At 48.0% G+C, this 140690-nt stretch overlaps 3 protein-coding genes across 10 annotated transcripts; 2 read left to right on the top strand and 1 right to left on the bottom strand.

The window, feature by feature from the left end:
- Positions 1–7483: 7483 nt before the first annotated feature.
- ZC3H7A (zinc finger CCCH-type containing 7A) lies at positions 7484–44217 on the top strand. Of its 3 annotated transcripts, none has more exons than XM_032836288.1 (23): positions 7484–7549; positions 18305–18407; positions 19964–20003; positions 21771–21968; positions 23083–23241; positions 23493–23573; positions 23730–23768; positions 24431–24464; positions 24950–25233; positions 27642–27846; positions 28949–29013; positions 29544–29730; positions 31350–31511; positions 32615–32811; positions 33083–33183; positions 33633–33814; positions 34462–34538; positions 35281–35414; positions 35853–35958; positions 38704–38812; positions 40475–40608; positions 42307–42470; positions 43284–44217. In XM_032836288.1, exons 2-23 carry the CDS (start codon positions 18340–18342, stop codon positions 43471–43473), a joined length of 2916 nt encoding a protein of 971 aa, XP_032692179.1. In that variant the 5' UTR covers positions 7484–7549; positions 18305–18339; the 3' UTR covers positions 43474–44217. The 3 variants fall into 3 exon arrangements, with proteins under 3 accessions (XP_032692179.1, XP_032692180.1, XP_032692181.1); XM_032836289.1 differs by lacking the exon at positions 7484–7549 and adding an exon at positions 18120–18218; XM_032836290.1 differs by lacking the exon at positions 7484–7549 and having other exon boundaries at positions 18402–18407; positions 19964–20035.
- Positions 44218–48764: 4547 nt separating this feature from the next.
- TXNDC11 (thioredoxin domain containing 11) lies at positions 48765–108211 on the top strand. 4 transcript variants are annotated; one of them, XM_032836291.1, is made up of 12 exons: positions 48765–49086; positions 55604–55820; positions 59512–59609; positions 63372–63501; positions 73043–73136; positions 88394–88506; positions 90807–91007; positions 96014–96806; positions 99600–99742; positions 100066–100175; positions 103235–103315; positions 107454–108211. In XM_032836291.1, exons 1-12 carry the CDS (start codon positions 48833–48835, stop codon positions 108094–108096), a joined length of 2877 nt encoding a protein of 958 aa, XP_032692182.1. In that variant the 5' UTR covers positions 48765–48832; the 3' UTR covers positions 108097–108211. The 4 variants fall into 4 exon arrangements, with proteins under 4 accessions (XP_032692182.1, XP_032692184.1, XP_032692185.1 ...); XM_032836293.1 differs by lacking the exon at positions 90807–91007; XM_032836294.1 differs by lacking the exons at positions 48765–49086; positions 63372–63501 and having other exon boundaries at positions 55708–55820.
- A 2227-nt stretch (positions 108212–110438) lies between these two features.
- On the bottom strand, positions 110439–118245 carry SNN (stannin). Of its 3 annotated transcripts, none has more exons than XM_032836296.1 (2): positions 118131–118245; positions 110439–111201 (listed from the first exon to the last, which is right to left on the bottom strand). In XM_032836296.1, exon 2 carries the CDS (start codon positions 111112–111114, stop codon positions 110851–110853), a length of 264 nt encoding a protein of 87 aa, XP_032692187.1. In that variant the 5' UTR covers positions 111115–111201; positions 118131–118245; the 3' UTR covers positions 110439–110850. The 3 variants fall into 3 exon arrangements, with proteins under 3 accessions (XP_032692187.1, XP_032692189.1, XP_032692188.1); XM_032836298.1 differs by lacking the exon at positions 118131–118245 and adding an exon at positions 117626–117701; XM_032836297.1 differs by lacking the exon at positions 118131–118245 and adding an exon at positions 113524–114042.
- Positions 118246–140690: the final 22445 nt, after the last annotated feature.

Genomic DNA, 140690 nt, shown 5'->3' on the forward strand with positions numbered 1-140690 from the left:
TTCTCTTTGACTTGTGTTTCTTCCAAGAGCCTTCAGGCTACTTAGGAATCCTTTTGAGATGGCCTTTTACTTATTTAATTTTTAAAACATTTTTTATTACTGAAGTAGAGTTGACATCAGGATGGCCTTTTATTTTATTTTTTTTTTTTAAGATTGTATTTATTTATTTGACGGAGGGAGACAGAGAGAGAGAAACCACAAGCAGGGGGGACAGCAGGCAGAGGAAGAGGGAGAAGCAGACTTTGCGCTGAACAGAGAGCCTGATGGGGGGGCTCGATGCCAGGACCCTGGAATCAGGGCCTGAGCTGAAGGCAGATGCTTAAGGGCTGAGCCACCCAGGGTCCCCAGGGATGGACTTTTAAATTCCCTGTAGAATCTCTTAATGGACCAGTGGTGGCAAGGAGCACACATTCACCACCAACTTCTTTTCATCCTCTAGCACCCATCTGTTCTGCTGTACTTTGGATGTTTCTTATTAGCAAATGGTCTTTTTAAGAAAGCATTTATTTTGGGCACCTGGGTGGCTCCGTGGGTTAAGCCACTGCCTTTGGCTCAGGTCATGATCTCAGGGTCCTGGGATGGAGCCCCACATCGGGCTCTCTGCTCAGCAGGGAACCTGCTTCCCTTCCTCTCTCTCTGCCTGCCTCTCTGCCTACTTGTGATCTCTCTGTGTGTCAAATAAAATCTTAAAAAAAAAAGAAAAAGGATTTATTTTTATTTGGGGGGCGGGGGAGGGCAGAAGGAGAGGGAGAGAGAGAGGGCATTAAGCAGTTGCCACGCCCAGTCTGGGGCTCAACCTCATGACCATGAGATCATGACCTGAGTTGAAATCAAGAATTGGTGGCTTAACCGACTGAGCCTCCCCTCGCCAGCGCCTCTAGAGAGTATTTATATGGTAGCGGAAAATGTTTTTCCGTAAATAGATACACATCAATAAATACTAAAGTAGTCAACAAAATAATTTATTGAACAGCGGCGTTCCTGTCGCCGTGGGGTACAGTGTTGAAGAAAAACAGACAGAACCCTTATCTTCGTTGACTTATGGACTAGTGAGGGAGAGAAACAGGAATCAAATAATAGGCGAACAAATGTAATGTTGCACCTGTGTCCAGGGCCAAAGGGAAGTAGGTGATACGCTGAACACCACGGCTGTTGACCTACTCCGTAAAGTCAGGGACACTTTCCTAGGAGAGTGTCCCATGGAGAAGCCATGAGTTCAGGCCGTGACTGGTTATGTCGGAAATGCCCCTGAGGTGGCCAAGAAGAGATGCTTCTGTGGGCAGGCGAACGTAGGGGGTTCATCATCATCCCAGCCGATCTGGGCTAGGGATGCTCATGTTAGAGCGCCGGAGTGTAGATGACGGAGGAAGTGGGACATATAAGATTGCCAGGGAGAGCAGAGAATTGGCACAGGAGAGGACATACTGCAGTGATTTTCTTTTCCGACAAAGAGAATCACCGTTTTGGATGTCCGTGTGTTCGGTCCTTAACCTTCTCCAGCACTTGTGCTCGGAAGAGCCATCCTTCTGTCCCTTGGTGACACCCCTCCCCAGCTCCACGGCCTGCAAGAACCGAACTGAAGCCCTGGTCGTATAACATGATTGTATACAACCCATCTTAGACCACGTCCTGGCCCCGGTGGTGGATTCTGGATGGACGTACAGCCCAGTTCTGGCCAATGAGAGTCAGACTGGGGTATTCATGGCAGTTTCTCTAAGCGCCAGTCTTCATGGGGTCGCTGAGAAGACATCCTGTAAGCCTGAACCTGCTGGGAGCTCTCTGGCCTCCTAGAAGGACGGCCTGCTTAAGAATGCAGAATCAGGGGCGCCTGGGTGGCTCAGTCGGTTAGGTGGCTGCCTTTAGCTCGGGTCATGATCCCGGGGTCCTCGGATCGAGCCCCACATTGGGCTCCCTACTCTGCGGGAAGCCTGCTTCTCCCTCTCCCTCTGCCTGCTGGTCTGCCTGCTTGTGCTCTCTCTCCCTCTGTCAAATAAATTAAAAATCTTAAAAAAAAAAATGCAACCAGCAGACGGATAAAGACTGAGTTCTGATGACATCGGGGCAACGTCACGTGGTTGATTAAATCCCACGAGCTCATGCATTTGCTTTCTGCGTTCACCTAGTTTAAGTAGGGTTCGCTACTCACAGATCACTTGCAACTAAAAAATTCTCGACCTAACCCACCAACACCCTTAGAAAGAATACCGGTAAAGTGCTTGAGAAGGAACTGGTGCCCAGAAGGGTATCTGAATCACTAAGAGGTTGGTTCCTCCTGGCTGCTGGGACTTCACTGCTAGATTTTGATGCCCTTCTATTAAAAAAAAAAATTAAAAATGTGCCAAGCCACTGCAATGTGGGTAAACTAGTGGACTGGAAACCACTTCCCCTGATCCAAGAAAAGCAACAGAGACTTTGCTGATAATGTAGACCAGGTGGGGAAAATGAGCATTTGAAGTGAAAGGCTCTTACACAGCCACACGGAACTCAAGAATGTCTAAAACCCAGGGAGATAGGTTTATTCTAGAAAAGCAGCAGCAGATTTAAATATATATTTTGTAACACATTTGTGTGTGATGTATAAAATTTTTGAATTCTTTTTTCTTCCTAAAAGACCACACATGCACACGTAGGTTTCCCTGTACACCTATGGCAGCGACCGTTCCCCAAAACATCTCTCCTGATGAAGACAGGAGAATATCATGTCGGTGGGTGGTAAATGTTAGGGAACAGAGTGGGCTCCGGTATTTTTTTTTAATTAATATTTAAAATTTATAGCACCATCCGATTACTGTGATTTAAATTTAGAATGTGTTCACACTTATTCCTCTTGGCAAATGTCTTTTAAATACGATGATTTAAATTTTGCTATAAATCAGACTAGAGTAGCAGACGTAAGTTCGTGCTAAGTGCATTTTATAACAACCTCACAGAAGGGAAAAAATGGCTTTGGACTTATTTTTGGAAACACTCGTGTTGTTTGCTCAAGGGAGGACTTGTGCATTCTTTATATTTATGGCTTCTGCGAATTTCTTAATAAGCCTTGGCACCCTGCCAAGGGATATAAATGATTGAGCAAAATTTATGATCCTTGAGTATGATAAAAAAAAAAAAAAAGATTAGTTGGATTAAAGGAGCCTGAGAGCAGTGTCCTTGGATTGAGACAGGAAGTTTCTTTTCAACTGCAGTGTTGGTGGTGAGTTACCTTCAGATGTCACGTTAATTCTCCTCATTGATACACATCCCACAATCTCACATTTTAAAAGACCAAGATCTTGGCCACAGCATTCCAATAGATCAAGTTCCCTTAATCCGTGTTTTGCTTCATCACAGGGGTCCCGCTGCTCCTTCCTGTTCTCTAGTCCATTTCCCAGACCCACATCTTGGAGAATCTTCAAACAGCTTTTTTTTAATTCTAAGGATCTTGAGTGGAGGCACCGTGACTGGCCGATTTGGTAATCCAGCAAACTGCCCTGAACATAGTTGGCACTTGTATTTGTTGAAAAGACGCAGGAAGCTCCCTGGAGTCTATCCATGGTCCCAGAAGGACCAGTTCCAAGTGGCTTCGGTTCCAGAGGCTGGAGGCAATAGAGACTATGGGCAGGATTAACTCCATAATCAGAGAGTTGAGGGAGAAAAAATCAGCTGGGAATAGCTATCAAGGAAAGACAGACACATGGAAAAGGGATCCTGTATTTCCAATTCTGGGGCCAAAGAAAGGAAGGAATGAAGGAAGGAAAGAAAGAGAGAAAGAAAAGAAAGGAAAAAAGAAAAAAGCAGGGGAAAGTAGGGACCCTTCCTGAGTCCAGGAAGGGAGTTCTCCTGATTTCTTGTGGTCCTCCGTTCTCAGAAGCTACTAAGAATTGAGTTATTTTTTTCTGGTAAATGTATTGTCTCCCCAAATACAAGCAGGAAACTGTGATACACCGTGACATTGAACTCAGTATCAATTCCAAAAGGAAAGGAAAGTCCTTCAGAAGCAAAGATCTGTTTTCCTAGCAGTGTACAGAGTATCCTCCAGGAGGGCTCCTAAAAATTACTGGAAAAAAAAAGAACACAAACTCTGTCTTATTATCCCCCCAAATATTTATGTATCTGCTTTTTTTATTCCCCCCTTGAATAATTGCTGTTCCCTTGCTTTACCTCATGTTTGGTAGCTAGCTTGCAGTTAGTTACACATTAAACTTGATGTGCAGGCAACCAGCCTACCGGAAATAAAGGAATCTAGTTGATACTTTGTAACTTTCTTACACTTCAGCATTTCATCAAAGCTTCATTTGGAAGCAGCATAGCCTGGGGGATTCATGGAGATTGTTCAATTTGCTTCATTATTCATAAGAAGGAATGTGCTATTAGCTGCTTAATGCTGTGCATTTAGGGTCTAGCACAGAATTTCATGTGATGCGTTGACATAAGTCAGCGCATGTGGCTTGTACAATCATCACGTGGTCCCTTAGCAAACATTTAGCACGTGTCTTTCATGTCTGAGAGCTATAAAATTTTCCTTTTCTGCTACAGGTATGGAATGGTAGCAAACAGATCATTTTCATTTTCATTATTATTTGATGTTGTCCCTCTGGTCAGTCTGTTTCTGTATATAGTGATAACGGTCCCAAGATTGAGCCTCTACTTTTTTTTTTTAAGATCTTATTTATTTGACAGACAGAGACCACAAGTAGGCAGAGAGAGGGGGGTGGGAAGCAGGCTCCCTGCTGAGCAGAGAGCCCGATGCGGGGCTTGATCCTAGGACCCTGAGATCATGAAGGCAGAGGCTTAACCCACTGAGCCATCCAGGTGCCCCTGAGGCTCCATATTTAAGCCAGTGATTCTTAAGCATTTTTCTGCTTCAGTGCCCCTAAGAGATGGGTCACCCCTTCATTACGCCCCTGGGAACAGTTTCTGTAACGGTGGACCAGGGAATATGCTTAAGTGTCTGGGGCTTGCAAGGGCCCCTTCTGACTCCAATGATGATGCTGGAAAGCTTACTTCGTTCATTAATCACTCCTCTAGGGAAAGGTAAGGGTACTTAAGAGAGAAAGAAGGAGAGCCAGAGAAATTGTAACAGAAGCCGAGTCAGAGCCATGCATTGAGTTGGGGGAAGGTGCCAAGGAGCCACAGAATTCGGATGGCTTCTAGAAGCTGGGGACAGTGAGAAGAGAGATCCTCTCCTGAAGCCTACTGAAGGAACCAGCGTTGCCGACACCTTGACTGTAGCTCAGTGAAACCCACTTCGGACTCCAGATTTGCACAACTGTCAGATAATAGATACGTGTTGTTTTAAGCCATTGAGTTTGTGGCGATCTGTTGCAGCAGCAACAGGAAACTAATACAATCCCGTCGAGTTGTTCCTTGTACTGGCAGAAAAGCATGCAGCTTCCTGTGGCTTTACGATGCCCTTCAGTGCCTGGCCCTTGCTCGTCTCAGCTCCCTGGTCCCCATCCAGCACTCTGGGGTTTGGCCACCGTGGCCTTTCAGGATCTTCTGACTTAAATTTTCCTATTCTCTCCACATGCCCCTGGAGCCAGTTGCCTCTTGTGCACCCTACAGATCTTGGCTCCAAGGTTCCTGTAGACGTCCATTCAAGAAGTGTTTACGAAGTGGTAGTCACTCCGCGAGGGACTGGGAATCCACAACAAAACAGGGTCTCTGCTCTCCTAGTGGGGTGGAGATAGGCCATAAGTACCCAGATGATTTAACAAGTCATTCCAGATAGCGAGGGCTTCTGTAAGGACCAAGCTGCACCCTGCACCCAACACTCCCGAGCAGCGTTAGATGGGCTGTGGGCTAGGCCTCTCCAAGAGCAGCCGGCCATTGGAGCTGAGACCCAAATGGTAAGCCTCCTCTGGCCCTAAGAGCCTCTTCCTTAGAAAGGACTTCCCGGATCCCACAGGCCCTGGCAGCTCTCCCTGAATGTTTCCGTCACACTGCTTACCTGGTATTGTAAACCAAACTGTGTCCTCTCCAAATCCAAATGTTGAAGGCCTGACCCGCATGTGACTATCTGGACATAAAGCCTTTACCGAGGTGATTCAGGCGATAAGAGTTCACGAGAGAGAGCCCTAAACCAGCAGGAGGGGCATCCTTATGAGAAAAAGACACCAGGGATGTTTGTGCACGGAGAAGAGGCCATATGAGGACACCGTGAGGAGGTGGACACCTGCAAGCCAAGGAGAGAGTTCTCACCAGAAACCAGCCGTACAGTCACCTTTATCTTGGATGTCCAGCCTCCAGAACTGGCAGAAAATTCTTGCTTTAGGTCGCCAGGTCTGTAGCATTTTGTTAGGATAGCCTACACAGACTAATACAGCTGATTTGTAAATCGACGTCCCCTTGAACACTGTGAGAGAGCCACGTAGCTAGTCTCCCTGTTCCTCGTCCTGTCCCTCCTATGACCTAGGCTCTGCACAGTAGCCAGAGAGAATGGTCTAGAATGCAAATCAAGATTACGGCACTCCCAATTCAGATCTGTCAAGGAACTACCATGCCACACAGAACAAACTCCAAATTCCAGGTCATGGCCCTGCTCTTCTTTCTGACCCTTCCTGCTCCCCAGACACCAAGCTGCAGCCTCAGGGCCTTTGCACTGGTTTTTCCCTCCTCCCGGGGCACACTCCCCATCTCTGCGTGCAGGTCCCCTTCTGAGGCCTTTGCTAGTGACTCACCCACACCTTCAGTGTAGCCCTCCATTTCGGTCATGTCACCTGGCTTCCGTGTCTTTGGTTTGCCTGCTCTAAATGGTCTGTGTCCCTGTTGTTCTACACCTTGCTCCCCTTCCCATGCCCGGCTGGGGACTCTGCCTTGTGCACTGTGGAGCCCCGGAGCACAGGGCCGGGCCTGGCCCACAGGGGCACCTGGCCGCGTCCAGTACTGTGGGTGACGTGGCACTGGGGTGGTACCTGCAGGCCCGGGAGCCAGGCCCCGGGGAGCCCGCGCACCCCGGGGCCAGGCCGAGGCGGGCCCTGCCTCCCGGAGCTCCCCCGGGCCTCCCGTGTCCCCTCCGTCCGGAAGACCGGGGACAATATGGGGCTCCGGGGCTCCCGTTTCCACTCTCAGAGTACGAAGCACCGGAGGAGGTCTGAGGTCTGGACAAGTAAACAGCCTCTCGGGGGAGGCTGCCGGAACCCCGAAAGTGGGTCAGCTCCCGGTCGGACGCCGGTCTAAGCCCCGCGCCTCCGCTCCGGGGTCGCCGCCCGCGGGAAGCGCACGCGGCGCCCGGGAATTTGAACCGCGCGTCCAGCAGTCGGTGGTCGCGCAGCCCGGGCGCCCCCCCCACCCACTGCCGCCCGGCCCGTCCCGGCCCGACGTGGCGCCGCCGCCCCCAGCAACGACACTGACGGGCGCAGCCAATGGCGGCGTCTCCCGGGCGCCCGGCGCGGCCTCCAGCCGCCAGAGGGCGCCGCGCGGGTGCAGCCGAGCCGCCGCCGCCGCCGCGGGTCGCGGAGGGAAGCTGCGAGCGAGCGAGCGCCCGGGCCCCCGCCGTCGCCGTCGCCGTCGCCGTCCGCTCCCCTGCGCGCCGCTGTCCGCCCTACGGCCGGCGCGGCCGTCCCCGCAGGTAGGTGGGCGCCGCCCGGCCCCGCGCGCCCCCGGCCCGGTCCGCGCCCCCGCCCCTCCCCCGCCCGGCTCCCCCGCCCGGCGCGCGCCCGCCGCCGCCTCGTGCTCGCGCGCGGCCGTTAACGGACGCCGGGCGGGGGAGGGGCGGCAGCGCCCAGGGGCCGGGGCGGCGGAGGTGGGGGCGGGTCGCGGCCCCCCGGGGAGGGCAGGTCGGAGCGCGCGCCGCCGCCCGGGCCGGCAGCTCCCGGCGGACGCCGGCGGGCGGGGTCCCTGGGGCTCCCCTCCTCACCCCTTCTTCCCCTCCCCTCCTTTCCCCTCCCCTTCCCTCCCGCGGCGGGGCGCCCCCCGGGGCGAGTCTGCGGGAAGCCGGGCGCCCAGGGCCGCCGCTCCCCGCCATCCACGCCTGCACGCGCTCCCGCTGGCCCCGCACCTCCTCTCTGCTTACTTAACCCCCCTTCCCCCCAACCCTCCACCAGTTTATTTTTTCCATCGTTTGTGTCTGTTCGGTCGCCGCGGGTCGCCTAATCCAGTGTCTTGGGTCTGGGGGCGGGAGGGACGCGCGCCGAGTGCGTGGCTCGTTTATTTCGGGGGAACCAGCCCTCCCCCCCCTCCCCCCCGTTGCTTTTGCGCCGGGCGCCCAGCTAGGACGCGCGGCGGAGGGTTTCCTGTCTTTCTTGGGGATATAGGGACTGCCGGGTTTTGGGTTTCTTTCCCCACCGGTGAGGAATGGAGACCTGTCAGTTCTCATTAGCGCGAAGGCACGGCTGGGGATGGTCATCGCAGGGGTGTGGTCAAGCCGGGAAGCGCCGGCGGGGCCCGAGAGTTTGCGCCTGCGCCTGCGCCCGGGCTGGGGAATTCATAAGCGCTCGGGCATTTCTCCCGTCCCCCCCTCCCATCCCCCCCGCCCCAAGTGTTTAGCGATAAAAGAAGGCACCTGTGCTAGGTACGGAGCGAGCGGGCATCTGCTTTCATGAGACCCGAGCTGCCCGGGAAGGTGGTCGCCCGCCGGCCACATGGGCGTGCTGAGCGCTTAGTTACGTGGCTGGACCCAGCTGAGATGTGCCCCGGCTGAAAAAGACATACTTGATTTTAAACACTAGGTATGGAAAGGGAAAAACCAACCAACCAACCAAACAGTAAAAGATCTCATAATTTTAAGTTAAGATGTTAGGATGATAATACTTTGAACCTAATCGGGTCAACCAGAATAAATCGTTGACATTATTTACACGGGTATCTTTTTACTTTTGTTGAATGTGGCAACTTGGAAATTTGAAATTACATATGTGGTTCGCCTTATACTGCTATTGGCCAGTGCTCTAAACGAGCATCTGAGTGGGGGCAGGGCGGCTGGGAGCCTGTACCATCTGCTTATCTTTTCCTGCTTCCCTTGATGGCATGTGGCCTCCTGTCCCCTAGGCTCCCGAGGAGCCCCCGCCTGGTCCTTCTCACTCTGAGCTGAAGTGTTGAGCTGATTGCAAATGAGGCTCTTGTCCTAATTTGCAGAATAATAATGGTTTCAAAATTTTCTTTGTTGATAGAGTTTCTCTCTCTGCTATGTATTGGAGTCTGGAAACAGGTTGCGTTAGAATCAGAATGAGATCGTGCGTTATGGAGGATGAGTATTTCCAGTATTCATGGGTGGGTTCTGTAAAGAGCATGTTAATTTCCAGGCCCTCTGCCACCAGAATGAACTGGAGAACCCAAGCCTTCCTCTGAGTTATTGTGGTTTTTGCTTGGGGGCTCACGTCTGTCTCATAACAAAGTGTCCAGTAGAAGAGTCATTGTTTCAAGAAAGTGTTGGAACATCCGGGATGTTTCACTGCCTGGGTTTGTAGTCTCTGAGAGTTACAATGGAGCCCAACACTTCTGTAAGTGTTACAGAGTGAGCTAACTGTTGCAAGACAGGGTTGAGGGTTACTTTAACTACTTTTCATTTTGTTTGTTTATGCTTTTCTGTGGAAAGGCTTGAGTCAGGATACAATTTAATCCGGACTGGTAACTATAATTTTTCACTTGAAATTTAGGAATATCTTTTTTTTTTTTTTTAAGATTTTATTGATTTGACAGAGAGAGATCACAAGTAGGAAGAGAGGCAGGCAGAGAGGGGGAAGCAGGCTCCCCACCAAGCAGAGAGCCCAATGTGGGGCTCGATCCCAAGACCCTGAGATCATGACCTGAGCCGAAGGCAGAGGCTTAACCCACTGAGCCACCCAGGTGCCCCTAGGAATACCTTTTTAGGAGAAAATACAAACACTGTGCGTATACCCTGCTCACTTTCTCTTTTGCTGTGTATGTCTTGTACGACTGTTTAGTATTCAGTTCTTGTGTTTAAACACATTATGTTATGGGTGAAGCATATTTCCAGGTGCATATTTTCCCTGGACTGTTATCCTACCTCCTTGAGTCTGCTGCATCCCCATGAAAACCCTCTGCTCTAAGTTTCTTAAATGGTGTTCCTTGAGCGTGTCACTGTGTGTGTGTGAGTACACAGAGGTGTGTTTATTCTGTCCCCCTGGAGTGTCCTTAAAATGCCCACCTGTCTGCCAGAGCTGTATTTGTCTTTCAGAGCCCAGCCCGGGACTGACTTAGACACTCGCCCTCCTCCTGGCATCACTGCCACTTACAGTGCAGAATAGCCTGGTGGATAAGAATTCGGGCTTGGAGCCAGCCTGTCTGGCTCTGAAATCCAGCTCTGCCACTTCCCTAGCTGTGATCCTGGACTGCTTGTGTCATTTCACTATGCAAAATTTCCTCATGGTACCTATCTCTTGAGACTATTATGGGGATTAAATGATTTAATACATGCACAGCACATAGAACAATGCTTGGCATCCAGTAAGGGCACTAAGTGTTAGCTATTGTTCTTTCTCTACACTATGTTGCAATCACGTATTCAGTTACCGCGGTGTCTTTTCTTAATGGGAGCTATTTTCTAAAGTTGTCTAGTGAAGCTAAAATGCCACGTATGAGTACAGTGTCCAGCTTCTAGCGTTGTGTTTTGTACCAGACTTTAGTATGATCAGTTTCACTGTATAGGCACTGAGTAAATAAGGAATTGTAATGAAGACCGAGGGCACCTTTCTGCCTTACCTAAAACTTCGGAATGAGTGACAGATTTAAAATCAGCTGATGGAAGAAAGATGAGATGATGAGGATATTCCAGCTTGTAAAATTTCAGATAATCCAATGAGATTTATATCTAGTTGAGTGTCTTGCTTTGAAGTGCACTATCCCATTCTCGTTCCCTTTTATTTAGGGAGAAGTGTGTCTGCCGTGCTTCTCCGCTGTTGGCAGTGAAGGAGACACATCACTGTGCGCCTTCATGGGTCGCTTGTGGTCTTTCTCTCTATCGGTGTCTCTGGTTGATCCCCGTTGTATTGATTTCCTCCCCACCTTGTTCCCCTAACAGGTAGAAGGCAGAGTCCATCACAGCCAGCTCTGTCTGCCTGGTCATTTCCTCCCTGGGACCCTCCATTGTCACACCTGCCCTTTCATGTTGGGTGTTAACTCTCAGGCCTCTTGTAAGAAGCATTCTCCTTTTTTTTTTTTTTTTAAAGATTTTATTATTTGACAGAGAGAAATCACAAGTAGGCAGAGAGGCAGGCAGAGAGAGAGGGGGGGAAGCAGGCTCCCTGCTGAGGAGAGAGCCTGATGTGGGGGCTCGATCCCAGGACTGCCTGGGATCATGACCTGAGCTGAAGGCAGAGGCTTTAACCCACTGAGCCACCCAAGAAGCATCCCCTTTATGCTTGGCCCCGTCCTTCGTTCTTCCATTCAAATATATATTGACCTGGATCCAGATGTTGGTAGATAATCAGTACTAAGAAAGACAAGGGACCTCTGGAAGCAACTAGCACAGTGAACATGGGATAAGGCAACAATTGAGGGGATAAGGGAAGGCCTTTAAAGGTGATATTTAAGCCAGGACCCCAGGGGAAAAGGAACCAGCTCTGTGAGGTTCTGGGAAGTGTGTTTTGGGTGGAGGGATGAGCAAGCACAATGCCCCCAGAGACATGGGGCCCTTGACTCATCTGCGAACCCGCAGAAGCCCAGTGTGATGGGAGCTGAATGTGTGAGTGCATGAAGGTGGGTGAAAAGAGGTCGTGAGGATCCTCCGGACTATGACAGGTCCCAGGAAGGACTCTGGACTTTTTATCTTAAGTGCCCAGGGAAGCCCCTGAAGGAGTTAAAGCAGAGCGGTAACAACTGATTTGGGTGTTTAAAAGAACATTCCTTTTAGTTTAGTGTGGGAAGTGGAGGGGGGAGGGGACAGTGGAGAAGACTGGGAGCTCCTAGCGGAGGCGAGGAAAGGAAGATATTGCGACATCGACGTGAGTGAGTGGTACGACCTGTGAATCTGTGATCCGGCTCGGGGTGGCGGAGGAAGCCTGCGCGGTGGCCAGATTTGGGGGGCCCTGCACATACTCCGCAGTGTCACTTGTGGTTTTTGTCAAGAGGCTGTTGGAAGTGTGCTGGGAAAGAAAGAGGAGGGTGGTGCCAGGGGTCTGATTTGAGCAAGGAGCGAGAAGGTGGGTTTCATTACTGAAAAGTTAAGATTGAGCAAAGGGTTTGGATTGGCGGGAGGGCCTAGAATTGGGACCGTTCAAGTCAGAAGTGCTGAGTAAAAATCATAGACAGCTCAGAAATTCATATGTCACAGCCTTACGCATATCAGCATAGACGTAGATGGTGGTCTTATAAATGCGCTTGGAGACCAGGTAGCTCTTTGGAAGGGAATTAGACATATCCCTGCATCACTTCTTACAGTCCACTGGTGGGTTGCATTAAAAAAAAATTTTTTTTTTGGTGAAACAATAAGAGTATTCAGAGAAAACATGAAGAGTTATAATTTCAGACTGGCGAAGGTGTATGTGAGTGTGTCTGAATGCAGGTGCCATGAAAGAAAATATTGATAACATTCAGCTACTTAGAGATAAAAGCTTCTGTCAGAAAGCATAGGAAACCAGGAAGGAATGACATCGAATGGGGAAGAACAATAACAACACCACAAAAGTCTGCTTTCCTCACTCTGTAAAGAGCTTTCCTGAATGAGAAAAACTCAGTCTGGAAGGAAAATGGGCAAAAGATCCAAGCAGACAGTTCATGGAGAAGGAAGTACAAGTGACATGACTCTTAGAGCAGCCTCCCTAGTGACAGAAGGGCTGAGACAAAAAGCTCGTCACATTGTCACCCCACTGTCACACGTTTCTTACCTCCCCGGTTGGCAGGAGTGAAACACTAGATGAGTGGTCCGTGAAGTGGTAAAATCGGGGCCCCTGTGCAATGTGGGGCAGGGTCGTGTTCTACCTTGGCAGTGGCTGGGGAAATAAACAAACGCATGCCGCCTTTAGCCCATGGCATTTCTTTGAAGATACGCATGTATGTGTATCTACACACACACGGACACACACACTCACGGACACATACATGAAAAGTCCCGGGTGCCTGGTGAACTGTAGAGACTGGAAACGACCCAAATGCGCATCATCAGAAGCGATGGTACGACCGGATCCCGGCGGTTAAAGCAGCTTCTCGTGTACCCTGGTAGGGAGTGACCTTTGAGGTTAGGTGCGGAGAGACAGAAGCAAGTGCAGAACACATTGGGAGCCCCAGATGGTATAGAAAATGACAGACACACAGGGTGGGTTGAACTCTTTAGTTTGAAATAATTACAAGCTCACAGGAAATTGCGAAAGTGGGGTCTAGAGGCCCACGAACCCTTCATCCATTTCCCCCAGCGGTGCCATCTCATGTCACTGTAGTGGAGGATCAAAGCCAGGAAACTGAGATTAGAGAATACTGTTAACCAGAGTACAGGCTCTTGCTCTGACCAGGTTGTCTGTGCACTTCGGTGTGTGTCTGTCTGTGCAATTTTATCCCCTGTGTGGATTCACGGAGCCACCGCCGCAGTCAAGATGCTCTCTTGCTTCACAAAATTTCTTTGTCAGGACCCAGAAGAGACCGTAACAGTGGGTGGTTGCTCTGAGGAAGGGCGCATGGGTGGCCTAGTGACAGGTGAGGAGACATTCCTTTTCACCGTCCTAGTATTAGGGGCAGGGTGGGGGTGGAGGAGGTCCAGGGGGTGCGGGGGTGCCGCTGGGGAAGAGGAGGGGCTCCAGGAAAGCCCCAGGGCTCTCCTGTTTGGAGGCCCGCTGGAGATGAAGCCCCAGTCTCAAGGAGGGAGTGGATGCCTGTCCTGCTCTGTGGAGTTTGAATAAGAAAAGTAGCTATTGGATTGACTTTATCAGATCCTTCCTCACTTTAAAATCGAGGCCAGGGGCGCCTGGGTGGCTCAGTGGGTTAAAGCCTCTGCCTTCAGCTCAGGTCATGATCCCAGGGTCCTGGGATCCAGCCCCTCATTGGGCTCTCTGCTCAGCAGGGAGCCTGCTTCCTCCTCTCTCTCTCTGCCTGCCTCTCTGCCTACTTGTGATCTCTGTCTGTCAAATAAATAAATAAAATCTTAAAAAAAAAAATCGAGGCCAGATTTTAACTGGATCCCAAAATAAGATGATGTATAAAACATTTATCTTTTTTTATTAAAAAAAATTTTTTTTCAGATTTATTTGTTAGAGAGAGTGCGTGCACAAGCAGGGGGAGCAGTAGGCTGGGGGAGATGTGGGACTCGATCCCAGGACCCTGAGATCATGATCTGAGCCAAAGGCAGCCATGTATCCCACTGATCCATCCAGGCACCCTATCTTTTCTTTCTTTCAAAAACAGGAAAGGAGTGGGTGTATTTCTCAGGTGAAACTCAGCTGGAATGGAAGAAAATCAGGACAGAGATTGTCAGGGGTAGGGGTGTGGCAGGGATTGGCTGGGGAAGGGGCCTGAGGGAACTTCCTAGAGTGACTGTAAGGGTGTTATATCAAGGTTGGGGGGGGCTGGGGCTGGATGACAGGAGTGTACCCTTTGTTCAGAACTTGCCTTGAAATTTGTGTGTTTTACAAGGAAAAAAAAGTTTCTGCATTTTACCTTAAAAACACTGTAAACAAACATTGAAATCTAGGGTAATAATGTGCGTGCTGACATGTGTACTGATGAATTATAATTGACGTCTGCCGCTTTGCAGTTTATCAAAATAGTAAGGTGGATGGATGGATGGACAGAGGGACGGGCGGGTGGACAAAGATGGGCAGATGGGATAAATGGCAAAATAGTCACTGTGGAACATAGGTATGTGGTGTTCATTGACAAAGATTTGTAACCCAGCTCTGTGTACAGTTTGTCGTAGTGCAGTTTTGGGGGAGAGAACTAGAAGAACATGAGATCCCCTATCCTACTGTCTTTGACTGTCACCTGATGACTATGTTCCCAAATCTTTAACCATGTAAAGGAAGCATGTGTTTCACACTGTTAAAAGAGCCTGCCGTCTTATTTTTTCTTAATCGCCTGTTTGAGTTGTCAGCTCTTTGCCACCTGCCCTTTGTCCTTAAGAGGTCGAGGTTCAAGGTTTTCTGGCACTTTTCTGGGGAAATAGCTCTAAGACTATTAACTCCGAGGATTATCCTGATCCCAGAGTCCCTTCTAGGCCAACAGGGACCTCAGGCTAATTCCCCACCTTCCCTGTAGGTTGGGAGGAAGGGGTCCTTCAATGTTCATTGAAGATAGGGAAGAGTTCTTGCTTTGGGCAGACTTTTCTTTTGTTACTGGCTTTCAGGCCTGACTGCTGTGATCCACACCTCCTCCCCCCACCCCCCACCCCCACCGCCACCAAGTGTTATTCTGGGTGCCTTTCAGCGGTAAGCTCTTACCCTAAATTGGTCCCACTTTATTATTTTTATTTTTTGAAGATTTTATTTATTTATTTGATAGAGAAAGAGAGCACAGAGGCAGAGGGAGAGGGACAAGCAGACTCCTCGCTGAGCATGGAGCTCTTTGGGGGGCTCCATTCTAGGACCCTGAGGTCGTCACCTGAGCAGAAGGCAGACACTTAACTGAATGAGCCACCAAGTCTTCCCAAAATTGGCCTCACTTTAAATAAAAGAAAAAAGGCTTGGTGGTCCCTTACGTCATCTTTTCAAGGAACGGTTCAGAGGCTACAAAGGCTTTTAAAAAATACCAAAATTTTTTTCTCAGCCGTAATTCACTTACAGGGTTCAGGAAGAAAGTTTTTAAAGGTACGCAATGACAAGGGCCTGTCCCCAGTTTTCTACCACCGCGGTGGTTCCGTCTGGAGCTGTTTCGTGGATATACGAGCAAATGTGACTACATAGTCTCCCCCTATCCTTTTTTAAAAAATCACAATTGGGTTGTATTGTGGACACTTGGATCTTACCTTTTTTTTTTTCCAGGGCAGTTTTTTTCTGGCACAATCCACTTACATCTTGATAGGTATCAAGTACATTTTTTAACTTTTTCTTTTACAAGTAGTGCCTCCTTAAATAACTTTGTACATGCAAGTAGAAATTTAAACTTTTTTTGTTCAGGAAATGGTCAGATATGTACAGGTGGAAGTGGAGAAGCCCCCCCACCGTATACTTCCCATCTCCACTTGGGACAGGTGTCCCTGTTTTTGGCAGTCTTGTTTCATTTCCACCCACTCATCCCCCTTTAAGCTAGATTACCTGAAAAACAACTCCAGAAGTAATGCCATTTGCTTTCCATGTCATGGGCTTTGGAAATGTTTTATTTTGGAAATACTTCAAATATTGACGAAGTAGAAAGAATCCCTGTGTTTGTCACCCATGGGCCGCATTCTGCTCTTTCGTCCCCACCGCACTCCTTTTTTTTTTTTTTCTGGTTGCTGGAATATTTGGTCTGATTTGATTTTTTTAAAAGATTTTATTTATTTATTTGACAGAGATCACAAGTAGTCAGAGAGGCAGGCAGAGAGAGAGGAGGAGGCGGGCTCCCCACTGAGCAGAGACCCCGATGTGGGGCTCAATCCCAGGACCCTGGAATCATGACCTGAGCCGAAGGCAGAGGCTTTAACCCACTGATTTGATTTGATTTGTTTTTGAGGTAGGCTCCACACCCAGCATGGGGCTTTAACTTGATCAGGACCTGAGCTGAGGGGCACCTGGGTGGCTCAGTCATGAAGCATCTGCCTTCAACTCAGGTCATGATCCTAGGGTCCTGGGATTGAGCCCTACATCGGGCTTCCTGCTCAGCGGGAAAACTGCTTCTTCCTCTCCCACTCACCCTGCTTGTGTTCCCTCTCTCGCTGTGTCTCTCGCTGTCAAATAAATAAATAAAATCTTAAAAAAAAAATGGACCTGAGCTGAGATGGAGAGTCAGATGCTCACCTGATTAGGCTGTCCAGGTGCCCTGCTGGAATTTTTTTTTTTAAAGGAAGTTAGGTTTTATTTATTTATTTGACAGAGAGAAAGCACAAGCAGGCAGAGCGGCTGGCAGAGGGAGACGGGGAAGCAGGCTTAGTGGGGAGCCTGCTGAGTAGGGAGCCCAACTCCGTCCCAGAACCCTGGGATCATGACCTGGGTGGAAGGCAGATGCTTAACTGACTGAGCCACCCAGGAGCCCCCTTGCTGAAATATTTTAAAGCCAACCCCAGATAGATCATTTCACATATAAAGACTTCAGTAAAGTAACAACTTGGGCAGAAGACCAAAATATTTAGAACTGACAGTATTTAAAAGATGAAAAAAGTGATCACCAGTTACCTACCTTTGGGGCATTCCAGAGCTCATCCCTATCCCCTACATTTTGAAACAGGTAGATTTAAAAATAAAACTATGAATGTCAAGCAATAGTGAAACTAAAACATTTCTGCTACAAAGCCTGGGTGCAAGTTCCCCATCCGCCACATGCGTTCTTGTGCACAGTTTGTGTGAGCAGATGTCCTCTGAGGCTTAGGTCCCAGCACTCATGCAGGAAACCTGTGCGCCCTCCTCACCCCTGCCAGGGGGCATTTAACAAACCCTGGAGGTACTTCTGGTGGTCATGCTGGGGGAGTGGTGCTCCCGGCATCAGTGGGGGCTGGCTAGGGGTGCTGCTAACATCCTGCTGTGCACAGGGCAGTCCCCAAAATAAAGGACTGTCTGGCCCGAACCGCTGAGCTGGAGAAACCCTGGTTTAGGACGCTGGGAGATGGTGTTTTATCACCGATCTCTTCCCTGTGGTTCTCCCTTAACTTGCCAGGAATTGTTTAATGAACAGTGATGGTTGGGAGGGCGGAGGGGCAGACACAAATAGCTTTGACTGGTGTTGACGTTTGCCAGTAAACCCTTACTTTCTAGAAAATTCCAAATGAATGACTTCATTCAGGTTTTTTATTCTATCAGTTGTATCCACAAGGATTATTTCAGGAGTTTGTACAACAAAATATGTATAGGGTTTCCGCTCTGCTTACCAGGAAGTCAGACTCCCTCCCAGGCAAGCGGATGTGAAACCTTTCCACTTCTGGAGAGCTTCCAGAAGCCAAACAAGGCCAGGACTGTTTTAGCGGCAGCTTCTGCGTGCGTGCGTATAGAAAGGGAAGGAACAAAACTTGGAGCTGAAGGGGGGGAGGTGGAGGGGGTGGAGGAAAATGACTTTTTCATGGTGATTGTCCAGGAGGAGCATGTCGAATCAGTGTGGCTGTTGAACCTTGAAAGAGAGTGAGGACCCAATGCTTCTGTGCGCTGGGCGGCCCAGACCATCCGGATAAGCCAGGGTTCTCAGCGTCGAGGACCCCAGAGTCAAGGCAGCAGAGAGGGACGTGGCCACAAGTAATTGCGTGGCAGGACCGCAACTTATGGGTGTTATCATTGGGGGCCAGGAGCCTGATGTAACCCTGTGGCTTGTTTCTTTTCAGATCGATCATTTTAGAACGTGGATGTGTGGGGTAACATGTCCAGTGTGTCCGAGGAGAGAAGAAAAAGGCAGCAGAACATTAAGGAAGGACTGCAGTTTATACAGTAAGGGCTTGACTCGTACCTGCATTCGTGGCACATGGTGCAGCTGACCCTCGAACAACGTGGGGCGAGGGGGTGCAGACCGCCCCCCCTGCCAATTTAAAGTCCACGTATAACCTTTGACTCCCAAAAATGTAACTACTGATAGCCTGCTGGTGACTGGAAGCCTGACAAATAACATAAACAGTCAGTGAACACATTGACTGTTAATGTACATTCGTACGTTATATGTATTATTTCTGTTTTAAGGTAAAGCAAGCTGGAGAAAGAAAGTGGTAAGAAAGTCATAAGGAAGAGAAAATAACATTTACAGTACTGTATTGTATTTGTTGAAAAAGAGAAAGTTATAAGTGGACCCACGCAGTTGAAGCCCGTGTTGTTCAAGAGGTCAACTGTACTTTTTATATTGGATTAAGAAGTCTTTTTTTTTTTTTAAGATTTTATTTATTTATTTGACAGAGATCACAAGTAGGCAGAGAGAGAGAGAGAGGAGGAAGCAGGCTCTCCGCCAAGCAGAGAGCCCGATGAGGGACTCGATGCCAGGACACTGGGATCATGACCTGAGCAGAAGGCAGAGGCTTTAACCCACTGAGCCACCCAGGCGCCCTAGATTAAGAAATCTTTTTTTTTTTTTTTTTAAAGATTTTATTTATTTATTTGACAGAGATCACAAGTAGGCAGAGAGGCAGGCAGAGAGAGAGGGGAAAGCAGGCTCCCCGCCAAGGAGAGACCCCGATGCGGGGCTCGATCCCAGGACCCTGGGATCATGACCTGAGCCGAAGGCAGAGGCTTTAACCCACTGAGCCACCCAGGTGCCCCTAGATTAAGAAATCTTAAATCTGGTTTATAAGTGCCCTTAATTCAGGTCTGAAATGAGGTATTTTTATGCAGCAATAGTTTTTGCTCTTGTACTTTTTGATTTCTTGTTCTGAAGTGTATCTTACTGTCCCTGATTTTTAGAACTAAAATCCTTCAGTGTCTCTGAAAATGTTAAACTGAGAGGATTTGGAACCTAATCCCATCAGAACACTTCCGAAGACTGGAAAGTGACTGAGAATGAACTTGTATGCAGGGCTTTTATAATCAAACATTTCTGTTAAGAAGCTTGGGCTTTAACTAGCCTTCTCGAGGGTGGCAGAGCGTGGCTGGGATGGTATAGCCCGGGGCCTGGGCGGACTTCTCCCGGCGGAGGAGCCTCCATGTTCTTCCCGGGAAGGAGATCACCTTCTCTGTATACAGCGACTCAGTCACAACTCTTAGTGGTTCGATGCTATTTCACAGATTTTTTTGGTATTTGAGGAATTAAGCCTTCTTTTAGTAGAGGTAGGTTGGAGAAGAAAAGTGTTACACTTACTAAAGAGAACATAAAGGAAGAGTTACAGATTCTTCTTTCCCCATACCTACCTTATATGTGAGTCGTGGTGTTAAAAGAGAGGTAGGTCTTTCAGATGTGCTTTGAACCTGCAGCAAGCTAATAGAACCTGTTTTACAATGACTTCTGGATCAAGAAATCCTGATAAGAGCCCGATAATTACAGTTACTTGGTTTCTTCTTCCTAGGTCACCACTGTCATACCCAGGAACACAGGAACAGTATGCGGTAATGATGGGGAACGTCTGCCTAAAAGCTCTGCAAGTAGCCTGAGAACTATCACGTTTAGTGGGGGTTGGCCGACGATGGCTTTGTGGGCCGAATGTGGCCCGTTGTCTGTTGCTATGAATAAAGTTTTATTGGAGCCCAGCCACACCTATTTGTTAATATGTTATCTGTGGCTGTTTGCATGACATATGGTAGCCGAGACAGAGACCATCTGGCCCACAAAGCCTAAAACATTTACTCTCTAGGCGCTTAGAGAGTTTGCCAGTCTTATACACATACGAGACAACGGTATTTGTTGGTACGGGTGGACAGTTGTCCCTTATTGTCTTTCCTCCATGAGGGTAGTTTACACTAATTTTTCTTCTGAGACCTTTGAAAAATACCATTAGCCTACCTCTTAGCTCATTGAAAGTAAGGGGGACAGATTATGTCGCAAAGGAAAGTACACACATGCTCTTAATTTAGGAGAAGATAGGATCTAACAGGAGTAAAGGGTGCCTGGATCCTAAGAGGGGAGAGCTAGAGATGAACCTAGTTAGAAACACAGTGGAAGCCCGGTTCCCTGGGTCTTGGGCTAAAGACCCTGGTATGGACTGTTTGTTCACGTGTGGCTTCTTGTCTCTCTGGGTTTTGATCCTTCTAAATGTTCCTTCTTTCTCTCTTCCTCTCTCTCTCCCCCTCTTCTCTGTTTCCTTCTCCCTTCCCTCCCTCTCTCCAAACAGATGTAGAATCAGTATTATGGCTCGGAAATACCCAGAACAATCCGTTCATTTTACAGTTCATTTTTTAGTCCTGACATTTGGGACCGGGTTCCCGAGAGATGAAGTGGCAGGTCACAAGTCACCTCCCTTGTTAAAGGTTGATCTGTCCAGTGTTCTTTACTACCTTTGTCAGCTTAGACAGGAATTTTGCAAAACGAGACTGAAGACTTGAATATTTGTCTGTTCTTGTACTATTCATCTGGTCTTGACTTTTAAAAACATTGAAGCACTGTTGGAAATCACGAAGGAACTTCTATATGTACTGAAACTTCAGAACTTTTATACATACCAAAAGGATGTGCATACTACACTTCCTTGGTGAGGAAAAGGTTTACCACCCCACTCCCCAATCCGTAATTGACTTGAGTGAACATTTACAAAAGAGGAAATACAATGGTCCATAAAAATGTGGGACATTATTTGCAACTGATGAATCATAAAATTCTACCTCTGAAACAAACAAAAAAAGATACAGAAACAACAACAAAAAAAAATGTGGAAAATCGTTGGTAATCAGACATTCAAATAAGAAAGGAGACAGTTTTTCAGCTAGAAATCGGTAGGGGTTTTATGTGTACACATACACAGATGCACACATCCTATCCCGTTTTGGGAGGGAGGTGCCATGAAGGAAACTGCTAGATGTGTTCAGTGTTCCTGCCCCTTTGGAAGGCAGTTCAGAAATACTGGTCAGAAGCTTACGATGCTCATTCTTTGTGACCTCGAGTTTCCCCTTGTAGGACTTTCTCATAGGCACAGAGTTGGGGATGTGAACAAATAGTTTGCTGCGTTTCTCTCCATGAGAAATGGAATTTCCTCTTTAAAAAGTGAGCAAGATGAAGCCCTCGCTGAGATGGCGGAACGTTCTGGCTTCCCAGTTGCTCATAGCTGTGTTTCTTGTTCTATTTCATCGAAGGCTCAGGAAGTTTTTGGTACAAAAAGAAAATTTCCTTAAACCTGGACTTGTTCCGTAAAGGGCTTCAAGTGGTCCCTTTCTTTTTTTAAGGTATATTTACGTGCTCTTGTGAGAAATCTTTTTAATGAAGGCAATGACGTTTATCGGGAACGTGATTGGAACAACTCAATAAGCCAGTACACAGAAGCTTTGAATATCGCTGGTTATGCAAAGTCTGAAGAAATTGTCATCCCTAAAGAAATAATTGAAAAGCTGCATATAAATCGTATTGCTTGCTATTCTAACATGGTGAGTTGTGATTTCTTTCAAAACAGCGTTTCTAGAGAGAAAAAAACTTCTCAATGACATAGTACATTAAAAGTCAATTTTCTAATTTCTGTTTTGAAGAAAGACATACTGACGCTTTTAGAGTGGCTTGAGGCTTTGAAAAATCAGCTTTGGCTAAATGTTTAGGGATTTTAGAAATACTCTGTTTCTTGGACTGGGCCTTGGAGTTGCCATGTGAGTCTGGCTTCTGGGCTGTGTCTGCTGTAATAGAAATTGACGATGGAAGACACAGGTGTTCACAGATTTGTTTTCTGTAGTGGATTTTTCATGGGCTAGCTGTTTGGGAGTTACATTTCCAGGTGACATGTTTGGTTTTTTTTTTTTAAGATTTATTTGTTGTGGGGGGGCATGTGCGTGCCCATGGGCAGAGGGAGAACCTCTAGCAGACTCCCCGCTGAGCTTGGAGCCTGATGTGGGGCTCGATCTCATGACTCTGAGATCGGGACCCGAGCCCAGACCAAGAGCCAGATGCCTAACCAGGGTAGCCACCCAGGTGACCCCTAGCTGACATTTTTTTTTTTTTTTAAGATTTTTATTTATTTATTTGACAAAGGTCATAAGTAGGCAGAGAGGCAGGCAGGGGTGGGGGGGAGAAGGAGGCTCCCTGCCGAGCAGAGAGCCCGATGTGGGGCTCGATCCCAGGACCCTGGGATCATGACCTGAGCCGAAGGCAGAGGCTTTAACCCACTGAGCCACCCAGGTGCCCCCTCCAGCTGACATTTTTAAGAGCTCCGCCAAAGGGTAACTAGTGGAGAGAGTAGGACAGGAGAGTGACACCTGGGGCATCAACCGTGTCTGAGAAGTTTTATTTCCTGAAGATCCGGGGCCTTTCTGGCCAGATGTTCATGTTTATCTGATCCGGAGGTTGGGTACATGGGGAGTGATCTTCTTTGTACTTTTGCATATTTGAAATTTCGTAATGAAGATAATTTTCAGAAAGAAAAATGATACAGCAGACTCAAGAGTTTAAAAGGGTTGGGGGTAGTAATCTGGGTCTCCATGGGTTTGCATTTGCAGGAAGCCCCCAGTGTAAGAAATGAGCTGTGGCTAACTTTTCTCTGGTCTCACACCCCAGGGTTTCCACGATAAAGTTTTAGAGGAGTGCGACGCCGTCCTCAGTTTAAATGCCAGTAACTGCAAAGCTCTCTATCGGAAATCAAAGGCTCTCAGCGACTTGGGAAGGTACAGAGAGGCTTACGACTCTGTAGCAAAGTGCTCCTTGGCGGTACCTCAGGTACGGATCTCGTGCTTCAGTTCGTTGTTTTACATCGTAACTGTCTCCTTGCTTCCGTGTGGACAAGTGGCATTGAAAGAGTTAACGTTTCCAGCCAGCTGTCCGCATGCTCAGTTGGAGCACTCAGAAAGTGCTCAGAAAGCAAGTGTCTGGACAAAATAGGTTTATTGCTTTTCTGCCTGTTCGTCTTCATAGTCAGTACATAGAAGCCTCCATTAATCTTATTTTCGTTGTTCTCCCCAACCCCCCAGGATGAACATGTAATAAAACTAACTCAAGAACTAGCTCAGAAATTGGGATTTAAGATAAGAAAAGCGTACGTCAGGGCCGAGGTAAGCCAGAGTTCTCTCCAGGAGGGATTTTCATTTCGTTTTGTAACTTAGAGCCAGTTCTATTTTTAACTTGATTTTCTTTTCTTCCTTTCTTTCTTTCTTTCTTTCTTTCTTCCTTTCTTTTTTTTTTTAATTCATGTCCTTATTTTCTTTCAGCTTTCATTAAAATCAGTTCCTGGGAATGGGGCTGCCAAGGTAAAGTGATTCCTTCTGTAAGACTCATAGCTTTTTATTAAAAAAACAAAACAAAACAAAAAACAAAACAGAAGCATTGGCAGTTCTGCTTTTAATATTTTTGGTTTGCTTCTATTTTTGAGGGCTTTTTGTTCCTCAGACACATAATTGGCCAGAGCTTCCTGTCCTATAAAAAGAAACAAACAGCTCAAGTAATATCTTTTAACCAGCATTTCCTGAAGGCCAGTGGAGTGTTTTCCAGGATGTTTATAGATGTTAGGTTTTCTTAGAAAAAGTGGCTCAGGGCCACTTAACTAATTTGGGGAGTCACTGGGTTTAACACAATGAACAAGTGGTTTTTTTAAAGGTAAGTCTTCTTGGAGCAGTTAGGATGCCATTGTGAGTTGGGGAGTGAGCGGTGGCAGGACTAGTCCCTCTGGAACGGGCGTGGTCCTGAGGATCCGTTGAGAAATAGTGTCCACAAGCAGCAGGCAGCGGTGCCCCTAGACCAGCCCTGCTTAGCCCCGTGGCCCCGAACATCCCATTTGTTTCTTGGATCTCAACTGGAAGGAAGTGCGCTTTCAGCGGGAACTTGCGCTGCTTTCTTAGAGGGACGTGGACAAGAAGGCTTGTAGCCTAGAACCCTGCTGATACTATGATCCGCTCTTTGGTTTAATTTCTAGGCTTTGAACTGTTCTGTGGAAGATATCGAGCCAGGTACGTTTTCACCTGTCCTCTTTATCTAGAAAGTGCCAGCTTCAGGCACTGTGTACCTCGTAGTGTCGTCAGATAAGATTCCCGTGTGGTTGTTAGTATTAAAGCAAGAATCATTTCGAAAACGACCTTTGGCTGCTGGCTGTGCGGGTAAGGGATGGATTTTACTGGAAGTCGGTAGGCGGCCCCTGAGCACCTCTTGCGGCCCCCCCCAGCATCTCACAGCCCCGGCCAGAAGGGGCCCGGGCACCGTGAGAAACATGCATACGTTTTCACAACGGGATATGTCTATTTGTGGGTAAAGCAAATAACTTTTAGAATTCTTTTTACCCTTTGATTTGAATTGCTTTTCCTCTGTCTCTCCATTTATTTTTATAATCGCTTTCCTAGTGTCACCTAGCTCTGCACTTTTTCTCTTACTGCCTCTTGACTCTCGTCTTCTGTGGGTCCACTGAGGGCGAGTGTGTGCGTTTCTGTCCGTGTTACAGATTTATTAACTCCGAGGCAGGAAGCCGTTCCCGTTGTCTCTGTGCCTGCATCCAGCTTCTCTCACCAAGTTGGAAGTGAGCTGGCCTCTGTTCCCATTATGCCCTTAACTTCCGTTTTGCCGCTGCAAGTGGAAGAGAGCTCTCTGCCATCGACAGTGTTGGCAAACGGAGGGAAGACCCCCTTCACTATGCCGGAAGCATTCTTGGATGATGGAGATATGGTCCTTGGAGATGAAATAGATGACCTTCTTGATTCAGCCCCTGAAACCAATGAAACTGTTATGGTAAATGTCAACGTTACTCTTCTCTTTTGAAGCCAGGCCTCATTTTTATTTATCTGTTACTTTTATTCTTTTCTTTTTTTAATATTTTTTATTTTATTTATTTGACAGAGAGGGAGATCACAAGTAGGCAGAGAGGCAGGTGGAGTGGGGTAGGGGGCAGGAAGCAGGCTCCCTGCTGAGCAGAGAGCCCGATGCGGGGCTCGATCCCAGGACCCTGAGATCATGACCTGAGCCGAAGGCAGAGGCTTAACCCATTGAGCGACCCGGTGCCCCATGTTACTATTATTTTTTAGAGAGAGCGTGAGCAGGTTGGGTGGGGGAAGGGAGAGGGAACAGGAGAGACAGTCTTAGGCGGCTCCATGTTCAGCTCCTCTGCAGGGCTCGATCCCGCAACCCTGAGATCATCATGAGCTGAGCCGAAATCAGGAATTAGATGCTTAACCAACTGAGCCATCCAGTCGCCCCAGGCTTAATTAAAAAAAAAAAAATTGCTGTATAACTGTATTTTCAGTATTATCTGTAGGCTAAACTTTGGGTCTCTTACCTTAAAAATGACTTTTGTCCTTCTCTGGTGGTACCAGGCTCATGTGGTTATTTTTTCAGTAAAATAGGAACGCTAATCTAGTGATGACCCAGTTTTCCTCAACACCTGTTGGAATCACATAGCATGGAAAGGGTGTGTTTAAAATTCTGAAAAAGAGTGGTGACTGGGTGGCTTAGTTGGTTAAGCCTCTCTCTTCAGCTTGGGTCATGATCCCAGGGTCCTGGGATGGAGCCCTGGTCGCTTGTGCACGTGCTTTCTCTCTCTCTCTCTCTCTCTCTCTCTTTTTTTAAAGATTTATTTATTTATTTGACAGAGATCACAAGTAGGCAGAGAGGCAGGCAGAGAGGTGGGGGGAGGCAGGCTTCCCACAGAGCAGAGAGCCCAGTGCGGGGCTCGATCCCAGGACCCTGGGATCACGACCCAAGCTGAAGACAGAGGCTTTAACCCACTGAGCCGCTACCCAGGAGCCCCTCTCTCTCTCTTAAATAAATAAATAAATCCTTTTAAAAAGAAGTAAAATCCTGAAAAAGAATAGGCATTTGATATTTAAACAAAAATATGTCTTTTGGATTAAGGGCTTAAGGGATAATGCCTCAGGACAATTGTAAAGCCAAGGCCAGATCTGGACCCAGGCTGCTGCTTATCTGGCCTACAACCTAAGAATGGGGGGGTTGGGTGTGTGCTTCCAATTTTAAATGTTTGGAAGGAAAAAAAAAGGAGAGCAGTATCTGGTGACACATGAAAATGTTATGAACTTCGTATTTCAGGGACATCAATAAAGTTTTATTGGAACCCAGCCACGACCGTCCACTGAAGTAGTGTCTGTGGCTGCCTTTGCATTGCAGCCACACAGTGGAATAGTTGAAACAGACACCGTGGTGGGCACAGGCTCAGATACTTAACATTGAGCCCTTGGCAGAAAAAGTTGACTGATCTCTGCCGTAAAGTTTATTGAAATAGCGGCAGCGGCAGCAACAGTCAGAGGAGGGGGAAGAGGCGGAGAAATTCAGGGCCGGTTTCAGTGCAGCTGAAGTAGAGGAAAAACAGGGTAGAGGGCAGGCACCCCGGGCTTTGCATCTTCCCACTCCGGTCTTCAGCAACTTTCTTCACCTCCGGTTTCCTGGTCTCTACCATGGCCATCAGGGTAGGATGTATCTAGGAAACTCTAACGGTTAACATAGATAGTATGTAACTTTCCTCTCAGTAAACTGTCACGGTGAGCGGGGAGGAGAGAGGCAGCCTTCCATTTGTCCTGGTGAGATGGTACCTTCACATCCCCAGGAAGGACCGTCCAGGGTTTCTGGCTTCTGCAGCTCCCTTCGCTTGAGAGCCTTCCTTCTCCCCAGCCTCTTCTTAGGAGTCTCATGGTAGGGTGAAGGAAGGAAATCAGAGTGAAAGGAAATGGGAATGAAACATCTGGCTTGAAACAGTACCAGACATCACATCTTGATCTTTTTTGAAAAGTGGTCTTGGGGGTGTCTTGGGGGTGGCTCAGTGGTTTAAGCCTCTGCCTTCAGCTCAGGTCATGATCTCAGGGTCCTGGGATTGAGCCCCGCATCTGGCTCTCTGCTCAGCGGGGCGCCTGCTTCCTCCTCTCTCTCTGCCTGCCTCTTTGCCTACTTGTATTTCTTTCTGCCAAATAAATAAATAAAATCTTAAAAAAATTATATATATATAAAAGAAAAGTGGTCTTGCAAAGAACTAAGCTCTATATCCTAGATTCTTCTACGGAATCTTGATTTTGATTTCAACTTTGTTACGTAATTGCCCAGTGTTAAGACTTTGTTTGCTGACATTCAGAGCAGTTCAGCCTACTTGTAACTGAGTTTCCTGGATTTTAACAGACTCTTTTTTTCTTCTCTAGCCATCAGCATTAGTCAGAGGAGCCCTCCCAACAGCCAGCGTCCCCCCCAGCATACCCTTCTCGGCATCTCTCTTGGGCACCTTGCCCATCGGTGCGAGGTATGCTCCTCCGCCCTCCTTCTCAGAGCTGTACCCGCCTTTGACTTCATCCTTGGAAGATTTCTGCTCTTCTTTAAATTCATTTTCAATGAGTGATGCCAAGCGAGGTAAGAATCGAGCCATTCATGTAAATAATCGCAGTTAATTTTTTTAAAAAAGACAACGTGTGTTTGGCAGTGATTTGACTCGAGGTAGTTGGTACTTGGATTATTTTCAGGGTGGCTGAAAACTCAGTCTTCAGTTTTAACTGGCCTGGCCTAAACCGTGTGCCATTCAGGAGCTCGAGAAGCATAGGAATACATAGGGTTGTGTTGGCACTCGTTTTTGTTTGCTTTCTTAAACAAGACAGCGTGTTAAGCGGGGTGACTATTGTTTGGGGAAACAGAGCGCAGAATGACTTTTACTGTTTCCGGCAAGGAAGGGGTACCCCATCTGAGAGAGCCTTAAAGACAGGCTATCCCTTTTAAATTCTGAACGAGGCACATAGTTAACAGTAATTTCCAGTGAAGACTTTTCAGAATTAGACTTCTAGAATTCGAGTTTCCTGTTTCAGACTCCATCCTTAGAGGTCAACGGACGGCCTGGTATCTTAGTTTTTACAAGGGGTTGCTGAGTGTTTGGTCTGACTCCTGTTTCTGTAATTCCGGGTTTGATATATGCTTTAAACAGTGATGATAACAATCTTCAGATTTTTTCCAAAGCGCTGTTACGTGGTTAAACGGAGAAAAATCATAATGATTAATTTCAAGAGATTGATATCTGAAAAACTTAAGTTTGTGTGAAACAGAAGGGCAGAGAGCAAATAATTGATGGGTAGACTGAGACAAAGAAAGTCATCGTGTCCTTACTAATTTCCTTAATGTGAAGAGTTCTGGCTTTGTACTTGGAAAAGGAGAGGCTCTTTTCCCTTTTGGAGTATGAATGATTTTCATAGTCTTTTTTACTGGTCCTGCTCTGTAGGCCCTCCTTTAGCTTATGGCTCCGAAAACAGCTCTTTATTTAAGTTTGTCTAAGGGTTGTGTGTGCCCTTGGTTTCCAGAGGGAGGTCCCCTGCCCAGTCTGGGTGTCGAGAGTGAGCAGGAAAGTTTGGAACTGGGATGGGGAAGGAACGCGGGGAAGTCGGGGAAGTCGTAGTCAGCCCCTGAGCCCTGATGTTCTTATCACATGATTAGAATGAGAAGGTCTGTTGAAGTGTTTTTATTATTTTAGATCTGTCCACCTCAACTTCTAGAGAGGGAACAGCGCTTAGCGGCAGTAATTCCTCCCTTTTACTTGTAAGTGTCACTTCCTCTTTTGTAAATACGTCGTTGCTTAAACTTGAATGTAGGCCTTTTGCTTAAGTAACTGACTTATTTGAATGGACGTGCTGGGGGAAATAATGCTAAAATAAGACTCTCCTGGGACACCCGGTCGTAAATGCTCTGTCTTTAAGCTGGGTCTGTCGCAGACCCTGTAAGAGGCTGTAGCGCAGCAGAATCAAAAACAGGGGAGCTGAGATCAGGGCGGATAAAAATTGCACGCTGTGGTGCTGTCGACGCACAACTGTTACCTGTTACTTTTAAAAACTCGCAAGGAGGATCAGAGGCAATGGGGGAGGGGCCTAGAGACCCAAGGAGAGGAAACCGAAAGAAACCGTTTTCTTATATAGAAGCGCAGCAAGGACAGACTAGCACTGATTTCAGCGGAGGAAGAATTTTTTTTTTTTTTTTTTCACAAATTTGTTTCCTTCTTTAGTGATAGTGCAATATTCGTTGGCTGTTTTTTTTTTCCCTGTTTTTTGTTTTTTTTCTTGTTCTTCTTGCAGATGAATGGACCAGGCAACTTGTTTGCTTCTGAGAGTTTCCTGGGAATTTCAAGTCATCCCAGAAATGACTTTGGAAACTTTTTTGGAAGTGCAGTTACTAAACCACCTTCATCAGTGACCCCCCGACATCCCCTCGAAGGAACCCATGAACTGAGACAAGCGTGTCAGATCTGTTTTGTTAAATCAGGTCAGGACCAAACAAAGGCACTGGTGGTATTAATAAGCTATTCCATAGTCTGCGAGTTCTTAGGAATTAGTAAATAGGGGCGCCTGGGTGGCTCAGTGGGTTAAAGCCTCTGCCTTCAGCTCAGGTCATGATCCCAGGGTCCGGGATCGAGCCCCACATCGGGCTCTCTGCTCAGCAGGGAGCCTGCTTCCCTTCCTCTCTCTCTCTGCCTGCCACTCTGCCTACTTGTGATCTCTGTCTGCCAAATAAATAAATAAAATCTTTCAAAAAAAAAAAAAAGAAAAGAATTAGTAAAAACGCGTAGAAAACGCCAGCGACTGTGATTCTTTCATCTCTGTTCGAGGTTTTTGTGTTTGGTTTTTTTTTTAAAGATTTTATTTACTTGACAGAGACAGGGAGAGAGGGAACACAAGCAGGGGGAGTGGGAGAGGGAGAAGCAGGCTTCCCGCGGAGCAGGGAGCCTGATGTGGGGCTCCATCCCAGGACCCCAGGGTCTGACCTGAGCCAAAGGCAGACACTTAAAGACTGAGCCACCCAGGCGCCCCTGTCCCTATTTTGAGTTTTTTCTTAGCAAGCAGCAATTACTGATTTGGGCCCATTGGAGTTGAATAGGATAAGTCTGCTCTTATTTGATATGATTTCATATATAGAATTACATGGAATGCAATATCTACCTGATTTTGAAAATCTCGAAATTTTTATGAGATTCTTTATGTTCCCCGTACATGTTTAAGAGTGTGATCATTGGGGCGTCTGGGTGGCTCAGTGGGTTAAAGCCTCTGCCTTCGGCTCAGGTCATGGTCCCAGGGTCCTGGGATTGAGCCCCTCATCGGGCTCTCTGCTCAGCAGGGAGCCTGCCTCCCTCTCTCTCTAACTGCCTCTCTGCCTACGTGATCTCTCTCTCTCTCTCTCTCTCTCTGTTAAATAAATAAATACAATCTTTAAAAAAAAAGAGTGTGATCATTTTCTTTTTTTTTAAAGATTGATTTGAGAGACAGCAGGAATGGGGGTGGGGAGAGGCAGAGGGAGAAACATGTTCCCTGCTGAGCAGGGAGCACAATGATGTGGGGCTCCATCCTAGGACCCTGAGATCACAACCTGAGCTGAAGGCAGACGGTTAACCTAACTGAGCCACCCAGGCGCCCCAAGAATGTGATCCTTTTAAAATAAAGCAAGAACTAGAGGAAAAGCATTCTAACACCAGTATTTGATGTAATGTTTATAAAATTAAAGTCTTGGTTGATTTGTTTCATATCTTTACCTGTAAGTCAGGTGCTAGAAACACAGTGTATCCTAAATTGGACCCAAATTCATTTCCTTTCTTAGTTGTGTATTTAACGGTGTTCTTTAGCATAAGAAGCCATCAGAATTCCTGCCCTCGTAGTTAAATAACGGTCTGTTTTGGGGCCACTGGTGTCGAATAAAACTTTTTCTGTGATAGCAGTTAAGAGGCACAAATTACTTCAGTAGCTTATTTACATTTGGGAGTTATAAAAATGGGATTTTTGTGGGAATGTAATAATCAGTATCCATCTGTTCACATCTGCTTGTTAATGTGCCTGTGAAATGAAACGTTACTTTTTGTGCCTTTGCGCAATCCTTCTTCACGTCTTTTCCAGGCCCGAAGTTAATGGATTTCACTTACCATGCTAATGTGGATCATAAATGTAAGAAGGATATTTTAATTGGTAGAATAAAGAATGTTGAAGATAAATCATGGAAAAAAATACGTCCAAGACCAACAAAAACAAATTATGAAGGCCCATATTATATATGTAAAGGTAATGTACTATAATTACTTAATTGGCATGCATGACATAAGTGATAAATTATTTGCTACATTTATTCTAATGGTTCCCATATTCCTGTTACCAGAAGTGTGTAGGTCGAGTTAACAGCAAGTTCCTTGGGTTGAGACATTTGTATTCTTTTTTTTTTTTTTAGCAGACTCTTTTTTTTTTAAATATTTTATTTATTGATTTGACAGAGATCACAAGTAGACAGAGAGGCAGGCAGAGAGAGAGAGAGAGAGGGAAGCAGGCTCCCTGCTGAGCAGAGAGCCCGATTCGGGAGTCGATCTCAGGACCCTGAGATCATGACCTGAGCCGAAGGCAGCGGCTTAACCCACTGAGCCACCCAGGCGCCCCGAGACATTTGTATTCTTTTCTATTCTTTTTACCTTTGTTTTTAACTTCTTTTTTTAATATTTATTTATTGTAGAGAGAGAGTAAGCAGGTGTGAGTGGGGGGTGGGGCAGGTGTGGGGGGAGAGAGAGAGACAGAGAGGGAATCTTAAGTAGACTCTCGCTGAGTATAAAACCCAGTACAGGGCTCGATCCCATGACCCTGAGATCATGACCCAAGCCAAAATCAGTAGTCAGCTGCTTAACCTGCTAAGCCATCAGGTGCCGCCTTTTCTCGATGTTGATGGACACAGGCTTTGACCATATTCCCCACAGAAAGCCATCTCACACTTGAAGTTCCCTGACTTAATGTAAACAGAATCAGAACGCTGAACTAAGGCTTTGAGAAGGTTACTCTTCTAGGTTGCTTTTGAGAGAAGTTCGTGGATTCATTTTTGTTAGATCACTTCCTCTGAATGGGCTTCAGATGTCCTTAAGTGATTTTTTAAACTTTGGTGGAGCACATGCGGGAATCAGAGCCTTTTCCCCCATTAGAGATTAAACAGTAATTCAGGCTCATGGGCTGTTGTTTTAGTGTTAAAACCTGCCCCCCACCCAACAGTGAGATGCATATCCTTGCTTAAAGCTGTATGTGAGTTGTTCCAAGAAACTCACAGGGTGCCCTAAACGTGTCTGATAGTCACTGGTTTTAAAAAACCAGTGGCCATGTTTTCTCCGTCTTTCATTTGTCTGTCTTTCTAGATGTGGCTGCTGAGGAGGAATGTAGGTACTCTGGCCACTGCACGTTCGCCTACTGCCAAGAAGAGATTGACATCTGGACGCTGGAGCGGAAAGGGGCGTTCAGCAGGGAGGCTTTCTTTGGTGGCAATGGGACGATCAACCTCACCGTATTCAAACTTCTCCAAGAGCATCTTGGGGAATTTATATTCCTTTGTGAGGTACTGTCTCCAAACCTTATTTTCTACTGTAGAATCGGTGAGAGTTTCTGACTCGCAAGCCCAGAAGTAGAAAATGCTGAGAGCTGATCTGGCCACATGGGGACTCAGCCACCGGCCGTTACGACTAGGATCCAAAAGGATACAAAAAAACCCTCATTTTTAATATCTATCAGTAGAAGTGTGTAATGTATAACTATGTGCAAAAGTATGGTACAAAAGTTCTGTTTTGCATTACGCTGTTGTGGTAACTCTTCTTCTCTGTCTGTTCCAGAAATGTTTTGATCATAAGCCTAGAATGATAAGTAAAAGAAATAAAGATAATTCTACTTCTTGTTCTCACCCGGTTACAAAGCATGAGTTTGAAGACAATAAGTATGTTGGTAGTTTCTAATTTTTTATAGTGACGCAATAGATTCTGTTTTTAGATCCAAATAAAACCAGAGTAGTATCTCCCTAGGCATTTTAGGCCTGTGCTTTTGTTGTTGCTGTTTTGAAAGACGATGACTGTTTAAAGATGTCTCTTAGTATATTTGCTGGGAATTGTTAAAGGGATTATTAAATTGATGTTTAATACAGAAAAGCATTATTGATTTGTAGCCCCTTATGACAAGGATTTAAGTATCTTATGGCTTAATGTGTAGTTACCGTCCCCTCTCCATTAATCCAACAGTTGTGTAAAGTGATTTATTTTTTTCAAGAAAGATTTAAGATGTATTTTCAGTCTAGAACTTGACCTGATGTACATATATATATTTTTGTTTGTTTTTTTTTTTGGAGAAACCGTGGCAGAACAATAAAATATCACTCCATTTGTATCTCAGGTGCCTTGTCCACATTTTACGAGAGACAACGGTAAAATACTCCAAAATACGCTCTTTTCACGGCCAGTGTCAGCTTGATTTATGTCGACATGAGGTTCGATATGGCTGTTTAAGGGAAGATGAGTGCTTTTATGCACATAGTCTTGTAGAACTGAAAGTCTGGATATTACAGAATGAAACAGGTAGGTTTGTGCATGGAGAGACGTCGCCTCGCAAGCCAAGAAACAGACTCCTCACTCCAGAGACCACACTGGTGGTCCCCAGGGGGCGGGTGGGGGGACGGATGGAAAAGGGGACGGGGATGAAGGAGCGTGCTTTTGGTGAGCGCAGGGGGATGGAATGAGGTGCTGAATCACTGGATGGTGTGCCAGGAAATAACAGAACCCTGTAAACAAATCTGGAATTGGGGGGAAAAAAAAAAACCTGAAATGAAACCCAAAGTTCTCTTCAAAAGCAGGCAGGCTTCGGCAGAGCCCCGTCGCAGGTTTTCCTCCGTCACGGTGATGTGGCGACGTCACTGCCGATTTTATCCTTAGCTGAAAACTGTCACCGTTCATTTCTGGAGTGGCTTGAGTACAGCCCCGTGTGGTGACTTGCTGGGACCAGTTCACTTCGTAGCCTGCTTTTGTGAGGAACAGCGATTCCTCCGACGGCATCAGGAGCTGCGTTTGAAATTACTCCGTAGTGGAGAAGAGCGACGTGACATGCATCCGTCGCTGGCGGGGGCTTGTGCTACGTGGGGGACAAGGAGGGAATCGAGTCTGTGGTCGGACTCGTGGACTGTCCATGTGCAGAGGGGGAGCCTAAAGGAAGGCTTGTACATTTCCAGGTATCTCACATGATGCTATCGCCCAAGAATCTAAACGGTATTGGCAGAATTTGGAAGCGAATGTACCTGGAGCTCAGGTATTTTCTTTTTTCTTTCTTTTTTTTTTTTTTTCTTAAAGATTTTATGTATTTATTTGACAGAGAGAGATCACAAGCAGGCAGAGAGGCAGGCAGAGAGAGGAGGGAAGCAAGCTCCCCAACAAGCAGAGAGCCCGATGGGGGCTCGATCCCAGGACCCTGAGATCATGACCTGAGCCGAAGGCAGAGGCTTTAACCCACTGAGCCACCCAGGCACCCTCACTGACTTATTCTTAATGTGAAAAAAATCCCAAATTTTAATTGATCATCATTTAAAAAAGCAGGTATCCTGTAATACCTGCCAAGCCTATAAGAGTCAATTCTCTTATTCAGTTTAATTGGCATAACAGTTGGTTCTTGGGCTGTGGGGAACCTGGGAGTGAGGGACATGGACCGTGTCTGTGGCTGTTTCCCATCTGGCAACACTGCTGTATCCACTGCCTCCCCAGGTCCACCCCACCCCTCCTAACAAAATCCGAATTATCACCCTCCAGAGCTGGCTTTCCTACAGTGAGCTTGGGCATCTGTAATCTCTTACCATTCTCTTGCATTGGGGTGAGAATTGGAGATTTAGTTATGTACTCAGTGTCTCTGGTTGTGTACGTAACGGCCAACTCATCACACCAGAGAGTATCAGAAATCGCGTGCTGTCATGAGAAAAGAGATGCAGGGCAATTCAGTATTTTGTTCTCTGAAAACTGGCACTCTCTTAATAGTAAAATTTGGGTTTTAATTGTTTCAGGTGCTTGGCAATCAGATAATGCCAGGATCTCTTAACATGAAGATAAAATTTGTGTGTGCTCAGTGTCTGAGAAATGGCCAAGTCATTGAACCAGACAAAAACAGGAAATATTGTAGTGCAAAAGCCAGGCACTCGTAAGTAGTGTGTGAGTGTATCTGTGTGTGTGTGAGAGTGTGTGTAAACAATGCCAGTTTCATAATTCTCTGTTACGTGGGTATAAAACCAAACGTAGACGAAAACATGATTGACTTTGAAGAGAACAGAGCAAAAGTGGATAACGTAGGAGTAATTGCAAAGCGAAAGGGATTTTTACCATTTCGTAGAGAAGAATTCAACAAAATTTGGTCGTGTCTTTTCTGAATTGGGTCAGTTCTTTGTTCAGGATTCCTAGGGAATGTCTGGTAACAAATATGAACAGGAAATGAAATGACAGGATCGGAAGGCATTTCTTTTAGAAGGGTTGAGAAAAAAAAAAAATCTCTGGTCCTTCAGGTACGAACATTGTACCTGTCCCTTTATATTATGCCTTGTGCCAGTGTGTCTTTGTTTTTTCTGAACTCCATGTTTCTTAGGTGGACCAGAGATCGGCGTGCGATGAGAGTGATGTCCATCGAACGTAAGAAGTGGATGAACATCCGTCCTCTCCCCACAAAGAAACAAATGCCTTTACAGTTTGATGTACATACGTAACTTTTAAGCCACTTTTTTTTTATTAGGCGTTTCAAATCATTAGAAAGTAGTCGTGATTCCGATTGAAACTTGGAGCCCTTGCAATGCTCATCATAATACCAAAATTTTCAAACGGTCCTCTTGTTTTCCTTCCCCTTTTGTATGTGTGGTCCTGTGACAGTTTTCAGATTGACTGGGATTGTGTGAGTTACTCGGAAAAAAGGAACTAGTCAGCGAGCTCCAGAAGTGGTCACGGGCGCGACCGACCTTATTTTTCAGATGAATTACTTTGGGAGTGAGTGGGAAGGGATTTCATTTAAACTTCATTCCTAGACTTTGCCATCCAACGCAAGGCCTTCTGTTACTACAAATGCTATTGAGACGTTTCTTTGACTCAAGCAGTGGATACTAGCTGAAAGACACTCCACTTGTTAAGACTTTCTGAAAGTCACCCAAAGGAAAAATGGTCTCTGTTCGAGGCACATTGTTCTTCAGAAACCTTTGGAAAGGAAGTACCAGACCTGCTGAAAGTTAGGGTACTTTTTCGTTCACGAGGTGGCATGTTTCTGCTCCATACCCTCCGCTCCCTTCCATGGTCTTGAAGGTCTGAGCAGACCCTCTGAGCCGGCCCTGGACTTGACTCTCCACGAGAGAGGGTCTGGAGGGAAGTCACTGTGTGAGCTAACAGAGACACTTGGAGCATGGACAGGCAGTAAACTTTTTTGCCCCAATGGCGGACAGGAGGAGAGAACTGTTTGCCTAGAGAAGCCGTGCAGGTGGCTTGCAGAGTCCCCTTGGAAACGATGCCCCCTCTGACTTGCCCGAGAGAGCTGAGGAAGAAGCAGGTTAATACCCCGTCACCCAGGGTACCTTGCATTTTGTGAACGTACCCAGGTTACAAGGTCAGTCTGAAGGAGTTAGTGTGCGTGTTTCATCCATGGTGGTTTTACACTGGGGATCGGAGTGGTTTAATTGGTGGGCCTCGTAGACGGGGAAGAAGGTTTGTTGGAGCCACGGATATCTTAGGCTTGAAAAGAGGAGAGGATGGGTATACTCCTCATTCTTTTTTTTAAGATTTTATTTATTTATTTCACAGAGATCACAAGTAGGCAGAGAGGCAGGCAGAGAGAGAGAGAGAGAGGAGGAAGCAGGCTCCCTGCTGAGCAGAGAACCCGATGTGGGGCTCGATCCCAGGACCCTGAGACCATGATCTGAGCTGAAGGAAGAGGCTTTAACCCACTGAGCCACCCAGGCGCCCCATCCTCATTCTTTGTTCAAACAAAGGCAGCTGAGAGCGATTCTAGTTCAGCTGCTGGGACGACTGATTATTCTTTAATCTCAGGCGTGCTGCATTGCCGTGCACTGTGCCACTAGCTTATATCCTCTTTTTTTCTACCATACTAGGTATTGCTAAGGGATCCTTTTTCTAAAAGAAGAAATAATACTGTGTGTGTGTGTGTGTGTGTGTGTGTGTGTGTAGACAGTATGGTGAGGTGGATGGAAGGAGACCGGGCTTCAGAATCTGCCAGAAGGGCCCTGGTCACATTACTCAGCCTCAGTTTGCTCACCTGTAAATGGGAATAATTATGTCCTAGGGAAGATTACTTGAGATGCTGTTATGTAAAAACCCAGCACAGTGGCCGGCCTTTTCCTTTATCTTCTCTTCTCCCTGCTCCTTATCATTGAACTTTGAGAGACTGTGGTAAATGTTTCCCTAGTAATACCTGCCTAAGAACTTAATGGGGTTTCACTTTTTGCAGAGGATTGGAAGTGGTGGGGAGGGTGGCATTGACATTGGGCCAAGGGAGGAAACCTGCAGTATTCAGGGTGGCCGCACCGCTTTTAGATTTATAGCAGAAACTGACGCTAAGCCTCTGACATTCCATAGACTGATACACAGGGCCAGCCTCTGTTGAAACACAAAGTGAGCTAACAGTGAATAGTACTAGAATGCTCTATAAAGACAAGCATATTGCTCTTTGAGAATGAGCTTGGTAACGGAGGTTTCCTTCGTTCCTGCTCGTTGTGGTTCTCAGGGCCGTCTATATTCGGCTGATGGCGATCACCTTATTTTCCTTCCCGTTTCACCGCATTTGCTTAGTAAAAACACAAGGCAAATAAGCAGAAGAGATGTTATTTGAACGCTGTGTAACGAGATGGCCTGGCTCATGTCATCCTTGTCTCCAGACAATGCATATCAAGTGCACGACGGCTGCGGTCAGCGGCCGGGATGGGTTGAATTCTGAGCAGCAGCTGAATTCTGAGATTTTTCCTGACACCGTTTAGGACCCTTGGAGCAGTCTGCCGTTTCCTCACTACCTCCCAGGAGCTGACAGGGAGGTCTCGTGGGCATTAGGCAGGGAGAGCAGGAGCTGTCAGATGGAGAGGGGGCCAGAGATCTACCCTGTGGAGATCCAGTGCCCTGCTGGGTAAAAGCAGATACTCCGAATAAGGGCGTTTGTAGACATTTTCTTGTCAGAAAATATTCCACATCCTAGTTCCATCCTTTTTTTTTTTTTTCCCTCTTTTGGAGATTTTACTTTGAAGGATTTTGAGAGAGAAAGCTTAATATCATCTCATGTCTATGGGGCTTAGAGCCAGTTTGAATTCATTCAAAGTCATCCTGTGTAATAATTGTGTCACTCAGTGTTAGCACAGATAATGATGCTCATTTTGCTTAAGTATAAAAAGTAGGCAGTTTTACTAACTGTACCCTTGTCTTAAGGCCTATTCATGTATTTTTTTTTTACACAGCTGTGCAATCATATTGCTTCCGGGAAAAAATGTCAGTATGTCGGGAACTGTTCCTTTGCTCATAGTCCTGAGGAGCGGGAAGTGTGGACTTACATGAAGGAGAATGGGAGTAAGTTGCCGTCTTAACTGTGGCTTGAGGTCTGTGCAGTCGAGCTTGCTGCGAAGTTGCCTTTCTCTCTGTATGTAAATATGCCAGCTCACCTCGAACCCAGAAAGCGGTTTGCCTTGGAAACAGTTGTGCCATTGTCAGTAGGGGAGAGCCCGACACCTGATCCGTATTTGCGTAGGTCAGAGCTGGATACAAATCCATAGGTGTATGTGTATGACACAGACACGTTCCCGAAAGGTGGCCCGGGAAGTTAAATCCTTCTCCTGTTGTGAGTAGGCACCCCCGAAAAAACAGGTCGGACTTGAAGTTCCTCAAGGAGGTTTTACTGGTAGGACAGCCGCAAATGTAGAGGCCCGAGGAGAGAATATCTGTCTTGCTCAAACGGCAAGTTTACCGTGGGAGTCTTGGAGAGGAGCCTGAGACAACCTTTCACCTTTGACCAGAGAGGTTTTCTTGCAAGGACGGGGATCGCTGTTGTTGAATCTCTAGTACAGTGATGGGAATTTACCAGCTGTCAAAGATCTGCAGTCGCTGAATTATGAGAACCAGTCTGACTGAAGCATGTCACCTGCCGGGTCTGACCAGTGTCCACGGTCGGTGACGTGTGTAGACGGGACTCTTTGCTGTCTTGCTTGGAGGAGGGGCATACTGGTGGGCCTTCCCGAAGATGTCCTTGCAGAGCAGGGCTGTAGCAATGGTTCCTGCTCCCACTGGTCTGAATGGAGGATTTCTAAATGATCTCTCCTCTTAGTCTGATGACATGTTGTTAGAAACACTTGGGTAGGCAACAAAGCTGGTTTTTGACCTTAACCTCACTACCAGATTTTTTTAGCACAGTGGTTCTCAAACGGGGATGAATTTTGCCAACACACACCTGCCTCCCTTGGGGACACTGGGCAGTGTTCGGAGACGTTTTTGTTGTCATGACTTGGGCAGGGTGTCCTACTGGCATCCAGTGTGGAGAGTCCAGGAATGCTGTTAAACATCCCCAATGCATGGGGTAGCCCCCCACAGCAGAGAATTAGCTGGCCCAGATTGTCAGCAGGGGTGGGGTTCAGAAACCTGGTTTCTTCTCACTTCACGGTCATGCTGAACATGGTCTTACTGTAGGAAGCAGCTTGTAGCCACTGCCCCGGACCTGTTCCCAGCTGTGCTCTTATAAATTGCACCCCAGCATGTGGGTCCTCGGGGACAGGGGCTCGACTGATGGGTTCCCGTCAGGGTCAGAATCTCGGTCGCAGGAGTAGTGAGTTTCTCGACTTTTTCGGTAGACAGGAGCGTATCTGCCGCAGGACCCTGAGCTGTGTTAAGTAGCCAATGTGGTTGTGGGGGTGATAGTGAGGGTCTTCCTGGGGGCAGCATGAAGCAGTGGGAGGTGCTTTTTTTTTGTTTTTAGAGCAGTACCCTTTTAATGGTTTCTGACTTTTTAATACCCCCAAAGGGTCTTACCAATGCGGGGAGTTAATAGGTTCAGGGCCATGAGAGTTCACCTCCTGCTGGGACACGGCCCCTCTCCTCACCTAATGCAGTCCGTCTCCGTTCTGCCCTCTCGCTTTCCTCTCAAACAATATATGCCGACTGATAGAAAAGTTGTGCGTGATCTTGTGTGTGTCAGTAGTGTAGTTAAATCGCCGCCGCTGAAAGTGATTCGTTTTTCTTTAGTACAAGATATGGAGCAGTTTTATGAACTCTGGCTAAAGAGTCAAAAAAATGAAAAAAGCGATGACGTAGCCAGTCAATCAAACAAGGAAAATGGAAAACAAATTCACATGCCGACAGATTACGCTGAAGTTACCGTGAGTCCCGGTGGTCATCCCACCGCCCTTCCTCCCCTTTCTTCCTCCACTGATGGAGCCTTTCTTTCCTTTCTGTCCCTTTCCTCCCAGTGTGGCTCCCTGGCTGCCTGCCTGCCCTCCTCCTGTCTCTCCACCTCTCTCTGGTGGCCCTGGGCTGTTAGCTTAAGTCCCCCGATGCTAGCAAATCTTTCCCTCGATCCTTTTGCTGACTTTGAAGCCGGAGAATTTGGAACCTAAATGTTGGGGCCTCTCCTTACCAGCCCGTGGCCCTGGGCAGGTCATTGAGCATCCCCGAGAGGGGTTGTGATGGGTAAGTGAAGGAGGGTGGGTCCCGGACACTTAGGCCAATGCTGGGTCTCAGAAGATGCTCCGCAAGTGTGGGTGCTAACCACCCCCCATTCCCTCCTTACATGCCGGTGTCTGACCTCTGCCTCGGTCCTGTGAAGATACTAAGTCACCTGTGGTTTTTTACTGTTTGGGTTTTCTTTTAAAAATTTTTACAAGAGTAAAGAGAATAATATAATGTGTATCTCGAGCCCCCATGTTAACAGTTCATTGTGTTTGCTCTTTTGAAATAAATAGAATGTTTACAGATAGGGCTGAAGCCCCCTTTGTCCCCCATCCCTGAGGGACAAGATCTATCGTGAATTTTCCAGGCTACGTTTACCTATCTTTGACACATTTCTTCCTGAGCTATGGTTCTGGCTGGCTTGTGTGTTTAAAGAGGACATAGGCGCGTGTGTTACCCTGCTCCTTGTTTCTTTTGTTTTTTGGTACCTCCCCGTAATTGATTCCACTGGGTCACTTCTCTGGCCTGGCCTTGCCCCCACGTGTGTCCCAGGAATGTGCCCTTTGAACTCCATCTCCTCTGCCAAGGCACAGCGCTGGTTCCCTTGCCACCTCTCAAGTGTTCCTGTGTTCCCAAAGCAGGGTCCCGCTGGATTGTGAGATTTACCTGGGCTGTTTAATCAGGTAGATTTTCTTCTGTCCCCTAGATGTAGCGACTCACAGTCTCATGGCAAGTCTCCAGGAATCTGTTCTTACTCACTTGCAAATGATTCTCACCCAGGGCATTTGGGGAACTCTGCCCAGACACCTGTAGCTTGCGTCTGTGGTGGCCCTTCCACTGACCAGAACGCAGTTCCTTCTGTGTAGGTCTGTGCCCTGGGGACAGTGTCTTCGCAACATCTGGACTTCTCTGGTCCCTGGTGTGAGTCCTGGACCCATAGCAGGAGCTCATCTCATGTGCCCTGAAAGGCACGGCTGCTTGTCCTCTGCCGCTGGAGAGCTCTGGGCTTTCCTGTCCGTTCTGCGGGTCCTCACAGCGTTCATCCTTCCCAGGGTCCTCGTGTGAACCTGGCCCCTTCTCCTCCCTACAGACATGCTTATTTGTGCACCAGACCCCGTCACCTCCCTGCCAGAGACTTGCTGGACCCTGGCCAAATCCATCACCACTGCCCTCTGCTGCCTGTGCTCTGGCTCCCCTCCCGGGACTGGGATCCTTTTCTTGGTCCTGTTTCTGACTTTGACTTTGAGCTTTACCTTTACCTCCCCCCACCAGACGGGGTCCCCGAGAATAGAGTCTGGGTCTGAGGTCAAGTGGTTTCTAGCTCTGCTGGCCTCCCTGAACTGGGTTTGGCCCGTCAAGGGACGCAGATGACCCCCACTGATGGGACGCGCGTCTTTGGTGCGTTTTAGGTGGACTTCCACTGCTGGATGTGTGGCAAGAACTGTAACAGTGAGAAGCAGTGGCAAGGCCACATCTCTTCAGAGAAGCACAAGGAGAAGGTCTTTCACACCGAGGACGACCAGTACTGCTGGCAGCACCGCTTTCCAACAGGGCATTTTAGTATTTGTGATAGGTACGTAGCTGTCGCGACCTCCCGCTTGAGAACGGCTACGGTCACGTGACTCACAGTCCTTCTGTCGTGGGCACAGGTTATGGGGGTGATGAGGTCTGGGAGTGGATGCCGGGATTTGGGCTCCAAGCGTTAGTTGTTCCTTGGATGTTTCTTCATGAAAACATGTGGTTACATGAAAAGATGGACTAGTCGGCCCGTATGGGTGTGAGATGTCTTAAGATCACCGAGGAGATAGGAATGTTTGTTCCGATTTGCCCGAACTGTCTTTGAGTTGTCAAGGGTGAGCGGCTAACCACAGCACACCCTGCCGTTCTGAAGTTGCCTTCTGAATACGGGCTGTTCCAGTGCGTATATGGAACCGGCTCAGTCCGAAGGAGAATGTTACCCTCGCTCCTTTTTTGAAGTTGCCTTAGAAAATGTTTTAGCAAAAAACCAGAGTTTTGAATTGCTCCTCATTTTGTCAAGATCACGGTCTATATGTAATTTCCCGATTTAGATCCAGGTGAAACCCAGTACTACCCAAGACATCTTTTACAGAGCGCGACTTCTGATTTTTTTTCCCCTCCATCAGGAAGGACTGTGGTCTCCCCCCCCACCGCCACCTCCCCCAATCAACCAGTATTTTTCATGACATATATTTAAAAGTGCTGATTGATTTCCCATTGCAGATGGCAAGGCTATGTAGTATTCATTTTCCTAGGCTTAAGATTTTGAACGAAAAGTTTTATGCCAATCACCAAGCCAGTGAAGCGTGCACTTTTTGGGTTTGTATAAATAACTCGAGGACGCTCACCAAGCCGACTTGCCCCGCAGGTATATGAACGGCACCTGCACGGAAGGGAACGGCTGCAAGTTCGCACACGGGAACGCCGAGCTGCATGAGTGGGAAGAGAGAAGGGATGCCCTAAAGATGAAACTCAACAAAGCAAGAAAAGATCACTTAATCGCCCCAAATGATAATGACTTTGGAAAATATAGTTTTTTGTTTAAAGATTTAAACTAATATGCTGGCTTTTATGTACGTTACCTAATCAAAGCATTGACCAGAACAATTGAAAATGTTCCAAGGCACATAGCAGAGGAGCCGCAGACTTTCTGCTTGTATCGGCGTCTATCGTACCTCCTGAGCAGCAGCCCGCAGTAGGTAGGGAAACGGGCTGTTGAACAGGTCTGGCCATATGCTCTCGTGGCACCACTGGCATCAGATGGCGAAGTGACCGCTACCCAGTTGCCATCTGTTGAACAGACTTTTGGATGAAGAGTGTTGGGGAAGAGGATAAGGTTATGTCTAAGACGACTCCTTGAGTTAGTCCTTCAGATAAGAACCATCATGGGGAGAGAGTATAGACACTTGCGCTAGGGGTCAGAAGACATGATGGATGAAATTCTTCACGTTTTAAATGGAACAAAATTGTTTAATATAATAAAGTTTGCTACTTATCTGTATGTAGGTTGCTAAAAAGGATTTTCTTAACTCAGATTTTAAGCCAAATAACCATTTAACACTAGTATATGTTAAATGGGGGTATTTTTCTGTATTTGTATGTTTCACTATAATAAGGGAACTAAGGATAATGTGCATTGAGACTATTTTGAAAAATAATCAGTTGACTCAAATTTTATTTCTTGGTCTTTTGCTGTTTAAATGATGATTTTGAGAGATCACACTTGTACCGTTGGTGTTGTGTAGTGTATGGTATGGACCAATATCGCCTGTAATAAACACTTTCTATATAGATGTCTTTCATTTTTCGGTGTGGTCCTTTCCCCCCAGAGAATTGTTGAAACTGGGCCCTAAACATCACAAGGTTTTTTTTTGTTTGTTTTTAAACACCTTTACTTAAGCAATTAGCGATAGTATGCAAATTAGACAAGAAAGTGACTTTTCACTCTGTCCGGCTCTCTCCCAGATTTGGGTTGATAAGCACCTTCTCTTGTTCAGTGACATGGTAACTCTCCTGGGGCTCTTCTGTGTTTCATTCAGATGTATGACTAGCAGGGAGATAAGACAGCCAACTAGGACGTGGGCCATGGGACGCGGGTTTCTACAGATGACTGGCACAACACTCTTCATTAGGGCCATTTTGGTTGTTCAGAGACCACAGATGGCACAGTCAGGATGGCTGGCAGAAACAGAGACAGAGCTAAGATGTCCCCTGGGCCCCTGACCTGCTTCAGAGGCTGGGATGCAGTGAGCTAGGGGGAAGAGTTGTCAGCAGGGTGCGGGGTGGGGGTGGGGGGCTGCTACATCCAGAGGATGTTACCAGGGCTGTGCCCTTGTTGGGGATGGGGGTCGGGGGGAGTGCTGGATGGATTTGGAAGGCGGGGATCTGCTGGGCTGTGATGTGCCAAGCCTCCACACCCTCACGCAAAGTCACTTCCTCGTGACAACCTTGAATGGGTGGGTTTGGGGGGTAACAAAAAAGGGTCTTTGTTCCCGTATATGAGTCCAACAACCGTGGAGAGGAGGCCGTAGCTGCCGGTAGTGAGATGAGACAAGGAGAACATTTAGAAGAACCAGAGGCTGCCTGTGACTCCTTGAAGACGAGAGACTGGTTTCTCTCCACGTGTGGGAAGGCAGTCGGGACCAGTCATACTTGGTGGATGCATTAGGAGTGCGTCTTGTTTGCCAAATAGATAATCTGTTATGGGTGACATTTTCTGTAGAATAGACTGGTAGTGTTATTTTTCTTACTAGGTCTGCCTAGTCTAGAAAGATGGCCTTCATTACATTTTTTCTTCTTTGGACTTTCTTCCAAACTCCTTTCTCCAGGGAGAAAAGCAGATGTTAAAAAGTGGTCTTGGGGCGCCTGGGTGGCTCAGTCGTTAAGCGTCTGCCTTTGGCTCAGGTCCTGATCCCAGGGTCCTGGGATCGAGCCCTGCATCAGGCTCTCTGCTCCGCGGGAAGCCTGCTTCTCTCTCTCCCACTCCCCCTGCTTGTGTTCCCTTTCTCACTGTGTCTCTCTCTATCAAATAAATAAATGATATCTTAAAAAAAAAAAAAGTGGTCTCTGGTGCTCTGTCTCAGTTAACAGATGAAAAAGTCGGGCGCCTGCGTGGCTCAGTGGGTTGAGCCTCTGCCTTCGGCTCAGGTCATGATCTCAGGGTCCTCGGATCGAGTCCTGCGTCGGGCTCTCTGCTCGGCAGGGAGCCTGCCTCCCCCTCTCTCTCTGCCTGCCTCTGCCTACTTGTGATCTCTGTCTGTCAAATAAATAAATAAATCTTTAAAAAAAAAGAAAAAAAAAAGAAAAAGTCGCTTGTCTTAACTTTTGGAATACCTGCTAGAAACTTAGTTTGAGATCCTGTGAGTGGTCGAGGATCACTTTAGTTGGCCTGGAGAGATCAGAATATGGATTTCTCATTATTTGTTGCAGGGGAAGAATACCAATTTCTAGAAGGCCAATTCTGGGTTCCTGATACAAGGTTTCCAAGAAGCAGACCCACCATTGTCCAGACAGCCCAGGCTCAGGGCGTTGGCTTCCCTCCTGCAGTACCTGCCAACCTGTACCTTCTCAGGCACATCCTGTTTGCTAAGTAAATGCTTAGAAGCTTTAAAAGTTAATGAGCATTATTTCTCTGTGGTTCTAAGAAAGGATTTACAGGAGTAACATATGCTCTCCCCGCCCCCTTCTCAAACTCCGGCAACTTGATCATGGCATAAAAAGTGACCATGAAAGCTCAGATATGGGTCAATGTGGACAAGTTATGGCTGACTTGGCCTTGAAGGGCAGTACAGCCTGACCCTGACTGCCTGGTGTATTCAGAAATGAACTTAGCACGTTCTGGTGTCAGAGCAGCATCCAGATGTCTAGATAGAGAAGAGGAAATGAATTGCCTTTTTAAAATCCAGGGCGATTTCCTGGCCTATGAGGTGTCACCTTGCATTGCCATAAGGTATTCTGGGTCTGAAGAGAGAACCCCCCAGGTAGCACAAGTTCTTTGGACCTTATCAAGGCCTGTGCCAGTGACAGGTGTCTTATAGAAGTGTAAGGTGAATTCTGTCCTAGCAACCCACAGTGAACGGACGCTGGTGACTTTTGACTGTATTTGTTTTCCTTAATACACCGGTGAACTCAGATGTACAAGGACGAATCCAGAGGGACTAGAAATGGTAAATAGGGTGAATATTAAAAAACCTAGAAATACAATTTTTCTCAGTGTCTATAAAAACAAGATTATGTAAAATAGTACGAAAACACTGTATTACCGAGTTTGTAATATAATAGATGAAAAAGTGAAAGAGCACAGGAACAGGAAGAGGAAACAGAGCTACATCAGAGAAGCTTCTGTCTCTTACTGCACTTAAGGTAGTATAGTCTGGGGCGCCTGGGTGGCTCAGTGGGTTGGGCCTCTGCCTTCGGCTTGGGTCGTGATCTCGGGGTCCTGGGATCGAGCCCCGCGTCAGGTTCTCTCCTCGGTGGGGAGCCTGCTTCCCCCTCTCTCTGTGCCTGCCTCTCTGCTTGCTTGTGATCTGTCTCTCTCTCTCTGTCAAATAAATAAAATAAAATCTTAAAAAAAGTAGTATAATTTGAAGTAGAAAGTCTGGAAAAAATTTTATATAGTGATCCCCAGAGCAACTGCTAAGGATATAACCAAAGAAAGGTTTAAAACCATTAATTAATGGGATACTAGCAAATACCAACTTAATACAAATGAACAAAGTAAAGAAGGAACAAAAAGGACATGACAGCTATAAAACAATGAGCAAAACTGGTAGGTGTCAATAAACTGCCAGTGTACTGGGCTTCAGCCGTTGACACATGGAATGTCCTAGCTCCCTAACAAGGTAGGCAAGGATAGCCACACCTTCCATTCCTGGAAGCCAGGCACCAGGCTCAGGCAGCTGCCCTTGGGCACAGGTGAGGTCTTATCTGAGCTTCTGGTGTTTTTTTTTTTTGTTTGTTTGTTTTAATTTTATTTATTTATTTGACAAGAGAGAGATCACAAGTAGGCAGAGAGGCAGGCAGAGGAGGGGAGAGCAGGCTCCCTGCTGAACAGAGAGCCCGATGCGGGGCTTGATCCCAGGACCCTGAGATCATGACCTGAGCCGAAGGCAGAGGCTTAACCCACTGAGCCACCCAGGGGCCCCCCGCCCGTCCTTTTTGTTTTTTGCCGGCACTCACCCTGCCCTGGTCCCCTCCTAGTTTCATTTGCCTCCTTTCACAGTCATCTGTGGCCCCAGCAGCTGTGTAATCATGGACCTCACTTCGCCCCAGGTACACATGGCCCTCTCTCTTATGGAAGCAATTCCTTTCTGTCACTCTCAAACCGCATTTCATCCCTTACTGGCTTGTCCTTTATAATCACAAAACTTCAGGAAGGCCCTCACATTTAGAACCAGAGACGTCGGAGAGTCAGCAGTGAGTCACCGGCACCCGGGGCAGCCTGCCTTTGAGCCTGAATTCCCCACCTGCTGGCTTTGCAGCCTCAGTCAGGGGACTTTTCCAAGCGTCGGTTTTCTTGCCATCTGTGGGGTGAGTACAGGCAGCACAGACAGTCCCTCAAGGGCCGTGGTGGTGGGAGATGAGGCTCAGGGGCACACGCCGCTTAAATGAAGCAGACGCTGGGACGCTGGGAGACTACAGTAACAGACTTAGCGAGACCTCACTGTGGGCCCGGCACTTTGCATAAATCACCTCATTCATCCTCAAAACAACTGTGTGTGAGAGGTACTGGTATTACCTCCCATTTCACGGACGTGCAAACCGAGGCCCGCCCGCCTCACTCCTGGGACCCCGAGCACCTCTCGTCTCTGCACGTATTCTCCTTAGGTTAAGCGGGGATAATACACGGCACCTATGTCCCCCCGCGCCTGTGCGGATTCGAGGGCACTATTGCCATCAACATCATCACAGCATTTAAAACTCAGCAGGGAGAGAGACGTCTCCCAGATGCCCGAGCTTCCCTACAGCCGCGCTGGGAGGATGCAGTTGTGGACCCGCCGGATGCTCAACCCGCGCCTGCGCAGATTCCGCGGACGGAGGGCGGGGCCTGTGGGACAGCGCCTGGAGGCCGCAGGTGGCGCACGCGGGGAGGCAGTCCGCGCCGGATCCATGAGCGAGGGGCGTGGCCCTCTGGGGGCGGGGCTGTCAGGCGGGTCGGCGTCCACGCAGACTCCGTGAACGAGAGGCGGGATCGCCGGGGAGGTGGGGCCGCCGGGAGGGGCCAGCGTCCGCGCAGACTCCGTGGATGGGGGCGGAGTCGCCTGCGCGGGGGCGGGCGCCGCGGCGCCGGTGGGGCTGACGTGGAGGGTCCGGGTTAGCGGGCGCGCGGGGCTGCGAGGTTGGGGAGCGGCGGGCCGGGCCGGGCCCTCGGGCCCGAAGCGGCGGCGGCGGTATAAAGCCGGCGACAGGGAGCATGTAATGTCGGAATGCGGAGGCCGCGGCGGCGGCAACAGCAGCAACAGCAGCGACGACGCCGAGGACGAGGGTGGCGGCGGCGGCGGCCCCGCGGGCTCCGGCTCCCTCAGCCCGGCCCCGGCCGGAGCGTCCTCGGCGGGCCGGCTCCGCCGCGGGCTGCGCGGCGCTTCCCTCATGGCGCGCCGGCGGCCCGAGCTGCTCTGCGGGGCCGTGGCGCTCGGCTGCGCGCTGCTCGTCGCCCTCAAGTTTACCTGCAGGTGAGGCGGCCCGCAGCCCCGGGGCCCCGGCCGGCGGCGCAGGGCCAGCTCGGGGCCCGCAGGGTCCGGGGCTGGAGAGGCCTTCGCGGGGGAAGTGGGGCCTGGCTTCTCCTGGAGCCACCGACCGGACCCTGCTCTGCCTGCGGCCGTGCCCGCCACTTTCTCCCGGGCAGCCAGCCAGCCAGCGGCCAGGCGAGGTTTTCGGGTGCCGCTCGGGACCCTTCCTTCGTCCCATTTTAGCATCGAAGTTAGTGGGCCAGGTTCTGAGCACCTGTTGGGGCTTAATGGGGGGGCGCACCTGTCACTTGTGCCCAGGCTGCGGGACCCTCATTTTAACACCCATCTTGTTTCCCTTATGCCTCGAGTGTGATGATTCACGACTGTTAGAGTCCCAGACCCCTTCGAGAATCCGTGCCCGCATCGATCTAACGATTATTTATCCACACGTGCTATGGTGGGCAACACTCCTCCGGGTGAGCGTTGAAGATAAAAATCCCACCCTCCTTTCCAGTGGGTGGGACAGGCTTAAGTAAACAATTTACTATAATTTTTTTTTTTTTTTTTTTTAAGATTTTATTTATTTATTTGACAGAGAGAGATCACAAGTAGGCAGAGAGGCAGGCAGAGAGAGAGGAGGAAGCAGGCTCCCTGCTGAGCAGAGAGCCCGATGCGGGACTCGATCCCAGGACCCTGAGATCATGACCTGAGCCGAAGGCAGCGGCTTAACCCACTGAGCCACCCAGGCGCCCAACAATTTACTATAATTTTAAAGGACTTCTGTAAATGTTGCCGGGATAGAAGGGGTGAGGGTGGGGCAGAAAGGCCTTGGTGACCAAGAGAATACAGAGGAAGCTAACCCCAGAAGGAGGAAGGGCCCAGCACCCGGAAGATTGGGGGGTAGAGTGTCCAAGGTAGGGGGAGCCAGAAGTGCAAAGGCTGGACGAGGCGGGTGTTTTCCTGCAACTGCAAAGAAGACCTGGGTAGTCTGGACCTTAGTGAACAGGAAAAAAAAATTAAAGTTACTGTACCTCTTTGGGGGAAGGTACCCACATACAACATGTTCTTTAAACTTCAGGAGTACTTTTGGTCCCTCAAGTCCTCAGTGTATCTTCTGGGACTCCCCAATTTATAAGTCTCTGTTGCAGCGGACTGGCGTATTAGCCAAGAGGAAGACTGCAACTTGGAACGTTTTAACCGGGCGTAGTGTGTGGCTTCTGTTGTCAGAGAGGTGTCAGAGGTTTGGGAGTTTTAGTGGAAAGAGAAAAGAATTATGATAACTGTCATTGATCACTTGCCAGGAACCTGCACGGTTGCTCATCTTTGTCACTCAGGCGGAGGGGCCGTCCTGTCCGTGGTGGAGTGTTGAGCCGTATCACATACCTACTAAATCCCATAGCACACAGCCCTAGATAGACAACCAAAAAATGTCTGTGGACATTGCCAGGTGCTGCCTGGGGAACGAAGCTGCTTCCTTGAGCACTGTAGCTTCCATCAGTGCATTTATTCCTTTAATACATAGACTGAGAGCCTGGCATGGACTTTTTAAATCTCAATCCCCAGTAGTGTCTGGGTGTACTCTAGTCCTTCCAGGTTATAGATGAAGGAGTTGAGCTTTGGTCATGTTACAAAACTTGGCCCAAATCACACCCACCTGTTAAGTGGCTGAGCTGGAGTTTGAATCCTTTATTGTCAGGTACAACAAGGCTCTTAACCTTTCTGTTTATCGTTCGCTGTGCAAAGGAAATATATAGAGAGGATTTTACAACATGCAATTGCCAGGTGTCTTTGGGTTCAAATTAGGAAGAGAGGTTGCCCCCACCCCACTCCAGGGCTTACTGACATCTGTTTGTTCACCTATAGAAATAATGCTTCATGTTTGTTCTGAAAGAATATGGCTTTAAAAAGCTAAGAAATTCCTTTGAGATTTGGGGAAGGAGGAGGAGTGTAAATCCAATTGTTGGAGCAGGCAGAGCAGGATCCCTGCCTGCTTCGGAATAGGAGTGACCCAGTGAACGGCTGCCTGCCTGTCTCTCTTCTTTCTGTGCCCCGGGCAAATGTGAACAGTCTTTCAGTAGACCGAGATTGATTTTTTTACTCTTACTTGATTGAATGATGTCATGATACTGTTACAGACTTGAACCTTTCTGGCCCCCTTTTTCTGTTTTACTTTTTTTTTTTTTTTTTTAAAGATTTTATTTATTTATTTATTTGACAGAGATCACAGCAGGCAGAGAGGCAGGCAGAGAGAGAGGAGGAAGCAGGCTCCCTGCTGAGCAGAGAGCCCAATGCTGGGCTGGATCCCAGGACGCTGGGATCATGACCTGAGCGAAGGCAGAGGCTTTAACCCACTGATCCACCCAGGCGCCCCTCTGTTTTACTTTTAAGATTGTTGCATTAATGAGGACAATAGGATTTTTTCCAAAATGTTATTTTTATTAATAGCTCTGGGCCTAAAATAAGGGATAGCCATCTTCTGTGTTGGTTGCTTACCTGAGTTCAAACCAGATAATATAAAAGAGGTTGATTTGGAGTAGAGGCGCAGTAATTGTGCCGTTTGGGACCTTTAATCTTTATTTTACCTGCCTTTCTAGGCATTGAATCTCCTTGATGGCATCCTACTCCCTTTGCTTTGATTTTGGAGGGAAAAAGTTGTGTGTATCTATATATGTATGGTGCATATATTCATTTTGCTTTATTGCATTTTGTGAATTCAAAGCTGCTTCAGATCCGCTTCAGAAGGAGGTGTAGGGTATGCATTTCACAGAAAAATTGGGAGTTGCAACCAGCCCTTTTTGCTTGCAGCCAGCTCTTGAGTTTCTCAAACCTCAGACTGAGCGTTCAAAGCTGCAGGAAATCTTTGGTCTAGGTAGAGTTTCTCAAAAACTTGTGGCAAGTTTAAGAGTTAAAGGGAAACTTGTGAATGTTTCTGGTGGGGTAGAGGCAGGTGTTTCTTTTCCCTGGTTAATATTTGCTTTTCCATGGGCCACGTATTTTATCTGGCCAGTGTACTTTAGGAACAGCTCTGAACACGCGGAGCAGTAATACTAAGTGGATTGTTATCCTTCGGCTGTCACAGATCTACATTTTCCCTCAGATTGTGTTATTTCACACTCAACACGCAGTTTGACTAGGAGAAGAATCATCTCGAAAGGGGGAGTTTTGGAGCTTTTAATAACGTGTCACGCACGACCTTCCTCATCTCTCTGCATGGCTGCCCGTCATTCAGGTCTCTGCTTTAAAAGATCCCCTGTCGGGACGCCTGGGTGGCTCAGTTGGTTAAGCAGCTGCCTTCGGCTCAGGTCATGATCCCAGCGTCTTGGGATCGAGTCCCGCATCGGGCTCCTTGCTCGGCGGGGAGCCTGCTTCTCCCTCTGCCTCTGCCTGCCATTCTGTCTGCCTGTGCTTGCTCTCTCTCCCTCTCTCTCTCTGACAAATAAATAAAATCTTTAAAAAAAAAATTAAAAAAAAAAAAAAGATCCCCTGTCACATCACCCTGTTAAATTCTCCACTTAGCGGTGATCCTTTTGTGGGTTTTGGTTTGTTGTGTACGTGTTCGGTTGTTTGCCTGTTGTCTTCCTTGAGAAAGTAACCCCCTGAGAACATTATGGTGCTTGCTGCTGTCACCTTGGTGCTTGCAGGGCAGTTTCTGAAGCATACTCCCATTTGCTCTGTGAACATTTTTCGAATTACTGCATAAGTGACTCAGTTTTTCAGGTTCTGGAGATCTTTTGCATAGACAGAGCTCCCTGATTGCAGTGTTAAAATGGTAGTTTGAGTGGATAAGTAGGAGATTGGCTCTTTCGGTACTGCTACTTTATGATATTAATAGGGAAGCAACGTATTTAAGTCTCTCTTAATTCAGGAAGCTAACACCTTCTAGATGCAGAGGAGGGCATGGGATTCTTTCCTTTATACTAAATGACCCACGCCTCTTAGAGGAGGTTGGGTCTTGGGGTGTTTACATTTTCCTTTTTGGTTCTAAGTACCTGTCTGTCCACTGGGTATCTCAGAGCTGGCAGCACTTTCCTTCTTGTTCTTCCTTCCTGCTACCTTGCTGTATTCTGAGAAGCCAGAATGTCAGGTTTGTTTGGACACATATGTGAGCATAGAACATAATGATGTGGCCTTTAGGGTCATCCCTAGTAAAGCAAATGGGCCTCTGACACGTTGATTCTGAGTGTTCTTAATTATGTCTGTCTGTGTGGGTTTATATTAAATCTGCCTTTGCATATGTTCAGGTGAGATAGGAGGGTCAGTTTGTTGGTTTCACAAATTATTGAACTTCAGAGGACCAGGAACCATAAACAATGAGGATCTAACAGTGAAAAAGATAGGGTTCTTGCCCTCAGGGAGTTAATGCTATGGTAAAGTAAATAGATCATAGGTAAAATAAGTAAGTTGCTAATTGTGGGGGGGGGGGCGGTATAAAAGCAACCAACAGGGAGCTGAGAGAAAAAAATGAGGTCTCATCCTTTGGGTAGAGTTGTCAGCGGAGGAGACACACCAGCCAAGATGTTTTCTCATCAGCTTCATGGTGGTATATTTTACATTCAGTTAAATTACACATTTTATGTGTACAGGTTGATGATTTTTGATAAATTTAACCACCCGCATCCTTTCAGTGAAGATAAAGAATGTTTTCTTCTCCCCAGAAAGTTTCCTCAGTACCCCTCTGCAGCCAGTCTCCTTGCCCCAGTCCCCACTCTAGACAGCCACTGATGTGATTATTTTGTTATAGATTAGTTTTGTCTGTTTTGGAATTTTACATAGATGCATTCATGTTATATGTATTCTTTATTGTCTGGCTTCTTCAGTGTAGTTATTTTGAAACTCATCCAGTTATAGTATGTATCAGTTCTTTATTGTTGAGTAACATTTAATTATAAGAATATATAGCAGTTTATTCTTTCACTTAATGAGTCACACCAGCTTCCTTATGCATACTATTTAGATAATTTACCTTTTCCCATCCTTATGCTTTCATCCTTTCTATGTCTTTATGTGTAAATTGGGTCTCTTTTAGACAGCATTTGGTAAGTCTTGCTTCACTATCCAGTCTGGTATTCTCTTTCTCTTAACTGGGTGGTTTAGTCCTTTTATATTTAATGTAATGATTGATATTGTTGGGTGTAATCCTGCCTTCTGGCTGCTTGTTTTATTTGTACCTTCTGGTTTTTGTTCCTTCCTTGGTTCTTTTCCGCCTTTTGGATTAATTGAATATTTTCTAGGGTCTCTGTTTTTATTCTATTGGTTTCTTGGCTAAACTACTGTAGCAGTTTTATGCCATGTTAGCACAGATGTGTGAACAGCTCAAGTGTTCATTAAGCTCATTTCACCTGGTGGGATGCAGACTCAGCCAAGATGTTTTTGTCTTGATGGGAGAAATAGTGGCCACTTTGTGACTTCAGACCACTTATTCATTCTTTTCTGTCTTCTCTTGATCTCTCCCTTTTGGGAACTTCAGGTACTCAGGAAGACTGTTTTCCAGGTAAATGGGCTGTTACTTTGTTAGTCATCTTAATAACCTCTGGATCATGACATTGTTAATCTTAAAAATTAAACAGTTAATTATTTTACCAGAAAAATGGGTTTATTCAGGAATAGCAGAGAATTGCAATCCAGGACATGCAGGCTATGGCAAACCATAGGCAAGTCCCACAGAAAAATGAGAACAACATTCTTTTACAGAGGAGGATGATGGGAGGGGGTGGTTGTGAGTGAAAGTCCATTGGAGAGATGCAGGAGTTTGGGGGGGATGACAGATTTTCCAGTGGCTGATTGTTGAAGTCATCAGTATTTTTGTAGGAGTTGTTACATCTTTTTCCAGTTGGGCCTTATAATCCTTCTCCTGTTGAAGATTCTCCCTTAGAGTCTGTAACTGATCATTTTTTCATGTAATGGAGAAGTGTTGGCTCCCCCTTCTGGCCTCCCAACTCCATTTTAGTGGCTTCCCAATATATATCTGGAGAAATCTACCTTATTATTCATTACTTTTGCCTGAATGCCCTGTGTAAGTACAGGCCAACTCCAGCTCCTAAGCATAATGTTTTCGCAAAGTTGAGTCGATGGTAAGAATTTCCCAGAGAAATGTTAGTGGTAGCCGTGAGGGCTCCCTCCTCTTAGTTCTGAGCAAGCTCACTGGTTGTTCCAAAGCCCTGGAGACCAGCAGCTCCTGTGGAGAGCCAGGCTGCTGAGAGATGAGGGTGGGGTGTTTTGGGTGTAGGAGGCAAGAACATGGATTCTTCAAAGAATCCTTCTCCTCTGCTGTCTGCTGCCTTCCTGCCCCAACCTGGGGAGACAGTATTAGAGAGTCATTTTCAACACAGTATGCACGTATTGCATTTTCTCAGCTAAATACTGCCTTAGCACAGCCTAGTTTTTACTCCAGGGTGATATTTTGGGAACTCCATTTTCTTATTCAAGAGTTGTTTCTTTTAAGCTGCATCCTCCCTCCACGTAGAGCTGTTGTTAGAAGAAGATAAACTTAGCAATCTTGTTTGTGTTTGCTCTTTTATAGTCGAGCAAAAGACGTGATAATACCAGCAAAGCCACCTGTCAGCTTTTTCTCCTCGAGGTCGCCGGTTCTTGACCTCTTCCAGGGGCAGCTGGACTATGCGGAGTATGTTCGCCGGGACTCGGAGGTGGCGCTGCTGTTCTTCTACGCCCCGTGGTGTGGCCAGTCCATCGCTGCCAGGCCAGAGATTGAGCAGACAGCGAGCCAGCTTTCCGACCAGGTAATGCTGACCCTCCGCCTGCCCCGGGTCACTGTCAGCCCTATGTGCAGGGCTGATTGCCCCCACAGAGACCCCTCACCTGGCTGGCTGATTGAGCCAGGCTGAAGGCCAGGAGCCTCACTTTATAAATGGCAAAGCCTTTTGTAAAGAAAAAAGATTTCTGATGGTGAGGGTCATAGCTGGTTAGAGACCGGAGAGGGAGCAGATTCTGTGTTTCCTTCGGATGCGGACCAGTTCATCTCAGGGTGCCATGCTCTTTGGCTTCAGTGCTGAAAAGCCTAGTTGAATTTCTGTTTGATATTTGCTGATGACTTCTTTTCTTTTTCTTTTTTTCTAATGTTCATATCATTTATTTGAGAGAGAGCGCGCATCTGCGTGCATGAACATGGGGTTGGGGGAGGGGTAGGGAGGGGCAGAGAGAGAATCCTAAGCAGGCTCGATGCCCAGCATGGAGCCTGATGCAAGGCTGGCTCTCACCACCCTGAGATCATGGCCTGAACCGAAACCAAGAGTCAGACTAAGCCAGCCAGGCACTCTGCTGTAAGACACTTTTATGTGTCATGACTACAGTGGAACATGTTGCCCTATTAAAAATACATGAACCAGAGTTATATGCATCGAGTACTTAATGAAGCTATTATACCTTTGTGCTAGGCCAGAGGGATGGGCGATGGGTCATCTGTATGGCTGTGGTTTTCAACCCAGTGGATCCTAGTTGCCTTTTTACATTATGAGGTGCCTTTTGCTGTCCTGAAAAGTAATTCATAGATATAAAACTTCCGTACACATACAATTGCTAAAGAGTCAGTCCACTAATTATAAAGGTGGGGGGAAACAAAAGTAACATATAATCAGGTCATGTGTGTTTCAGGATGTAAATGCTTAGGCAGAATAGGTCCTGATCACTTTATGGAGAACTGCTGGGGGCAGACTGGTAAAGGTGTGTTGTGGTAGAGACTCAGGTACTGTGGGGACACTGCTTTCACTGATTTGAGTTTCCTGAATGGTGGACAGCTCTGGTGAAGACTGGAACCCAAGTATTTTCTGACTTAGGTTTACATAAGAGTTGCCTTCCCAAGAAATTCGGTGAAAACCAAGAACAAGCTTTCGATTCACATTTAAAATGGAATTAGGTCCTGGGTTAGCATAATAACAGACAAGTTTTCCCCAGCAGGACATTTCAGACCCCTCTGGGGGTGCTGTGCATAACTCTTTCCTGTGCAGAGCAGTTTCGAGCATTGTGGGCTGTCTCCCACAGTGCCTGCCCACCCTGTGCCCTGTAGCTTCCCAGTCACTGCAACAACCAGAAGAGCATCCCACAGATTTCTAAAATGCTGCTGCTGAAAACCACTCATCTGAGGTAACTGATGCAGGCAGCTGAGTTCCAGAAGTTTCTTTGGAACTCTGGGTAGGTTTTTCTTAGAAACAATGTTATAAATGCTGGTGAGGCTTTCTGCCCAACCAGCAAAGCCTTTTGAACCATTATAGATCCCTGAATGTGGTGCAAAATACTGTTTAAATCTGGCTCTTCATTAGAACTCTTCATTGCCTAGGACATTGGTTCTGAGGGGGTTGATATTTTGTGTTCCAACTTTGGACCCATGGGATCGATCAGTTCCCTGTGCTCCCTTTACTCCCTCCCCCTTTAAAAATGGCTAGCAATAGGGGCGCCAGGCTGGCTCAGTTTGGGAAAGCCTGTGACCTTCGACCTTAGGGTTGTGGGTTCAAGCCTCACATTGGGCAGTAGAGCTAACTTGAAAAGAAAAAAAAGGGCTAATAATAACCAAACTGGCAGACACTTCCAGAGAGGAAGCAGGAACTCCAGTGGAGCACTGGGAGGCAAGCAGTAGGTTAGCATAAAAGATGTCACCACTTCATTCCTCAGGCATTCCCTAGGTCTTCTGAATTAAGAGAACATGGGGGAGCAAGGAGGGAACCTGCTGTGTTTAGGGCAGGAGTCAGTCACTTGTTGCCTTATTGCCAGCTGAATCGGCTGTATCCTCACGAGTGATTACAAGAGTGGTGTTCTGGTGGGCCAGGGCCTGTGCTGTTTCTCATGACAGCTCTGCACGCTGGTTCTGGCATCCCTGTTCTTGGAAGCAGGACCTCAGACTTAGATGGTGGAGCGGTTGGCCAAGGATGACAGCATAAGTGGTGAAGGTTATAGTGCCATCCACAGCTAACGGGCACTGCTTTTTTCAAATTTTTTTTTTCCAGCTCCTTCCAAATTGAGTGCTTATTATTCTGTGTTCTCACTAGGGAAAAGGAGAGGGTTTATTTTTGGAAACAGGCAAAAGTCTTTTGAGCCACGTGGCTTTAGTAAAATTAGCAAACATGGTTGATTGTGCCCTATTTTTGAGTAAAAAAATGAGATGTCACCTTAAGTAAAGATATTGTTGTTTTCTTTTCTCATAAATGGACTCTAAAAGGAGCTCTGAAGAGCTTCCACTAAGTTTTGAGCAATATTGCTGTTTCCAATGTGGAAGGAAGGCCTCTGAAGGTGACTTTTCATTTGTAGTCTTCATATTTTTTCTGTAGTATTCTGAAAATGTTTTCACATAGCAAAGGTAAAGGAATTTTGTATAAACCTGCAAATTAAATGTTATTGACTTTTTTAAAAAAGATTTTATTTATTTATTAGACAGAGATCACAAGTAGGCAGAGAGGCAGGCAGAGAGAGGGGGAAGCAGGCTCCCTGCTGAGCAGAGAGCCCGATGCGATGCGGGGTTAGATCCCAGGACCCTGGGATCACGACCTGAGCCGAAGGCAGAGGCTTAACCCACTGAGCCACCCAGGCACCCCTGTTACTGACATTTTGTTGTCATTTATTCCTCTTACTATTCCTCTAGTCAGTGGTTCTCACCTAGAGGAAGTTTTCTCCCCCCAGGGGACCTTTGGCAGTGTTTGGAGCTGTTCTCGGGGATCACTACTTGAGGCGGGGGAGCTGCTAGCCTGCAGGGGGTACAGTCCGGGAATACTGCTAAAGCCTCCATCCAGTGTGTAGGACGGCTCCTCACAACAAAAACAAACCTACGGAAAGCCCTGTAACAGTGGAAGGCTGAGGTGGCAGTAGTGCCAAAGTGGAAGAGCGCTCCTCTAAGCTATGACCCATCTGGTTTTGGGTACATTTCAGAGTCGATTGGAGACATAGGGACACTTCTCCTTAAATACTTTAGCATCTACCTGTAAATAGGTGTTTAGTTTGTATTTTTGCTGCTTAATACTACGTTTTAGATCATAGCTTTAATTATCTTATTCTTACTGGTTTTTAGTGTGGTCATTAAAAATGGTCCTTTGATATTTGTGACGTTTTATTTGCAGCTAACATTTTTTTCCCTTCTCCTGTGCTCAGTTGGTGACTGTCAAAAGATAGCTTTCCGTTGAGTCTTAGTGTAATCATGCTTAGAAAAAGCTCACTCGTGCACATTCACTTAAAGAGTTCAAAGCAAATCATTTCCCTCTTGGACTAGACTGTAAAATACTGGAATCCTAGCTAGACACCATAGATGAGAGTCTGTCTTGTTTATTGTGGTGGTAGATGATGACCTTCTTTGAATACTGGCGATAATTTTTTTTTTCTCGCTTTCTGTTTCGGAGAAGAACAGTTCCATTTCTGTGATTTTATCTTTAAAATCTTGGTAGTTTTTCAGTTGTTATTCATAGTCATTTGAAACCTTTTTTGGCTCTGCAGGTGTTGTTTGTGGCAATTAACTGTTGGTGGAACCAGGGGAAATGCAGAAAACAGAAGCACTTCTTTTATTTCCCTGTGATATATCTGTATCATCGGAGGTAAGAACTTTGAATTAGTTTTCTAATTCCAGTAAATTTCCAAAGTGAATTTTTTTTCTGTTTTAAAGTATTAAATATTCACTGTAGGAAATGGAGAAAGTACAGATAAACAAAAATAAAAGGATCTGGGTATTTTATCAGCAGTACACAATCATTATGTGTTTTGCGATATATCCTCTTCTGACTATACAGATCCACCCTCTTTTTTAAATAAAAAAAAATGGGATTGTGTAGTAATAGTATTTCCTAAACTGCTTTTTCTTGCTTGTGTGAACATTTTTTCATACCATTGCAATGTATGGCATTGTTTTCGATAGTGCCCCCTGCCCCTTTGTGTGGCTACACATTTCAGACGTTCTGAAGTATTTTACTGTATGAAAATGCACAAAGGTCCTTATCCTGTTACCTGGCAACATACCTAGTCAGGAGGGAATTTTAGCACCTTTTCAGCTGGGAAGAAAATTTAACTACGAGTCCACGGTCCTATGCCCATAATCCTGAAATCCAAAGAGGTTTGAAAACCTAAAAGGTTTTCCTAAATGTTGTTCCCATGTGCACTCACCTAGCCTGAAGTGACAAGAGGCTGCCTTTAGTCTTTATCCCACTTAAGGAGCCAGTTTATTACGCTGCAGAAATACTGGTGTTTGATTTTGGAATCCTGCCCAGACCTTGCTGTGAGTGTTAAGTAATATCTGAAATCGGACTTGGAGAATTTTGAAGACAGATGAGACTTTGGACTTTGTTCAATGTAATTGGCTTGCAGTTTGTTAATGAAGGTAAATGGGTAAAGAATGTTTCATTAGTAAGAGCTTTACTCTTTATGCTTAATTTTTTCCCTCCCTCTGAACTTCCTAGGCCTTAATCAATGAGGGTTTATAAGAAACATCAACCTCTCATTTGTGGGTTATCTGTCATGTTCCATCACGCCTCATGTTTCTAACATAAAATGTTGTGTGGCATATGTAGTATTGTTTCTCAAGAGCTGTTAAATAATATTTGGGCAGAAATGCACTTTGTCACTCCATCTCCACTTTCAACGTCCTTTCTAGATACAAGAGTACTTCTCAGAGTGTGAACTGTTGCATTTGCAGATGCTGAAGCTCTGTGCTCTGTAATGGCATAAATAAGCTTGCCCTACGAAGGTCCCTGCAGTTCTCTTCTTGAAAATAGACAGTATTTGGAGATAGGAAATAGGGCATGAGTGCCTAGTATAGGCCTTGCCACTGTAGATAACCGAGCCACTCCCCAAAGGTGGGCCTGATTCGATGTGATATTAAAATCAGGAAAGTTCCCTTGAATCAAGTACAAAATACCTTTTTGGGTTATATGGCTCTGCAGTATATTGTCTTATACTATTTGTTTTTTTAGATTTATGGAAAGATGGAAAGGATGTGCAAGGAACCTTAGAAACATCTAGTCCATCCTTCTCATTTCACAGATGAGAAGTTTGAGGTTGATAGTCTCCTCGAAGTGCTCGCCCCTCATCTTTGCCCATTAGGTTTTACTTTGTCAGTTCGTTCAGACCTCTTAATACTCATTTCAGTATCCCCCATTCCCAGTGTACCAAAAACAAGCAAGTGTTAAGGCACAGAGATACCTGAAAGGTAGCTTTTTCATATCCTATTTAAGAATCTCTGTTTTATCCATAACACATATGAATGAATGTGTTTCTTTAACTAAAAACTCTTTTGTGACCATTCAGTGATGTTGAGGTTCTCTTGATTGATCATGCTTACCAATGTGGCCCCTCAGCCTCATCACGGGGCAGACAGACCATTGCTGTCTTTGTGTGTTTTTTTTTTTTTTTTTAAGATTTTATTTATTTATTCGACAGACAGCAACAAGTAGGCAGAGAGGCAGGCAGAGAGAGAGGAGGAAGCAGGCTCCCTGTTGAGCAGAGAGCCCGATGCGGGGCTTGCTCCCGGGACCCTGAGATCATGACCTGAGCCGAAGTCAGAGGCTTTAACCCACTGAGCCACCCAGGAACCCCCATCTGTGTGTTTTTGTTGTTGTTGCTGTGTTTGTAATGGCGTACTTACTACTCGCTGCTTAGAGAAATTAATAGACTTTCTGTATTGCTTTTAAGTAGATACCATTTTTTTTTTGCTCGTATTGATAACCACTCACTCAGAAAGTTTATAAAAGGTTCTGAGGCAGGGAGTGGTTTCTTCTAACACTCTGTTACAAGGCTCAGCAGCCCTGGATCAGCTTGTCCTGTGGTCGTGACTGTGGTGTGTTGGTGAAATGTGTTCTACACCTACATTCTAGATATCTTCTCAACTTCTACCAGTCACTGGGATCCTTCTAATGACACTCCAGGAGTCTGCTTGCCTGAGTAGATGACATTTCCAGATTTGTTGCCTCCTTTTTGCTGAACAAAATATGTTATCAGATGATTTTTTTATTTCTCCCTTTAATTTTTTAAAAGATTTTATTTATTTATTTGACAGAGAGAGATCACAAGTAGGCAGAGACGCAGGCTCCCCACCGAGCAGGGAGCCCGATGTGGGGCTCGATCCCAGAACCCTGGGATCATGACCTGACCAAAGGTAGACCTTTGGCTTAAGACCAAAGGCTTAACCCATTGAGCCACCCAGGTGCTCCTTGATTTCTTCCTTTAAATTAAAAATTGTTGGTGGCTGATGGGGTTGGTGGTGGTGGTAATTTTTAAACTTACGTAAGTCTTGAATTTATAGAGTTGTTAACTCTGTCTTCCAGCTGTGCATGTAGAGCGCTATTTTTACTTTTTTCATGCTAACATTCTTTTGTTTGGCATCATATTTTCAGTGCACCCAGAAGAATTGTGTATATCTCATCCCATTATATGTGTGTGTGTGTGTGTGTGTGCGCATTTATGTTAGCATATAGTATTGGGATAACAGCATTTATGTAATTCTTTACTGTGCTCTGTTTATTGTTGCTATTAACAGGAAGCTTAATGTCAGTTTCTGTTTAGACAAAAGGATGGTTATGGAGTTACTAAATTTCACCTTACTCCCCCACCCTGCCACATTCCATTCAGTTGTATTTGAGCAGCGTCTACATTGTGCAAGACTGAAGAAAGCCATGTGAGGATTCTGATTAGCTTACTAGGAGGGTCACTGAAAGTCAGTCTTATTTCTTAGCAATGTAAATCATATTCCTGTGTATCCTTAAGCACACCTGGAAGGGAAATAAGATCATTTTTGCAGGTCCCTAACTTTGTCCCTTCCCATAATCTTTTTTTGTTAAAGTTTTGAAGAGGTTTCAGGTTATTTAGTGATCCTTTGTGTAAGTGCCTGTGGGGATATTAATAGGTACATGTTAGTAGACCAGGGGCCAATTGCTCAGCTTGTTTTTTCTTTCAGAATGATGTGCAAAAGAAAGTCTGCCATCCCCTCCCCTCTGCCATCGATTATGTAGTTAAGATCCTGGAATCCGTTAGCGTTTGGTCAGTTGCCAGGATCGCCTTTCTGTTTGGTTTTGTTTCTTAAAGAAATATTATTATGAGAATTTTTCTTTTCCCCCCAGAGGCTAGGATGAATGTTCTTTGAAATTCAGTTTGCAGTTGAATTAAACTCAGAGGAGAGTCGTGGCTGCTTGTGCCACCTGGCACACGAGATGCCTATTCTCAGGCCCTCCGTTCACCTCCGGGGACACAAAAGGCTACTCACCTGTGAAGCAGTCAGGATCGTCTTGTGGTTGATGATTTCAGTTATACGTTACAGGTTTAATGCATGGTGTATTATTTTTATTTTTTTATTTTTATTTTTTTGGTACTAGTTTTGGACCAATCGAATACAAAGGCCCCATGAGTGCTGTTTACATTGAGAAGTTTGTCCGCCGGGTGATGAAACCACTTCTCTACATCCCATCTCAATCAGAGTTACTAGATTTTCTCTCAAACTACGAGGTACCTGTCTTTCATATCTCCTCCCATCCCCAAGGTTTCACTGGGTTGTGTTGGATTGTGTATATTGGAAGGGTTTTTTATACCTCCTGATTTACAGTGATGAAAAGATCACATTAGAGATAAGCCCCAATTAAATGCTTTTTGAGATACTTGATCATAGGGATGGTTTGGCCAAGTGAGTTTGAAGAGAATAGAACACTTGTAAAACCTTGTGAATGTTTTGTTTGGGAATTTCCAAGACTTTCAGTCTGTCTGATGATGAGCTTAGAGCATGTAAGAGTTAACTTACAGGTTATATGCATCTGCAGATTGCTAAAAATTTTATTTGACGCTTTATGGCATGTTACTACAGAATAGTTGGTTTTACTTGTCCATTGTAGTTTAGCTTTAAAAAAAACTGGGAATATGTTCCCTTCTGTTTTATAAAGTGCATAACCCTTTCCAGGTCTTATTAATGGAAAGATTCCTAACATGGCTTCTCTGCTGCTTTCCCATCACCAGCTTCATCTCCTGATAAGTTATTTTTATAGGAGCTTCAGTGTGTGTTCAGGACCACTTATTAATGAGAGGCCAGTGTAAAGCTTAAAATAATCTAAATAAATTATAAGTGCAGTTCCACAGAAAAACTCAATGGAGCAAGTGTAAGTCATGCTTGGGTACAGCATGGAAAAATGATACTTAGACACAGGATTGTAGGTACCTGAGACATCAATCCTATGATCTCAGACCTCACTGATTTTACCTTTTGCACTAGGGAGAGTTTATGCAGATCGGACACGAATTTCTCTCACTGGGATGTCATACAGCTTTTCAGCCATGTTAGAAACACTGTGTGTTAACTGTACGTAGGTTCTCTAAGCAGCAGTGTCCCTGTCTAGTTACCTGCTTGTAAGTGCTCAAGTGTACGTTAGAGTGAATGTGTCCTTCCTCTTACGTGGATACAGGATGGATTTCTGTGCCCTTCACAGGCTTGTCTCTCATTCTGCTGGGACAAGCTGGCAGCTGGGAACCACCCTGGGGGCCTGGGCCTGGTCCCTTTGGCAACACTAACTCCTTCTGTGGCGTGGGCCAGAGCACTCACTTGCGTGGCGTCAGGGGACTGGAACAGGGTATTTAACTCTTAGCTGCGGTAGTTGCGTGGTAAGTGGGCGTTCACGTAGGTTTGCGTAGACGACGGGGTCACAGAGGCGGTGCGGCAGAAGGTGAAGAGTCAGGACTTGGACACTGAACTCTGTCACTTGTTAGCTGTGTGGCCTATGGGCTGCTTAACCCTTTAAGACTCCGTGCCTTTATCTCTAGACAGGGATTGAATAAGACATGAAGATGCCTACAGGATGTAGTCCCAATACAGGAAAACTTATCCACAGAAATGGCATGACAGGACAGTCCTGGATTTTTAGCACTATTGAGAGAACTTGACATGTACATAGTGCTTGCTGGAACTCCCTACTTCTATAAAACGAAAGAAATCTTTTGTTTTATAACTAAGATGATAAAAAGTGACCTGCAGGGACGAAGAGGTCTTCCTTCAGGTGTGCTCTGTAGGGAGTTCCGTGGGACACTGTGCTTAGTTTTACTTGAAACCCTCTATTTTTTCATTACATTTTCACTCAGCTTTTCCTAAAAAATAAAGGGAGAAATGGCAGGGGAGCAATGGCACATCAATAAACACTGTATATTATGTGTTTACCCTTTCAAAGAAACATATGGGAAAAAATTGAGATCATTTAGCCTTATAATAAGAGCACTGAGAGGCAACTTCAGTATTCTTTTCAGCCCTGTTGGAGATTGCATCCAGAGTTCTGAGCCAGGTCTTAGCAGGGGACACACGATAAGGGGTAAGACTCGACTAGGACTTTGGGGGCCTGGATATTAGCCCTGACGTGGGCAAGTCTCTGACTTCTGAGTTTTGCACAGATTTCTCATCTCTGAATGTAGGGAATTGGCTCATGTAATCCCTCCTGACTGTTTTGGCTTCCATGAGGTTTAGAGGCGGAAAGAGGCAGGAAGAAGGAGGTTCGTCAGTTATTGGTTGGGGAAGTTTTTTTGTTTTTTGTTTTTTGTTTTTTTTTTGTTTGTTTTTTTTGAGACAATGCACATTAACATCTGTATCAGAGCTCTTTCTGATCTTATTTTGTTTATGGCCTCCGTAGTGTCTCTGTGGTTGGGCCTGCAGGAAAGAGGCAAGTTCCCCTTTATGAAACTGAGCAGCAAAGCTGGTTTCCTACCTTTAGCCTCTGCATTTTCTGAATCTGCTTGTCAGCGGTGCTTTCAGAGATGATGCTCCAAGTTTGACACTGAGTTCCCATCAGACTCACTGATGTGCTGGTCACATTGCTGAAGGGTGTGTTTCGGTGGCCCTCTGAGTTAGAGTGATGCGCAGCAAGGTTTAGAATGCCTTGAAAATAGGACCAAGAGGGTACCGCCAAGATGGGACCCTGTATGGCCTGTCAGCCTTTAGAAGGCTTCCTCCTGAGGTGGTAGATAGCTTTTATCATGTTAGTATTATCTTTCACGGGGCTGCTTCTCACTGAGATGAAATTGTCTGGTTGACAAGAGACAATATTTGATTAATGGTGAAAGAACTCGGGAGGCAAGCCCAGTGTGGCACTTGTGAAACCCTTCATCTTGTGAAACATACCGACACTGCCTAGATGGTCTCGGTTTCGTGCACACCTCTGTAAGATAACATAATGGCGAAATTCTGGATCCAGAAATGAAACCACCACCACAGCTTCGAGAGTCGAATTAAGAGGAAAGGTAAAGGAATTTTTCGAGGCCCCACTCTAGAGCACAGAATGCTTCTGGACATTCCTCTGAATTAAGGTTTCCCAACCTCGGCATTACGGATGTTGGGAGTCAGGTAGTTTTTTGGAGGTGGGGGCTGTCCCACACTTTGCAGAATGTTCAGTAGCATTCTTGGCCACCACCTACTGGATAGCAGTAGCACCCACCCCCCCTTAGCTGTGACAACCAAAAATAGCCAGGCATTGCCAGATATCCCCGTGGAGGACAAAATAGCCTCATTTGAGAACCTCTGTTGTAAATTACTGTTTTCCCAAATGAGGCCTTAGGAAGATGCTTCACAGGCGTTAGTACAAACACATCTTTTTTGCGGCACACAGAATGCCACAACCTCATTGTTGCAAGCTTTTCTGCTCATCACAGTGGCAGAGACAATATGAAAATCAGGCAGTGCCTTGACTGGAAAATCCTGGAGTGTTACCTCTGGGGGACTAGAGACAGGAATGAGTTGTGTGGTCATCAGTAGAGCTGTCCGTGATGTTCAGCCTTATAATCAAATTGTTACTGCCACTCCCCGCAAAACATGCTTCCTAAATATGTTGAGGATCTTGCTAATTTAAAGAAATCTTACTATAGAAGGTACATCTTTTGATCAAGAGCCTTATCTCCTAATTTATATGTTTTTTAAATAGGGATTTCAGTATCAAGTGTATTTAAATTTAAGTTTACCAGAATTGGGCTAAAGTAATGATTTCATGTTTTTGTGGCACTTCTGATGTTTGTTAGAGTGGCACTGCTTTTTGCTTATGTCTCTAGGTGTGTTTGTGACACCTTGAGGAAATGCATTTGGTAATTGTCCCCTCATTAAAAAAACTATACTGATCAATTGTAAATTAATTTGTCTCTAATCCACTTATTTGTGAGCAGTTTGGACCATCATAAAATTGTGCCATTAGTGTTAATTACTTGGGAAGTGATGATATCTGAAAGTAATAATTTTTAACATAAATTTTTATTTTACTATGTGTATCCTGACCATATATATACATATGCTTATGTTGCTGTTTTAAAGAAAAATGCTCTAATTTTATCTTGGTTTGAATTTTTTTTTAAGTCCTACAGATGAATCCTTCCAAAAACTTTCAGATGATTTGTTATTGAATTACCTAAAGCAGTAAAATGTGTAAACCAGTGTAAAACATTGTATTTGACTTGCTCTCTCAAACCTGCCCAAACTCATTTGCTCATCATTAACTCTAGTTTTCTATATGTAGAAGATGACACTGAGCCCAGATGCAATTTTTAGGAAAATGATTTTGCCTTTGATTTATGGAATATCACAGAAATACATTGCAGGGCAAATATTATAAATATTTGTTTCTGTAAATTCCAGCATAATTTACTCGTTATTAGCCAACAAAGAATGTGTAAACCGCACTGCAAAAGTGCCCTCCAGTGTTCACGTGCTTTTGCTTCTGATCTCGCACTAGCTGTGCGAGATAGAAATGATGGGTCCTTCTGAACAGAATAAGCAGGTGGGGGACACAAGGGGTGTAATTTAACCCTCAGTGGAGACTGGCCAGTAGCCCAGGGCTTCTGGCTCCCAAATTCTCGCTTGTATCCGAAGAAATGTTTAAGGTCTCGGAGTTGGAAACTTTACTGTAGATCTAGAAGTTAAAACTTTGGGCATTTAACTATTTTATGTCATTTTTCAGCCTTTTCTCTTTCAGGATGGAAAAATTTTGAAGGTATTTGCTTCTTAATTTGTAACTTTCCCCCCTTCATTTTTAGGAACGGTTTTTAAGAATAAATAGTAATTGAGGATAGGGCCATGGTTGTTGACCTGCTGTTAAAGCAGCAGGGTTTCACCATTTCCTGTTATTGATTGGGTGTTCTATGTGTGATAATCACAGTATCGAGGCAGGGTAAGGTCTAGATTTTTCTTCTCAGAGATGCACTGAAATCATATCTGCTTTGGGGCACCTGGCTGGCTCAATCAGTAGAGCATACGCCTCTTGACCTCAGGGGTTGTAAATTTGAGCACCATGGTGGGTGTAGAGATTCTTTAAAAATAAGTAAATAAAATCATACCTGCCTCATAGTGAATGCAGCTAAAAACTAAAGTAAACTTGCCAATGGATACTGCAGAGGGAGAAGAAGAGCTTGAAGTCCTCTTGTTGGAAACCATGTTAAGAAATTCTTCTTTCTTCATTCATGCCAATCATAAAATCCCTCTTCCTCGAGGATTCTTCCTGCCTATTTAAGATACGGACAGGAAAGTGTCGTTTATTTCTTGTGGACAACACAGACAGTCATGCCAGGGTCATTGTTATTTTGGTGAATGTCGAGTCGAGTGGGCAGGAAATAGCATTCAGTGATGAAAACGTCACTTGCGAAGTCACGAGTTCTATGACTGTTCTCATTTTAGTATTTTTTTAGTTATTTGACTTAGATATCAGTAGCTCCTATATCCATAATGTTTTCTTTTTTATTTTTTAAAGCACTTCACAGAATCATCTGATTTGTGCCTTGTAACCTACCCACCAAATGCCAACAGTATTATTTAGAACATTTATCTTGTATTTGTAGCTAAAATAGTTTCTAATTCTTACTACAAATTTTCTGTAATTTATCCACGTAAGATCAGTGATTCTGCATACATCCATTAATCCTTATTCTTAGCGGTTTTGGAAAACCACATTGTTTTAAATTAAAGTGGGATGGGGAAGAATCTTGGGAATCTTTTGGAGGGGAAAGCAGGGGCTTAGGAAAATTGCCAAGTGATAGAAAACCTGAGCCTTTTGGAGAAAAACCTAGTAGAATGCCTGGCACCTGTTGTTATCCTTTTGTTTGTTAGTGAAAGTCTGCTCTGCCTCTGCCAACTCACAGTTTTAGAGCACGGAATTAGACAGTTTTGAATTTTCTAGGTGTTTATTAACATCAGTACAGAAACACTTCCAAGTGCCGTGGAGTAGAAACTCCCAGAGCTCACTGTTCTTCTGGCCACTAGAGGGTGTATATACCATCTGCTAAAATTCAAGCCGCACTGCGAATTGGTGTTCGCTTAGCAGAGAAATATTTTATGCGGACGAGGATTTGCTGGCCTCCTATAAATAGCCCGTTTCCAGCCCCCTCATTAGAGCAGGTGCTGAATATACTGTCCCCCACAGAATGGAATTAAAAGTACGCAAACTGGGGCGCCTGGGTGGCTCAGTGGGTTAAAGCCTCTGCCTTCGGCTCAGGTCATGATTCCAGGGTCCTGGGATCGAGCCCCGCATCGGGCTCTCTGCTCAGCAGGGAGCCTGCTTCCTCCTCTCTCTCTCTCTGCTTCTCTGCCTACTTGTGATCTCTGTCTGTCAAAATAAATAAATAAAATCTTAAAAAAAAAAGTACGCAAACTGGGTCAGGTTGTAAACAGGTACTCCTCATGTTTTATTCTTGTTAAATTGTAGGAGGAGCTTTGTGTCATTTATTTTTTTGTCTCCATTCTGTCACTCGTTAACAAATGTTTGTTTTGTGCCTGCTCAGTGCCAGGTACTGTCTGAGGCGGCTATGTAGTGAGAACTAGAGAGACCCTCTGCTTCCTGGAGGTAAACACCGAGATGAACACCAGACCGAAGCACAGACGAGGTGCAGGGAGTTGAGTCGTGTCCTCCCAAAATTCCTAGCTGCTAGGAACCTCAGAATTGGCCTTATTTGGAAATAGGGTCCTGACAGGTGTCTTTAGTTAAGGATCTCGAGATGAAAGCATCCTGGACTTAGAGTGGGTCCTAAACCCAATAACTAGTTCTGTAGACGAAGAGGAGAGGACACAGAGACACAGGCCAGAAGGCCATGTGACACCGCGGGCAGGCATGGGAGGGATGCAGCCACAAGCTCGGGACTGTCTGGAGCCACCAAAAGCTGGGGAGGAGGCAAGGAAGGGTTCTTCCTCAGAGCCTCCGCAGAGAGCACGGCCCTGCTGCCCTCCTGATTTCGGACTGCTAGCCTCTAGAACTGTGAGAACAGATTTGTTGATCGAGGCCAAGTTTGAGGTAATTTGTTAGGGAAGTTCTAGGAAACTAATGTACAAGGTCATTTCAGATCAGTGCCCAAAGGGAAATCAAGGAGAGTGATGTGGTAGGCACAAGGGCAGGGAGGGATGGTATAACTGTTTTAGAAGAGAGGGAAGCCCTCTCTGAGGAAAGGACGTTGCAGCAGAAACTTCCAGTGAGGCCTGTGTGTGACCCAGCCCTGAGGAAATTTCCAGGAGGAGGGAACAGTAAGTTAGAGGTCCTAGGGAAGGACTCAGACTGGTGCAGCCGGAGCAGACGGCAGAGTGGTAGGAGAGGAGGTCACACAGGCGTCCTCCTGTCGTGGGTCCCGAGTACACGCAGGCAGTGGAGCTCCTGTGAGCGCTCCCCCTGGGGGCCAGTTAAGCATCCAGGAGTGGACCAGTAGGCCATGAGGGGGAAGAAGACCTTCACATGTTGGTGAGCATCCGAGTGAGGAGGCACAGACTGTGTACGGGCTTCATACCTGGCAGGCAGGGCTTTGGCCTGCGCGCCCTGCCGGCTCACCTGAGAGGGTCTCACAGGTGTTCGAGGCCAGGACAGTGTCGTCTGCCTGGCGGTGGGCCCTGGGTTTACTTGCTGCTGAGCAACCTGTGGGCCCGGACCTAGAAAGGTCCTTGTGTGTGAATATGCACTTTCTTGTCTGAAATATTTTAAGTTTCGTTCTCAAACCTGCCAGTTTTCAAAATTAAATACAGACCGTTAATGGTATTATCAATATTTGAAAAATAACTCTTGAAATAGACTTTGCATGCTCCTTGTGTTGTGAATGGCTAGTTTTTTACAGTTTCTCTTGCTTTGTACCATCCGCTGAAGTTGTTGATTCTTACGGTCTTCATTTCCGTGGCAGAGAGAAGTGAACATAACCTTGCAAATGAGATTGTTTGCTTTGTATTTTTTATGGGGTTGCTTTGGCCACAGTGCTTGAAAATTGCAATGCCCGTTCTCTAGAAGATGAGGCTCCTTCAACCCAGTTACGAAGGCGCTTGAAAAACCGCAGCTGTGAAGCTGTCAAGAGTAAACCCTTACTCTGGGGAGGTGTGCACAGAGGACCCTTGCAGTCGGTCCGCCCGATACTCGCTTTGAAACGTTGAATTTGGGTTTTCCTTGAAGACTCAGAATTCACTTTTCCCTTCCTTCCGTTACTGTGTGTACACGTGTGCATATGTATACATGAGACGTGCAGCTGTACCACGCGTGTAGACAGGTGCACGCTCCTGGGCCCTGGGCCCCCTCCTGTTAATGTAAGTGGGAAGGGGGCTGACATTGACCTCCTTTAAATTTTAGCCACAGAACATTTCTTAATATGTAGGGTGAATTTACTCTACTTGATTTTGGTTTGGAAGATTGGTCAGAATTTAAAGAAACTGGAATGAGTCTGTTGTCTTTCTGTTGTGTTCATTTCTGTTATCTTTTATGCCCAATATTAACTGATTGACTAGAATGTCTAAAGATTTCATTTTTTAGATGTTAGGATTAACCATTCTGATTCTGTCAGTTTCTAAAAACCAGTTGATTTATTTAGAATTGAATCTTAAAATAAGCAAGTGCTTTAGATTTGAAAGAGTGTGTGTTCCACTACAGATCAGAACTTTCCTTTTTTTTTTTTTTTGCAATATACTGATGTAAAATTTTACCCAGAGATTAAACTTCTGCTTTACCTTTGGGATCTGATTTTGTCCCAGCGATCAAATCAGTTCAGTTACTTACTAAGAGCTGTTTTAGGGCCAGAAGGGAGTCTTTACATTTGCCTAGTGCCTTATCAAGCTCATTCTTCTCAATAACCCTGTGATGAAACGTCCCCATTTGCCAGAGAAGGAGACTGAGGCTTCCCACTGAAGGGTCCACCGAAACCCATTCAGCATCAGACTCCAGGCCCAGCACTGTTTCCCCAGGGATCTCACGGTTTGGCTTTTCGGACAGATACGATTATCACAGACAGAATTTGTGCCACAGGGCCTTCAGAGAAGGAAGCAATTATCCTGACCTGGGAGGCAGAATATGTCTGGTACGGGACAATTAATTGGTTTGGCAGAACGCAGGAGTGTTCTGTGCTAAAGCTTAGAGAAATGGTGTGAGCAGGTGGAAAGAACCTTGTGGGACTAGAAGAGCAAGAGGGTAAGAGATGGGCCCTCTGCAGACTGACCTGACCAGAGAGGAGGGTTGCCATTGTACAGGATGCGGGGGGGGGGGTCTGGATGTTGGGGGAAAATGCCCCTGGAGGGATGACCATGAACACCAGTGGAGCCAGTCTCATTTAACCTGATTTCTGTAAGTGTGAAGGCATGTCTGGTGTGAATGAGAGGAAGCGATTGAGGAAGAAATCTGAGAAAGGTTACGAAGAAACCTTTCGTAAAACCGAAATCACTGATTTCGTTTACCTGGAGACACTTAGATAAAAGGCGTGAGTACTTGAACTTGACGGTGAGGTTTCTAGTCAGGGACCTAGGAGAACTGTGCTCTGAGGGTGGAGAGACCCACTTAGGGAGAAGGAAAGAAGTTTCAGCTCTCAGTGCCTCTCTAAATGCTCTGTGTCTCCCTCCCTTACCCTGCAGGTTGTCTAGATGTGGGGAAAGCTCAGTCCTGTCCCGCAATTTTGTTCATGTGGTTAGGCTTCTTAAAAAATGAAACACAACGAATTGCAGTTGCCAAATAATAATAATGGCATGTCCCGATTTAAAATATTCCTGTGACACAGTGGCCGCCAGTCCCTCAGTCACCTCATTCTGCTCTTGTTCCTGCAGCCCGGAGTCCTCGGCTACTTTGAGTTCAGTGGCTCGCCCCAGCCTCCTGGTTACCTGACCTTCTTCACGTCAGCGCTGCACTCGCTAAAGAAAGGTAAGAGTGGTTCCTATCCAGACATTAGTACTTGCGGCAGATGTGTGTATATCGTTACCTTCTTTTATGTGTGTTACCCTTATGATTACATATTTTAATTGTCCCGATTCTTTTTCTCTGTATGTATATAAAATACACTGTTTTGTGTTGTATTGGCAAACAAAACACTATGCCATATCAAATACAGTTTTCTAGGATGTTTAGCTTTTTAAACTGTAGCTTGATCGTTCTGTGTTTGCAAATATGTATTTTATACCTGAAAATTTAATATGCCATGATCTCTCTTTTGAGTGTATAGATACAAGTTGTGGTCAGAGCTTTTAGTGGTTATGTTACCAGTTGGGTATACCATAATTTAGGAATACATTTCCTTTGGGAAGTAGTTTTACAAGTATAAGAGTCATGTTACGTTACAGCATATATATATATATATATATATATATATATATATATATATGTAAAAAATTTTGTTTTATTTATTTATACTTAACTGAATCATATATTATTTGAGGTCCCTACTTTTTAAATGAAACATTGTGTCCTGCCCATCTTTTCATGTTGTTCCTTGTTCTTCTCTGTACCAGTCATGACCTCCTGTCAGTTTTCTGTTGGATACACTTTCATCTGTTCACTTGTCTGTGTCTTCTGTTACTGTGCTGCTCCAGGTCCCTTCCCTTGCCCCTGGACTAGACCAGTGGACCCTCAGCTGGTGTCCCCTCTTGCCCCTTCTTCCTCACATTAGGGTCTGTTCTCCCCATCCTCTAGGGTCCAGCTCTCCACCTGTCAGACCCTGATTCATCCTACAGGGTCCGGTCAGATACCACTTCTACAGTTTGCCCTGATCTCAGTTGGGTATCTTATCAGTTCTCATTCATAGCACTTAACATACTTTGTATATGTATGAAGTTATGAGATTTGTTTTAATATCTGTCTTCTTCCTTAGACTGAGATTTCTGAGCGCGGGGCCTGTGTGTCTTCCGTAAATGCTCTTCCCCCAGCATCTGGCGCATAGCAGGGTTCAGTCACTCTTTGCCAAGTGAGCGATCAGATTGATGGCTGTGTCATCTTTTCCCCAGTAGATCAACCAAAAATACATAACTGTCTTTCTATTACTGGGTATTAGATTGCTTCCATTATTTTGTGGGGAGGAGGATTAGATAGTATACTAGTACAATCAAACAATCATATGACTGGCCGTTTTGAGATAGACCCTGGCTTAGGGTTGTATGGATAGAGGATCTACTGCATTTGTGTTTTTCACGTTGGGGACATCGCGAGAGGAAATCAAGCTGTCACATAAGTATGTGTCTGTCCACTGGAAAGACTCTGAGCTGCCCAGATTCAGGTGACTAAGAAGACTTAAAGTTTGAATTTTGAAAGCAGCATACTGCCAGCATAAAAAAGCTTAAGAAGCTGATACTCAGAAATGTTCTTAGAAATGAAAGCCCCCTCAGAGATCTCAAGTGAAAACTGTGCGTGAAAGGCCAGTCTGCAGTCACTCACTCATTGACCTGATGGTAGCATTCAAGTTCTTGAGTTGCAGAGGACACTTCGGAATGGTGGAAGGATGTTTTATTATGCGGTTAGCTTGTATTGTGGGCTAGTGATTCTTCGCAAATTACTTTTTCATTCAGAAGCTTCCAAAATAGGGGTGCCTGGGTGGCTCAGTGGGTTAAGCCGCTGCCTTCGGCTCGGGTCATGATCTCAGGGTCCTGGGATCGAGCCCCGCATCGGGCTCTCTGCTCAGCAGGGAGCCTGCTTCCTCCTCTCTCTCTGCCTGCCTTTCTGCCTGCTTGTGATGACCTCTCTGTCAAATAAATAAATAAAATCTTTAAAAAAAAAAAAAAAAGAAGAAGCTTCCAAAATATTACTTCTTTTTTGGAAGAACTTTTCCAAGTATAAGATAGTAATCTTTTCTCCCCTGTTTTTTCTTTTCTTTTTTTAAGCAAGGAAAGGTGATAAATGGGTAAAAACTATTTGAAAGAACAAAGTGAACCTCTTTGGTCAAATCCCTAATACTGACAAATGATCCCAGGCAGTTTCTTGTCAGAATAAATCTAGTCTCTGATTACCTTAGCTACACTTCTTCCCTAGCTTGTGACTCTAGTAGGGTCTGGTAAAATCCTTCTGTATATTAACTTTGCAAGAGCTGAGATTCATTCTGATTCATCATTTTTCACTTCATTTTTGTGGGTAAATTCTCACTTAAGTTTAATGAAGCACTTTTAGAGGAAAAAGACAAGTGTAGAATGATGACTTTCCATATATAATATGTGCACTAAAATCTTGCTTTGAGCATCTGGTTTTTTCCCCCCCAACTTTCCTTTCTCATACCCAGAAGTCAGACAGTATTTTACTTGTGAATAGTAGATGTTTAGTAAGAGAAACGTGTGCACACTTTTTTTTTTTTAATGTTATAGTTTGGAATGCAAATTATAGGTCAGGGTTGTGTTTAGATTGTGTGCAACAGGGGCGCCTGGGTGGCTCAGTGGGTTAAAGCCTCTGCCTTCGGCTCGGGTCGTGATCCCAGGGTCCTGGGATCGGGCCGCATCGGGCTTTCTGCTCGGCAGGGAGCCTGCTTCCTCCTCTCTCTCTCTCTCTCTCTCTCTGCCTGCCTCTCTGCTGCTTGTGATCTCTGTCTGTCAAATAAATAAATAAAATCTTAAAACCCAAAAAACTTTAGATTGTGTGCAACAAATTGCGGCCCAAGACACATTTGCCTCACTTAACAATTGGTTGTGGAGAGCTTACCTGGAGAAGTGTTTGGTCTGTTGTAGAAAGCAGATGTTCTGGTTCAGCACGACACAAGTGTTTACAAAATGCGCCTCTTTCCTTTGCCTTAATTTTTTTAATTGTCTTAGAAATAGCCAGGACAGTCTCTGACATTTTTCTTGAAGCTAGCTGGCCTCAGTGGACAAGTTTTCTGAGAATGTACTGACGTGAAGCCTCATGTCTGGGTGTGGGGAGTGTGCTAAGAGAGTCCATGCCTGCCTCAGAAATGCGTGAGTTCAGTTCTAAGATCTGGTTCCGTGGTACTTTGTCCCTCTCAAGACCATCTCTATAACATTTGATAACTTTTGCACATTATCGTATGGAAAATTGGCTTTCTGCCTGATGACTTAATACTGACTGCTTTCTCTTTTTGTGGTTTTAATTCTTGCCTTTCCTCTCAGTTATCTGGGTCCTTTGCCCCTTGATCGCAGTCTTGGTGCTGATCTGTCCGTTGACGGGGGCCTGCCTGTTAGGTGATATGGGTGGTGCTGCTTTGTCGTGTTTCTGTCCACTGTTTTCCTAGCTGTGTTACTGTCACTGTTTGTTATATAGCACTTCTGTATTTTCATGTAGTTTAATCTGTGGTTCTTTTTCTTGATTTCTTCCCCCCCCCTAAAAATCTGATCACTAATTAGTTCATTTTCTTTTTAATTTTTAAAAATTATTTAGCACTTCATGCTACCTGGATTTCTCTGGCTTTTTTCAGAGGACAGAGCATAGTAGTTTTTTCCTCCCCTTCTTATAGGCTAATCAGCACCATTTACAAAATAATGCTTCCATGTTCCCTCATCTTGATGATGCCTGGCTTTATCTCAAAATAGTTTACATGTAAGCGGGTTTGTTTCTATGTTTTCCTTTGGTCTAGATACCTCTTTTTGTATGAGTAAATATAATTTCATTTCTTGCTTTGTAAGTTATTACCTGGTAAAGTCTGAACTTTGCCTCCCCTAAGTCTTGTGTCCTATGGAATCCTCTTTTATATCATTTGGCTGGTTTTGGTAGCAATTGTGTTAAAGGTGTATATTGACTTAGAGGTGATGGATGTCTTCCTAACATTTCGTCTCCCTTTCTAGGGTTGCAGCATGATTATCCATTTATTCAGACCTTTTAATTTTTTATAATCGGTCTTACACATTCCTCATTAATGTTTGATCATTTCAAAGTGCTGAATGATTAATTGTGGGCCAGCAGTGTGTGTGTGTTTCAGGATTGGGAGGGAAACCAGTCTCTCGGAGTTCTCCCCTCTCCCCAGACTGCAGAGCATCTTTGAACCTTTCCACTTTTGATCTTGGCAGGCAGGCTTTCTTTTGTTCCTAAAGAAAATTTGGTAGAGGGGTCAGTGTTTTTAAGTTGCTTACTGGATTTTTTTCCATCTTATACTTACTTCATTATTTGCTATAAACGTGTTCTGGTAAAATGTTGTTATATTCCGCTGTGGTTCAGCGACTTTTTTTAAAAAGATTTTTTGTTTATTAGAGAGAAAGAGTGCCCTCCAGCAGGGGAAGGAGGGAGAGGGAGAAGCAGACTCCCTGCTGAGGAGGGAGCCTGATGCGGGGCTCCATCCCAGGACCCCAGGATCATGACCTGAGTTGAAGGCAGGTGCTTAACCTTCTCAGCCTCCTAGGGACCCCTGATGTAGTGACTTTTTGAAAAGAGAAAATTTGCAACCAACTTCAGTCCTTTTTTCCCTTTGGCCTACAGGAGGGACAGTGCTGGCTAGTGAGGGAAGCTGTGGTCTGGGAGATGGCACTGCCTAGTGTGTACCCTTTGTGTGCCAAGGACAGGAGCTATAAAGTTGAAGAAAATATTGAACTCTTCTTTGTGTGAGTTTGTGTATCTGTAAGATTGAAGGTAGTGGAGAGAAGAGTCAGTGATTATTTTATATAGCTACATCCTCTGTACGATACTTTGTGAATAAAGTAATAGTCTTCCTGTCCATAGCAGCTCAATTAGAAAGCCGCTTGGCTGAAAGCACTTTAAGTATCATGTATGTTTCCTTAAAGAATTCTACACAAGGTATTGTATAACCTGACCAACCAGTGGACACAGGCCTTCCTTTGCTTGTACTTTCTGTTCCTGTGGCATGGTGTTCTCACTATGGAAATGACTTTCCCACCAGGATATGAGCTGCTTTGTTCAGATAATATTTTGATTGAGTGCCTTGAGGCCCAGGTTTTATCCTCCTGCTCCTCCAGCTTCAACACCCTGCATGACCACTGTTGTAGCTAAAAGGTTGAATGAATGACTATAATAAAGGCACTTGACCTTGAAATTGCTCAAGTGAGAGCGATTGGAGCAGTGAGATGTTAAGTCGCCTTGGATTCCTTCCTACCACCACTTCTGTTGCCTGGCCTTGCTGGTTCCTCAGACCAGAGTGTAGGCATCGCTCATGATGACAGGACTGCGTGGGCCCCTGCCTAATGCACTCTTCTTTCTCTGCCTTTCTGCTGGCGTTTCACTGTCCCCTGACACTGGAATCCTAATGAGCTGAACTGAAATTTACATGATACTTAAATGTTAACCTTGAAAATACACTAAACCATTAACTAAGGATGCCATTTCTACTTTCTTCTGCCACTGTTAGGAGTCAGCTAAACTTTAGTCAACTAAACTTAGTTGACTATGGATCCTTGTGGCATTAGTTTTCTAAGGAACACCCTTTGGGAACTACAGTTGTAATGAATTTTTTATTTTATTTTATTTAAAAAAAATTTTTTTAAAGATTTTATTTATTTATTTGACACACACACACACACACACACACAGACCACAAGGAGGCAGAGAGGCAGGCAGAGAGAGAGAGGGGGAAGCAGGCTCCCTGCTGAGCAGAGCAGGACCCTGAGCCCAAAGCAAAAGCTTAACCCACTGAACCACCCACGCACCCAATAGTGAATTTTTTAAAAGAGGAATTTATTAGTGGAGGAACCGCTAATTCCAGTGTAGGGTCGCCCACTCTGTCAGGTGGCATCTGACAGAGCTGTGCTTTGCTGGTAGAATTGAGTCCGGGCGCATACAGAGTGCTCTCTTCCATATCCTTATTCATGAATAAAGCTTTTTCTGGAGCGCTTTTCCGTTAGCTTGTGAACTTTTATATAATATCAAGAAGTCCAGAGGGGAGGATTTTCTTATTCTGTAAGTGACAGACATTTTTAAAGGTACTGAGAAAACAGGGGACTGATTTCTTAGATAAGGAAGGTTCATTCTGAGATTTTTTTTTTTCCTGAGTTCCTGGGTCTAACTCTTGAGAGTTTGGATGAGGCATTGGGTTTAACAGTTCTCCGTGAATGAAGCAGGTTTCAGGATTACTTGTTTTTCTTGGATAATCACATTCATTGTCACTGTACTTGTAGAGGGAAATCTTTTCCTAGCTGTCTCCTTGAGTTCTGAGGCCCTCTGGGGCCTGATTAGTACACATTAGAATAAGTATGTTAGAAATTCCATGCTTTTTGTTCCTGTGCCCCAAACTGACTTCTTTGTGATGTTGCTGTAGTTACAGCAAGGATGTCCCCATGTTTCATAGGAGATATTTTTATTCCCATTACGACTTATCTCTTAAGCCTTGTAAATGCTGCTAGAGAAGAATTAAGGCCAAAGGCAACCCCCCTCCCCCCCGCCCCGCACTTCAGGTTAGAGTCAGAAGCACGACTGACTTACTGATCGAACAGACATTTGAAGATCTACTGTGTGCTCCAACTTTGAATAAAACTAGTTCCCCAACATGTAATACCACCAGATAGGATGGCAGACAGGTAAACTTGCCTACAGGCAAGCCTGGGGACCGGTTTTGCCAGGTGGTTGGAGTGTGGAGGCGGGTCATTCACATTAGATCACTGACTGCTCAGAGGAGATGGTGCTGGCTCGTGGAGGGTTTCCCAGGACAATGAGGTGTTAGCCTTCAGGTAAGTGCAGGGAGCTAGAGAGAACATAGAGAGGGGCTGGGGTAAGCAAAAGTTATGCAGGAAGCTCAGAATCAAATTTAGTCATTTATAGATATTTTGATTCCTTGAACCTGTGTATTTTAAAAATAATGCTATCTTCACTTTCTGTTTTGTGATATTTTCTACCTTTGGAGGATTGTCCTTTTTAGGGTCTGTGTGTGTGTGTGTGTGTGTATCCTATTTCTTAAGGGTTTTTGGCTTGCGCTTTTGATGTTTTTGAAGCTAAGACTCTAGGCAAAGAACCAAAAACATTAAAATCTTTAAAAACTCTCAGGGATCACCTTCTATAATAAAGTCACAAGCTTATAGTGAAACAACTCTGCACCAAACCCAGTTCTGGTCTCTACTTGGCTACTTTTTATGTAAAGCTGAGTATGGTAAGCTGATACTAGGCTGAGCCTTTCCAGGAGTCAAGCCCTTTATCTGCATGATCCAGTCTTCCCTCTTTGAAGTAGGAACTGTGAATATGGCCCTGTGACTGTCTCTGGTGAGGAAATAGGCTGTGAGGAGGCTGTTAACTGGCTCGAGGTCACTGGGGTGGCTCCCCAGAGATGCCAGTGTTCTAATCACCAGAACCTATGAATATAGTATGTCGCATGGCAAGGTACAGTTGAGGTTGCGTGAGGAATTGTGTTGCTAATCAGCTGACTTTGAGAATGGGAGATCATCCCGGATTATCTGAGGGGGCCCAGTGTCATCAGGAGGATCCTTAAAATTGGAATCGAGAGGCAAAGAACAGTGTCAGAGTGACACAATTTGAGAAGGACTTGTCCAGCCCTTGCTGTCTTTGACCGTCGAAGGAGCCCCAAGCCAGAGAGCGCTGACTGCCTGTGGAGACGGATTCTCCCCGGAGGCCTCCAGAGGGAACATGCCCTATGGACACCTTGATTTTAGTCCACTGAGGCCTGTTTTGGATTTATGACCTCCAGAACTGAGAGGTAAACATAGCTCTTTTTAATCTACTAAATTTGTGGTAATTTGTGACAGCAGAGGTAGCAGATGAATGCAGTCACATACAAGCAAATGAGGAGCTGGGATAGGAACCCAGGACCACGTTACTCCCGTTTACTGCTGTGTTCTCCACAGATGTGGGGCAGGGGATGGCCGGGTCATTCCTGCCTCCTGGCCTTTGCCCATGATATTGCTTTAACTAGATTGCCTTTACCTGGTTAATATCCACCTCCCTAATTTTCCAGTTTATAAATATTAAAAAGCGCCGCTAATATAATGTCTGGCACATTACGGATGTCAGATGGAGATTTCCACGCCACCGGTCCTTTGATGGAGCTCCTGCGGCACGAGGTGGCCGTAGCCCCACTTAGCAACTAGCATTATTTTCTCATTTCCCCCTGAACTTCATAAGTATTTTCCTCACAGGAAGTTCCCATAGGCCCGGACTGAGTCCCTTAATACGTCATTTTAGTAGCTGGTGTCCTTGTGTGACTGTGGTCTACCCATGACCCCTTCCAACTGGTCTTCAGGTTCTGTGTCTGGAAAATAAGGGAGCTGTGCTCTAGTCGCCTCTAAAAGACACTTCAGTTTGAAAATGCACTGGCCCTTGGCTTGTTTTTGTAGGCCTGGGAGCTGAGAATTGCTTTTATATTTGTTAAGGGTTGTTTGCGAGGAAAAAAAAAAAAAAAGCGTGTTACCTTTGTGCTAGACCTTAAGAACAGCCTTAAATGGGGATGGAGGAGGGATTTGTAAACGGATGGGTTTCTTTGCTGAAGTCTTTCCTTTGTGAAGGTGTAAAAACAAAAAAAAAATTGGATCGAAATACACACAAGAGAAGTACTTGATCATTTTCATACTGTGCTTTGGTGAAATGGCAGGCGGCGTGAGGGATTTACTGTCGCGATGGTGTAGTGACCGTGCATGGTTAGCTCTGTGGTTTGTGTTCCCCTAAAATGATGTATTTGGAACTACATTTCTCTCCTCCCTGATTCACAAGAAATTAAAAGTCCTAGTGAAGGAATTCTGTGTTTCCTTAGCATTTAGCAGTCTTGTGGCCAGGACCAGAATGTGCATGTTTTTCTCTGTGATGCCCAAATGCCAGAAAAGTTTCTGGATAATTGCTTTGTGCTTTATATTAAGAAGTTTGAAAATACACAAACCTCAGAGTCACAGTTCTGGTAACCAAATGCAAGTAATTGCTATAGTTATGTATTGGAAACAAACATTTCTGTGGTCTGTTACATTTCTTTGAAGGTTTTTTTCATCTGGGTGAATGTATCTCGTATTGGAAATATGGGAAGTCATCCACTGAAGAATTACGAATCACTGCGTAATGCTAAGTAACATGGGAGGGGGGTGGTTACCCTTTTTGTGTAATCGTGTTGTTTCCCTTTTTCTGCCTCGTCTAAAACTTAGGAAAGAAGAGTGGGAAAGCAGAAGTTCGTAAGAATGACAGAGTGTAGAGTAAAATGAGGATTGTTTCCAGGAGGGTGCCACGATGCAGGTTTGCTTTTTGGAAATGTCACTACTTCCCAGGGTAAAGAAGTGAAAGATGTTTTCCCTGGGCATCCGGGACTTCTTAGCCATGCTAATTAGAAGCCACATGACTTAACCCAGTGTTATTTAGTTTTGAAGTATCATGCTTTTTATTAGCAGTTCTCTTCATGAGTATTTGTCTTGACCTGATACTCCATTTTATTCCCTGGTCCTTGAGAGATTAGCTCATACGGATGTCTCCTGGCCAGCACATGGCTAGTTCTGTTACAGAAATTTCCGCACTGCTCAGCTGCACCATTTCTCGTCCTTCTTTCAGTGTATCCTCGGCCATCTTACTTTGCAGTACACCGAGAGCTGTTAGCTTCAGGCCTCTGAGAGAGAATTAATTTCAGAAGCTCAGCAGTTTATACTTGGAGGCACAAGGTCTAGGGACCCACCTTTTCCTTTCTGAAGGACAGGAGGGGACACACTTTTTTGTTTTTTATAGGTTTTATTTATTTATTTGACAGAGACAACAGTGAGAGACGGAACAAGCATGGGGAGTGGGAGAGGGAGAAGCAGGCTCCCCACAGAGCAGAGCACCTGATGTGGGACTCGATCCCAGGACTCTGGGATCAGGACCTGAGCCAAAGGCAGATGCTTAAGGACTGAGCCACCCAGGTGCACCCCCCCTCACAGTAACAGTGCTCATTAGCTGTATGTTGTTGGTGGCTACCATAATAGGACCGTGCAGCTACCGACATAGGCTTCATTATCCAAGTGTTCCAGGATAAAGCAATTTTTTCTTGAGCTACTGAGTCTCCTGCAAACACATCCCTGAGTTAAATGGTTTCAGATTTGTGTTCCTGGTTATATGTTAGGTGGTGAGTGTGAGTTGTGTAATTTTGCTTCAGGCAAATTTATTATTTTTATTATTATCATTATTATTGTTTTTGTTTGTTTGTTTTTTGTTGTTGTTGTTTTTGGTTTTGAGAGAGGGAGAGCAGGGGAGAGTGTGCGCACATGTGCGAGCCAGGTCAGGGGGCGGGGCAGAGGGAAAGACAGATTCTTTTTTTTTTTTTTTTTAAGATTTTATTTATTTATTTGACACACAGAGAGAGAAATCACAAGTAGGCAGAGAGACAGGCAGAGAGAGCCCGATGCGGGACTCAATCCCAGGACGCTGAGATCATGACCTGAGCCGAAGGCAGAGTCTTAACCCACGGAGCCACCCAGGCACCCGGAGAGACAGATTTTTAAGCAGACTCCATGCTGAGTGTGGAACCCAACTCGGGGCTCCATCTCTTCACCTCATCCTAAATCGAGAGTTAGACTCTCAACCGACTCAGCCGCCCAGGCGCCCTACAGTTGAAAATCTGTTCTCCTAACCAAAGAAACTATTGTTACTCTTTCTGGAATGTTTGATAATGTTAACATTTTGCCTCCCAGAGGTAGTTGATATATTGCCTCAGTATGTGTGTGTTTTACCTCAACAGTAAATTGAAGTCTTGATGTTAAAAATTAGATTTAAGCAAAATAAAATAGTCTCATATTAAAATGTTAAGCAAAAGCCCCAAAAGAAAAATCTTGATGTGAAACCAGAAAGAGAGCCAGATGCATCTGAGTAGAAACCAGAGGGAATTTCAGATTCTTCCATTCTGGAAGCGCCTTTGGTGGTTTGCAACGAGGTGAACAGTGACGGTGCTGTACGGAAGGTCAACAGAAGCTCTGTTACCTGGGGGGGTGTGGGAAGCAGGGGTGGAGCTTTTGGATAGTGGTGGAGAAGAACCCCACCCTCAAAGACAGCCAGGGGTGAACTATGCAGAAGTACAGAAAGTAGATAAGATTAAGATTGGAGCGAGCTTCTTTGTTATTCAGAGCACGCAAGTAGTGACATTCTGCTGTGATGCCGAGATGCCTGTGGGCATAGATGGTGGCTCTGTGTGTGGTGGGCTGCCTTGTCGCGGAAGGACCCAGATCCCAGGGCTCCGCACCTTTTGCAGCAAATGGCCCATACGCCAGTGTTCATGCTGTGCTCACCTCGCCCTCGTTAGTTTCCCGTCTGACCAGCTACAGAAACTGGTTATAACTACTGCCTTTCCCCTGATGTTCTCTCCTGGTCTTGGTACATTAGGCAGCGGTCTTTGTAACTCTTTTCACTGGATGGTTAATAGACGCTTGTAATTGGCCAGTTACCTGGCTAACAAGAGTTTATTGAGATTTCAAAAAAAAATTGAACAGGATCACGTATGTCGTTGTTGGACCTTATTTTGGTGGGGAAGGAGAAAGCATTATTCTAAATTAATTTTAATTTTTATTTAGTTTTATTTTCTTAAGATTTTTATTTATCAGAGAGAAGAGAGCGCGAAAGCACAGAAATAGGGGCAGCGGCAGGCAGAGGGAGAAGCAGGCTCCCTGCTGAGCAAGGGGCCCGATGTGGGACCTGATCCCAGGACTCGGGGATCACGACCGAGCTGAAGGCAGATGCTTAGCTGACTGAGCCACCCAGTCGTCCCCCAAATTCATTTTTAATTCAACAAGTTCAAAGTCCTTAATTAAAATGTTGAAGCTTTATTACTTTTAGGATTAAATTATTCATTTTAGAAATGGCAGAGACCCTACTGTAGAAAGCCTTGGAGCCCTGCTTAACAGAGAATGTTCTTGATGTGGAGGTGAGAGGTGTTATTTTTTGTGTCTTTCTTACAGTATAAACTTCCTCTGCTAATTCAAGTACCCCTTGTACACATGACAGTGCAAATTTAAGTGGCTTCTTCTAGCAAGATTTCCGCTACATGCAGGAACTTAAAATAGATGTGTGAATTTCGTAGATATCTCTATATGTGAAAAGTAAAGTTTTAAAATTGTGATGTGTTTGCGCATGTTCAAATCCACTGTGTGCAGCAGGCTGTCCATTCTTAATGTAGTTAAACAGGTTTTTGAACAGGGCCCTTTCAACTTTAGGATCAGCCTGTCACTTTTTATTTTCTGCTCTGATAAGTCATGTTGGTGACATTGGCCAACTGTCAAATGCATTTCCTCATTGGCTGCTTTTCCTTCTCCTCCTCTCTTTTTAGCGGTGGCGGTCCACCAAGATTCAGCCTTCTTCTGGAGAGAGGTGCCTTCGAACCCTGTCTTATGTCCTGCTTTTTCTTCTGACGGCTTTGGGATCTGAACTTACATGTTATACCATTTTTTAAAATTCAAATTTTGAGCTAATTTTATACTTGTAGAAAAGTTGCAGAAATAGGACAGGGATTTCCTCCCATTTTCTTCCTTCACCTCGCTTCCCCCAGTGTTAAGATGTTATGTAACCAACCATTTGTGACGGTACTTTGGTCAAAACTAAGACATTACCATCGGTACAGTATCATTAACTGAACCACAGGCCTTATTTGAATTTTGCCAGTGTCTTCACTAATGTCTTTCTTTTCTGTTCCAGGATCCAATCTGGGATCCCACATAACATATAGTTTTTTTTTTTTTCCCCTCCTTAGTCTCCTCCAACTGGTTACAACTCCGAAGTCTTCCCATGTTTTGCGTGACCTTGACATTTTGTAGGAAGGCTGGTCATTGTTCACTTTGTTTCTCAAAGAGCTCCAGCTTTTGCCATTAGAGCGCCTTGGGTCGGCTCCTATACCCTTTGAAGATGCTCCGTCCTTTATTGTGACACTAAGGTGTGCCCGCCTCCTTTTGTACTTCCCTTGCCCCACCTCTGGAATTAGCCTCTTCTCCAGGGAGCCCTGGTTTCTTTTATGGAGGAAAGGCATGTAGAAACCAAGATCAGGGTGCTGGGTGTGCTGGTTGGTGTCAGGTGTTATGACTTATAGGCCCTTTGAGCAGGTAGAGCCAGGACATGTATGTATTTACACCCACACGTAGACATCGATGAGAGGCTGTCTTTCTGTTATCTGTGTGTGTGTGTACGTGAAAAGCCCTAAGTTTATATTAATTTCCTCTGATTCCAGTCTAACACCAGCATGTAGCTCTCCTCTCGTAATGTGTAACTTTTTCCACCCAGCCCTGAGAATCTGGCTCTCATTGTCCTTAGTTTTACGATACTCAGTCAAGATAATGTTCCAATTACTCAGCTCTTTCTCCCCACCCCTCCCGCCCTCCAGCCCTCCAACCACCCCTCCTCTGTGGTGTGACAGTGAAGCTTGTTTGTTAATGCTTGGGTTCCACATTAGGCTCCCCCACATCTTGGTTGGTTTAATGATTTTGGTTTGTGAGTTTGTGACAGATGTGAAACATCGCTGAAGCTCTGAGAGCCTCCATAGGAAAAGGTGTTCCCGGAGGAGAGTCAGGCTGCCTCACCCCTGTTCTCCCGACCCCATTTCCTTTCCTTTCCCATCTTTGCCCCTGCCCCCCATGTGTAACCAGTCTCTGTTGTTTCTAGCTTATCCTTCCTGTGTTTCTTTTGGTTTTGTGTCATATTAAACTAGTCAGATTTGAATGAAAGGTGGTATCAGGGATTGCCACACGGCGCCCTCCCCGCCGGCCGTTCCTCCGAGAGCAAGGTGACACCCCTGCTGCAGAGTGGGGCTCAGAGGATGAAGCTGGGAACTTGGGGTGTTCTGTACCTTCGTAGTTTATATTTGGGCTACTTGGATAGAACTTGTTACATCTAAAGTGTAACCGGTATCTTATTTAACATCTAATAAAACAGAATGGAGCTAGGAAAGAAGGTACCGTTTCCTATACCATCTTATCCACTCGCCTCTAATACTAGATATTTTAGTCAATTTCTAGCTACACGTACTACATTTGCTCCTTGAGGGAAAGACTTAAGGATACACTTAAGGATAAGGTCGCTTTTGATCTCTCTCCCCCACACAAAACTATTTTTATTATCCTTTCAGGGTCCTTATACTTTTTTTTTTTCCTTATACTTTTTTTTAAATATACATGCCTGTAGGAAAAAAAAGTATGTTGTTTCATGAGGTGTGAGTTGTTTTTCTTTTTTTTAACATAAAAAGATACACTTTACCTTTCTTTAGTTTGCTTTTTCCCCTCACATGTGTCAGGAAAAATGTTCATGTCAAATAGTAGCCCCACTCCACCGTTTTGAACACCTGCAAAGTGTTTCTTGGTGACTGTCCATACGGGTGACCTTGGGCACACAGGCACGGAATCGCGGTGGGGTTTGGGCCGCAGCCTCTGCCCACGTCTCACTGTGAGCGTGCAACCCCTTGCTCCCCTGAGTGGCTGCCACTTTACGTGTCCCACCAGCGTCACGTCAGAGTGTCCTTTCTCTGCTGGTCACCTATAGTTGGTATTTCCTGTGTCTCAAATTTGGGGCAGTTTGAGGTAAAGAGAGGTACTTTGTTTTAATTTGCTTTCTTCTGAAATAGGGTGGTTGAGTGTGTTTTCATGTAATTATTAGCCTTTTACTTTTCTTCTGTGGTTTGCGCATTGTTCAACTGCTTTCATTTTCTTATTAATTTGTGTGAGTTCTTTGTACATTTTAGGTTCATTCACTTAACCAATATTTATTGATCTCTTAGATGCCTGGCCACTGTGATAGGTGCTGGGGTAATAGCAATAAATAAGGTTTCTAACTTCACAGAAGTTAAGAGGAAGTTGGACCAAAGAAAATTAAAATAAATCAACAAGATTATGTAGATATTAATAAGTGCTGTTAAAAAATAGAGTAAAGGTAGAGAGAGTGCTTGAGCGGAGAGGAAGCCCCAGTTTCCCCTTATGGACTCTGTCCTCGGAGTGTTTGCCTTAAGGTGGGGTGGTCAGGGAAGGCTTCTTGGAGAAGGTGGGGCTGGAGCTGAGGTCTGAATGGTGAGGAGCCAGCGGTGGAAGTGTCCAGACGAACAACAGACCCCTAGGCTCCACGGTGGGGCCAATGAGAGAGGGGCACGGGGTCACAGGAGATGAGGTCAGATCATCGCAGGCAGACACAGTGCGCAGGACTGTCAGGGTTGTTACTCAGGAGGACATGTGAGGTCTGTTTCGGGAGGACGGTTCTCCAGCTCCTCCTTTTCTGCCTAGGCTGGGTGACCAAAAAGAGCGTTGCTCTGGGGATTTGTGCATCAAGACTTGATCATTGCATTTTGTGGTTGTTTTAAGGCATAGGCTTTTTCTTTAATAAAGGCAAATTTTCTGTTTCAGATTACCTAGGAACAATACGATTTGGGGTTATCACAAATAAACATCTTGCGAAACTGGTATCCTTAGTACAATCTGGAAGTGTGTATTTACATAGACATTTCAACACATCACTTGTAAGTATTTTGAAATCACATTTATATTAGTGCAGTGGTTCTTAACCTTGTTTAGGTCATGGACTTCTTTGAGAATTGGATAAGATCTATGGGCACTCTCCCTAGGAAAGTGTATGTGATTTTTATATGCAAATTGAGAGTTCCTGCAACCCCACGCTAGAGCCCGCGTCCCCGTGTGCAAACCCATGCGTTAGAGGGCTCTCAGCTGTAACATCTAGCGATTCTTTGTTTTTATTCTTCGACTTTGGTGCAGCCTTGTTTGTTTTCCTCCTCGGATGAAATCGCGGGATGATTCTGTTGGAGAATTGTTACTCTGGGCGCAATGTTCTCAGAGGTGAAGCTTCCATTAGGCGATGTTCTTCGTTCATCTGTTCCATTCATCAGGAGTAATCACGTGGCATGCTCTTCTCCTTAGCTGATGAAACGATTTTGAGGTTCTTGTTAAGTCACAGTGAGAAGCTGATGGCTTCTCACCCCACAGAGCCTTGGTTTTCCATTGTCTTTGCTCCCTGATTTCGTTTGCTTTCGGTGAAGCAGCCCCATCTCAGCTCTTTCTGAGCTGCTGACCTGTGCCCCGCATAGCCCTTTGCCTCTGCTATATAGCTGCTGCTTCAGTCCTATCACTGAGTTTATTTTTTTAAGTATATTCTGTCTCTGATGTCACTTACAGTGTGTGTGACTTACAGGTTTAGTGAAGACCAGTATCTGTGTAACCCGTGTACCCAGCCCACTGAACCTGGGCTCCCCTTGACTCGACATGCAAGTCTCATGCCTGCGGGAGGACTGTTAGGCCCTCTCTGGGGCGCCTCTGGTTGTCAGTCCCCCTGGCTTCTGCAAATCCCTAGGAGCCCAGATGCCATGCTGTATATCATGTAATTTGTACTCCAGCAGTCAGATGTATTTTTGTGTTTTCCAAATAGAATTGTGTTTATGATGTCTGAGTTTGTTTTTTCAAACTCCTGCCATCCCCACTTTGAGAGTCACTGCTTCGCTGGTTTCTCTGCCACCCGCCTACCCTCTTCGTGCCTCTGAGCTGCTTCTTACTTCCTCTGCTTTCACTGTTGGTCTTTTTCCTCCATCCTCCTCCTGTAGCATGCTGTACAACCAGCATACGTCGTATGGGTTTAGAGGGGAGGGCACTGAGGAAGGAGCATAAAACAGAGAGAAGCTGGGGCTGTGGGAATGGCCCTGGCAGACACACTGGGCTTACGGCTTCAGGTCTGTAGTTCTGAAGGTTGGTGGTTGGTTTAGCAGAATTCCTTCTAGTAGTTTTGTTTTTTTTTTTTTTTAAGATTTTATTTATTTGACACAGAGAGAGAGATCACAAGTGGACAGAGAGGCAGGCAGAGAGAGGGGGAATGCAGGTTCCCTGTCGAGCAGAGAGCCCGAGGAGGGACTTGATCCTAGGACCCTGAGATCATGATCTGAGCCCAAGGCAGAGGCTCAACCCACTGAGCCACCCAGGTGCCCCAGAATTCCTTTTATCAAATGAAATACTATTGGGATTCCAGTATTTTAACAAATAAAACCGGTGGACATCCTTGTCACAAGGCAATTTAATTCTCAGTTTTGGAGAGTATAAAAGATCTCATTTTGTGGAACCCTCCGAAGCACTTTTTTGGGGGAGTTTCATTTGAAACCCACTGATCCATATTGGAATTTCAAACATAATTTTATGTTGACCTGCTTTAAACAGAGCACAAAATCTATGTGTCTCTTTGCTTCATTCCATACACGTAAGGGTGATCTGTGGCTTTGTACAAGTTCTAGGTCACACGTGGATTCGTTCAAGTTATTTGCTGAGTTCTGCTGTGTGCCAGGTGTTCCTCTAGTCACTGGGGTACGGTGACCGGAAGATGCAGATTCAGAGCTCTGCCCTAAGGAGTATCTTCTCCCACCACGATGAGCCAGGTTTTGAGGAACCAGCGTAAAAGTCTAAACGATCCTCAACTTTATAACTTCCATTCCTTTGGGTATTCATTGATCCTTTTACAATAATTCTTTTGTAAGAACCCGCTAAAATGTAATAGCGCCCCTCGGCCAGGGTGGAAGAGGCCATCGTTGCCAGCCGCAGATGGGGAGAGTGCTCCCCCCTTGGTTGAGCCGTCTGCTGAAGGGAGCGGGAGGGCTCTGTGACCTGAGAGTCGCCCCTCTGAGCTGCCCGTGCTCTTCGCAGCCGCTTGGGAGGAAACGCTGACTGGAGGAGCCGGGGCAGGTCGCGTGCCCCTGGGCGGCGGCGGGGTGGTCGGGGCCTCTTGAGCCTGCCCTGCCTTCAGCCCTCCCTGTGTTGTCCTTCGCAGGTCTTTCCCAGGGAGGCGGTCAGCTACACCGCGGAGAACATCCACAGGTGGGCCTTGGAAAATCGAGAGGCGCTCCTCCGATGGCTGCGGCCGCACGGCGGCAAGAGCCTCCTGCTGAACAACGAACTGAAGAAGGGGCCCGCGCTTCTTGTCTTTGTACCTTTCAATCCTTTAGCCGAAAGCCACCCTTTAATAGATGAGGTAAGAGTCCGGATGTCAAAAGATATCTCCTAGGGCGCAGGGAAACCTCATGAACTTGGATGTCTCACTCCACGTTCAGATGATTTCCACCAGGATCCAAGAGCCTGCGAGGAGTGGCAGCTGCGTTTCTGTGGCGTTACTCCTTCCTCCCATAAATGGGCAGGAGAGGAGTGTGTGCTGCAGATGGGCCCCACTGCGGCCTCGCTGGCCACGTTGACTGACAGCTGCTCGGCTCTGGGGGAGTCGGCGCGAACAGGCATGACCAAGCTGCGCCTCCCCAGGGTAGGACCCGATGTCTCTCGTCCCACCATGACCCACTGGGGGAGTGGGAGAGAGGGGATGGAGAGCAGCACAGGCAGGGTTCAGTGTGGCCTTGGAGACGCCGTTGTCGGGTGCGGGGGCCTGACGGCAAGCCCTGGCCACACTCAACCCGGCAGCCAGGGAGCGACAGTGGGGATACTGGGCTCCCTTGTTTCTCTAAGCCTCTCCTGTCGTGAAGATAAGCAGAGCGGTTTCCAGAGACAGAGCTGTCAGGAGTCTGCCCCTGCTGCTTTTCCTGTGTCAGCTGGTGCGCTCACTCTCTCCGGGTGTGAGTTTGGTTTATATGCGGATCATTTGGAGGCACTTAGAGAGAGTAATAACAATTACCGGAGTGTGCCTGCGATTGCTAAATTGGATTTACTGGGGGGTTTTATTTTTTCCTTCCCTCAAGGATCCCTTAATGGGCCCAAACCAATTTCGGACAGCCGGTGTAGCACTGGCCGGGCTAACCAGACACGGCCTCTCCCCGGGCCTCTCTATGTCAGCCTGGTGGTCTGCCTGGAGGCGACAGGGGCTCGGGGATCTTCCCCAGCCAGGCCCCTGATTTTGATACTCTGGAGCCTCATTGTGAAAGTTGTTATCCCTGCTGCTACCCTGGCTTCGAGGAAGAAAGGAGAGAAATGAAATGGCTTTTGTTTCCTTTCCTCTGATTAGGGAGGACTTGAAGTAATAAGACTTACTTCCTGAAGAAAATCTTCACTACGCAGATATTTTATGAACTAAGACACTCTCCAAATTTCCTAGGCTTTTACTGCATCTACTCTTAAGGGCCTTTAGGCTCTTTGTAGGAAAGGTGGGGTTTTCATCCAAGGCACAGCTACAGTTTGGGGTTTTTACTTTGACTTTTAAAAAAATTTCTTTGTGGAGAATTCTGTCTTGTCTAATTTGGGCAAGTCAGGGACCTGGGTGTGGTAGTGTTTTGTGACTGGAGCCCAGTTCCCCTGTTTAGGGGGTTGTTGGATTTGGGCCTCTGGCAGGAGGATGCTATCTTTCCTGCCTTTTTCCCTTGCTTAGCGTCTCTCTTCTCTGCCCTAACTCCTCCATCTCTGGCCAGGCCTTCTTCTTCTTCTTCTTCTTCTTTTTTTTTTTTTTTTTTTTGTTAAACCACTTTGTTGCTGTGTCTCCTTTCCTCTGAGCTCAGAGTGTCCCTGCAAGATGAGTGGATTACCCGAACCTCGCTGTATGGTTGAGATTGTTGAAAACCAGATGGCATCTCAGCAGTATTATGAATTACTTAGCCAAGTAAAGTGTTCTGTACAGTACATTTCCCTCTTCCTTTGAGGTCATTTTAGCAAATGTTTATGGAGCACTGTGTCAGGGAGCCGTGGGTGAGAAAGATGGAGAGGACGCAGCCTTACTCTCACGGTCTCAGAGGCTTGTTCAGGAGGGCGGCAGCAGCTTGCTTTTAATTAATGCAAGGTGGAGGAAGGTCAGCCCCAGGCCTCGCTCAGGAGGAATTGGAGGAGAGAGGGCTGTGTCCCAGAAAGCTAAGGGCAGCCAGGGGCGAGATTAGGAGAGGCTGTGGGCGGAGCAGGTATGGGGGACAGACTTTCGGGGTGGCCAGGATATGGATGGGTTGAGGGAAACATAAGGGAAGGCACAGCCTGAGCAGAGGCACGGCGGTGGGGAGTTTCCTGCAAGTTTGGTGTTAGGAAGTGGTGTGGGTTGCGTGGCCCCCAGAGGGGCTGCCTGGAGAAGACCCAGATTGGAAGCCTGAACAGGAGAGGCAGTTGGGTGTGACTTTGAGGACTTCAGGGTTAATCGTGGCTAGCACAGTCTCCCTGACAGAGGAGAGATGTCAGCTGAGCTGTGTGTTCCCATGATTCCTGTTTTCCAGGCAGCGCTGCTCCACGAGTGTGGGAAGTAGTAAAGTCCGGAACTTGGGCGCTGGTGGGGATGGGAAGTGGGGTGTGTGAGCAGAGAGGTAAGGAAGCCCTCAGGCTTGGGTCGCCTGAACACCGCACCTGGACATTCCCAGGCTGGGTTCTGAACTCATCAGCTCCTCAACCACAGGAGAGTTTACGCTTTAAGCCTTTTTCCCATGCCCACCTGGAGCCCAGTTGGGGCAGGCGGTTGAGGAAGCTGACGTGGTGGGGAGAGGTCAGCGTCACATGAGGTTAGTAGCACTGGAGCTTGCCAGGCAATGGGTTTTGAGGCAGCCATAGTGGGGAGTGTGGTGGGGACCAAGCAGAGGACAGCCGTGTGCTGGCTCCGCTGTGAGCCCAGGTCTGCGCCCGGCGTGACACACACGCACGCCCCCCACCCGCGGGAGACCACAGCGTCAGGCCATTGACCGCTGCGTCTCTGCAGAGCTGCTCCCTGCGGCCAGTGAGGAGTCCGTGTGCCTCTCGCAGCGCTGCTCTGAGGCGCTCACGGTGTGTGAGCCTCGTGGGCAAAGTCATGGTTGTCTTGTTCTGACTTACAAATTTGTCTGATGAAAGAAGATGGAAGGAAGCATTTACAGCACATTTAAAATTATGTGCCAGATTTTCCTTACTAGTTCATGGGAGATGAAGTATGGCCTCAGGCGATTCACATGTGAAGACGAAACTGGACTCGCCTTTCCACAACTGCCCAGTGTGTGAAAGAGGCATAAAAGTAAAAACCAGTTCAGTTTACAGGAGAAAAATAAGAATTCCTTACGTTTTAAGAGCATTACTCTATACAAAATAGTTTCTTCAATTAAAAATATCCTTTATGTGGCTTCTTTGCTTATGAGCAATGTTGTGAAAAGAGCTGAGAAGACCTTTTAAGGACTCCTGCTGTCATAAATATACTCCTACTTGGACATTTTGTAAAAAAAAAATTGCGTAAATACTTGAATTTTTGTGGGATTTTTGGGGGGGCGGGGGGCACGGGTGGGAATGATAATCCATGGTGTCTTTGGGTGTCACACAGTGCCCAGATGGGGCCAGAGGGCTGCTGGGCTCCTGTGAATCATACGGGCTTGACCTTGTGAGTGTGGTGTGCTGTCAGAGCCTTAGCCACAAAGGCCTGAGTTGTTTTTGTGGCGGGGGTGGGGGGAGGAAAGAAAATGAAACACTGGTTTATCTTCTTAAGTGGTCTTTTTTTATGCCTGAGAACTATTCCGTTCATTTTTCTGTACAAAGGCATATGTTTTGAATTAACAATCTCTATGAATACCATATATAGAATTGGGATTTTTTTTTAATTGGAAAAGTATTTATTAAATGGCTTTGCGCGCGCGCGCACGCGCACACACACACACACACACACACACACACACACACTTTCATGAAACAAAATCCCGAGCGACTTAACACCTTTTAACTAAGTGGCAAGATTTGATCCAAGTTAGCACGTGATTCTGTTTTAGAGAGTAGATGGAGTAAATGCCTTTGGATTATAATGACTTGCTTGTTTTTCTTATGAACCTGGGGAGGGTAGTGAAAGGTGTTCAGTTTGGAAACAGAATGAAATGTCAATCTAATCAGGCTGATACTGACCTGAGGGGAAAGCGGTCACTCTCCCCAGGACGTGGGGATATGTGTTACCCGAGATGCCATTCATTCCCCAGATCTTGGGCATTTGTTCTGTCCCTGGCTCTGGGGAGAACGGGAGAAATCCAGCAGGGGCCCAACCCATGAGGGTCTGTAAGCTTGTGGGGAGGAAGGCTATCTCAGCAGACACTTGTGAGACTGTGGGAAGGGCCTTGGGGCCCTAAAGATACAGAGCAGAGCTCCCAGGTGAGGTAGGGTGCAGGGGCATTAGCTCTCCTGAAGCAGCCACCCTGCTGCTCGGCCTGGGGGGCATTACTGAGGTGTGTTGGATGGAGGAGGTCCTGGCGAGGCCTTCTCTAAAGAGGGTGGGGCAACATCGGAAAGGCAGATGCAGGCCAGACTGTGTTAAGTTGTATACTCTGGGTAGTAGGGAGCCATGGAGTGTCATTCGGCAGAAGAGTGCTGTGCTTAGGGTGGTAATTTTAAAATCAATAGTGACAGTGTGGAGGCCAAGCAAGCAGGGGAGAGCATGCTGTGGAGTTCTGTGACAACTGAGGGCCTGAACTGAGGCCGTGGGGACTCGAAGGAAGGGGCCGGCTTTGTTGCTGAAGTCCAAGGTGGTGGGCTTCCCACTCTGTGATGCTGATTTCTACAGGGGGAGGGGGAAGTTATGGGGGAAGGCAGGATGGATGAGTGTGGTTTGGAGCAGGTTGAATTTGAAGCCTCCTGTGAGGTGGGTGTTTATGTGGAAACAGGATTGCTTGAAATACTGTGACCCACTCACTAGGGGTTTGGGACATGTTCAGAGCATTAGTGAGGGTGAAGAAAGAAGACGTCATCCCTGTGGGACAGTTACAAAGCTCTGAAGGCAAATGCACTCACCTGGGAGCTGAGATTTAAAATGTGTCCCTGGCCCCTCAGCCTCGAGGTATGTCGCAGGGGGAGCTTGGCTCTTGTCTCGTGGTGGACGGAGACGTCTGCCTCTCAGGCCCCCTCCTGCTCTACACAGTTGGCTCACTGTTAAGAGAGTGACATGATTCTGAAAGATGATCCAAGCCTCTTCCTGAATAGCTCTTGGTGGAATGGTTTCCTCTTGGATGCATGGAGAGGAAGAGCCGGCCGGGGCTTCTTGTGAATCAGGCCAGGGTGCTCTCCGGACCCAACGGCTGCGGGTCTCTCCTTCTGCCATGGCCGCGCCTCTCATGGCTCTGCCCTGTGTTTCAGATCACCGAAGTGGCCTTGGAGTACAACAACTGTCGTGGGGACCAGGTAGTGGAGCGGCTCCTTCAGCACCTGCGGCGAGTGGACGGCCCGGTGTTCAGGCCTCTGGCGCCTGAGCCCCCCGCGCAGCTGCCGGAGCCACCGCTGATCACGGCGTCCCCCTGCTGTAACACCGTGGTGCTGCCCCACTGGCACTCCGTCTCCAGGACCCACAACGTCTGTGAGCTGTGTGTCAATCAGACCACGGGGGGCGTCCGGCCCAGCTCGGTGGGCATGCCGCAGTGCAGCTTTTTCGAGATGGCGGCGGCTCTGGATTCTTTCTACCTCAAGGAGCAGACCTTTTATCACGTGGCGTCGGGCAGCATCGAGTGCAGCAATTTTCTGAGTTCCTACAGCCCCTTCAGTTACTACACTGCATGTTGCAGGACTATAAACAGGGCCGTGACGGGCCTCATTGATGCTGGACACAGTGTCTTTGAAACCCCAACCATCGCGCTTTCTTCCCTCGAGAAGAAATGTGAGGCCGACCCCCCAGGCTCCGTTCCTCACATTGAGGAGAACAGGTATCTCTTTCCTGAAGTGGACGTGAGTAGCACAGACTTCACAGGCCTGAGCTGCAGAACCAACAAGACCCTGAACATCTACCTTTTGGATTCAAATTTATTTTGGTTATATGCAGAGAGGCTGGGGGCTCCGAGCGCCACTCAGGTGAAGGAGTTTGCCGCAATTGTTGATGTGAAAGAAGAGTCTCACTATATCTTGGATCCAAAACAAGCCCTTAGGAAGCTCACCCTAGGTACTGTGGGCAGTTTCCTTCCCCAAACATAATGAGTATTGCTTAACTTAATACCGGTAACTTTTATCCAGGGATCTCAATACCTTTGGTCTTGGGGGGATGTCAGTTCTGTAGCTCACTTGAAATCTTTAGACTGTGTTTGGTCACCATTTTAAAAGAAGCTAATTTTGTCTATTAAAGGGAACAGAAACTTCCCAACTCCCCATTTGGGATAAGTTTGTCATGTAACCTCTGGGGGGGGATAGGAGCCCAGCGTTCCAGATGGGCAGTGCCTGTCCCGTTTCTGAGTTGGAGGGAGCTGTGTGGGGTGGGCCCCTGGCTGCAGGAAGGGCAGTGGGGTGGAGAGCTGTTGTGCTGGGAGCATCCCGGGAGCTGATGAATGGGACCCCGATGGCAGCGCATTCTAAAAGAGCTTAAACAGGAAGCAGTGAAACATAGAACCACCTGCCCTCCCTTTGGTCTCAGGTCTGGATGTACAAGTATCAAGGCTGTCAGACCCAGTTTGCTCGGTTGCTGTTTTTGCCTCCTTGAGAAATGCTGCTCTGACCTTGGGTGCCTAGATTGTAACAGACAAGTGTCAAGTGCAATAAACAAGTGTCTGTTGCAAACCAGCAGAAACCACTTTGGGGGTGGGGGGGGGGGTCCGTTCTGGGATAGCGTCGCGCGAGCTTGCCCTTGGCGCCAGCAGTAAACTAACCAACGCTGTCCTGTTCCCAGGGCTTTGCTGACATCCTTGATGTCCACACAAGGAAGTGAGAATTCAAAAGCCGTGTTAGTTCAGCCTCAGTGGAAACACAGGGAAAGTCAGTGTTTGCCAAACGGAGACAGGAGGAATTCTGTAGGGAGGGAAACCTTTTATTTCCAAGTTTTACAGGGTGTGAAAGCAAGAGGAAACTCAAAGACCCCTAAATAATAGTCCTGTTAGCTTCTTCGTTTAAGCCCAGGTGAAGCTTGTTTCTGATATTAGACACTTTTGGAGAGGCTTATGTAAATGTTGATTTACATAATGTCAAATTATATATTATAAACGTGATGCTCTTAAGTGTTCAGAAGAACCCTGTGACCAGTCCCTCTCTGAACTGCATTCTGTATCGATACTACAAATTGTTCCTGATTTGTGTTTTCTCTTTTTTTTTTTTTTAAGATTTTATTTATTTATTTAACAGACAGAGATCACAAGTAGGCAGAGAGGCAGGTACAGAGAGAGGGGAAAGCATGCTTCCAACTAAGCAGAGAGCCCGATGTGGGGCTCGATCCCAGGACCCTGGGATCATGACCTGAGCCGAAGGCAGAGATTTTAACCCACTGAGCCACCCAGGCGCCCCTTGATTTGTGTTTTCTAAAGTTACATTTTGGTAGACCAAGTTTTCTTTCTGTTCCTTTTTTTTTTTTTAAGGTTTTTTTATTTGCTTATTAGCGACAGCAAGAGAGAGCACAAGCTGGGGGGTAGGGGTGAGGAGAGGGAGAAGCAGGCTCCCCACTGAGCAGGGATCCCAATGATGGGCACCATCCCAGGACCCTGAGATCAGGACCCCGAGATCATGACCTGGGCGGAAGGCAGATGCTTAACCAACTGAGGACTGAGCCACCCAGGCACCACCTCCTCCCCGAGTTTTCTTGAAGTGAAACAAGCCTGTTTCTAGAGGGTTGTTCATTGGACTTCATAATTCCATTCAGTAATATACTTAGCATTCAGTGAGCCCATAATGATGTTCAGTTTGAATTTAGGGTCTTCCGAAAGAGGCCTTCTTCAGATTTCTTGTGATCTTCTGTATCTACTCTGCCACATACATCTAGCGCAGTTTTTTTTTGTCCTATAGTTGGTGACATTTGAAGGGTCCTATTTAAAAAATGCCTGTGTGTCGTTGGTTTGCAGAGTTGACTCTTCAGTCAGCTTCTCTGAGCCAGTTTAGGGATTTAGGGTTTGTTCGCATGAGGAGAGAATTTTTGGTTTTAAGTTTCAGAAACTTAGCCAAGTAAGTCACTCCGATGCCGACGGTGACCTGTCTTTAGTGTGTGTCTGCCACCCTTCACACTTCCTCCTCCCTGTGTGGAACACATCGGTGTTGATCAGGACCTCAAGATGGAGAGAGTTAGAAGAAGGAGAAAGAAGGGAGAACGCAGCCGATCGTCCTGCTTCGGACAGACAACCAAGCAGTCTGAGGACAGTGGAGTTTATGGGGAGGGGAAAGCTGTCAGGTCAAGTTAGGTGTTTGGATTGCATGTGGGTTTTATTTATAGGTTTTCCCACTAAATATAATTGAGTTATTTTCCCTAAACTTTCAAGAAGGGAACTTGAAAAACTCGAATAAACAAAGACCACAGCTCCATAGCTCCCTGTCCTTGAATTAATGAGCATGAGAGACACCTGTCCACTAGCGGCAGCTTGCGTAGTAGCTGTCTTTGTAGTGATGTTCAGAGGTCTTGGGATTGTAGGCTGAAATCTCTTAAAGATTGTGGCATGATGATCTTTGCAGCCTCGGGTGTCTTATCTGTGGACCGATCCCGTGAGCAAAAAAAAAAAAAAAAAAGAGAATTCCTAGACTGTAAATACCAGAGCATCTGACACTGCATAGCATTTTGTTACTTAAGTAATCGCTGTCTGGGGATTCTTCTTGGAGCTACACACGGTGCCACTCGGGGCAGCTGTGATCAGGGTTTTACCTGCAGGTGAAGTGTTAAAAATGTAAGCCTGTGAAGCCAGCCCGGTTTTTTAAATGTAGCCTTTAAAGTAGGCCAACTACTCTCCCTATACTTGGCGAAGAGCTGATCTCATTTTCTCTTTATTTTTAGAGTCTTTTATTCAAAACTTCAGCGTTCTCTACAGTCCCTTGAAAAGGCATCTCATTGGAAGTGACTCTGCCCAGTTCCCTTCTCAGCATCTAATCACTGAAGCGACAACTGATACCTTTTGGGAAGTGGTCCTCCAAAAACAGGTATGGAATCAGGGGAGAGGCAGAAATCACACCATCACTCCCTATTGAAATATCCCCAGAGCCGCGGTTGTGGGGCAAGCCTTCAGGTTTGATATGCAGGTTAATCACATGGCAGTCTTCTCGCACAACACGCATGAGTTACATGCTGGTTTTCTAACTGCAAAAAGTCCTTAAAGAAAGCACATAATTGGAAAGATCTAAAAATGAAAATTTTCATAATTGGCGCATAAGCAGCATTTCTTGAATGCCTGCGGGGTTCTGAGCACAGTGAGGATGTGAGCCCATTTCCTAGGGCCACTAACAGCCATCTTTCCCTCCCCCAGGACGTTTTGCTGCTTTATTACGCTCCGTGGTGCGGCTTCTGTCCATCCCTCAATCACGTCTTTATCCAGCTTGCTCGCCTCCTGCCGACGGATGCATTCACTGTGGCGAGGTAAGGGAGCCTGCGGTGCTTCGGGTCTGTGCCCGTCTTCCCTCCTTACGGCCTAGCCATATGGTTTGCAAGGGTCTGCCCGCTGTTCGTTAGCCTTGGGTAAGGCTTGCTGCGATTGAATTGTCAGTTTGAAGCCATGAGCAAAACCTCACTGAGACCGAAGCTTTCCTGATGCGTTCTGAGTGTTCTTTCCGTGGTGTCGACTGTGTTTAGCCCTGATTGAATTCAGGGAGGGTGAGTGTGGGAGCAGCGCTGACCTGGTTGCTAGGACAACCCCTGCATTGGTGGACTGTCCAGAACAGCATGGGAACGGTGCCCACCGACTTCCACCAACTTCCATGCGCTGCGGCCTTGGCACAGGGGAAGGGGGCCCAGTGCCCGACATGCTGCCAACCGGCCCTGGGACCTGGAGCAAATCTCTCCGCCAGGTCTGGTTTCCCTCCTCACTCTTGAAATTAGGAGGAAGGATTGGTTGATATCTATGTGTTATAGTTTTTTGATTTTGTGGGTAACTGGATGTGGCCTCTGTACTAAGCAAAACAATTTTTAAATCCTTGTTTTGTAAAAAACAAGCGTCAAATGAAGAATTTTTGGAAAAGGTATTAAACTGTTTGGGGCAGGGCTTGTTTAGACTACAGCCTTCCAGACAGAATTAAACATAAAAGATTAAATCATAGGACAGAATATCAGAACAAAGAATGCTGGGTTTGTTTGTTCCTTTGAGAGATGGAAACTTTGCAAAGTGAAGCAGTTACAAAAAATAATTAAAGACGAACAGATGCCACTAGGAAAGGGCTCAATGAGAGAAATGAGGAAAGTAGGCTTGAAAAAAGAACAGTAGCTATATTTTATAGCATCTGTGTTTCACCCACTGGATCTGCTGTAAGTGGTGGTTAGAACCAGATTCGAGGAGCTGCTGTGTGCCGTGAGATTCCTGACCTGCTTGCTGGAGCACTCAGTGAAGCAGGTCTTAGGATCTCTTTTTACTGAGGAGGCAACTGAGTCACAGAGAGGGTAGGTAATTTGCCCACAGTCACACAGCCTGTAAGTGAGGGACCAGGACTCAGAATCAGGTGCTCATACTCCAGACCCTGAGAAGGAACAAAGGTTTAAGGAAGTGCCGAGAGGAGAATGTGGTCTGTCTGCACAGGGGAATGTTTTTTAGCCTTGAAAAGAGGAACATTCTGTGTGGTTGCCAGGTTGTGAAGAGTCAGAGTCAGAGACAGAAAGTAGATGGTCGGTGTGGTGGCGAGTGGGGGGCTCTTGAATGGATAGAGTCTCTGTTTTGCAGGACGAAGAAATGGTTGTGGAGCTGGGTGATGGGGATGGCTGCACCCCATTATGAGTGGACTTACCACTGCCAGCTTTGGGCTCGGACGTAGTCAGGCTGGGACATTTTGTGTGTATTTTACCACAGTGAAAAACCATCTGGGGGGCAGGGGGCGTCACAGCTGGGAGAGACTCCTGGGGGAAGAAAAGACTTGGGTAGGTTTCTTCTGGAGGAGAGTATAAATAAACTTAAGTGTGGAGATGACAGTCTAATAAATGTAAATTAGAACAATAACAGAGTATCATTTACACTTACTAACAGTTGCTTTTAAGTGACAGCATCTTGTGTTGATGAAGTGAAGTTGGCAATGTCAGACCTAGCTCTTGAATTGGGTGTAACCTTTTTGGAAAGCATATTAGCAACATTTGTAGGAAAGTACAAAAATGGTTACACAGTTTTGCCCCAGTTAATTTCACTTTGGGGAATTAAGGAACTAGGACTTGGGGAGGAGCTGAGCCAGTCATTGTAGCAGGAGAGCAACAGCTAAGTACATTGGGGCTTCGAGTGTGATGGGATATTGACCCATTTATTAGAACAATGCTTTTCACATCATTAATTGAAAGGCGTCGCATATGAAACGTCTGAGTGCTGCTCTTCACATCGTGGAGATTTGCACACCAAGCCTGAATGCGAATCCCAGAAAGAAGGTTCCGACCAGCCCAGTGGATTTTGAGTGGATGTTAATGATAATGTTTTTCTTTCAATTGTACTTGCTTTTTTGAAGTAAAACTCAGGAGAAGAAAAGTATTTGATGATAACAAAAGCGTTCAGTGTCACTTGTTTAAAAAATGGGACTCTGACATTTTACGTGGGCTGTCCCAGGCAGAGGCAGGAGTGCTGTTTTGTTCAGTTGTTTAACACCATTATAATTCGGCCATCCTTCTGGACAAATGCATGGCACTGATTCATTCCTAACCCCCATTATACTTTCTAGAAACTTCTGTCAAGTTAACGATTCAAAAAATTGCCATCTTTTGTATGCATTGTTTGTGATGACGGACATCGGAGCCACCTGGCCAAGTGGACCTACACGGTCTGCTCCCTCCTTCTAGGATTTTTTTTTTTTTTTTTTTTGCTTCTGCACCGTCTGAGCGATCCCTGCGGGCTGGGGTGGGGGGCTGCTGCACTTAGCCGAGTGCGGGCTGCAGGAGGGACTGCTGCCTCCTTCAATATTAATAAAGCACAGGGTGGGTAATTGAGCAAAGGTATCATTTTCTGTGTTAGAAAATTAATCTAAAATCTGCTAAAAGAAATAAAGGTTTTGTGGCCCCGTCCAGATTCACAAAATATAAATATAAAATAGAGTGTAGTCTTTATTTTCCAGCTTTCTTAGGTCTTCAGAGGCTTGATGTATTTTGCACAGTGATTTCCTTTTTCCAGAGCTGATTCAGGGATTAAAGTACTTGACCAGGCCCCATCAGGTGGGTGGACTGCTCCTGAGGTGTCAGTGAGGCGTTTTGTTTTGTACTGTTTTTTTTGGGAAGGTCATTTTTACCTCATGACGTGTCACTTCCACTCCACAAGTGAAGTGGAAAGTGGCATGTTCTGGAAGCATTGGTTCTTCTGGCCTGAATTGCAACCAGTTTGCACTGGTCTTGTACCCACTAAGAGGGGCTGGTCAGTGTGGCCACAGAAAATGTTCCAGGCTCTTCTATTATCAGAGAAGGTTATTTCAGGTTGGAGTGTGTTGGGCTGATCCTTTACTTTTTCTCATCTTTCCCTTTGTCAGGATTGATGTATCTCAGAACGACCTTCCTTGGGAATTTATGGTTGACCGTCTTCCCACTATCTTATTTTTTCCCTGCAACAGGTAAAGCTGATTTTTTTTTCTATATTTGGGCATATGGGATTCTTTTGCCAAAAATGAAATGTGTTTAAGATACTTCACAGAAGTGAAATGCAAATCATTACCTATTACTAAACTGTTTTGAATAAAATATATTGTTCAAATAATGTGCCCTTGGGGACCAAGGATAAAAGGGCTTTGGGGTCACAAGCTCAGATGTGGTTTTGGTAAGAACTTTGCCCCTTGCAGAGTGTGTGTTCTCACGCATATGAATGTGGCCATCAGAACTTGTTTGCCTTCTTGACCATAAGAACCTACAGTGGGTGGAAAGCAAAGACCCACATTCACGGTGGGAGGCAGGACAGGCACTCATTGTTGAGCCCCCGGATGTCAGGTCCTGCCTGCCCCAGGCTTTCATATGTGTCATTTTCTGCTGGGTTCTGCTGAAAACTACCTTGTCCCTCTTGTGCAAGTTGGAAATGGAGACTTTCCTCCCCACCGTACCCCATTCCTGGGATTCAAGGAGCCTTCTCCCCAAGTGTGTAGACTTCTGTGAATATCTGCCCTGGGGCTGTCACTTTGATGTCTTCACATTTGTCTAAGCAGACTCCAATTCCGGTGATGACAGCATCTACCTTGAAAGCCCAGCAGACAGGGATGGGACATAAGCAAAGGGGATGGCTTGACTTGGCAATTAGTAAATGTTGGATGTGGATATTTCGCTAAAAGGGAAATTAACTCTTGGCCTTTGAAAGCCTGATAAACCAGATGTACTTTCCCTGTTTAAAAAAAGATTCCCTTTTGTTGATAAAAGAATGGATCCTCGGGGACCAGTCATGCGGCTCTGACGGTATCTTTCCAGGGGGAAGCATTTGCAGGATTATTTCAGTGAGGTTCCTGAGTCCCGCATGTGATGTCTCCTGTTCTCATCTCCTGCGCTCACTTCTTCCGTTCATTGTAGCCACTGCCATACTTTCTGTGTCTCCAGGAGAGTGCTTCCTTCCTAGAGATTGAATCATTTCCTTGTTTTTTCCTCTTAATGTCAAGGAATTTTTGCTGGAATACTTCCTGGGGTGGTAGGGTCCTGTCACATCACACACTAAAAATGGAGTGTGACTCATCCTGTCCTGTTAACTGTCGTGATGAACCTCTTTCCTTCTAAGAAGCATTTAAAGTGCCACACGTTCAAGGGATCCCGGGCGGTTATCCTAACAATTTCATCTGTGCGGGGTGGAGGTCAGGCACAAAGTTCAATGAAGCATGGTTTTGGAATTTCAAACATAGTTTGGGAAGGTGGTAAAGTCCTAACACCCAGCATGAGCCTTTGCATGGAGACGTTCTCAGCAGCTAGAACTCGGGAGTGCGCATTGAAAGAGACAGACAATTGTGTGTTCGGGAGACTGAGTCGGGCTGTGTGGGGGACGAAGCTTTTGTCGGAAAGCCAGCGGAGGCGGTCACTGTGGGATGAGCGTGGGTGCTCCCTGCAGCTCCGCACCCCTGAAAAGTCTAGAAGGTACATACCGGATGTGAGGAGAGTGTCCCGCTCTTTGTGAACATGCAGAGCTTGGGAAACGAAAGCCTTACTGCTCAGGAATGGAATTTTTCTTATTTCCTAAAAATAAAGAGTAGTCAGAAGTGAAGTAAGCTCCTTGTCAGCTGGTCCAAGTTGAGTGTTGGCGTGCTCAGAGGGCGTAAATGGGCCAAGGGCAGGCTTTGACCGCTCGCAAGAGAGGAAATGGAAAAGGCCTTTTTCACGATGTGTGTGCTTAGGTTATTTTTAGTGAAGAGACTGTATGGGTTCCGATGAAATAGAAGTCTGCTCATGCCACTAGGTTAAAATGTGTGCAGTAAGTAGGGGACGTGTCAAGATGCTGACAGTTACTTAGGAGGAGAATTACCGGTGATGGGAGGGATGCTGCTTGTTTGCTTCGCAGCTGGTCTCCGGTGAGCAGATATTTTATAGTCGTGAACGAGAGAAACCACAGAGAACGGCTTGTCCTCCCCGTGGTGTGCCCCCTGGCAGGCCCGGCTCTCCTGTGCGGGCGTGTCTTCGAGCCGCTGTTGGCTCCGCTCTGCATCACGTTGTGGAAGTCGGGTGCTCTGGCCAGGCCTGGCTGACGACATCCTGGGGGTGCAGTGGCTTACTGTAGTGTGGGCCTGGGAGGGGAGCAGCCCACCCGCCCCCACTCTTCTACCCCCTTCTTTAGATAGAGGCCTTACACCCTGTTCTTCATGTTCATATCTAGCAGTTTAGGTGCTAGAGGCGTGAACACACTCCTAGGGAATTTACAGCAGACTCATGCCGCGGGGCCTTTTACAGCTCCACTTCCAACACGATTCCTTTCTGGAAAGTTTGGTCATACCTTGCGTTCTTGCTACTTCTAGAAAGTCGCAAAGCTGGGCAGCACACCCTGTAGGTAGCTTCACAGAGATGGCTCTGGGACAGGACTCCAGAATAGCGTGCTGACAGGGGTCGTTCTCGGCCCTGGAAACGTCTGCACACATGATAAGGCACCTGGGCTGCTCTCTCCCGGGGAGTTAAGTTCCTCTGTCCTAAGAGACCAGGTTTGCGCTGCATGGCTCAGCTGCAGAGCCGGCCTCCGCTCGTCCGTCCCGCCCGCGCCTCAAATGGGCCAGGTTTTCAGTTGTCTGTTGACTTGGAGGCTTGGAGGCCCCAACTCGAAGCAAGCTTCTCCAGATGAAAAAACCTGCTTTAAAGGAGGGTGTGACAATATACTTACTCCAGATGTTTGACTGTTCCACGTATCCGAAAGTCTCCATAAGTGTATAAAATGGTGCGTGTGTGATTTTAATTTCCCTGTGATTTTTATTTCCTTGGGAAAGAGCTGTCCATCAGTAGAACACTTTTTGTCTTTTCTTAGATATTTGACCACTGGCTTTGTGTGTGGAGAGGGTATGTAAGCTTTTAATGAGTGGTTTCTTGGTTGGGTTTTTTTTTTTTTTTTCTTTTTTAAGATTTTATTTGATAGAGACACAGTGAGAGAGGGAACACAAGCAGGGAGAATGGCAGAGGGAGAAGCAGGCTTCCTGCTGAGCAGGGAGCCCGATGTGGGGCTCGATCCCAGGACCCTGGGATCATGACCTGTGCTGAAGTTAGATGCTTAACAACTGAGCCACCCAGGCGCTCCTCTTGGTTGGTTTTTTAAGGCATCAGATGATTGTTTTTTGGCTAACACTCAGCGTTCAGATTAATTGGTGTCATCCATACAGCAGTCCCGTGAGAGCGACAGTGCTCTTACCACCCCTTTTACAGACGAGGCAGTGCAAGGGCACACAGGGGCCACCTGTGTGGACGCTCAGAACCGTGAACAGCAGCCTCGTGAGTCTGCCCAACAGGTGGTTCTGGGGCCTGTATGTGGTAGAAATGTTGGTCATCAGACAGTTAAATGACAACTTCTAGAAAGGAATTTTCTACATCAGGACTTGTGACAGAGCTTTGGGGGAGCCCCATTCATACGTCACTTTCCTTCCTTATTCTGTGTTCTCAGGGTGGGGCAACCTTAATTTCTCAGCTTCCATTGGTTGGTCTTTTTGTCAGGGGTCAGGCTTTAGTGATACCTCCTCCACTGTGGTAATAAAAATGACTCCAGATGTTGCCAGATGCCCCTAGGGGCTTATAGTTACCCCAGTTAAGAACTCCTGCCTTGGATTATGTGTGATAAATGTTGGCTGAAGAAATCTGGCTGAGTGTGCAGTCTTTCCGATTGCATCACGTGCTGTTGACAGCCACAGAGTGACGCAGGTGATGTCCTGCCCCAGGACATCCTTCCTTACACGCCACTGGGCCTCTGAGAGCTTGCGAAGGCCACTTTGCCCACATGTTGTAGGTGCCCTCCATCCCTGGCTCAAGGCTTGGGCCTGGGAGCTTCTAGTCTTTCTCCCAAGGTGGTTATCAGAAACTGGGCTCTTTGTCCTTAGGAAGACACATACTTGAGATAAGCCACCTTAATTACAAAACGAGCATGTGCGACATCCTCAGCTTTGTAGAGAAATTTTTGCCCAGAGAACATTTTCCGTGCTGACTTTAAGTAAAATCCTCGGCATGTCTCTTGGTGGGAAGCCCGGCCTTCGGTAGCAGTGTGCTTTGGACTAAGAATGTTGATGGGACTCTCACCTTTGACCCCTTTCCCTTTGTCTCCAGAAAGGACCGCAGTGTGAAATACCCCGAAGACCTTCCCATCACCCTTCCTAATCTGCTGAGGTTCATTCTGCATCACTCAGACCCCGCTTCCGCCCCCCAGAATTTAGCTAACCCTCCTACCAAAGAGTGTCTTCAGAGCGAGGCAGTCTTCCAGCAGGGGCACATCTCCCACTTGGAGAGAGAGATCCAGAAGCTGAGGGCGGAAATCAGCACCCTCCAGCGGGCGCAGGTGCAGGTGGAGGCCCAGCTGTCCAGCGCTCGCAGGGACGAGCACCGGCTGCTTCGGCAGAAGCAGACCCTGGAGAAGCAGCACAGCCTGCTCCAGCGGCACAGCGAGCAGCTGCAGGCCCTGTACGAGCAGAAAACCCACGAGCTCCAGGAGGTGGCCCGGAAGCTCCAGGAGCTGGCCGACGCCTCGGAGAACCTCCTCACCGAGAACACGTGGCTCAAGATCCTGGTGGCAACCATGGAGCGGAAGCTGGAGGGCAAGGACGGAACCGCAGCCCCCCCCCCCCCCCGAGAGGCCGCCTCTGACCACCCTGAGCCTCCGGGTCCCCCTCGGCTACCAGGCAGCAGCCTCCCGCCTTCCAACAGCAGCTCCACGCTGGCGTCCGAAAGGAGCAATGAGAACAGGACAGACTAACTTTTAAAATGACATGAAGAAATCAGAGGTGAAAACTGTACATTGGGAATATATTTATGCAAATTTTATTGAAATTTATTGTAAATAAAGATTTTCTCAGTGGTCTAGAAAATCAGCTTGAATGTCATTCAGCGTTTATTGAACAGGGATGACATCCCTTCCACTTATTGCACAAACTTGGTAGCTTTGAGACCGAAACAGTAGCACAGCCCATTTGAACATCTGTCTGAAAAGTTAGCCCGGATTTTCGTGGCTCAGTGTCAAAGAGTTCCCTCCCCATTCCCCGACTGTTGCTTCTGTGATGACATGCGCGATGAAAGGCTGATTTCCTGACTGACCCGTCAGAAGACCAGAACACAACAGCTGGGCCATTCAGAAAGAATTCAGTGAGAGGTCATAACTTCACTAAGCCATGTGAGCGTGTGGCCCTGGCGTCAGCGCTAAAAAAAGCAGCCGTCGATCAACAGGAACAGTGAACGCTCTTGTGTGGCTGTTCACTGCCTCCCCAGGCACTCGCACTTGCCTCCCAGAGACCCCCACTGGTGGGTCCCCCCCGGCCCCCCACGGGCGCTGTGCGCTGGGACCCTGACCTGGCGAAGACATTGCCCCTGGCAACCAGGGTGTAGGCGGGATGAGGGAGCCTCCAGGAGCAAGACCTGGGAGAAAGTGAAGGTTCGTCATGTCAAACACAGAACTTCACCGGCGCCGGTTAAAACCTCAGGGCAAGTCTGAGAGTTAAGCGATCACGTTCGGGGTCAGCCGGGGGCAGGGGCTGGGGCGGGGCGGTCCTGGGTTTCCCAGGTGAAGGCAGCCTGGGTGCGTGCTGCTGGCTGCGGAAAGTCGAGGTAGAAAGCCTGGAAGTTCTGAGATGCGAGTGGAATGGATCAGACATCCGTGCTCCTTCCATGTTGGTCTCAAGGGTCCTTTATCAGAAAACCAGCCTTCTCCCTGATCATCCCTGGGGCACCTTTGAAGGTGCTGGCCCCCTCTGGCCCACATGCCCTCTCAGGGTCTCTGGCCTGATTCTTAAGTTTAGCCACCCCCGTTTTAGGGGCCAGGGACATCTCTCTTGTGCCAAAGCCCAGCTGCCTTACCGGGGCTCCTCAGTAGCCCCCTGGGGCAGCTCAGACTGCTACCAGCTACCCTAATCCTAACTCCCAAGCTAATTCTTCATGTTTGACCCCCAATTTAAGGGTATGCCACTAAGATGAAGTGTTCCCTCAGCTCCCTCCTTGGGGTTCCAGGAAGAAGATGATTAGTTCAACATGCTCGTTAGAGACTTGGGTGAGCCCAGAGGAGCTGCCGTCAGCCTGACCGGTGCTCCGTGATAAGCCCACGCTGGCCACTGGTTTATGACCTAGGGTGCCGACACAGGCCACGTTTTCATCACAATAGTGGAGAGTGTGCTTATGGTGGTGGGATTAACGAACTCTGTGAGTTCACTGACATGTACACAAGAGACGCCTTGAAGATGCAGGCCGTGGGGGTGCTGGCCTGACTGAGAGCCACCATGAAGACCCTGTCCTTAACCTGAAACTCACTGCCCCTGCCATAAGCCCTCCCGGGGATCCACTAAGGGTGGGCTGTCAGGCCACCGTCCGGGGGCCTCTCCTGGGTGTTCATTCCCTCGGAGCTCTTTGAGCGGGGTCAGGAGACTCTCCTAGGTGACCCGCGGGGGAAAAGTGAAGTCCAATACCCAGCAGGTGGGTGCTGCTCAGAGAAAAAGGAAACTAATGTGTGAAAAGGAGGTGGGGGGACCCTCAAAGCCCCCTCCCCTGCCCCTCCAGTGCAGAACGTATTAAATACAACAACAAACAAAAAGCACGATTTCCTCTTTCCTGGGCCAGGTGGGTTTCCGATAAAGGTAGCAGCCACAGGCGCTGGTGTTTCTAGCAAAGCCTATGCCAAGTGATGCTGGCTGGGGGTGGAGGGTGGACAGCAGTGGGGGAGTGCTCAGCGTGCTCTAGAAACTGCTCTGCTACCAGGCCACCTGGCAGCCCTCGGGACGTGGGCCCTGGCCCGTCCTTCACCGGCTTTCAAGCAGTGGCGGTGGCTTCCTTGCAATAACTCCACTCTCAACAGGAACTGGTTATTTAGGACCAAAAGAGAGGGGGGCGTGGTTCTTGCATCCATTGCTAACCAAGCAGAAATCATCCAAGCACCCCAGCTGGTCAGCCACGAGACTTAACACGGACATGTCACGTCCTCTGCCCCCCCCCGCCCCCCACACGTATATATTAGAGGCCCCTGCCAAGTGCAGTGTGGGCCTTCCATGTCTAAGACCCCCCACCCCCGACCCCACAGCCTTGAGTCAGCTTATCATAACTACAGTCAGTCCCATGTGCTCTACACGGTCTTTTTAAAAATCAGCGAAAAAGGCTTAAGCACATGCTTCCAGGGCCTATTTACAGCTCTGTTTGTGAGTTCGGCGTTACAGTAGTAGCTCCATCAAGAACAGGCTCAGCTAAACATTCAAGTAACAAAAGCGCTACGGGGTCACGAGCCCCAGCAAGGTCAGGCCTGCCCACTGCCTGCAATGGGCAGTCCCACCGGGAGGCCAGAGGGGCACCCAGGGCCGCCGCCTCCTGGCTACTGACGACAGCCAAGACCTCGGGAGTCAGTGCATGCGGTGATGAAGCCCAGCGAGGCCATGCCAGCAGGTGTCACGCCGTCCTCAGCAGCTCATCTGTGGTGTCGCCCCTCCCACGCCTCTCCGCTGGAGGCAGACTGGCCTCAGGGCCTCCGCATCCCGGCTCAGCCATGGACTTCTGGGCCGCTCGGGGTCAGCTTGGCCTTTCTCTCCACGCACGGTCCCTTGGCGGAGTACTGCACCAGCAGGAAGGGCTCCTTGGTCTCGCCATCGCCCACGATGCTCTCCTCGTCCTCTGACTGGCTGATGCGCTGCAGCCGCAGGTAGCACCAGCAGCCCAGGATCAAGGCCCCCAGGGCAGCGATGGCAATGAGGATGACGATGACCGTGACCACGCCCGTGGTGGGGCTGTGGTCCATAATAGACATGGTCAGCGCCCGGGGAGGCTGCCGCAGGAGGACGCACGTGCGGCTGTCTGCTCAGCGAGGCTGGAACCCAGGCTGGACACGAGAGCCCTGAAAGACAAAGCAGGGTGAGGTTCCACTGGGGGTTCCACGGGGCCCTGACAGCGCCCAAGCTCGGGGGTCCGGGACTGGGGGACCTTTTTAATCAGGTCTTAATTAAGTCTGACCATCCTGCCCTCATCCTAGCGAAAAACATGCTGGTCGGCTTTCACCATTCCTAGCTCAGGACATCACCAGCGTTCTCTTGGCTCCCAACAGCCCACTTCCACCCCTACCCCTGACACCGTCGGTGCTCCTGCCACCAAAAAGGAGTCACCCTCGCCCAGCCAGGGAGCCAGAGATGCAGGAAAGGGGGCCCATGGCCCCCAAGCCCACCGCAGCCCCGCTGGAAGCTGGAAGAGGGTCTGTTCGAGGAGATTGTCCTGAAAGCCCAGCCCGCCGAGGTGTTCGGAAGCCCAGGGACCAAGAGGAGCCAGTGCTCCGTGATGGCCAGACACGCGAGACTCGAAAGCAGGGACATGACCTCAGTCCCTCACTTCGACAGGCGACACAGATAACTCAGCTAAGTCTTCTGGAACACCTGGGAGAGGGTGCAGCCGATGACAGCCTTTGTCCACAAGGGAACTGTGACCAGCCAGGGAAGAGCCCTCAGCAGCCCAGTCCTGGAACGAGGATGCACTCGGGACAGCGTGGGGGAGGGCAGGCGAGAGTGGGGCAGACCGACCCCTTCCCGCACCGAGCTCAGCGTCAGGGGCAGGACCCAGACTGCAAACAGATCGATACACCAACGCCTGTCACTACAAATGCATCCGCGCCGTGTCAGGAACACAGGGGACTGGGTGCCAAGACGCTACATTGGGCGGGGCAGGCGATACCTGGGGAGGTAAGGCCGAGGTTGAGCCAGGAGGAAGAACCAGCAGGAAGAGCCAAGCCCCTGGGGAGGTGCGTTCCTGGCAGGGGAATGGCATCTGCGAAGGCTCAGAGGCAGGAAAGGGCCTGCTGGCCAATACAGGAGCTGGAGCACCAGAAGCGTGCGCTGGACCACCACCTTCTCACGACCGCCCATCTTAGACAAGCCTCTGCACCTCACTGGGTCTCAGATTCCTCCTCTGTGGATGGGGCTGGTGAGCAGCTATGGAGAGCCAGCAGTGGGCAGCACGGCAGACTGAAAAAACCCAGACTCTCGAGGTGACTGAGGCAACCAGGCTCCCAAGACCCTGCACTTTCTAACTTGTCCTCCTCACCACCCAGGTAGCAGATGACAGTAATGAGCACCCAAGTGTTCGAGGGTGGGGAAAACCCTGTGCCACCCTCAGCACAACGTAAGAGCTGGCTGTTGAATTCATTTCTCTGGAAAGACGGACATCAACACAGGGAGAGAGCGGTGGAAGGGAAGGCTTTCCGCCCATACAGGAAGGAACCTGGCGTCCTTGAGCAATAACCATCTTAATTAGAAGTGATTCTTAACCCAAACCAAGGAGACTCCCCGCCCACCCAAGGCCAGGCTTGCCTGAAGGTCAAAGAGCTAAGTCGACGTCCCTGGACTCTGTCCAGGGACTAGCCACCACCGCCCCCAGCCCTGAGTACAGCCCCCCGGGCCCACATCTACAGAGACGTCCTGGGCAGGAGGGGGCATGATATCCCTGAAATCTACCCCTTTCTTACCACCTGCAGGGTCAGGCTGCTGTTGTCCCTCTCCAGAGGCTCTCTGGTCCACCCATGTGGGTCCACTGGAGCCAGTGCTCCTGTAGCCCAGAGGAAAAGCCTCAAGTCCTACAGGGCCCAAGAGGCCGCATCCCCATCCCCTGCTTCTCCCCGGCCACAATGACCTCCAGGCCTTTAGCCGGACAGGTCTGTCACAGCTGGCAGTTGGGGGAGGGGGGTTCTACTGGCATGGAGTGGACAGAGATCAAGGGTGTACTAAACACCCTGTAGCGCAGGGGACAGCCCCCACTAACAGGAATCCAGCCCCAAGTACCAACAGTGCGGAGGGCGACAAACCTGGGCCCAGGAGGGGGTCCTTGTCCTGTGCCTACACCTGCTCCCCACCACTGACCAAGAAACTTGCTTCAGTGTGTAACCCTGGCTTCCCTGGCAGCCATCTGGTTGGCCCCCGCCTCCCCCATCGGGCTGTGCACTCCTGGAGGGGCCCTGCACTCTGCTAGGCTGCCAAGTGCACAGGCTATCCTGGCCTCTTCTGTCCCACCACCCCTCTCTGCCTGTCCCCTCAGGCCTCCAGAAAGGACAGGTATGCCCCCACACCCCCGACAACCTGCCAGTTGTGCCCAGTGAACCTCTCTTCCTGCTATGGAGGACACCTGCCTTGTCCTTCCCCTTGGCCCTCTTGTGTCCAGTGCCTGCTAGGGTGCTTACCCGTCTACCAGGCCCCCAGACAGGAAGGCAACGCAGTATCAATTCAGAAGGGGAAGTATGTGTGTGTTTGGGGGCAGGAAGTAGGAAATCAAACAACAGCGGCAAGACCTGAGGTGGGGGGGGAACCCTAGGGGCCAAACCTGCCACAGAACCTAGGAGGCACCTACCAGTCCAGGGGGAAGCCACATGGTCCTAGGACTGATGGGGAAACTGAGGCAGAGGCTGCCCCAGCTCAAAGGGACACTTTGAGGGGACTGGTGACCTCAAAACCCTGTCTGCTGCCCTCCCCCTAGGCCAGAAGGACACTCATCCCCAAGTGCACGGAGCCATGGGCACGCCTGGCCTGTGCTCGTTGGCGCCACCCTCCCCTGCCCCCAAGTGCGCTGTTTGTCCCCGAATTTGCTCAGCAAGTATTTCCCAAGATGATGGTTTAAAAAAATCAGCTCACATCATCCACTGCTCAGAACCCGCCCTGGCCTCAGCAGAGGAGCAGACCTCCCTGCCTCTCCGGGCTTCTTCACACCCTTCCTGCCCTCCCACCTCAAACCGTCTGAATTTTCTGTTCCTTCTGCCTGGAATGTTATCCCCTGACTGTCCCATGACTGGCTCCTTCCTATCATTCGGGACTTTCTCCATGGGTGCCTCTGGGGGGTGGGGGTTCCTTCCCAGACCACCCTGGCTCCAGACACCCCACCACCCCACACCTGCCATCGCCTTGCAGCACACCACTGTGACCACGGTGATCCCCAACCCTGTGATCATGCTCGATAAATGACAGCTGAGTGTTTCAAGCCCAGAGACCTAGTGATGAGTTAGAGGAGCCCCAGCCCTCCCCAGCGCTCTCACCCCTGAGCCCGCTCTCCAACCCAAAGCCAGTCCCAGGACCCCTCTGCAAGGGTCCACACACCTGTCCCAAGAGACTCCAGAAAACTGGCAGCCCGAGTGTGAGGGCAGGTGGATTCCCAACAGGCCCGAGCCCATGAAGGGGCAGCTGTCTCCACGTGCTAGGAGGCAGGGAGAGGAGGGCGCCTCTGGGAACCAGACCCCAGGGGATGTCTGAAGTATGAGGGTGGCTGGCTGCTTCCCCCTGACCCCCTGTGGCCCGGGCTGGAACCTACCCACTTGGATTGCCTCTCCTGATGTCCCTCATGCCCTTCCTCATGCCCTTCCGAGCCACGTTTCTCCCGTAAGTCAGCTGACCCCCTCATCCTGATCCAGGCAAGCGCCCAGGGTGGGACAGGGACGGCCACAGCTCCGGGCTGGGTCGAGGCCCAGGATGGCTTGCGAGAAACGAGCCCCCGCTGAGAACAATCATCAAAGTCGCTTAACACGCGTGTCATACACTCGCTTCATCCTCCCAAGAACCCCGCGGCGAACACTGCTCACTGGTGTCCGTCCCACTTTACAGATAAGCAAACTGAGGCACAGAGAGTCTGTGTGCATTGCCCGGGAGTGAAAAGGCAGAATGCAGCATGTGACCCCAGACGTGCAGCCCAGAAGAGCCCGGGCGCTCTGGGGTGGGCAACAAAACGCATGTCCCCACCCCAACCTCTGCAGCAGCTCCGGGCCGGCCCCTCAGTTAGGGTGAAGGCTAGCACTGCAGGCCCGAGGCCATCTGGGTCCCCAAAACATACAGGACCGATCCTCCACCCCCCCATTCTGTGGACCCTCAGTCCTGCCTCCCTGGGCCAAGGGTGGCCTGACCTCGGATCGCACCCGCAGGTCCTGGAGAAGCAAGCTCTATAGCCCAGCCTTGCCAGTCTGCTGAGGCCGCCCCACCGGGCTCCTCACTCCCCGCCCCCTCTGCCCACCAGTGGGTTCAAAAGGACAGTCCCCACCTCAGCCACCAGCCAGCTGAGGGTAGACTGATACCTTCCACTGGCCTGCTGACCCTCAGAGTTCCCAGCTTAGGTCTTCCCCGGTGTAACACTGGGTTCCAGTTACCTCCTCTTTATGAGACCCCGAAACTGAGCCTTAACCCCAGTCCACAGGTGACATTACCCACTCAGGCCCCGTGGGGCCGCAGCTAGCAAGAGAGCAGATTCAAAGCCCCCGACTTCCCCAGCCCACCTCCCGCCCCTACAGTGAACAGTGAGTTGTTCCAGGCTGTCCCGGTAAACTGCTCCTCATGGCCTTGGTGTCTTGGTGTGCAAAATATGTGCTCAGTCCCTCACCTCTCCAGCCAGGCTACGGGGAGGATAAGCAGTGATAAGAAATGGGGAAATGAGGGGCGCCTGGGTGGCTCTGTGGGTTAAGCCTCTGCCTTTGGCCCAGGTCATGATCCCGGGGTCCTGGGATCGAGCCCCGTGTCTGGCTCTCTGTTCAGCGGGGAGCCTGCTTCCCTTCCTCTCTCTCTGCCTGCCTCTCTGCCTACTTGTGATTTCTGTCTGTCAAATAAATGAATAAAATCTTAAAAAAAAAAAAAAAAGAAAAGAAATGTGGAAATGGAATGGGTGGAGGGGGAGGCAATGGGTTTGCATGTCACCAGGCGCCACACCTTCCTGGTGCCACAGGGAGACAGTGAGCCCCTAGCATCACCTCTGCCTCCCACCACCAAGGACCTGCCTCCCAGGAGGGTAGAGAGCCCAGTCCAGGCCCATCACCACAAACAACCTCTTCCTCAAGGCCACCTGCCACCTTCTCGCTTAACTGGGCATATCACTAGTGTCACCGTGCCCAGCAGGACACCAGCTCACCACTCCCACCCTCCACCTGGAACTACCCTATTTACAGGGTAGCCAACCCCTCCCCGGCGATCAGAGGAGCAGGGGTTTGCAGCAGTGCCCCCCAGGGGTTAAGCCATGCCCTTGGGCAACAAAGACATGCGCCAGGTGTGCCAACAAGCCAGGCTCTGCCCCTTCAGGGGACCCCAGTTCACACACCAGAAACATCTCCTGCCTGGTTTCTGATTAGGAACATCGTATGGTAGAGGGTGGACAGGATACTGCTGGGCACAGTCAAGATGCAGATGGGACGTCTTCTCTGTGCCAGGTCCAAGCAGGCGCTGGGACCCAAGGACGCATGGCACAAGGATCCTGCTCTCCAAAAACCAGGACCAAGAACAGCACGGATGCAGATGGGAAAAAGCATCACGGGGCTGAGGCTGTGGACAGCCATATATATATATCCAGGGTCCTCTCCGCCTCCCATCACCCACCCAATCACACCCCGTCCTCCAGAAGAGGAAGCTCGCACCAGAAACCCCCGAGGGTCCCTGAAGGCAGAAGAGGAAGCTGGTGCAGACTGAGCCCAGGGACTGCCCCAAGGTCAGTCTGGGTCTCCTGGGGCCCAGGCCTGCGGCTCATGCCCCCGCCCTGTGAATCAGCCACTCGCCATTCTCACAGGGTCAACCCACTTGGCCAAACAACTTTGGTAATAACAGAAGATGCCCAACGAAAGTTGCCAGTGATATTCTATGTGCCAAACACAGAGAAGATGAGCACTTCACACGGATCCTTTCTCCTTCCACCCTCAAAAAAACGTAGGATTATCATTAAGCCCACTTTGCAGATAAAGAATCTGTGGCTCAGAGAAGTTAAGTCAATTGCCCAAGGTCACACAGCTCAGAAGTAGCAGCCCAGGGAGTCAAACCCAGGCAGCCTGGATTCCAAATGCCAGATTTCAGCCCTGACATAAAAATGCCATATTCTTGATCCCCACCTCCCTACTCCCCTGCCTTCAGGCCCAGGAGCCTGGTAAACCCCGGTGCAGCCCCCGCCGGGGCAGGCTGAGTGACAAGGGTTCGATGCTGGGGACACAGGGATGACAGGCGCCCCGGCAGCTACCGCGTGCTGAGCGCGGGGGACGTGCAGGCGCGGTGCCAGGCGAGCTCCACGCACCCTCTCATTTAACCCTGCCAGGCGACGCCGTCTCCCCCACTCTACCAAGGAGCTGAGCGAGGCTAGAGGGAGGAAGGGGCTCAGCCCCCTAGGCGATGGCTGGAGGGGGAGCGACAGCTGGAGAAGCAACTCCGGCCGTCCCGACTGGGGCGGGGAGGGGGGCGGGAGGACGGGGTACCGCGATACCCAATCATGCCCACGCCGCGCAGTCACCGCCGACGAAACTCGGCACCAAACGTCGCGGCCCGTCCTCAGTTCCCCACCTGCGAAATGGGCTCCAGACGTCGCCACGACCCGCGCTCCTACCCTTGACCCCCGGAGTCCGCCGGACCACCCTGGGGGATGCTAGGACGCCCTCCTCCTCCGTTAATTTTAAATACCCCGAGGCGTCCCGAGGACCCGTTCCAGCGGCCGGCCTGGGGAGCGGAACTGCGGGCCGCGGTGGCGGGCTGGCACGGGGGAGGGGCGGGGAGACACCCGCTCCCCGCAAAGCGGCCGCCGCCCCCCCCCCCCCTTGTCCCCATCTCGCCGCAGCGCAGCGGACAAAGAACCCCCGCCCGCGGGCGCGGCCCCCCCGGACAGGCCCCCCCCCCCAAGCCGCGCCCCCGCCCGGGCTGCCCCTCCCCCGCCGCAAGGACACCCCCCACCCCCCACCACGGCCCACGGGCGAGCCTCCCCGCGCGCGCCCCCCGTCCACCGGGGGCCGCTCTTTCCCCTCCCCTGAGCCCCCGCCCGGCCCGAGCGCCCGGGCCGCCGGGCTCTGCTCACCATTGCGCCGCCCGCAGCCCGGCCCGATCGCCCCGCAGCAGCCCCGCGGGCCCGGCTCCGCCCGCCAGCCCGCCCGGTCCGGCCGCCGTGCACCGTCGGGACGCAGGAGCCCCGCTCTGCGGCGGGCGGGGCATCTCCGGTTCCGCCCCGGCCGGAGGCGTGGCCCGCTCCGAGCGGCCAATGGAAGCCCGCGCTGGGGCGGCGGGGCGGGGCGGGGTCACGTGCGCGCGTGGCCGGGGCGGCCCCGGCGGGGCGGGGGCTGCGTGCAGCTGGCGGCCCTGGGGGCGGGGGGCGGACGCGGCCTGGCAGCGCGCGGATTGGGCGCCGGTGGGTGCGGGGCGCCGGCGGCAGCCCGCCCTCCAACTCCCCGAGGTTGCCGTGATTCCCGCTCACTCATAGAGAGGGAAACTGAGGCGTGCCGCAGGTAGGAGTGTTGTCTGGAAACGGGGAGCTGCGGAACCCTGGGCGGGGGCAGGGAGAGGCGGGACCTTGGAGTTGAACGTCCTAGTTTGGGGACGCTGCAGGTCATTCCTTCGTTCGTTCATGCATTCGTTCCACACTCGTGCGTCAGTTCACTCCACTCTGAGGGACGCCCACCAGGTGCCGGGTTCGCCGGTGGCCGAGGAACAGCTATGAACAGGACCAACAAGGACCCTCCCGGCACCGAGCTCTCCTTCAGGTGCCGGCTGGGTCTGCGGGCAATTTGCAGCCCCTTGGCCGCTTATAATCATGGCTCTTTAACGTAGTAAGTCCGTGATTATGTCCCCCCACCGCCACGCGCTGTACTGTGGCTCAACACATTTTATCCACTCGACCCATTTTACAGATGAGGAACCCGAGGTTCCAGAATGCTGAAGTACCACAGCCTCCTCGTAATGGAGGCAGAATTCCAGGCCAGGCCTTGTAGCCTGGACACACCAAGGTGCCTGTTAGTGCACCAATCCCCACCTGTCCTCCCAGGAAGGCAGTCCAGAGAGATGACAGCCCCTTTGTGCCCAGCTGGCGCCTTCAGGAGGGGTGAGAATGGGTCCTTTGAAGGCCTCTGTGCCCAAGTCCTCCACAGCTAGGAAGGCAGGAGAAATACAGGTAGAGCCATCATCCTGGGAGCTGAGTGTTCATCTGCCATCAGTGTCTTTCCCAGCCTCAAGCAAAGCCTCTGGGAGAAGTTGGAGGGCCCAACTCATAAGGCCTGGTGGCCAGGTCCTGCTTACTCTCCCCACTCCAGCATGGCTGGCCTCTTTCCTTTCTCGCTTGCACCAAGCTGCTCCCTTCCCCCACCCCTGTCCTGCAGCCCGAACTTGGCCAGCCCTGCTTAGTCCCACTGCAACATTCTTGCCCTCATCTTCCAGATATCCACCCAAGAGCAGTCCCCTTCATTATTCTCCCTCTCCATGCACTGTGAGGGCATGTGACTAACTTCTGGTGTGTCTCTCCCACCGGACTTGGGTCTGTTCTGTGCATTGCCACGTCTGCAAAACAGTATCTGACACACAGTAGATCCTGACTCCAGGGATGATGAGTGAATTAGTGATCACACTGTAGACCTCCAGGCCTGGCTCAGCTTCACCCTAGCCAAGGTGGGGCCAGGTGCCAACAGTGAGCTGGAGGTTAAGCAGGAGTGGGAGACAGAGAAATAGAGGGAAGCCCAGCTCCAGGCCAGCTATCCTTGAGGCCAGATCAAGCATCTCAGTACAGTGCTCGCTCCTGGCTCTGCCCAGCCCTGCCTTCAAAGGCTCCCCTCCGGTCAGCCACACCTGGGGAGCCCAGAGCAGGGGGAGCAGGTTCTTCCCACGGAGCCAGTTCCAGAGCTCTCCGAGTTCCCAGCGTTAGGTTGGCAAAGACCTCATTAGTGGTGAGGATGTGGGAGGGGCAGGCTCAGAACCCCAGAGCCAGGATTGGCAGATGACTGGAGAGGCAGGGATACTGTGTGTGTGTGTGTGTTGGGGTAGGGTAGGGGGTGGGGAATGCCACATGACATAGAGGGGGCTCAGATCCAGCCTTTCCTGCCCGGTAGCTTTGGAAAAGCAGCCAGCCCTCTCTGTCCTTCATTATCATCTGAAGTTGGGGGCGGGAGTAAGGTCACCTTCAGGGGGTGGTTGGGAGTCCCATCAAGTGCCTGGTGTAGAGGACGCAATCCTCCCTATTCACTGTTAACATTAGTAACAGGGTCAGACAGGTGTAGAGTGAACTTGGGCTTCCCCATGTAGAATTTGGGCAAGTCCCTGCACCTGTCTGAGCCCCATGGTTTCTTGTCCCATGAAACCCACCTGTGGGATGCTGAGGTGTGGGGGGCTGGGAGTAGGCAACCTGCTACCAGCCTCCATCTTGCCCAGAGTGAGTTATTTCAATAACAAGAATGCTAAGTGATGATAATAGCAGACAGCAAGCACCACATAGGCACCAACACATTTTAATCCTATTTTATATATGGGGAAACTGAGGCACAGAAACCCCCTGGAAGTCTTGTTGAAATGCAGGTTCTGTCTCAGTAGGTCTAGGCCTGAGGTTCTACATTCCTCACAAGCTCCTGGTGCTTTGTGAACCACACTTGGAGCCCCGAGGGGCTATGGCACTCACTAGAGGTCACCCAAAGTGCTGAGCTCTGAGCCTGGTTTTATCCCCATATGGTAGGCTGCAGAGTCCTGCCCTTAACCTCGACTCTCAACTGCCTGCCTGGCCCCAGCTTTCTCCCCTACAGAGAAGAAACAGGAAGCAGAGCTCCCCTCCCCAAGCCCATTTCCTCTCTCAGGGCCCCTGCCACCTCCCTCTGAGGTGACATCTGGCCCTTAGAACCTCCCAGCCCCGAGCATCCCAGGGGTCCTCCCTGTTGATGGCATGGAGCGTCTCAAGTTCAGTAGCCAGGAAGATAATTAAGGGCGAGGGATGAGTTCACCCTGGCTCCCTGGGGCTTGCTGGGACCCAGCTGGGCCTGCCCCATGTCAGCCCGGCCCTGTGCCTGCTTCCCCTGGGGGGCCGGAGGGGCTGGAGCAAAGGAGGGGCTTGCTGGGGAGGGTCTCCCTGCCTAGCCACAGCTCTCAGCCCGGGCCGGCCTCTGCTTCCGAGGCTCCCCCCCTTTATCTCAATAAGGATTCCAGGCCTCAAAACAAAATGAAAACTGCTTGGCCAGAGGGGAGTCTCCCAGAGGCTGAGAGTCGACCCACTGGTGAGTCCTGGAGGGTGAGGTTAGGGTGCGTGCCAGAGAAGGCGGCACCTAGCTCTGAATCACACAGCAATTCTCCTTGAAGGGGAGAAAGCTTCCTTTACTATTCTGCAGCGTCGACATCCCTCTGGGCGCTGGCTCAGCCCCTGCCAGCCAGGGGAGAGCGGGCCTTGGGCTCCGAATCTTGCTGTCTACACTCTGGATCTAGCATTTCACAACCTGTTGTTTTTCTGCCTGTTTATGTTTACAGTCACCTTCCACTTGTGGCACAGGTATCGCTTTTCCATTTATGGTGGTGACATAGCCATTCCTTTTTTAAAATCAATCTATTTAGGGGGAAAAAAAGTGAGTTACCTCGAAGCAGCGTATGATGGGAGTAGAGGGGGTATGGGGACACGGAAGCATTGGGGCCGGTGGAAGACGGTTGGATGAGGTGGAGCGCCTCTTGGAGCTGTACTGCTCACAGCTCAGGCACCCCACCATCCCCAGACTGCAGGGCCCTGGCAGAGCCCTGGCTGGGAGACCAAGATAGCCCCGGGGCTCCTGTTTCCACAAGTAAACTCTCTCTGGGTGGTCATGGGTGGCTTAGGGCCTGGGTCAGCTCTGGTCTTCGTTCCTGGGGTCCGTGGTGTCACTGTGATGAAGACCAGACCAAGGGAAGGGGATCAGCTCACACCTATACCCCTCCCTGGGCTGCCTGATGTTTCCATCTGTGGCATTCACCCTGCCCCCCACACACTTGACTGCTGCAGCCTGTTAATCCCTCATTCACTAAATCATTTGTCCACCCAGTCATTGTTGGGCATCTACTATGTGCTGAGCCCTGTGCTGGCAGCTGGGGAGACAGCATGAGCTGGACAGGTACAAGTCAGGTCATGAACTTAAGGTACACAGAATTACGGGTACACTGTAATAGAAACCACAGTGTATTCTCTTTGGTCTATGCATGACCTGCTTTTTTAAAAAAATGTCCATAATTAAAAGAACTATAATCACATAATAGATACCCCATAGCCCATCGATCAAAAACTACGACCCTCACAATGGCCAACATCTAATCCCGAGGTACCCCCATCCCACCCCTGCCTCGAATCCTGTCTTCATCACTCCCTGCTTTCCTGTGGGGGCAGTTTTCTCATAGTACCTCCTAAAAGTATTCAGGTACACCTTGGAGATAGGGTCCGTTTTGTTCCAGACCGATGCAGTAAAGCAAATAACGCAATAAAGCGAGTCGGATAAATTTTTTTTGATTCCCAGTGCATGTCAGAGTTATGCCCGCACGATACTGAAGTCTATGAAGTGTGCAGTAACATTGTGTCTATAAAACAATGCGCGTGGGGTACCTGGGTGGCTCGGTGGGTTAAAGCCTCTGTCTTCCGCTCAGGACATGGTCCCGGGGTCCTGGGATCGAGCCCCGCATCGGGCTCTCTGCTCAGCGGGGAGCCTGCTTCCTCCTCTCTCTCTCTCTGCCTGCCTCTCTGCCTACTTGTGATCTCTATCAGGTAAGTAAGATCTTTAAAAAACAAAACAAAACAAAAAAACAAACAATGCGCGTGCCTTAATTAAAAGGAAATATTGCTAAAAAAACGCTAGCCATCATCTGAGCCTTCAGTGAATTGTAACCCTTTTGCTGGTGGAGGGTCTTGCCTCGATGTTGATTGTGGCCCACTGATCTGGGCGGTGGCTGCCCAAGGCAGGTTCTTAAAACAGCAAGGAGGTCTGCCACATGGAGGGATTTTTCTTTTCATGAACAACTTCTCTGTTGCCTGTGATGTTCCTTGATCCCATTTCCCTCAGCATAGAGCTTCCTTCCAAACGGGGGTCAATCCTCCAAACCCCGCTGCTGCTTCATCCCCTGCGTTTATGTCCTATTCTCAGTCCTTTGTTGTCCTTTCAACAGTCCGCAGGGCACTTCCACCGGAAGTAGTTTCCATCTCCGGGAACCACTTCCTTTGCTCGTCCTCGTGCAACTCTTCATCCCTCCAAGTCGGATCAGGAGGTTATCAGGAGGTTATTCAAATAGAATAATAATGAAAAATAATGAGGAATTTTAAAAAAATAATGAAAAAGTTTGAAAGATTGCGAGAAAGACCACCATGGGACGCAGAGACTCCGCGCCAGCAGATGCTGTTGGGAAAATGGCGCCCGTAGACTTGCTTGGCCGCGCGATTGCCTCAGACCTCCTTCCGTTCGCGAGAAACGCAGTGTCCGTGAAGCAGGGGAAGCAAAGCGCAATCAAACAAGTTACCTCTGTGTTTTTAACTTTAGTTTCTCCCCACTAACTTCATCAGAAGGGGATCTTCATTTGCCGGGGCTGCTGGGACAAATGGCCACCAACTGGACGGCTCTGACTGAAGAGAAGTGTCTTCTCTTCCAGCCCTGGAGGCCAGAGGTCCGCTTTCAAGGGGTCGGCAGAGCCGTGTTTCCTCCAAAGACTCCGGGGAAGGATCTGTTCCCCGCCTCTCCCGGCTGCTGGTGGCTGGCCGCCATCTTTGGCAATCCTTGGCTTGTGGATGCATCACTCCGGTCTCTGCCACTGCTGTCACGTGAGTTCTCCTCGCGCCCTGCCCCCCCCCCCCCCCGCATTATTGAGGAATAGTTGACAAATATAACTATATATATTTATAGTGTACAATGTAATGATGTGATACGCATTGTGCAATGATTACCCAGATCAGGATAATGAATCCATCCCCTCATGTGCTTCCCTGTGTGTGTGTGTGTGTGTGTGTGTGTGTGTGTCCTTGTGTGTGGTAAGAATGCCTAAGGTCTCCCCTCGGCGATTTGCACGTATACGGTACTGAATTAGAAACTGTCCTCATCATGGTATGCATGAGATCCTCAGGATTTCTTGACCTTCTAACTGAAAGATGGTACCCTTTGACCTACGTCTCCCCATCTGCCCCTCCCCCCAGCTTTGGCCAACCACCGTTCTATTCTCTGTTTCTATGCAACTCGCTCTTTTGTCTTAATTCCTCCTATCAGTGATATCGCGCAGTGTTTGTCTTTTTCTGTCTGGTCTCTTCCACTTAGCGTAATGCCCTCTGACTTCATCCATGTTGCAGACGGCTGGATTTCCTTCTTTTGTACGGCTGAATCATATTCCAGCATGTGTGTGTGTGTGTGTGTGTGTGTATGTTTGTACCACATTGTCTTTATCCATGCATCCACTGAAGGACCTTTAGGTTGTCTCCATGTCTTTGCATTATAAATAATCCTGCAATGACATAGGGACGCAGATATCACTCCAAGATAGTCATTTCATTTTCTTCAGATCTATACCCAGAAATGGGATTGCTGGATCCTATGGTAGTTCTTTTTCTTATATTGTGAGGAACCTCCACACTGTTTTCCATACTGGCTGCTCCAATCTACATTCCCACCAACAGTGCACCCAAAGGGTCTTTTCTCTACATCCTTACCGACCCTTGTTATGTCTTGTCTTGGATGACCGCTGTCCTGACAGATGGGAGGTGGTATCACATTGTGGTTTTGATTTCCATTTCCCTGGTGACGAGTGATGTTGGGCTCCTTTTCATCTATCCATTGGCCACTCTTGTATCTTCTTTGGAGAAATGTCTGTTCAGATCCTTAGCCCGTTTCTTAATTGGATTTTTTTTTTCTCTTGGGTTGTATGAGTTCTTTAAATATTTAGGATCCCCTACTGTAGATTCTCTTTTCACTTTACTGATTGTTTCCTTTGCTCTGTGTAAGCTCTTGAGTTTGATGTAGCCCCTGCCCTTGTTTATTTTAGCTTATGTTGCCTGTGCTTTTGGTATCTCATACGAGAAATCAAGCCAAGACTCATGTCAAGGAGATTTTCTGCTATGTTTTCTTTTACAAGTTCTATGGTTTTAGATCTTATATTTAAGTCTTTTATCCATTTTGAGTTGGTTTTTTTTTTTTTTTTTGAGTGGTATAAGACAGGGGTCTGTTATCGTTCTTTTGCATGCAGAGATCCAGGTTTCCGAATACCGTTTATTTATTTAAGATTTATTTATTTATTTATTTAAGAGAGAGAAAGAGAGAGATAGCATGAGTGAGGCAGTGAAGGGGCAAGGGGAGAGAAGCAGGCTCCCAGCTGAGCCCGGAGCCCACCAATGGAGGGCTCGTGATATTGGGCTCGATCCTAGGACACTGAGATCATGACCTGAGCTGAAATCAAGTCAGACGCTCAACCATCGGACATGCCCAGTCGCCACCCAAAAACATTTATTGCAGAGACTTTTTTTTACCATTGGGTATTCTTGTCAACCTTGTCAAAAAAACTCGTCAACCATGTATGGGTTAGTTCCATTCTACCCAATAAGACTTCATCTAAACTTAATTAATCACATCTGCAAAGACTCTGCTTCTAAGTAACATCAGGTTTATAGGTTCCAAGAATTAAGACTTTAGTATATTTGGAGGGGAGGGACACGAGTCCATCCATGACAAGGGCATCCAGACAACCAAAAAAAAAAAAAAGTATTGAGTTGTAGGAACCTTCTGCGGCTTAATTTCTTCATGTAATAGTACATAACTAAGATCGACCCATACCAGTTCACTTGTTTTAACTGTCCCGTCGTATTCCCCCAGATCAGTGTACTGCTGCTCTCCTGTGGACGGCATTTTGGGTGGCGTCCAGGTGCCTGCTACTTGGAAGTGCTGTTTGGATGTTCCTGTGAATGGCTCTGGCTACATGCATGCGGGAGTTCCTCTGGGGTGTTTACTGGAAACGGAATCACCAGGACTGAGAATATGTGAACGCTCAACTTTAGGAAACAGTAGCAAATAGCTTGTTAAAGTCTTCGTACTGTTTACACTCCCACCAGCAAGGCATAGCATCCATGTTCTCTCCGGCACTTGGTATTATTAGTTTTGAAAATGTTTGCCAGTTGAGTATAAAACTGTTTCCACTTGAGACCTTGATCTGCATTTCTGTGATCACTCATGATGTTGAACGTCTTTCTCAACCCAAGGTCTAAAACAGATTCATCTGTACTTTCTCCTAAGGTTCTGAAGCGTCATTCTAGACATAGGACTTCATAATCTATCATCTTTCCCAACATCAAGTTCTAAAGGATATTTACTTGTAATTTCTACAAAAGATCTTTAAGTGGTTTTTGTTTTTGGCCTTTAAGTCTTCAATCCAGAGTTGATTTTTGTATATATGGTGTGAGGCAGGGATTGGTTTTATAACCTTAGGAGCTTTTGTAGGGTGACAGGTGTATTTGGGGGGCGGTGGGCCAGGACGCTCGACTGGGACTCGACTATACTAGAAATTGCTCACCTGGTTTTGAGTTCAAATTCTGCTTCTCTCATGGATTGCCTATGAGATTTTACCTGTCATGCCCGTGAGCCTCAGTTTCCTCATCTGTAAAATAGGAGTCCTAGTGGCTAATGCCCTTGGCTGGTTTGGAGATTGCATGAGTTAAAGTATACAGAATGTTCCCCGCATTGCTTGGTATGTAGCATAAGAACACCGACTAGCATTTATTGAGCACCTGCTATGTGCCAGGTAAGTTGGCAAGGACTTTATTTGTGTTATTAACTCATTGAAGCCCCTGGCAACTCCATGAAATAGATGTCTTCCCCACCCTTTACAGATGAGGAAACTGAGTCTCAGTAGGAGCAAGTAAATCCTCCAAGGGCACACAGCTAGCATGGGGCAGAGGACTTGAATGCTCCCATCACCATCACACATCAAAGCCATCTCTTTACCTTGCCTCCAGCCTCCAGAATCCAGTCCCTGGGGAAGGGGAATGGCTCTCTCTCCAGGAGGAAGTTTCTAAAGGTTGAAATGGAGGAGGGGCAGGCGGTGCATTTAACTCTCCCACTCCCCCAATTCCCCTGTGGCCCCTGCCTTTGATCCTGAAGCTGGCAAGAGGCTGGTAGCAACGTCCATCCATCCTCTCCCTCAAGGGCAGTTGGAGGCCACAGAGATGAGTCACTGGCCCTAATGTTCCCCACCCCCCAACCTCAGTGTCATCCATTATTCACAGCTGCCATCCTGGGCCCGGGTGGGGTTGCTTTGGGGTCAGGCGGGAATTACTCTCAGGGGCTTTTATCTACAGCTGAGCCCAAGCGTACGCAGCCCTCTTGTCTAGATCTGAAGGCTGGGGTCTTCCCAGCACACTCCAGCATGCGCTCCAAGCCTGTAGTCTGCCAGTGGACAAAGGGCTTTGAGCTGCCTTGAGCCCAGCGTTGTCACCTCCCAGTCACCTTTACAGAGCCATAAGTTCATTATTTATAAGGTGGGAGTACTAGCTCTTGCTTGCTGAAAGGTGTGCAGATAATCCGCATGGGAGGCCTGAGTAGCCCACAACCAAGCTTGCTCACTACAGTTACTATTATTACATTCCTGCCTCTGGGAGTTTGTATCGAAGCCCTGCTGAGGGTGTCAAGATGGTGTGTCTCCTACAGGAGACAGACCGCTAGTGTGCTGTCTGCAAAAAGGGCTTCTAATCAGCCAACACATCCCCCCATAGAAGCTGGCTGAGGGTGATGAGTCATTGGGTAGCTGTTTACTGAACATCTACTATGTGCCTGCAAGCTTCAATGGTGACCAACAATCATGTCTTCGTGTCCATAGCACTTACAGTTCTGCGCCCCAGGAAACGCACGGTCCTGCCAGGAGAAGACCTTCCAGGGGTTCGGGGGGTGGTCAGTCTACAGCCAGGCTGGGACACGGACTGGGGCCAGAGGGCTCCCAGGTCTTCCCCTGGCTGGGGTGAGGACTCATGCACTCCCATGCCTGAAACTGCACAGAGCTCCCATCCCTCACACCTGCCCCTTAGAAGTCCCTCCCTGAGGGGGCAGGGGTAAGCCTGGAGCCTCTGGGGTCATGCAGACCCATTTTTGTCTTACGGCATGTTTAAGTTTATTGCTGCATCACAAACTACCCCAACCTTCAGCAGATAACATTTTTCCTCACAGCTTCTGTGGGCCTGGAGTTCAGGAGCGGCTCCACTGGTTGGTTCTGGCTCAGAGTCTCTCATGAGGTTGCAGACAAGAGGCTGGCCGGGGCTTTGGTCCCAGGAAGGGCCGACAGGCTGGACGACCCGTTTCCACATGGCTCAGTCACCTGGCTTTGGGCAGGAGGCCTCCGTTCTTGAGCGTCCTTACAACATGGCTGAGTGATTCCAGATGGGGACCCAGAAGGACACCTCATATGAGCTCGTCACACAAGTCACCCTCCCTCATTCCCACTGTATTCTGTTCGCTAGAGATGGGTCACTGAGGCCAAAGCCCATGCTCAGAGGAAGGCCCTACTTTTTGAAGGAAGGGATATCAAGGAATTTGTGGGTCTATTTAAAAATCCCCAGATGGGGTGACCTTGGGCTTGTCCCTTCTGTGTTAGCCTCAGTCTCCTTATCTGTGGGATGGGGGTATTGAGTCCTAGCGCCTACCTCACAGGGCCTTTGGGAAGTTGAGAGAAGAAGATACAAGTGCAGAGCCTATCATGTGAGCGACACCCCCGTTAGAGGGTGATACGGCTGTGGGTATTAAAGGGATTTTTCCAGGGCCATCGCCTTGTTCTCCTAGCTCAGTGGGTCTCAACCCTAGCTTCACCGGAGGGATCTCACGCAGAACTTTAAAAATATACCTCCAGGGAAGCTTGGATGGCTCAGTTGGTTAAGTGGCTGCCTTTGGCTCAGGTCATGATCCCAGGGTCCTGGGATTGAACCCCAACTCGGACTCCCTGCTCAGCAGAGAGCCTGCTTCTCCCTCTGCCTCTGCTCCTGCCCCCCAACTCGTGCTTTCTCTTTCTCTCTCTCTCTCTCTTGCTCTTTCACATGCATCCCTCTGTCTCTCAAATAAATAAAATCATTAAAAAAAAACCCTCTAGAACCCCCTACCCTATTTTCTGATTCAGTAGGTCTTGAATGGGACCTTTAAGTGTATTTTTTAAGCTTTCCAAATAATTCTTATTCACAGCTAGGTTTGAAATCAGGGTCCTCACCTGGGAAATGTTAAATGTCCCACCAACAGATAAAATGTCATGAGGAAATTAAAAATGAAGGGGAAGAGGTCCCTATAAGTCAGTAGTTCTCAGAGTGTGGTCTTCAGGTCACTTGGGAACTTGTTCGAAATGTGCATTCTTGGGACCCACCCGGGCCTACGGAATCAGGAGCTCCGGGGCTGGAGCCCATCAGGCCGCATTTCAGCAGTTCCTCCAGCTGAATCTGGGGCACATGCCTGAGCCCCACAGCTCCGTGGCTCCTTCTCTCCCCTTTGCTCGCTCTGATGAAACAAGTTGCCGTGTTGTGAGCTACCATTTTGGAGGGACCCACACCGCAAGGAACCGAGTGCCACCAACGTCTACTGAGTGAGTTCCCAAGCAGACTCTTCCCCAGCCAAGCCTACGGATGAGGCCACAGCCCTGCCAGACACCCAGGGGGGCAGCCCATGTGACCCTGAGCTGGAGGAAGCCACACCCAGATTCCCGTCACGCAACAACTGTGGGGTGGTCTTTGTTGTTTCAAACCGCTAAGCTTTGGGGCCATTTGTTACGCAGCAGATACATAGCCAATGGGATGGGTATGGGCAGGAAGGGAAGAGTGGAAGGAGGAAAGGAACTGCTGGAGTCGTCCGGAATCTTTGTTAGAAAGAGATTTGAGAAGCATGGAAACCCAGTTCGATGTGTAGAGCTTGTTTGGATCCTGATTCGAACATATTAACTTGAACAGCGTACTAATTGGTCTTTATTTATTTTTGTGTGTGTGGATATTCTGGGAAATGTGAACGCCACAGGAATCCTGGATTTATTTACGCTACAATTTATTTGGTGTGATGATACCATAATGGTATTGTGGTTCTATTTTGAAAAAGAGGCTGTGTCTTTTAGAGAAACATATTGAACTATTGACAGTTGAAGTGATATGCCATTGGGGATACGCTTTAAAATAATCAGGTGGGGGTGTTTGGGTGCTTCAGTCAGTTAAGCATCCGACTCTCGATTTCTCCTCAGGGTCGTGAGATCGAGCCCTGCCTCCGGTTCCTCATGGAGTGGGGAGTCTGCTTGACATTCTCTCTCCCTCTGCCCCCCCACCCCCAATTCATGCTCTCTCTCTCTGTCTCCAAAATAAATAAATAAACTCTTTAAAAATAAATAAATAAAATAATCAGTTGCGGGGGGTTGATGTTAAAATGATTGGCCGTGAGTTAATGGTTGTGTGGAGGGGAAGGATGGTGTGTGGAGGCTCCCTTTATTATCATCTGTGGCTTTGTATGTGTTTGAAGTTTCCCATAATAAGTTTTTTTTTTAAATGCTGTGAGCCCAATGTGCCCATTTTACAGGTGGACAAACCCCAGAAGCAGGCAGGAGGGTTGGAGTATGAGTAGAGGTACGTAGGGCTGGACCGGGGCCCTACCTGTGTTTTGTTCATCCTGGGGAAGGGAATTGTGCATGATCTCTGGGGCCTACTTCCATCCCTGAGCCTGGATGTGGGCAGGGATCTCCCCTGCTATCTCAGTCACGGATCTCCAGCAATCCATCCATCTGAGAGCACCTGGTGGCTATTACGTCCATACCTGTGAGAGGCATATATTTTTTTAAGATTTTATTTTATTTTATTTTGAGAGCGATTGAGTGCAGGGGGAGGGGCAGAGGAAAAGAAAGAGAATCCTTAAGCAGACTCACAGTTGAGTGCGGAACCTCATGTGGTGCTTGATCTCACAATCCTGAGATCATGACTTGAGCTGAAATCAACGCCAGACACTTGGCCACCTGAGACACCCAGGCACCCCTAGAGGCATCTTTGAAGTGTATTAATGTTAGTGTTGTTTTTTTTCTTTATATATGAAGACAAGAGGTATATTTTATTATATTTTATTTTAGATCTTTTTAAAAAATATTTTATTTATTTATTTGATAGAGAAATCACAAGCAGGCAGAGCAGTAGGCAGAGAGAGGGGGAAGCAGGCTTCCTGCTGAGCAGAGAGCCCAATGCAGGGCTCCCCCTGCCCTTTTGTTTTTTTTAAAGAAGATACTTGTTCATGGTAAAATCAAAGGGACAAGCCAGGCTCCCTCCCTCTGTTCTCCAGTCACTCCCCAAACACAACTGTTTAACTCATTTATTCAACAGGTGTTTGTTGAACACCTCCTATGTGCCAGATGCCATGCTGGGCTGTGATGCCCACGAGAAATAGGATACAAGCCTTGAATGAGAGCTGCACAGGAAATTTGAGATTTTCAAGGAGCCATATTGGAGAAACGTAGAAAGAAACCAGTGAAATTCATTTTAATAATGTATTTTCTGTAGCTTCATATATCCAAACCCAGGATATGGAACCGATATAAAAATTATTAATGAGGGACGCCTGGGTGGCTCAGTTGGTTGGACGACTGCCTTCGGCTCAGGTCATGATCCCGGGGTCGCGGGATCGAGTCCCACATCGGGCTCCCAGCTCCATGGGGAGTCTGCTTCTCCCTCTGACCTTCTCCTCGCTCATGTTCTCTCTCACTGTCTCTTTCTCAAATAAATAAATAAAATCTTTAAAAAAAATTATTAATGAGATCCCTTACATGGTTTTTTTATACTGAAGTAGTCTATTCGGGCCATCGTAGCAAAATCCCGCAGGCTGGGTGCTCAGACAACAGAAATGTCCATTCTCACGGCTCTGGAGATGGGAAGTCTGAGCTCGAGGTGCTGTTGAAAACAGGGGTGGGTTTCTCTCCCTGTTTGCTAATCTCTCTTTAAAAGGACATCCGGCAGATTTGCCCCCATCTTAACTGCCTCAGTTTACATTAACCATCTCTTTAAAGACCCTGTCTCCGATTACAGGCACATTCTGAGGAACTGAGCATGAGGTCTGAGGGCTTCAACCTGGGAACTGAGTCTTCAAAACCCAGTGTATATTTGACTTGCATCATGTCTCCATTCCGACCAGCCCCGTTTCAAGTGCTGGTCACCCCATGTTTCTCAGTCTTTTTTTTTTTTTTTTTGGATTTACTTACTGGGCCGCCTCCGTGGCTTAGTTGGTTAAGCTTCTGCCTTTGACTCAGGTCATGATCCCAGGGTCCTGGGATTGAGTCCCACACAGGGCTCCCTGCTCTGTGGGAAGCCTGCTTCTCCCTCTCCCTCTGCCTGCCACTCCCCTGCTTGTGCTCTCTTTCTCTTTCTGACCCTCCCCCCCAAAAAAAAGGATTCATTTACTTATTTGAGAAAGGGAGAGAGAGAGAGAGCATGAGCCTGGGGGAGGAGCAGAGGAAAGGAGAGAATCTCGAGCAGACTTCCCACAGAGACAGACCCTGATGTGGGGCTCAGTCCCATGACCCCAAGATCCTGACTCAAAGCCAAACCAGGAGTCAGAAGTGCAACTGACTAAGCCACCTATCTGCCCCTTGGTCTTTTTTCTTTCTTTTTTTTGAGACATAATTGACATAGAACATTTCTTTTAAGATTTTATTTTTACATTGTCTCCACACCCAGCATGGGCTTGAACCCACAACGCCGAGATCAAGAGTTGCGGCCTCTCCTGACTGAGCCAGCCAGGTGCCCCAACATATAAGATACTAATTTCAGGTATACAGCATAATAATTTGATATTTGCATGTGTTGCGAAATGATCATCGCCGTAAGATTCCTTAACATCAGTCACCACACACATTTACAGATTTGCTTTTCTTGTGATGAGAGCTTTTAAGATCTCTTCTCTTAGTAATTTTCAAATAGACAATACAGTATTATCAACTGTAGTCACCATGCCGTGCATGACATCCCCAGGACTTCCTGATCTTATAACTGGAAATTTGCACCTGCGGACCACCTTCACCCATCTCACCCCCTGCCCTCCCCCCAGCTTCTGGCGACCCCCAATCTGTTCTTTTTTTTCTACGATTCAGCGTGTTTAGATTCCACATGTAAGTGAGCTCATACAGCATTTATCTTTCTCAGTCTGACTTATTTCACTTAGCATAGTGCCCTCAAAGTTCCATCCCTGTGGTTGCAAATGGCTGATTTCTCTCTTTGCTTTATGTCTGAACGGCATTCCTGGGCGTAAGTATACACTCTATCTTCTTCATCCATTCATCCATTGATACATACTTCAGTAGTTTCCATGTCTTGGCTGCTGGAAACAATGCTGCAGTGAATCCATATCTTTCCAAGATCCTGATTTCATTTCCTTTGGATCTATACCCAGAAGTGGGATTGCTGGATCATATGGTAGTTCTATTTTAACTTTTTTGAGAAACCTCTATACTGTGTCCCACAGTGTCTGAACCAATTTACATTCCCACCACCAAAAAGGAGCAAGGGGGCTCCTTTTTCTCCACATCCTTGCCAGCGCCCGTACCCTGTCTCTTTTGTCATAGCCATTCTGCAGGTGTGAGGTCATCCCTCATCATGGTTTTGATTTCCATGCCCTTGGTGATCCGTGACATTGAGTGCCTTTTCATGTCCCTTATACTTGTATGCATACTTGGCACGTACTTTCACATACTTGGCCATCTGTATGTCTTCTTTGGAAAGATGTCTATTCAGATCCTCTGCCCGTTTTTAAATCACTTTTTTTTTTTTTTTTGCTTTTGAGTTGTATGAATGAGATATCCCCATTTTTAAGAGTACAGATGGTAATATTCCATACATGCCATTCTTTGCTTTTCTCACTTGAAAATAGATCTCTAAACTTGCTTCCCATCATCTCGCACAGATATGCCTTATTCTTTTTGATTTCTTGATTTTTTAAAAAGATTTTATTTATTTGTTTGACAAAGATCACAAGTAGGCAGAAAGGCAGGCAGAAAGGCAGACAGAATTGGGGGGAAGCAGACTCCCCACCAAGCAGAGAGCCCGACGTGGGGCTTGATTCCAGGACCCTGAGATCATGACCTGAGCTGAAGACAGAGGATTAACCCACTGAGCCACCCAGGTGCCTCTGATTTCTTGATTTTAAAGATTAATTTGAAACATGTCAAAGCATGATGTGGCTGAGTTAGAGTCACAGAACCCAGCGTTTGTGGGGCGCTGACTGCCCCGAGGGTGGGTCACCTCCTCCCATTGACCCCACAACCCCACAAGGTGGGTGCTTTTCCCAAAAAACAATGCAGGTTCGTGAGCCACTCTTATAAACAGGTGGAAAATAAAAACCACTAACTTTCAGGGAAATGTCAAGTCCTAGATCTTAGAACTCCCAGATGGTAAGGTCTGTAAGACCTCCCCTGTCGAGGTTAACAGAACAATAAAATACTAATGTATAGTATTATCATATTTCATTAATACAGAGTAATGTTATAATATAGTAATAAATGAGCAATAATATCCTATCATCGGGAGAAACTGAGAAGTTACCCCACAGGGACTGAGACCGGGGCCAGCAGAGCCAGGGCTGGTTCTGGGGCTGAACTATGGACACGGTATCCGAACCCAAGGGTCCAGGCAGAACTCTGCCCCTCTCAGATCTCACTCCAGGAAGGAAGAAGCTTCCAGAAGGGAAAGTGGTGCCAGGAATCAACCTAGAACTGGCCTACCGCCCCGCATGTGTGAGATGAGAGAGGGGTAGAGGGCACATTCCTACACCACAGCCCACCTTCCAAGCCCCAGAACCTTCTGGGCCCTGGCAGCTACTCCTCCCTGTTCGGGGGGATCCTGAGCCAGCAGGGTCTGTCAGGACAGGGCCTCTGCCGGTGCTGGGGCCCCAGGCAGTGTGCCTGCCTTGTCAGAGGAAGGGGCTGAGAGGATGACCACAGTGCCTGCTTCCTAGGTATGGTGAGGGTGCAGCTTAGCTGGGTAGCTGATGTCTTGTGAGCATTGTGAGCCCGGATGGGCCCCGTGTGACTCAGGGAGGGCCTTGGCCCAGAACCACACTGCCCCCGTGGAACGGGCTCTTCGGGGAATGCTGTTCTGGGCTTTAAGCCACGCAGGCTCTGGGTTCAGGCCTGATGGTGACTCGTCCCAACTCTGACGCCCCCACCTTTCTGAGCCCCAGTTTCTCCATCTGTAGGTAGCATGGGCTTGGTCCAGGGGCCGGCTGAGCACTTGGGAAGAACTCTGGCCCATGGGGGTGCGCAAGAAACTGAGAATCATTTCAGAGCAGAGCTGGTGGCCGCACAGGGCTCCCTGATTCCTGACGCGCTGAAGAAAACCCATTTTGCCCACCCTGCCCTGGGCCCCTTCCAGTCCCTGTCCCTGCTGCTGTGGCTCCTGAGGGAAGATGTGGGAGCTGGCAAGCCTGTCTCCAGCAGGTCCTGAACTGCCGGGCTGGGAGGCCAGAGGGAAGTGAGTGGCTGAGGCAGAAAGGCAGCTCTAGGCTCTGAGTTTCTGCTCAGAGTCTCCTGGTGCTTCTGCCTTTCCACCTGTCCTTGTTCCCTCTGTCCCTTTCTTCCCTCCTGCATTGCAGTATGCATAGCAACAGCTGCTCCTGTCCTCGCCCATCTGCAGGTCTTTGCACGTGGGCCACTCCCACAGCCTCCAGCTGTCTCCCTGGCCTTTCAGATCCCTCCCCTGCCACTGTCTAAGACTCTGCCCAGGAAGTCCGCCCTGAGCTCCTACTCTGCAGGCCCCAGAGGGCTGGGATCAAATCTGTGCCAGCTGTGCAGCCCAGAGACAGTGGGTTCTTCCCGACCCCCAAACTTTGAGATACCAGGTGCGGTCCTGGGAGAAGCAGGGAAGAGAGGCTGCCCATGCCTAGGGCACTTGAGGTCTGAGAGGAGGCAGATGTTAAACGAATAGTTATATAACTACCCCATACAGTCCCCAAAGGCAAATACTGTGCCACGAGAGCGTGTAACAGAGTATGTGACCTGGCCAGGGCTCTGAGAAGATATCTGGAAGAAGTGACATTAAAGCCTAATCTGAAAGCTGAGGAAGAACAACCAACCAGGCCGAAGGAAGCACAGGTGCAAAGGCCCAGTGGTCATGGAAGATGCAGAGGGGAATATGGGAGAGATGCCACAGGCACACAGAGATCAGGGTGAGAGGCTGTGGGCAGAAGTGAGAGGGCAGCGGACCTGTATCCTCAGAGAAATTCGAGGCCATGAAAGGATTTGGCATCCCTGGGGAGATGGGACCCCAGTCAAATGTTAAAAGCTAACTATGTCGGTCTGTCCTCATGGAAAACAGATCAGAGGGACTGGGCCAACAGGGAGGAGGCTCCCACAGCCCCTGAGTCCCTTGGACTGAGGCAGGGATGAAGAGAAAAGGAGTTTGGGAGAGTTTTAGCCCAGTGCAAAGAGAGAGATGTGAGGACTCAGGGTGAGGCCTGGAACAAGGGCTGACAAGCTTTCTGTGCCCAACCGCCCACCAGTCACCAGCCAGACAACAGTCTTGGGACCAGAGCCATGGGCCTGGGGGACACAACGGGTGCTGACCCTGTCTCCCAGGGAAAACACATTCCGGGAGCCAACACCCATCTCCCTCCCAGAAACAGGCCCTCTTGGGAGGAGACTTTTGAGCCCCACCCTTTCCGGAGTGCTGCTGGGTGACCCTGGGGAGGGGGGGAATCTTGCCTGCCTTTTGGGCTGGGAGCTGACCCACGGCTGTCCCCAGGCTTCCTTGGGGACCTGGGACTCCTTCTCAGGAAGCCTCTGCCCTGCTCGGTCCCACCCCGCCCTCGAATGTCCCTCCAGCCATTCAGGAGGCCCATGCCAAGTCCTGGGGACAGGTCACCAACAGGAAGAGCTGACATTCCGAGGAGGAGGCAGGGAACATGGAAGTGAACCAAGTAATTGCATGATTCATTTCAGAGAAGCGTCAGTGTCGTAAGGAGTGATGGAGAGTAAGGGGGAACGTGGGCTGCGGGCTATGTCGGAGAAGGGTCGGGGTGTGCCCCCCCCACCCAGGACATAGAGCTGAAGCCTGAAGGCTGATGAGGAGAGCACTCCAGGCAGGGGATACACCATGGCCAAGTCAGGAGGTGGGAACAAAGAAGCCAGAGGATGGAGGCCTCTCCATCCAAGGGTGGAGGCCGTGGTGACTGTGACCCTGGAGAAGGGAGAGGTTCACTCCCGTAAGCCACCTGAATCTCCCTTCCCCTCTACCCAGGAAACCCCCTTACCTGTAGGGCCCCATTGCAGCCCTACCCAGGGTCTTTCCAGAGACTGCTCCCTCTGCCCCGGTTACAGGTCCTCCCTAGGGTGGGATTTCCCCGAGACCTGACCCGGAGAGGGGAACTCTTGTTCACGGTGAAGTCCACATGGGCGGACCTCCCACAGTGCACCAGGCCTGAGGCCCACAGACCCTCCCAGCTGGGGCATTTTACAGATCAGGAGACCCAGGAAGACAGTAGGATTCACTCAAGGCCCCGTGGCGCAGAAGGCAGGAGGCAAGAGGCAGGATTTGAACCCAGCTCAGAGCCATCCTCAAGGTTCACCCAGTCCCATCAGAGCCTTGGGACAGCTTTGTAACGGAAGGAGCTATAGATTCCCATGTCCCTTTCCTCCTTTCATGTCCCCCGTTAGGATAAATGTCTCCACCAGCTCCCCAGTATCTGATCCAGACACCCCAGAGCCATTCTGAATCCTCTGTCACTGTTCCCTTTCTTCCCAGGGCTGGTCATTCAATGCCCCTTGATGGGCCTTGTGGCAGCTTTAACACCCACCCCATAGGTAGTGGTTCTCTCTCCCTCTATCTTGAGGAAAAGGGAGGAAATTAAATTGTGCCAAGTTATCATTGATCTAGAGAAAGCCACACTGAGGTCTGTGGGCACTTTCTCTGAAGATAGACCTCACGTGATTGCTGTATGTGCCATGCGTCAACAAGCCTGGTGTCCCCAAGGAACCCCCCAGGTCCTGCCGGTCAGCAGGTGTCCTGTGTCCTCCCCCACCCTGGGGTGGGGTTCCAAATCCTGATCTGCTCAGACAAATGAGAAGTAAAGAATGCCACAGGCACTAGTTCCTAATAGCAGTAATCAGAGCTAACGTTTCTTTTTGACTGGTGACATGCTGGACTCTGTTCTGAGTGTTAGGTCGTGTGGCTCACAACAACCCCCCCCCCCTTGCCATCAGACCGACGTTATCATCCTCTGTTTGACAGATGGGGAAACTGAGGCACGTGGTGGAGGCGTGAGTGGCCAAGGTCCAAGAAATGTTAGAGGCGGGGTTTGAACCACCTCATAGAGTCCAAACCCTCATCCCCACCCCTCCCGCAAAACACACAAAAGGAAAGAAGACAATAATAGTATAATAATCAGCAGGTGTCACCACTGTTCAGTGGGCCAACGGGCAGGTCCCGCCACGTTCCCCTGGGCACCGGTCAACCACCACCATGGCTCAGTTCCAGACATGGTGTGTTTTCTGCCATCCTGTGAAACGTGTCTTTTGGGAAAGATACAACTTCCCCTATGTTTCTTTTCTTTTTCTTTTTTTCTTTTCTTTTCTTTTTAGGGGCGGCTTCCCGTAGATGACCTTGATTCACTGCCATCCCGTGCCCCCTCCCGCCCGCCCACTTGCCCCCCCCCGCCTCCCACCCCTGCTGGATTATCCTGCTGTAAATCACATCCTTAGGTCATTTCATCCATAAATTCTTCCAAATGTATCTCTGAGTGATAAGAACTCACCCTTAAATATCCACATTTTCATTTAATTGCCATTCTCGCACCTACACAAAGTTAATGATTGTATAATATCCTCTAATATGGCATCTTCCCACCATTGTCTCCTAAATGTATTTTTTTATGGGTGGCTGGTTCACACCGGTGGGCTGAGTCCATACACTGCATCTAGCTGATGGATCTCTTAAATCCCTTTTAAGCTATAATGATTCTCCCCCTCTTTATTTCCTCGTGTTTTGATCATTACAGACCTGGTGGAGCTCTTGCTTGTGATCATTGATTTCCTGCCTCTTTAACGGCCTCAAGCAGAAGTTGTGGGGGTCGAGGGTAGAGGGTGGGGATTGGGGGAGGGCTGGTCCAGCCTCCTGGCCTTGTGGAGAGCCTGGGATTTCCATCTTAACTGGTTGCCTGAAAAGAAAGAAAATTAGGTCTGGGTAGAAAACAGAGGCACATTGAAGCTAGCTGTAGCTAAATATATCCATTTCTGTATTTCGTCACAGTGCTGTCAGTCCCACCTTCAAAGCATATCTGCCCACCTCTTAGAGCTGATGGTGGCCTGCCAGGGTGGTGGCTTTGGGGAAGACGGAACAGCACCCACATAGACTTGATTGGGTGTGGACGTGGAGGAGGACAGGAGTCATCCAGGGGGCTCCTTTCTTGCTGGGAAAAGCGACCTTCTTGCCTCCAGCTCATGTGCCCAGACCCCTCTCCTCAGCTCAAAGCTGCAGCTGGGGAGGTGACATACACACAAACACAAAATGAGGGTGACTCACTCCTCAGCATGGGCCACCGGCACCCACGCTCAGCCTTCCAACGACGATTAGCCAACAAGAGGAAAGAGGGGTAAGCAAGGGGGACAATACCAGAAACAACTGCTTCCCAGCTTCCTGACCTTAGTCAGTGCAGTACCTCTCTGAGCCTCAGTTTCCCCATCTGGGTGGTGAGAATGCCCCTTGGCTGGGCGTCATGAAGAATTACGTGGTGATCCCTGCTCTTCAGTGGTGGTCTTGGAAAGAGCCAGGGTGGCCCCAAGCAGGCCAGGGGGATGTGAGGAGTGGCCATTAGGGAGGCTGGGCGTGATGGCAGCTTGGGCAGCAGCTAACCAAGATATGGGTCCAAGTACTCCCCAGCTGGTCCTTGATCCAAGCCCAAGCACACTGGGTTTAGGCATATCTGAACTGATGAGGTTGTGAAAGGATTGGGGGTGCTGTCCGTGGTACTGAGCCCCCAGCCCCTCCCCACAACTGGGCTCTTTCAAGCTTCTGGCTGGTTTTGTTTTGTTTTAATTTTCCTATTTTTTTTTAAAAAAATAATTATTTATAGGGACACCTGAGTGGTTCAGTGGGTTAAGCCTCTGCCTTCGGCTCAGGTCATGATCTCAGGGTTTTGGGATCGAGCTCCGCATCGGGCTCTCTGCTAGGTGGGGAGCCTGCTTCCCCCTCTCTCTGCCTGCTGCTCTGCCTACTTATGATCTCTCTGTCAAATAAATAAATAAATAAAATCTTTTAAAAATATTTATTTATTTAAGAGAGAGAAAGAGTGAGTAGGGGGAAGGACAGAGGGAGAGGAAGAGAAGCAGGCTCCCCACTGAGCACAAAGCCTGATGTGGGACTCAATGCCAGGACCCTGAGATCAGGACCTGAGCCAAAACCAAGGGTGGGATGTTTGACCAATGGAGCCACCCAGGCACCCCTTTATTTTCCTTTTCTGCTTTGATGCTGAACACTTAACATTAATGAAGGGGCAGCTGAGAGGATGGCTAAAGGCATGGACTGCAGAGCCAGATGGCCTGGGTTCGGATCCTTACTCAGCCACCTACCCAGTGCATGACCTTGGGCAGGTCACTTAATCTCCCTGGGACTCAGTTTCCTCATCTGTAAAATGAGCATAGTTGTACAGTCCTCTTATAAGGCATGTTGTAAGGA

Source organism: Lontra canadensis, unplaced genomic scaffold, assembly GCF_010015895.1.
Source record: "Lontra canadensis isolate GAN:19392208 unplaced genomic scaffold, GSC_riverotter_1.0 scaffold91, whole genome shotgun sequence".
Lineage (NCBI taxonomy): Eukaryota > Metazoa > Chordata > Mammalia > Carnivora > Mustelidae > Lontra > Lontra canadensis.

What these genes read in the sequence shown, in the direction of transcription:
- ZC3H7A (XM_032836288.1), top strand. Translation starts at nt 18,340, where the DNA reads ATGTCCAGTGTGTCCGAGGAGAGAAGAAAAAGGCAGCAGAACATTAAG. An exon ending in CTGGGAATGGGGCTGCCAAG is followed by an intron (nt 23,769 to 24,430) that starts GTAAAGTGATTC and finishes TTTAATTTCTAG; the next exon opens with GCTTTGAACTGTTCTGTGGA. An exon ending in AAATGCCTTTACAGTTTGAT is followed by an intron (nt 35,959 to 38,703) that starts GTACATACGTAA and finishes TTTTTTACACAG; the next exon opens with CTGTGCAATCATATTGCTTC.
- TXNDC11 (XM_032836291.1), top strand. Translation starts at nt 48,833, where the DNA reads ATGTCGGAATGCGGAGGCCGCGGCGGCGGCAACAGCAGCAACAGCAGC. An exon ending in GCCACCCTTTAATAGATGAG is followed by an intron (nt 91,008 to 96,013) that starts GTAAGAGTCCGG and finishes CCTGTGTTTCAG; the next exon opens with ATCACCGAAGTGGCCTTGGA. An exon ending in GATGCATTCACTGTGGCGAG is followed by an intron (nt 100,176 to 103,234) that starts GTAAGGGAGCCT and finishes TCCCTTTGTCAG; the next exon opens with GATTGATGTATCTCAGAACG.
- SNN (XM_032836296.1), bottom strand. Translation starts at nt 111,114, where the DNA reads ATGTCTATTATGGACCACAGCCCCACCACGGGCGTGGTCACGGTCATC.